Source organism: Notolepis coatsorum (genome assembly GCF_963971535.1).
Source record: "Notolepis coatsorum genome assembly, chromosome: 1".
Taxonomy (NCBI): domain Eukaryota; kingdom Metazoa; phylum Chordata; class Actinopteri; order Aulopiformes; family Paralepididae; genus Notolepis; species Notolepis coatsorum.
In genome coordinates this window covers 245,583,124-245,727,302 of record NC_140165.1, presented here as the reverse complement: position 1 = coordinate 245,727,302, position 144,179 = coordinate 245,583,124, and the positions used below count along the sequence as shown (strand labels likewise).

The following is a 144,179-nucleotide window of genomic DNA, read 5'->3' as shown; positions in this document are numbered from 1 at the left end:
CTACGTGAGGAAATCAACGGAGCGATTATCCGTGCGCGGCCGTAATGTGCTTGCGTGCACGTATAATATTGATCATCTAGCGTTTATTTGAAAACGATTCATAAAAAGGCAGACGAATATCAACGTTGTGGAATATTCCACTAAAAGACGATTTTCATAGAATGCTCCAGAATGAGCTGTTTTTTTATATCAAAACGGGGGCTTTTCTAACTGCTCTGAAACGGAAACGACGCGATAAAAAAACAATCTGCCTTGACAGCACTGACTGGAAAATAGTCTTTGATAATGCGATGGGCAGATTAGACACATAGCCATAATTTAAAACATAGATTAGGCGATATTAACGTTAACATTGGCGCCGATGGTGGCATTCAGCCAATAAAACGGAAAACCAGGCGTGGCGCTCAAAGTGTTAATTAACATATAAGCTTAGTAACCACTCACAAATCCTTCTTCGCCTCCCCCCCAAAACTCTGAGACTGGACCTTAAAAACACTTCTAATCATATAATAAACCAATCTAAGTCTTTGTTGAAGCTATGGAATTCAAACACCCTTCTAAAAACATGATTTTCATAAAAGCAAAAATTTTATTTGACTAAATGCTAACAGTCCCTCCTACTTGTACAATATCCTATACCCTATGGCAGATGTTGCTAACAATCTTTTCCCTAATTTCTGTTAAATTGTAGTAGTGGTCTTTATGAGCTGAAGTGCACTTTAATTTCATATTTTCCAAACGTGTGTATTTAACAGCAAGGGAATGTCTTTGTAAGCAACAATCTACTTAGTTCTAAGGAGCTAATGCCACTTTTGATACAGTAAAAATATCAATAAAAACAATAAAATATACATTCAACATTTGTCCCATACATATTCACACTTCAATCATAGTTCTCCAATTTAAATGTATTTTCTGAAGTATGAATGGATGAATGAATGAATGAATGAATGAATGAATGAATGAATGAATGAATGAATGAATGAATGAATGAATGAAAACTTTATTTAACAGATTGCAGAATGGGTACAATACAGTACGGCTCAATACACACGATTGTTAAGGGGATGCAGACCTGAGAAAGACGTTTGTCTTGTTTACATCAGTATAAAACAACTGGTCAGACTACTGCATAGCCTCTCTCCCTCCCCCATTTTAACACTCTAATCTCTCCCAACATCAAGTGTCTTCTATGTGTTAACTGTGTGAATTTTAACCTGATACTCTGTGTATGTATATATCTGATATTTGTGTACTAAATTTGCAATGTTATTATTGTATCTGATGATGCACAATCTAACAGTACTCTGGTCATTATGTTGTTGTCTCAAAAAGATATAGCACTCTGTAAAAAATGAGTCCAAACAAATCGCTCAATGTCTTCCGATTCTACATTTATTGACCACAAGAATAATCAGTCAATCAATACTTGCTCACAAAACACTTGATGTAAAAGAATTCAAGCTCTGAACGGCACCCAAAATATTTGAACAAAAATGTTCACCGGATGTCAACAACACTGTCTTCTGTGATCTCTTTGGCAGCGTGAATAATGAATTGTTCTTTATCGATGAGGTCTTCGTCCAATCTTCTCCGCCTTTCTCAATGCTCTTTTTCTCCAGTCTTCTTCTTCTTCGTGTGATTTCCGGCAGACTAGACACCTTTCGGCGTATTGCTGCCTAAATGTTCGATCTTCTCACAAATTCTCTTCTCCTTCTACTCTACCGCCATCTACTGGAATCCTTCATCCCCCACATTGTCCAATGGCGTGCAGCTAACGCTGCTTCCTCCTGACTGATTCCCCCTCCGCGATACATGCTTCGCCTCCCGTGGCCTGACTCTGAACTACTCGCTCACTCACACCCCTCTTCTCTAACGCTACTTGATCAGTCACCCTATGTAACTCCCTCATAACATCCTCCACTGTCAACCCCTTCATACCCAAGTGTCCCACTGCTGCTTGAACTATCAACTTGGTCCTATCTGTCCTACTGCTAACCGTCGCTGTTGTAATCACTACTCCTGCCACAAAGGCCACCATATCCAACTTCTCCCTAAACACCCTCCCTTTCTCCTCCTGAACTTCCTCTACTGACAGATGCCCTTTCCTAAAACCCTGTTCCCTATCTTGCTTTCCCTGATCCTCCTGCACTATCCTTACTGCCAACTGCCCTTCTCTAAACCCCTGTCCCTTGTCTTGCTTTCCCTGTCCTACCTTCCTAGCTGCCTCTGCATATGAAATCCTACCTTCCCTTCGCACCTGCTGGACCATTACCTCTAGTTTCATAGCCTCACAACCCCAATACGCTACACTATGCTTCCCACCACAACTACAACACCTCGGCTCCACTCCCTGTTCACACTCCCCATACTTATGCTCCCCACTACATCTAGCACATCTCTGCCCCTTCCTGCATAACCTAGCTATATGTCAAACTCCTGGCACCTGTAACACCTCAACGGTTTCGGCACAAACACCCTAACCCTATATGCCATATACCCTAAAAATACCTCTTTCAGACTAACCTCACCCTCAAACTGAATAACTATCGTCCCTGTCTCCTCCTTCTCTGCACCTCTCTTCATCCTTTCTACACTCAAAACTTTCCCATTACGTTCGTTACTCCTAAAATCTCCTAACAACTGTTCTTCACTAACCTTAATTGGAATTCCACTAATCACCCCCTTGCAACCACCATCCCTTTTCTCCCCTACTATCACTACTCTACAGACACTCACTTTGCCAATGCTCTTCATTTCCCTTGCCCTCTCTACCTGCACTACACTTACACACCCTATAAACAAGTTCCCATCCCCCAACACCTTTCCGTACCTTACCTCACCTAACTGCGCTTTAATGAGCTTTGACAGCTGTCTCGGCTCTATACCCCTAACTCCGTCTTCTCCCTCAAATCGCACCACTACATTCAACCCTACAAAACCCTGTCCTCTAGGACTTCCTGACGGGCAGACCCCAGGTGGTAAGAGCCGGCAACTGCACCTCCTCATCCATCACGCTCAACATAGGGGCCCCCCAGGGCTGTGTTCTGAGCCCCCTCCTCTACTCCCTGTACACACATGACTGCGTAGCACAGCGGAACAACAACACCATCATCAAATTTGCTGATGACACAGTAGTGGTGGGCCTGATCTCTGCCAACGACGAAAGGGCCTACCTGGAAGAGGTAGAGAACCTGTCACAGTGGTGTCAGGAGAACTGCCTCTCCCTGAACGTCAGCAAAACAAAAGAGATGATTGTGGACTTCAGGAGGTCGGGGGTCAAGGACTACAGCCCCCTCAGCATCGACGGGGCCCCGGTTGAGAGAGTGAACAGTTTCAAGTACCTCGGAGCCCACATATCCGAGGACTTGACATGGACCACACACATTGACAGTGTTGTGAAGAAGGCACGACAACGCCTCTACTTCCTCAGGCGCCTAAGGAAGTTCCAAGTCAGTCAGAAGATCCTTAGGAACTTCTACTCATGTACAATAGAGAGCAACATCACTTCCTGGTTTGGGAATAGCACTGCACAAGACCGTAGCAGACTACAAAGAGTGACACGTTCAGCCGAACGCACAATTGGAGGGGGGCTTCCCACTCTCCAGAACATTTACAACAAGCGGTGCAAGGGGAAGGCTAAGAGAATTATTAAGGACTCGAGCCACCCGAACAACTGCCTCTTTGAACTGCTGCGGTCAGGCAAGCGATACCGGAGTCTTAAGGCGAGCACAGAAAGACTCAGAAGAAGCTTCTATCCCCAGGCCATCAGGCTGCTAAACGAACAATAATCACTATGCAACAACCATCAAATGCACACAGCACACACACCCACACGCACACACTCACTCAAACAAACAACACACTGCAGCACCCACTCTCCACACTTTAGATCACACAAACACACTTACACTTTATATTTATTGATAAAGGATTTGCACTACAACTCGTACACCTACTGTGAATTGTACCTAAATTGCACCTCGTCCCATTTCTCCATTTCTGCCTTGCACTATATAGTATTGTATATTAGTACACTGCACAGTATTGTATATTGTATGGTAACTACGTCTATTCTGCATCGAACATTGTACATATGTCTAAACTGAACACTGTGACCTCATTTTTTTTTACTTCTAATTTTACTATGTTATTTTATTTCATACTTATCTTGTCTTGCACAGTCTCTGGAGCGCAACAGTAAGAAGCATTTTGTATAAAAGTATTCTGTACTTCTGTATGACAACTATTAAAGAAACTTGAAACTTGAACTTGAAACTCTACCCTCATCCTCTGACCCACTCAAGCTATCTCCCCTCTCTTTCTTCCTCTTACTCCCCTTCCCCTCACTTTCCCTACTCTTCTTCCCCACCTCTTTCCACTCTTCTCCCCCACTCTCTTCCCCACTACACTCCATACTGGCCCCACCCGTCCCCTTCCCTTTGTCATGGCTATTCTTATCCATATCGCTATCTTCCTCGCCCTTCTCACACCATTTATTTCCATCACGATCCTCCCAATACCCTGGACAGCCGTTCACAGGCCGGGGCCACCAATCGCAAGGTCTTCGCTGTTCCCGATCCTTTATAACTTCACCGGTCGCCTCCCACCACCGACTACTACTCCCACGCATGTGTTCACTGCACAGTTCCGACGGACGCAGACGCCGCCACTCGGCGCACCTCTCAAAATCCATCCTCCCACATGAACAAGCCGCACTTTTGTCTCCCTCTCCCCACAACAGCCGCCCCCCAGAAACATACGGCATGGCCTGCTACTCCCTCTCTACTTCCGCAAGCTCCGCCGCCAGGTGCCCAAAAAACTTCCTAACCATTAGCCGTGTAGGCTACTGACTTATAATTGTAGTTTGTTGCAACAACGGTTCCGTCTTCTTCTCCTCCTTCTTCGTTCAAACTCCTTTTTCTCCAGTGTCTCGCGGCCCTCCACTTATAGCAGGGCCCTAGTCCCGGTTATGACCTCACAGGAAGTGACATCATCACAGGTTTTCTTCCAATCTCCAGCCTGCTATTTTGAATTGGAAAATGTAGGCGTGGCTTACCATTAACGGCTCTGCTTAAGAATACACAACCCTCTTAAATGATACTTTCCTTCTCTTGGTTGAAAGAAACATTGCATACAAACTGGTAGGTTCTTACTCTTAGCACGAAAAATTATCTCCAAGGTTTTTATGTACACCATATCTACAAATTTTAATGTGTGAATAATGGATTTGTCGATTCAAGGTAACTAGCTTTGTTTATTATTCTAATAGCTCTTTTCTGTAGTTTAATAATATTTAATATCTATATTTGTTTTATAAACATTCCCCAAGACCTCAACACAATATGACATGTATGGCACAACAAGTGAAAAATACAATATATGCAAACACTTCTGATTTAACAGCTCCCTTGTTTTGTACAGAATGCCAACAGATTTGGCTAATTTACCTTTGATATATTGTATATGTGGCTTCCAACAGAGTTTGTGATCTATAATCACACCTAAGAATTTTGTTTCATATACTCTTTCAATTTCGGTTCCATTTAAATTCAGTTTAATTTCACAGTCGGGGAACACCACCAAATACCATAAATTTAGTTTTGTTTTCATTAATCAATCAATCAAATTTATTTATATAGCACATTTAACATGACACGTGTCAACCAAAGTGCTGTACAGAGGGTAGATACACATAGATACATATTGACAACAATCACACTCCGTTTTATGGGAGGGCACACAGGCAAACACATAGGAAAACAGGGCATGAGTCAGTGAACGGGAAAGGCTAGTAGGTAGAAGTGGGTTTTGAGCCTAGATTTGAAGGCATCTATCGAGGGGGCAAGCCTAATGGAGGTGGGGATGCTGTTCCACAATTCAGGGGCTTCGACAGCAAAGGCACGGCCCCCCCTGAGCTCGAGGTTAGACCTCCAGACTGTCAGGAGCCTCTGATCGGCTGACCTGAGGGACCTGGTGTTGGAATAGGGGGATAGGAGGTCTGAGATGTAGGAGGGGGGGTGACCATTAAGGGCTTTAAAAACAAATAGGAGAACCTTAAAATCTATCCTGTAGCGTACTGGAAGCCAATGAAGGGAGGCAAGGACAGGGGTGATGTGGTCTCTCTTGCGGGTTCCGGTCAACAGTCTGGCAGCGGCGTTTTGTACCAGTTGTAAGCGGGACAGGGAAGACTGGTTAATGCCTATATATAGAGGGAGTTGCAGTAGTCTAATCTAGATGAAATGAAGGCGTGGATGACTATCTGAAGGTCTGCAGGGGAGAGAAGGGCTTTGAGTTTGGCAATGGTGCGTAGTTGGAAAAAACATGCCTTTACCACTGAGTTCACTTGTCTGTCGAATTTAAATTGTGGGTTGAAAAATTACACCTAGGTTCTTGACATAAGGCTTGACCAGGGAGGACAGGTTGCCAAGGCTGTTGGTAAGGGTGGTGACAGCGTCTGGGGGACCGAAGAGGATTATTTTGCATTTGTTTTGATTTAGTTGTAGAATGTTTTGTGCCATCCAACATTTAACGTCATCCAGGCAGGACATGAGACTGTTAAGTAGAGACTGGTTGTTAGGTTTCAGGGAAACGTAAAGCTGTGTGTCGTCAGCATAACAGTGAAAAGAGATGTTGTGCTTCTGAATGATTGGACCAAGGGGTAGCATGTAACGAGAGAACAGGATCGGGCCAAGGATGGACCCTTGCAGGACCCCACAGGAGAGGGAGGTTGAGGGGGAGGAGCAGTTGGCGATGTTGACAGCAAAGCTTCTATTCCTGAGATAGGAGGAGAACCATGCTAGTGCAGTGCCACTGACACCAACCCCATGTTGGAGACGATCTAATAGAGACAACTTATTCCTATCAAACCATTTCTTTAACTTTATCAATTCCCTTTCTACTGTTTTCAATTATTCTTTTATGTCCTCCCCTGAACAAAGTAAATTAGTATCATCAGAAAACGTAAGAATTTTCAAAATATTCGATACTGTCTTGACTAACACCGCACTCACATAGCCCATTAGCCATTAGTATGTTTTTTTTTACTTTACTAACGTACTGTTCAACCCTGTATGTCCCAACCTCATTCTTGTAAACATTTCCTCCTCTTGTTTCTACTAGTAGCCCTACTCCAACCCACCCTTTTTTTAACCCCATAAAACCATCTCCCTGTCCTCTCATTATCCCACATGACTTTCCATTTTTCCTTAGCCTTTAGTTTGACTATACTTTGTATAACGGGTACGTCCTAGTACCCGTCACGAAACTTCGACCATGCCTCGAGTGGGAGTCGAACCCCGAGCGTCTGCTCCGGGGCCAGTATAGCAAACCGCTGCGCCAAGAAGGGAATTCTCCTCTAAGCGCTCGGTTTATCAGCCTCTGGGGAGTGAGTTTTACACACTTCTATGTGCCGTAGTCACACTATCGCGGCACATATCCGTTACATTCACCCCCCCTAAACTCACACCACCCAAGGCATCCGGGTCACGGCACCAGTATAACGGGTACGTCCTAGTACCCGTCACGAAACTTCGACCATGCCTCGAGTGGGAGTCGAACCCCGAGCGTCTGCTCCGGGGCCAGTATAGCAAACCGCTGCGCCAAGAAGGGAATTCCCCTCTAATCGCTCGGTTTATCTGCCTCTGGGGAGTGAGTTTTACACACTTCTATGTGCCGTAGTCACACTATCGCGGCACATATCCGTTACATTTGGATTTCAGCTTTACTACTCTGTATATTTTCAGTGACTCGAGGAAGTTCACAAGCCTTTTTGGCCAACTTATCCGCCAACTCATTCCCTCAAACTCCTATATGGGCCAGAACCCACAAAAAGACAACATTGATACTTGAGTGCTGAAGTCTTTCTACCATCTGCACTATTTCCAGCACAATGTCCAGCCTTGACTGGGACACAACATCTCGAATACTTATCAATGAAACAATAGTCTGACGCAATTAAGACATCACTCTTATGTCTATTCTCCTCTATCCAGGATAAAATAAATAAATCATTATAGCTACTAGTTCTGCCAAATAGATGGCTAGTCTGTTACTTAATCTCTCTTTTTTTTTTTTTTTTTATTCTAAGACTGGGGATTGTAAATGCAGCACCCACTCTGTTTGATTCTATCTTAGATGCATCAGTATAAGCCACCAGTCTTTCTCCATATTAACCTGATATGGCTCTCCACCATATGACTGTTAATCTCCTTTCTCCCTTTTAACTCTAATAGATCATTCTAAATCAACAACAGGAGTACTCATCAACCACAGTGGAACTGCTGGGAAACAGACTGTTGGACACACACTAAGTTCCAGAAGGCCCATCTCTCTGGCTTTTTGTTCTATAATCCACCCAAAAACTTCTAGTTGAGCTTTCTCATTTTCCTGGCAATGCACTAGGACATTTCTGCTAATATGTTCATCCTTGTGACCTCTAAGGTTGGCCCAATACACTAGTGCCACCTGATCTCTTCTAATATGCATCTCCACTTGGAGTGCTGCAACTGCCGTAGTTTTCATAGCCCCACAACACAATCTCAGCGCTTTGCTCTGGATTACATCCAACTTCTTTAAATTAGTTTTTGCTGCAGACCTATATATAATACATCCATAGTCTATTATTGATCTGATGAGGCTAATATAAATTGTTCTCATTGCAGATCTACTTGCTCCCCAATCCAGCCCTCTCAAACATCTCATCACATTCAGTCTTTTATCAAACCACACACCAAGGTATTTAAAATGCTCTACTCTTTCCAGGGTTTTATCACCAATTGATTTTTTTTTTTTTTTTATCCACTTTTTCTCCCATTTTCTACATTTTCTCCCATCCCAATTTCGTATCATCCAATTCAACCCTCCCCTGTCACGAACGTTGTTTCTTGCCTCCCACAAGCCGGCTGCAATGTGGACTAAGTCATACATAGCACAAGTCCCCTCCGGTACCTGAGGTAACAGCAGTCGCATCTTTTCACCTGCGCAGCTCGATCTCTCAGTGGCGAGGAGTAACGCGTGGGAGGCTCACGCTGCCCCCGACACTTCCTGATTCTACTGCGCAGGCGCACCAACCGACCTGTAGGAGTCGCTGTCCACAACGCCCGATCCCCACCCATCAGTTTCCCACCCCCTAATACGGCCAATGTGTATTAGTATGAACGACCAGCTAAACTGAAAGCAATGTGGAGCGCTGGGCTCGAACAGGCGAGCCCAGCGTCTTTGCATTCGTGGCGAGCGCCTTGCCCACTACGCCACGTAGCCGCCCCACCAATTGATATCTTTAGATCTTGGGGAATGCTGTGTTGAGAGACAACATGCTACAAGCAATTTCCAAATCTAGGAGGAAATTCGAAATTGAGACTGCAGAAAGATTTTTGTAACTATTTAAGGGTGAAGACCTGGCACAATGAACGTCCCAGATCAATAATTTCCAAAACGTTTCCAAAACTACACCGTGAGACAAGGGGCTTCAGGCTGCTTGGGCAAAGAAGGACATTCTGTGAATGACCAGAGGATATATTTTGATGAAGGGGCACGCAAAATAGCACCGTTTCACTGGGTGGGCCTTAAAACGTGTCAAACCATAACTGTACATATCTTAACAGAAACGACTTACATTGATTTACTGTCGTTAGTGAAGCACAACACTCCTCTGTGTCACCTGAGGTGGGCGCTGTTTTGCACGGTACCCACAACTTTTTTTTAACTTGATTCACAGAGGAAATAGTCATTCTAATGAAACGTTGGCATTCAAAAAATATGTTTTATGTTATTTGTGTATTATGTCCCGGGACCTCAAATGGGAGTTGAATTCCATCGCTCTCAACAAAAAGGCCCGGAAGAGGATGTTCTTTCTACGTCAACTGAGGAAGCTCAGGCTGCCGAGGACCATGATGGTCCAGTTTTACACTGCCATCATCCAGTCCATCCTCACCCTCTCCATCATCACCTGGTTCCCTGCAGCCACGGTCAGAGACAAGGCCAAGCTGCAGCGGGTGATACGCTCGACGGAGAGGGTGATCGGCTGCCCCCTTCCCTCCCTCGAGTCCCTACACTCCACCAGGGCCTTGAGGGTGAGGAAGATCATGGCAGACCCCGCCCACCCGGGTCATAACCTCTTCACCATGCTCCCCCACGGCAGGCGGCTACAGCTGCCCCAGACACTTAGGTCCCGCCACAGACTGAGTTTCTTCCCCTCAGCAGCTCGCCTGGTAAACGAGTCAGGTGTACCCCTGCTCCACCCCCCTCCATACTCTTACTAGTTACACTGCTGGTCAGTATTATTTACTACCATAGTGTCTTTATATCTGTATCACTGTACATATTAATACTATAACTCTTACATACATACATCTGATTATTCATACATAGGACCTACTCCTATCCGAGCTCCGGGAGGGTCATCAAAGAGAAGCCGCCTATTCTCGGTCCTTGCCCCACAATGGTGGAACGAACTTCCCACCACAGTTAGGACAGCCGAAACCAGACCAATCTTTCGCCGTCGACTAAAGACACAATTATTCAATCAATATCTGAAATGAGAAAAAAAAATAAAAGAAAATAACCTTCTTACTGTCATGCACTTTCTAATATACTAACATACACTGTAGCACTCAAGTCTGAACACTTTGATGAACATTGTTACTCAGCTGATAGAGTTGTACCCTTCCTACTGACGTGTTGTACAAAACTTGTAAGTCGCTTTGGATAAAAGCGTCAGCTAAATGACTAAATGTAAATGGCATGATTAGCACTATTACTCAGTAGTACTAATTTATATATTTTATACCCAGTTTTATGACATGTACGTTGTATATTACTATTGCACTTTACTGTTACATTTGCACTCTGTTTAGATGCCAAACTTATTTTTGTTGTTCTGTACTTGTGCTGTATGATGACAATGTATTTGATTCTAATCTAATCTAAACAAGTTTAATGTTGCTTTGCGGTGGAATTTCTCTTTAATTCCAGAAAAGTTTACGGGGTTTTCACCCGACAACAGCGTATTTGGACCACCTGACAATTTGGTCTCTTTCAAGCAGTATAGCACACATACAGTAGTTAACATAAGCTTGTGTAAGTAGTAGTCACCTGTTCAATGATTATATATAAAAAATAGACTAAATTCAGGTAAAAGTTGTGAAAACAGCAGTTTATTTGGATTGATATGGAAATGGATAATACAGCATTGCAGCCGCAGAATGTAAATAGCTGTGTGTGTGTCACTAAAAGCAGTTAAAATAATTTCATCCTACAACATTCTCTGAATTATTATTATTATGAATAAAAAAGCATTGTGTTTATAAAACTGCATCAACCACTAATAGCTTGTCGGAACCAAGTGACGCCATCTCCACCTCCATGGGGGCCTTCTGGTGCGGTGGGGAGAGGGGGGACGTGGTGGGTGTGGCTGGGGCCGGGGCCTGTTCCGGAGGAGGGAGCCGGGGGTAGAAGGGCCCGACCAGCCAGTTGAGCGGCGTGTTATTGACGAGGTAATCCATGACGCTGTCGATAGATTCCTTCATCTTGACCAACTTGGATTTGCTGCTGGCCAGCACACCGTCTGGAAGGTCCCTGAAGGAGACGGCCTGACTGAAGCTGGTGTAGACCTGTGCGGCCGAGTGGCTGAGCGACAGCGCCTCCTGCTGGATGTTGTTGGGAAGGCCCTTCAGGCCGGACACGAAGACCAGACATGTGGTCTGCAGCTGCTGGGTGAGGGAGCGTGCCAGGCCCAGGGTACGAGACTCGATGGCCTGAGTGGAGGAGGAGGAGACGGATGAGGTCAGACAGACGTGTAATATCTTGTCTTACTGTGGACGTTTGTGTGTGCGTTCACAAACATGGATAGCTAATGACGTAACAATTTATGTTCATAGGGCCATTGATTTAAGATTAAATTAAAACTAGCTAGATAAATAATATTAATCCACCCAGACACAATCCACCCAGACTGACCTAATCACACACTAGTTTCATGACACACACACACACACACACTCTCATGTGACCATTGTCTAAACTAACAAGACAGACTGGTTAAGTGGACCACACACACTGATGAATGACACACACACCCAGTATTGCAGGTGACCGAGAGTTGAGCTCACACCCCCTCACCCATTAGAACCTCACGCAGACCAATCAATCAATCAATCAATTTATTTAATGACCACCCAGCCAGGCTGGTGGAATTTAGTTTCAGTGCAGATTTCATAGCAGTTCCAACATAAAAACATAAAAACATAGAACATATAACATCACTTACAGCGTACATAAAAGAAAACACAATTACATAGATACAGTTCCGAGTTTGTCCATGTCCATGTCAGCAGAGGTAAGGGGGGTTGCGGGGGGTACTACAGGGGGGGGGGGGGGGTGCTACAGGGAGTTCAGTGTCCGTATGGCAGTGGGGAAGAAGCTGTTTTTGAACCGGGTTGTTTTGGTGGTCAGGGATCTGTAGCGCCTCCCGGAGGGCAGCAGCTGGAAGATGTGGTGTGCTGGGTGAGTGGGGTCGGAGATGATTTTCCTGGCTCTCCTGATTGTGATTTGGCGGTGGAGTGATTCGAGGGAAGGGAGGGGGGTGCAGATTATTTTTGAGGATTTATTGATGATTCTTTGTAGTTTGTTTTTTGAGTGAGTGTCCAGATTGCTGTACCAAACAGTTATGGAGAAGGTGAGGATGCTTTGTATAATGGCCTGGTAGAAACGGAGCAAGAGATGTTTATTGACTCTGTATTTCTTAAGCTGGCGGAGAAAGAAGAGTCTTTGATTTGCTTTTTTGTGTATGTGGTCTGTGTTGGTTTTCCATTTGAGGCAGAGACCAAACCAGTTTACCCAGGTATCACAGCATTTAGATTCGGTAAACACATATAAGCCACACATCTTGACATTAGGGGACACACTCGACAGAACCAAGTTGTCTGTGTCAGGATGGACCACTGTTGCTGTGTAACCTATGCTTGTATGCTGAATTAAATCACCTTCTTCATCAACTGAGCCATTGCCTCTTGAAAACCATCTCCAGTCTGAATTCTTCTTGAGACCAGCGCTCACCCTCATCAAATGATACTTCACTGATAAATAGAATAAAACCCTAATGCAAGGAATAGAAATGTAATGTTACATCTTTACTTTTCCAAAACTGTCTCTCATTGTTTCATTCAGACTCTACTTCTTATCTATTTATTTATGTTTTGCCCAGCTGAAGAACCTTACCTCTGCCCCGTGGCCATTGGCCTGGGTCGGACCACTGGACCTCCAGTCCACAAAGGGGCTCAGCTTGTCGTACACCTTGTGGTTGGCCCCATTAATGTTATTTCTGGCATATTCAATCTGGAAAGAAGGAATATTCAACAACTTTACCGGACGGTTCACTGGCCACAAGCTACCACTTGGGAAAGAGAATCTCCTTAATGTAATCTGTTACTTCTGATTTTGAATCTGGTAGATGTGTATGATTTAGCTTCTCATCTATATATTCCTAAAACATTGGTCACAGTGTACCGTAACAGACAAAAAAAACCAATGGTAACTATTGATGCCAGGGGCTTTCCCCTGCTCATAGTGAAGAACAATGCCTCCAAAACCAAACTATTAACCTTTCCTCATCACCAATGCTATGGATATCTCACTTACTGTAACGTGACTAAGGTCAAAAAAGTACTGTTACTTTGAATAACTACAGCCCTCCAGCTCACCCACCAGGTCAAAGGTGTGGTTCAGCTTGGTGATGGACTCGTGACTGCGCTGCTTGGCATCCTGTACATGGGCCAGGGCCTTGGCGTACGCCCGCTTGCGGAGCTTGGTGGAGAGGGACCCCAGGCGGACGTAGTAGCTCGGCTGCTCCTGGTCAAAGCCTCTCACCATCTTGGCCTCCGTTTCTGTCGCGACAAGGGGGACGGAGGCGTGAAGTTAAAAGCATGTTGACCATTTCAGATGGACAAATAAAAGCAAACTTGAAGTTGAAATTGAAACATTTTCTCAGAAGTTTACCGCCCTATTGTTTCATTAGGTATCATTGTTACAATGTTCAGTTCTCAAAAGTCTAATCTGTTCAAAATAATTATAATAATATTATATGAATTTTACTGTGAAGATGTATTTGTTCTTGTACATTGGTTTAGGTCTTCAATAAAAGGGAAGGAAAGGAGACTACAATGGTTTTTAATACTTTTATCCCCTCTATCGTGCCTAGTAAGGACAGCTTCTGGCATGTTTGTCGTTTACAAGGGGGTCCATTGATACAAACATTTAAGAAGGCTAGTAGGCTAATTGGCAGCATTGTTTATAGGATAATGTCCTAGTAGCCTCTGTGAGCCTCTGGGTTTATCTTCCAGCTGCAAACAACCGCTAATGTTTATTTGTCACTCTGAGACGGAGAACATTGACCCCTGAAGCAAACTTCCTCTTTGACAAGCTGCTGTTTTTCCTGCTGAAAACTGGACCAATTCCAACATCGACAGCAAACTGCGGCTCAATCATCACCACGTTTGACCCCCGGTTAGAGGCATGTTGCCTCCTCTCAAAAGCCTATTGGACATTTCTTTCTGTCAGAAAAAGGTGGATCCATGTGAAATAGAGGCACAGTATGTGTGCTTTTAGATTCATTCAATACAATTGACCTATCTCAAACCCTGCCCTCTTTTCTTTATCCTCCAATCATAAGTGTTGCTTTCCTCACACATACCCAGTTTAATCACCTGTACATTGTATATTACTATTGCACTTTACTGTTACATTTGCACTCTGGTTGGATGCCAAACTTCCTTTCGTTGTACTGCACTTGTGCTGTATGATGATAATACATTTTAATCAATCTATTAGAATTTGACATGGATCCGACTTGCTCTGACAGAAGAAATATCCAACAGGCTTTTGAGATGAGGCAACATACTTCTGATCAGGGATCAGCCATTGAGATGAGTGAACTGCAGTGCGCTGTTGATGTTGGAATCGGTCCAGTTCACTTTGTTCGTCCGAGGGGGAGGGTCGAGAAAAGAGGGGGGGGGTCACTTCAGTTCAGCTATGTAGCCATGTAGCTATGTAGCCATGTAGCCATGTAGCTAGGGTTGCCACCTTTCACTAATAGAAATAAGGGACACCTGTCCGGAAAAAAAATTATATTGTTGTCTGAACACTATTTATTTATTTATTTATGTTTAAGTATTTATTTATGTATTTTTGCATTTATGTATTTATTAACTGTTAATCCATTATGAAGAATTCCGTTTTTCCAGATGAGCATAACAACATAAGAGTTTAAATGGGCACACTATTTAATTATATTGATTAATATAAATACATGTTTATTTATTAGACTTTAAAAACTCAATATTAATGTCTGATGTCAGTCAGTCCACTATGCACCACAGAAAACACACACCTACATACTTTGCAGTTTGCTTTATAAACATCTCCACTGATGCTATCAAGCTAGGGGTTTGCCAGTTCCCACTCAGGTCTGTACTGCTGGAGGCGTTTTGTCTTTTTAGGACGCGGTGGAGTATTGTCTGCTGTAGACATTTTCAAACAGCACAGTGATGCAGTGACTGAGCTGAGCAGAAGTAACTTGAGGATTGGCACAACGGCACAGAATGTATTTTAGCAACGTGAAAGCGCGAATTCTCATTGGTCGTGAGCTGCTGAGCGCACGCCCATCATACCAGAGTTGCCAAGTCTGTTTATTTTCCGCAACTTTTGGACACAATTTTGCTTGTTTTTGGCTTGTTTTTGTAGGTCGGCTGGCAACCTTAAAATACGGGACAAAGTGCATCCCGTATTAGTCCAATACGGAATGCGTCTTTTAGTTTCCAATTACGGGACGATTCCGTATTTTACGGGACGGGTGGCAACCCTACATGTAGCCCTGTAGCCATGTAGCCATGTAGCTATGTAGCCAAACTAGCCATGTAGCTATGTAGCCATGTAGCCCGCTGTTTGCCGACACTAAGACCTTGTCTCTGAGCCAACCCACCCAGCTCGTCCTCGGTCAGGGGCAGGTACTGGTCCACCAAGCTCTCGGACGTCCCGAGGGCCATGTCCACCCCACTGCTGACCAGCCGAGCCATGCGGGTCTCCAGCACGGTGTTGACGCCGCCACTGACCACAGCCCTGGTCATCTCCACTCCCTCCTGCACCACGCCCCGCGCCATTTGCGCCACGCTGGTCAGCGTGTCGGAGACGGTGTCCTTAGCGCCGGTGACCACGCCCTTGGCGCTGGCTACGATCTGGGCGGGAGGAAAAGAAGAGAAGAAAATGTAAAAAAGGGGAGTAGCGTAGAGGTCTAAGCACTCGCCTACCACCAGAGACAGAGACTCTGGGTTCGATTACAGCTGTCAGTGGCTCGGTCAGTCATCCCTACGAACACGATTGTCAGTGTTCGCGGGTAGGAACCCGGTGGGATGAGTCCTGGTCGTTGCAAACAGCGACTCCTACTAGTCGGTCGGGTCGCCTGTTCAGCATGGACCTGGGGGAAATAGCGTGAACCTCTGCACGCGTTACGTTCTCCCAGTGAAACTCCTCGCTGTCAGGTGAAAAGAAGAGGCTGGCGACTCCACATGTATTGGAGGAGGCATATGATAGTCTACACCCTCCCCGGACTGACGGTAGGGCAGCATGTAGTAGTCTACACCCTCCACCAGACCGACAGTAGGGCAGCATGTAGTAGTCTACACTCTCCACCAGACCGACAGTAGGGCAGCATGTGGTAGTCTACACCCTCCACCAGACCGACAGTAGGGCAGCATGTGGTAGTCTACACCCTCCACCAGACCGACAGTAGGGCAGCATGTGGTAGTCTACACCCTCCACCAGACCGACAGTAGGGCAGCGTGTGGTAGTCTACACCCTCCCCGGACTGACAGTAGGGCAGCATGTAGTAGTCTACACCCTCCACCAGACCGACAGTAGGGCAGCATGTAGTAGTCTACACCCTCCACCAGACCGACAGTAGGGCAGCATGTAGTAGTGTACACCCTCCACCAGACCGACAGTAGGGCAGCATGTGGTAGTCTACACCCTCCCCAGACCAACAGTAGGGCAGCATGTGGTAGTCTACACCCTCCCCAGACCAACAGTAGGGCAGCATGTGGTAGTCTACACCCTCCCCAGACCGACAGTAGGGCAGCATGTGGTAGGAGAAAAAGATAGAAAGGCAAAAAATAAATAAAAAAGGAGAAAAGGATTTCAGTTTGGTTGTGAGCTCAGCCCAAATGAGGCAACGCGGTGTCAGACGGGACAGAGGTCATAGATAAGCCGCCAGAAGATTGGCTAACTCTCTCTGTGCCAAACCTTCCTGGCATCTAGCCGTGCCAATCCTTGTGCAAAGAGCAGCCACATACCTGGTCGGAAGGCTGGTGGAGGATCGGTAACGTTTTCTCAATCTTGTCCAGACCTTTACAGGCCAAGTCGTTGGCGATGGTGACTGTTGGCAATAAAACAAGAACAGACAATACTGAGTAACGCAGGCTGATACAGGATGTGTACAAAAGGGTAAAGAAATAAACATGTCTCACTGCAGTAAGAGGTATTTATGGATGGGGCAATTCAAGTTTCAAGTTCAAGTTTTATTTTATTTGTGTTTTTTGTGGTTTTATTTGTCACATATACAGTGCTGAAATGCTTGGTTCTGTATGAGCCTCCTGCGATTGTGCTTCATACAATAAAAAAGAAAGTAAAAAGAATAAAGACTAAACACTATACAAAATATACAATATACAAAACTAAAGTACAAAATGCAAACAAAATGCTAAAATGAGCTAGAGATATAATGCAAATATTTTAGTAATAAATAGATAAAATGTGGTGTAGTGTTAAAAAGACTTGTTTAAAGTGAACGATTTGAGTGGGTCGTCACTTTAAGTAACGGTAATTGTATCGTGCCTCTCTCGAAGAGGTCACAGGGTTTGAGATCCCATGTACACCTAAATTAGCATTATTAGGAGACATGTCTGACATTTCTCCAGATAAGAGAGGCAAGGTGCGGATCATTAAATTGGCCATGATTGCAGGGAACAAGTGTATTGCCATGCTGTGGAAAAGTGCTGAATCCCCGCCCATGTCTATGTGGCTTAGTGAAATCTCTTCGTACATGGCATCAGAGAAAATAATGTTCAATCTTAAGAAAAAACCACATCTCTTTGATAAATGCTGGGCTGGGTTTAGGGCAGGCAATACTTAGAACAGATTACATAGTAGGTTGATGATGTAGGCTATTATTGAAGCTCCCTTTTGTCTTTCTGATGGGTATATATTGCAATGAATGATACTGTAAATGTTATTAGTTGCTCTTTGAAGAGAAAAGATGTAACGTTAGATATTTATTTGTTTGGTATAGAAGTACAGGCACCTGTTAGACGGGTGTAACTGGGTTTACTAAATTCTCAAAATGTGTAAAAAAAAAGAAAAAACTGAATTTGTTGAGGTCCTAGTCTGGGGGAGGGGAGGGGGGGGGTCTGGCCTAGAGGTTTTCTTTTTGTTTATAATGATTTTTTATTTTTATTTTAGGGGGGGGGGGGGGTATTTTGTATCTATTTTTCTGTAACTCGGGGAGGGGGGCAGTTGGCAGCATTTCCTTTTGTATGGTTGTTGAACTGTTGAACTGATGCTGTAAAACTGAAGAAAAAAAAATACCAATAAACATATTGTTTAAAAAATTGTATCGTGCCTCGGCGTGATCGTAAGGCGATAGATCATATAATTGGGTCAGAGGTTAAGATGAGAATGAGTCTGCTGACTGGTTTGGAAATCCCAGAAAAGCCTCTGGCTCATTAGGTCCACACACTCACTTGACAAGGAATTCCAGTTTCACAATGAGCACAAAACATTTGATGTGATATAGAAGATATTGTAAATAAAACACACTTCGAAGTTGCAATTGTTACCTAAATCTATGTAGGTCAAAATCATTATTATTTAATTTTTTCTTACTCTGAGGCTCCAGCTTGCTGATGATGGGCATGGCACTGGTGAGAGCCACAGACGTGATGGTTCTCACGCCCTGCTCTGCTGCCTCACACACAGACTTGATGTACGGGTAGGTCTCCTTGGTGCTGCAGTAGACACTGGACAGCATGCCATAGGTGGAGCTCACCAACAGGAGGCTGCTCACACGCTCCACCAGGTTCTGGGAACAAATCAATGGAAATCAAAAACTGTCCCGCTACACTGTAAAAAATAATTATGTTTTTTCACAGGAAATTCACTGTATTATTTTACAGATTACTGTTTTTTCTACTTTAAGTGCAAATGCCATAAAAAATACAGTAAATTACCTTTTATCAAAATATGAACCATTAAATAAAGGTTGTAATCTGTAAATGTATTTGATTTGACTGTAATTTGACAGTAAGTATTTGGAAACCATTGATGCCAGACATTTACCGTTTTCTTGCAGCTTTTTTTCTTACAGTGAGTGTAGGCTGTATGTTGTTGCTACTAGTATCGTCCTAAAACTATCAGGAAATGTATCGTCACTCTATCGCTATATGCTAGAAACATAGCTGCATACCCATGGAGAGTGAAAAGGGCGATAAGACACAAAACCACTCGTTCACTTAAGTTCCCTAATTTGGGGTCAAAAGGTGACTAGAAAGCATGTAGAAAGCGATGAACAAACTACTCTTGTGTTATTTCCTCCAAATGTAGGCACACTGCTGCTTAACTGACAGCGGAAATTGACTCAAGGGTGTTTCTAAATCATTCCAACTAAAAACTACCCTTGGCTTGGAAACAACAATAACATATTGATGCTGAAATTCAGGGACGTTCCCGTTTAAAAGGCTATACAATCAACAGGTTTTGGTCAAACATAACAGACAGACAACCTATGTATCAGTCGTTTATTTGACAATGTTAATTAAAGTCAGTCAATAAAATTGTAGAAATGTAGTAGAAAATGAATGTAGAATAGAAAGTGTTCCAGATGACCAGACATACCTGGTTTGGGACTTCAACTTCAACTGCTGCCATGTCTACCTGTTAAACCTAGAGAAAAAGACATTTAAATGTTAGTGTAAAAAAACATTGTAACATCAACTTTAATGAATGAGTTATGACGTAGGACGTTGAACACGTTTTGTTTTGTGTCTATCCAAGTGTCACAAGTAGACTAAGGCTAGTCTATGGTTAGACTAGTGTATTCCTGGCGTTTTTTTATACGTTTTTGACGACGTTTGATGTCCTATCTACACAGAAATGCGTTTTTTGGCATTTTTTTGTGGATACGGCTGAAACGCAAAATTGTGTTTGCGTTTGGAGATACGCAAAAAAACCGCTTCGACAACAGCGTGTAGTCAGCACGGAGCAGTTGTTGCGAAAACGCCCATGCGCAGTAGATACCATCTGCGTGCCCTTCCTGTGTACAGTGTGTGTGTTTGGGACAGAGCTCCGTGTCCCAAATAGCTTCAGCTACCATGTGTTGTCAAGTTATTGTTATAAGGACCCCAGTCCAAGCTACAACAGTCTGCATTCCCTTAACAATTGTTTGTATTGAGCCGTATTGTATTGTACCCATATGCAATATGTTAAATAAAGTTTACATCCATTCATTCTGCTAGCATTACCGATTGCATGAGCAGCTGGCTAACGTGAGCTATCAGGATTCAGACCCTGTTAGCTCAGAGTTCCTCTTTCAACTTAAGAAGCATTAAACAAAATGGCCCAGTCATCTATTCACCTTTGTTTAATACACACAGCGTTGTCTCTAATGTTATCTAACTACTGATAGCTCGCGATATCATCAGTTTTGATGCTGGCTAAGTAGCGTGAGCTAACGTTAGCTTCTAGCCACAATGCTATATTGTTATAATGGCATACTCCATTGACGTTAGCATGCAGCTAACAATGCTACAATGCTACCGATCGTTTTTTAGCCTAAACTATCCGCTCTTGGTGGTCACTTGTGTTGATGTTAGTTTTGTTTCATCAACAAATGACAGGCAGAACACACAGTGAATGTATCCGTTTTGTTTATTGCACTTTTATTAGGCTTTGCTGAAAAATTATTGCTGCATTGAGTAAAGCAAGATGGTGGCGCGGCATAGGCGCCTGCCTTATTGACATTTTCTTTTGCTGGAGCTTCCACCAGGAAGTGTATTGGCACATTCGTTCTGATTGGTTGAAATTGCCTTCATGTTTGCCACCTACTGCCACCTACTGCTTTGGCAGTGTACTACATCAGTGTGCTTGGCTGACAAAAACGAAAAAAAACGAAAGTGTGACTCGAGGCGCATGACGTCGCGGCGATACGTATAACGCCCCGAACTCACTGCTCACGAACGAATTTCACGTGCGGCTCCCTCGTGAGATCGCGCGCCTGGGCCCTGTTTCATGTACGTGGTTCAACTAAGTCGATCAACATGTCCATTATCCAGCTTCAGTTAACCCGATGTTCAAAGCCGGGATTTTCCTGTTTCACAAAGGAGGATTCAGTCTCGTTAACTCAAGCCAGACTTGAGAGTCAGGCTCAAGTCAGGCTAGATGCGCGCTCCCGTTTTAGGTGGAAAGCCAGCACGTATCGATGGCAGAGACCCTGATTCTCAACGGCATTGATTGATTAATTGATTTAAGACTTTATTGACAGATTGCAATAGGCTCAATCGCCTCGCCGACAAGTTAAATGCGTTATCTATAGGCTAATTCTAAGTCCCTCATTACCTCAATCAATCAGATTATATTTCTTTAAACTTGCCTGCTGGATTGAATAATCAAATGAGATCTTGCTAGCGAAAATAACTAGTTAACTGTTATACAGAATTACGAGACGGCTTTCTTGCCCATTGATTGATGTATAGTCAATATTTAACTTATCTCCAATGTGGTCCAACGGGTTGTTCTTTTGACTTCCACACGGACGACCCGGGTTCAAGACCGGGGTCCTTCTTTTTGCAATATAGGAATAATTCAATTTGGTGCACGTTGAGAGCTATATAAAGAATGACATCCTCAATGCATGTAGATTTATAATATTTTAACTTAAAACCAGGCTACTTTGGCGTATAATCATTAATATTATATTCAAAAAAATCATATTGGAAACACGGGGATTTGAACCCCGGTCGGTGGATTGGGAGGCTTGAGCACTACCGCTGGGCCACAGAGCCAGATGGGATAAATTCATTGTTTATACATTAATGAACGAGAGACCCGTGTTTAGAATATCCTTTGTTTTGAATGAAGTTTATCTCTTTATCCTCATTCATTAATGTGACGTCAACGGCTCATTCAATTTCTCAAATCCGTCAAACAGCGCATCTCATCAGACATCTTAATCCCAGTTACAATTAAAATAACCACATCATGTGTACATCGCACGAGCGAGCGCCACCGTCGCCACGGTATATATAACGTGCATTATTTAGGACAAAGTGAATTTAATATCAGCATTTTGGGTCTATTTTACATTTCAAAAGCCCCCTCTGGAAGAATGGAGCACAAAAACGTAATTCAGAATGGTATAATGCAGATCGTAGACTGTGGGAATAGTTTCAGGAAACGGGCTGTCACTTCTTTGCGGGGGCGTGGCGATAGTTCAGGCTAACTTGAACTTGAACTCTGCTTTCGACCAGGCTCAAACTTTTGGATATGTTGTCATGGTGATTTGGAAAATCCAGGTACATGAAATCGGAAAGTCAGGCTAACCCAGTTATCCAGCTAAAGTTATCCGGCTAACTCGGTTATCCCGGTACATGAAACGGGGCCCTGGTCAGGCACACTGGACCTACGACTTGAGCGTGCGGAAGCGCACCGAGGAAGGCATATTTACATTGGGACAGCTGTAAATGCCTAGTCTATATGCGAAGTCAGTCATTTTAGAATGATGATCAGTGTGACTGTACTCCTGAAAGAGCAGCGTGTAGCCCCAGCAGCAGCAAGAGCTTATTATTATTATTATTATTATTATTATTATTATTATTATTAATAATATTATTATTATTATTATTATTATTATTATTATTATTATTATTATTATTATTATTATTATTATTATTATGCAACATTGTAATAGTTATAGGTATAAACAAACATACAGACAAACATTCAAGGCGTTTATTTGCAGATACAGACACAGCTGGTTGAACAACATCTATATCTGTGGTAATAATGCAGATATTCAATTGTATTTCTGTGACAATGCGCGTGGCGCGCCGCCTCAAATAGGATCGAGGCGAAAAAATAGCTTGCCGCTCGCCAGCCACTCGGGAGGCGCGCTCCCACTCGCGGCCAGTGTGCCTACTATCGTCCGTTAACATGGGAGCGGAAGTGAAGAGGCAGCCGCCCGTCCGTCCGTGTTCATTCGTGAGCAGTGTGCTCGGGGCGTAAGAAAACAATACGAAGATGATACGAAAGGTGTAACCTTTCGAATCGATACTTTGAATACATATTTGATTGCTATTATACCACTATAATAGTAATCTACAGTAGACTATGATGATGCAGTGGATATACAACGAAACCTTAATATAATTAAAATAGAACTTGCGAAAGCCAGTTCAAGTTTTTTTTGTCACATGGGTACATGTACATACATTACAGTGAAATGCTTGGTTCTGTATGGAACCCCCTGAGATTGTGCTTCATACAGTGAAAAGGTCAACAGAATAGAGACCAAACACTACTGTACAATGTATACAATATACAACTAAAGTACGAACTAACTAAAGTACAAAATAAAGTACAAAATGCAGACAATGAAGTACAAACGCAAACTTTTTTAAATGCAAAAAGAAAGAGATAGTGCAAATGTTTTAGTAATACACAGATACAATATGGTGTGGTGTTTAAAAAGTGTCTAAATGAAATAGTCACAAAATACAATATATGAATACAAGCTGATCTTACCGATGTATCCGCGTCAAAAGTAAATTCAATGCGCTTTCAACTCCTCCTCCCGTATGAAACGAGTGACTGGCTTATGACTGAGTGGTAACAGCGGCTCAATATTTATATTCTCGGTTTATCGCACTTCCGGTATTTTGAGGTCGTAGGAGAGAGCGGGGGGGGGGGGTGATTACGAAACCTAGCCGCATTTCTCGGAGACGCTCTCTGATTGGCCGACGCCTGTTTCTACACTGGTTAAGCTTAGGCACTCTTTCGAAGTTGGTTAAGGTTAGAGTTTGTCTTAGAGCATGGCGATAGAACGCCAGGTAGTTTGCAGGCTGTTTGACGTGGAAATGGGCAAAGACACAGCTCGTCACGGATTGGGCAAACGCGTCAGTGCCAATCAGAGAGCGTCTCCGAGAAATGCGGCTAGGTTTCGTAATCACGCAGCGGGGGCGTAGGGGGGTATTGATTGATTGATTGATTGATTGAAAACTTTATTAACAGATTGCAGAATGGGTACAGTACAGTACAGCTCAATACATACAATTGTTAAGGGGATGCAGACCTGAAAAAGACGTTTGTCTTGTTTCCATCAAGGTCCCCCAGGAGGGGGTTGTGGGGGGGGGGGGGCAGTTTCGGACATTTACAGGGGCCAGTTTCGAATTGCAGTCTCCCGTACAGTAGGTGTTTTTTTAGAGTGTTTTTGAAAGTGGGTAGTGAAGGGGGGTAAAGTGGTTATATTCCCCCTCCACGAGCTCCATGTAACGCGGAAGTGCTATAGCCTTTTAAGTATCTAGGTCAGAGGTAACGAGACAGGGTTTAGGGGAATTCCTATGAAGTGACCGGTCACAATTTCAAATCGATCCGTGACACATAGCCTACAATTAATGTGTCACCACCACCACGCAACGTAGGGGAATAATTTTTCAACTGAAATGAATGAATGAATGAAAACTTTATTTAACAGATTGCAGAATGGGTACAATACAGTACAGCTCAATACACACAATTGTTAAGGGGATGCAGACCAGAGAAATACTTTCGTCTTGTTTACATCAGGGTCCCCCATTTTCAATTCATAGTGACATTTATGACATACACAACATACATAGGGACAGACATACAGGTATTTAGTATACTGTTACATTTGTGACATATACGATATTCAAATATACAGTACTGTTACCCATAGATCCTGACAGAGTATATACATATGTACCCAATCCAATGTACAGTTTCTACGCCAAATGTATATACTTTTTTTCTGGACTCTTTTTGTATCACAAACAGTACTGTATTTGCAAATCTGGTATGTCATAAATGTATAGATGTAGCAGTACTGTCTATCTGTAATGTATGTCATATATGTTACGATGAATTGAAAATGGGGGACCCTGATGTAAACAAGACGAAAGTCTTTCTCTGGTCTGCATCCCCTTAACAATTGTATGTATTGAGCTGTACTGTACCCATTCTGCAATCTGTTAATAAAGTTTTTAATCAATCAACACGAGAGGGGGTGCCATCGATTGTAACGGATCCCAGAGAGTCTGGATGGCCGAGCGGTCTAAGGCGCTGCGTTCAGGTCGCAGTCTCCTCTGGAGGCGTGGGTTCGAATCCCACTTCAGACAAGTGTTTTCACTATGATTTGAAAATGGGGGACCCTGATGTAAACAAGACAAACGTCTTTCTCTGGTCTGCATCCCCTTAACAATTGTATGTATTGAGCTGTACTGTACCCATTCTGCAATCTGTTAATAAAGTTTTCAATCAATCAATCAATCAATATAAAACGGACACGTTGGACGACACATAATAAAGGGTGGGAAATTAAAGGTGCTGTGTAAGTGGTATTTTGTAAGCAAATCTGATTTGGCAAGATGTCTTGAAATAAGTAAAATATCTAGGGTTCTCTCTCATTATTGGATAAAGTGGGAAGGGATAGCAGACAATTTATTTTCTGTCCACTGCAGAGCAGAGGGACCCGTGTGATTGATTGAAAACTTTATTAAGACAGCATTTCTTTCCAAATGAGTTTAAGGCCTAATTGTAACTGAGGGGTACAATTCCCTGACTGTATTGAATAAGTATGGTATCATTAAACCACTACTGAGTTATGTACATTACTACTGGCCATACAGTACACAGGTATATGAGATGAACACCCACACAATAACACGGCTTAACAAGGAAAGTACTGTTTGTAATATTTATTAGAAGAGCATCAATATTATTTTACATTTATTGAGAATTAGAGTTGCGCTTGTAAGGCGAAGAATGTGCATGAATAGGTCAAGAGCGTAAGTCCATGAGCATATTACGAAGGGGATAATTAATACCACCTGTAGCATAAGAATTATATAAGGCACACTCGTAGGTCAGCTGGAGATACTAAGGGGGTTCCCTCCGGTTGTAAGCCAGCAGGGGAGAGGAATGTTCGAATGCAAAAGTCTGGATCAACGAGGAATCAATAAGCTCCAGCTATGGGAGGCGGTACATATACTCCCCTCGATCGGCAGACAAAGCAGCAACTATAATCCAAGTATGCGGGACAGCATGGATGAAAGCCAGCCAGCCTCTTCCTAGAGACGGGCTCGAGTGATGCTCCTCACGGGTAAATCCCACACAGCAGCGGGGTAGACGGTTCTCTGCTCCAGCAGCCACGGTACCAAAGCAATAATAATCCAGCCGGAAAGGGCTCTGCATTCACCGGTGTAGATTCTCCTGTGCACGGTACTTCACATTTAACTAGGTCGAACTTGACGTTATTTCACTAAGCTCTGACACTTTTACTATCCTATTCGCACGCGGTTCTAAGTGCTCTATTTAGATGCAAGGTTGCTCACTTCACTTGGTCGTTGACTCGTGATGAAGGCTTTACTAGTAAGGAACGAACGATACGTTGAACGAACGTTTTAGGATAAGACAAGACTACTGCTGTATCCACCTGCGACGTATTTATACGTAAGGTGAATAATCTAGTACCAGCCTTATTTCTGTCTCGTATTACTGCGCAAATCTGGGCATGTTGAGACAAGCCTTGGCGGTGGCTTTGAACTCGGCATTGGGGGTATGGCCGTGGCGCCTAGGGGGTCGCTGTCCAATAGGAGAACGAATATTATGGTCTGGCCTGTACCTAGGTAAAGGGATATTCCGTGTATATGTACAAAGAATATACAAGGGATATCAGACGATATACAAATATTATACATGGGGTCTCAAGCAATAAATATATATATTCGGTTTAATCTGACCCTTTGTAACACTAATCATTGTCACTATTATATTGACCAAACATGATACATAGATATTAATGTAATTCTCTCAAGGACACACATGTCAACATAAATCATTACTCGTTTGTGCCAAAGTAAACCCACAAAGCTTATAGTCACATTAGTTATTTCCATTTCAGTGTATAGAGATTACATTTCATCATTTGATTTATTCAAATTATTCACCTAGATTCCTTAAAGTCTTAAACCATGCCTTTCTAAATAATTACATTATTTAATACTAATATAAACTATTTGCAAGTGGTGTCCCATTAACACTTTGATTACCAGCAATGCGGTGCGCCTTACCCCCGTTGAATGCCACCACCCACTTCAATGATAGCATTGTGAACGCATAATCTACAGTATGTCTTAAATTATGGCTATGTGTCTAATCTGCCCGTCGCTTATCAATGACTTGTTTGCAGTCAACATTGTCGAAACGGATTGTTTTTTTAATCGGTTCATTTCCGTTTTATAGCATTTTGAAAAGCCCTCGTTTTCTTGAAAGTTTCAGGAAAATATAACTTTTCCGTGATAAACAGCATTTACTGGAATCCAATGGGGTGCAGTTACACAGGGAGAGACGATAGGGGGCGGTATTTTCCCAATGGAGCTCAGAGAGGGTTTGGAGCACTAGCGTGAGGCTCGATTGATGAAATATGAATTCAAATCGCTAATAAAAAAAATAAACGACAAACAAACGCTATATAGCGTTGCTGGCATTCAACGGGCGGCATGAACTAACGACATAAAGCGTCCGTGGCACTCAAAGTGTTAATCCTGTGAATTTGGCTATAAACCACTTCAAGTTTAATATCATTTGGTTCCCCTTATTGAACACATAATTTCAGTGATAATTGCAGTTTAATCAAAGTTAAATTGAATATAGAAAAATACATTTCTAATGTGTCCTGATTACTAAATATTAAACACTGCTTCCTCCTCTTCCATTATCTGTGTCTCTGTGCCACAGAAGGCACTGAAACTTCACACTCTAACATGATCAATGATTTTCTTTGTGTATTTTCCTTTGAAGCTGTTTTCAACAGGGTAGCTAGTATAGTCACAAGACTATGTTACCTCCTGTCCTCTGTCTAGCGATCTCAGCTGTGACTTAGTACTATATTCAAATGAACCATTATGCTTCCTGTGGCTCAGTCACCTGAGAATTTACTTTAAACCTTTATCTTGAGTTCCAAAATGGAAGTTAACACCGATTACTTAAGAACAAGTATAATTTAACACAGGCAAATTATACTACATTATCAATCAGGATGCAATATTTCTACTGAAATGCAGCGTATATCAACATATCAACAGCTCAAATATGTCCTTTGAAGCTGTTCTAGTTTCTATAACCTACCATATCTATCTATTTATTTGATCTGTAACTATTTTTAACTTCCATATCATTTAACATGTAGGTTTGTAGGGTAACCTTCTATTGAAAAGATCTATTTGCTTTATAGCATAGGCAGCTTGTAAAATCAAGCCATTGCAATGGATTAAAAATGATTTGCTACCACCTTGTGGTGAAAAACGGAAATTCCTCATATACATACACTGCATTATTCCAGTCAGACACACTCACATCACGTCCTGTAATGATAAACTGTACCTATTATTATTATTTTTTTTATTAAAGATTTATTTTTTGGCGTTTTATCGCTTTATTGCTGATTGATTGATTGATTGAAAACTTTATTAACAGATTGCAGAATGGGTACAATACAGTACAGCTCAATACACACAATTGTTAAGGGGATGCAGAAGACCAGAGAAAGACTTTCGTCTTGTTTACATCAGGGTCCCCCATTTTCAATTCATCAGGACATATATGACATACATGACATACAGATAGTCAGTACTGCTACATCTATACATTTATGACATACCACTGGGCAGTCCAGTAGAGAGAGACAGAGGAGGAATGGGAGACAGAGTGGGGGGAAGGGAAGACATTCGGCAAATAACGACGAGTTCGAGAGCCGAACCCGGGTCGGCCGTGTTGCGGCTGAGCGCGCTATGTGGTTCACCACTGGGGCGCCCCTAACTGTACCTATTCTTAACTTCTATTATATCATATTTAATAACGTTATACATATTCGTTAAGATCGTGCAGGGCTTTTACATTGAAAAATGTACTTGTCACGTGGTTCCGTTCTCCATTCTTCACATCAAAAAGGAATAACGAAATAGGGAATGGTCTGTAATATTCATGCTTTGAATATATCTTTACTATATTATTCATGCTGTGAATATATCATTACGACAGGCGCGCCTTGCTTATGTATACCTGACCAGGGGTCCTGACAGTCAGTTGGCTGCCAGCCGTGAATGGAGTTACACTCATGCTGAACGATACTTACCTTTGAATAAACATATAAACGCTATCTCTTCGTCCTGAAGATTATTCTATATAAATCGAATACGACAGGTCAAAAACCAAAATCGGCCCATTATTTACTCCTTTATTTTTTTCATTTGATTCCGACACCAAAATACGAAAAACAGCTCTGTATTTCTGTTTTTCCCCGTTTTTTCGATTTTGGTTTCAAACGGAAATAGGAAAACACCTCGTATTTCCGTTTCTTTTAGTTTTTTTCGTATTTCCGGTTGAAACGAAAAACGAACTATCAAAACGTACACGGACCATTCATTCACACGCTCCCTTTCCCCCGCTCTACAAACACCACAAAACAAACTGGTCAGACTACTGCTTGACCTTACTCCTAAACCCACCTCACCCCTGCCCATTTTGACAACATAGGATGGCTTAGAGTAGACGACAAAGTACAGCAACTTGCAATGGGCCTGGTCTACAAGATACACGACTACACCACTAAGATACCGATGTGCATGTCAAAATACTTCCCAAAAGTCAGTGAATTACATGACCACAACACCAGAGGGAGTTCCACAAATCATGTTCAACCCAGATTCGGCTCAAACAAGGGACTAAACATGTTTCGCAATTATGCCACAACAATGTGGAACGCCTTACCCACAGTCGTAAAATAATGTGAATCCCTACCCTCCTTCAAAACCGCTCTCAAAGAGCACCTAGGGTGGCTGCAATTAGAAACTGGGCCCAGTAAATGTCCAACCCCCTCCAATGTAGTTTCTTCCCCTTCTAATGTATATATATTTTTTATGATCTCTTTCTATTAACAGTACTGTATATTTGTATGTCATAAATGTCTGGATGTAACAGTACTGTACATCTGTATGTGATAAATGTCTTGATGAATTGAAAATGGGGGACCCTGATGCAAACAAGACGAAATATTTTTCTGGTCTGCATCCCCTTAACAATTGTTTGCATTGAGCCGTACTGTATTGTACCCATTCTGCAATCTGTTAATAAAGTTTTCAATCAATCAATCCCATGAGCTCAAAATACCGGAAGTGTTGCAGTGGTCTATTCAAACAAACATAACTCATTGTCTCCATTATGCGTCACGGCATCGATATTACAGTAAGTCTAAATCAAGGTCAAAACTTGCTGTAAACATGGACCGCATGTTGAATTTGTCCAGGACCATTTTTCTCTGTAGCCGTAGAATCGTGACCGTAGATCTGAGACATTCACTCTCAGCACTTTATTTGTATAAGTTGGTTACTCAGGGCCCCCTCGAGATGCATCACGATTTCCATGTCAACAGTAATGTATTAAGTATTAATACAAACTGACTTTTGCCAATACCAGTGTGCGCCCTAGTAAAAACTTCTTTTAGTGGGCCAGAAGGACCAATTCCACTCCTGTGAACTCGGACCATCTGCTCGCTGGTCCAACTTTCCATTGCGTGAAAGTAAAAACAGAGGAATGCCCTAAAACAGGAGAGTGGAATTTTCTTCTCCAAGCCAATGTGTTGGAGCCATTAGCTGAAGCCAGTACCACCAGCTCAGCTGAACAAACCACAGACAGACGTAGTGGAGAAGAAACACCTGAACAACCATACGTTTGTACACAAGTACCTATGGCAAGCATGCACTGAAACGCCAGGTTTTGGACTATTTTGTCATGTTTGCAGTGAAATCCTTAAAGGAACACACCAACATTATGGGAAATGTGCCGTCTTCTTCTTACTGTCTTCTTTAGACAAGAAGATAGAAACCAATTTCCTCTCTGTGTGCGTTCAGTAGAAAGCTATCTGGCTGCAAGCTATCCCAGCTTAGCACAAATGAATGGAAGCGGATATACGGACCAGCTAGCCTAGGTGTTGGCCAAAAACACCTCTCCCTGAGTTTTAAGCTAAGCTAGCTTGTAGCCAGATAGCTTTCTACTGAACGCACAGAGAGGAAATTGGTATCTATCTTCTCATCGGACTCTGGAGAAGACGGTAAACGTATTCCACATAATTTTGCCCTGTTCCTTTAAGATACTTCTTCCAATGTCAAAAGCAGTTTCGAAACATGTTTTTTCTCAGCTGCCACCACCTGCACATCATCTCAGCTAACGGGTGTCTTATAGCGAAGGTCATCAGTATCCAGGCAACAAGCTTCATCAGGTCCCCCAACGAGTTCAATGCGTCATTCCAGGAAAGGGCACTAATTACCATCTGCATGTTTAGATTTTACATTTAGCTGAGGCTTTTATCCAAAGCGACTTACAAGTTCTGTACAACAAGTCAGCAGGAAGGGTACAACTCTGGCAACAAAGGGTCAGTAAGATTGTTCGTCAAACAGTGTTGAACTTGAGTGCTGCAGTCCTGGGAGTGCATAGTAGTATAGACATAATACTAGCATAGTAGGTAGGTAGCAATATAGGCATAGTAGTATAGACATATTAGCATAGTAGGTAGTAATATAGACACAGTAGATTACTGTGCAAAGTATATAAAAGTATATAATAAGTTATTTATTTTCCATTTCATGTGGTTTAACTGAATGGCAGAGAATCCGGCGTTGCCTTGGTAACAAACTAGAAACAGTTCAGAGAAGAGGTTACTGTCATCAACCGACACATATTCACACAGCGGCCATTTTGCTCTTATGTCACACTCAGGTCTGGTTCCTTCCCGCCCGGTTCCCAGGGCCGTTCACACGGCAGGTATTTACCGGCACAGCGAACGGACTGATGCCGGTCTAGCGTGGCGCTGGGCGGTCAACGCAAGGCCAGCGTGGAGTGAGGATGGGGAGGGGGGGGCAGAGGGATCAAACACGGCCTCCAGACCTACTCCACGACGAGGCATTGCAACGGAAAGATCCAACATGTAAAGCGAGGAGAGGACCTTGGCACGCGGCATCGCCCCGGCACCTGCCGGAGATCAATCAGCGGTCTGGGAGGCTCTGCTTTCTCACGTTTAATTTCATGTTTTATAAAAACAAACACACAAAGCATAGCTCATTGCACCCATACAGTATATAGTTTGTGTGAATATATCATAAACGTGGAAACGTAACTTATGACAATATGAAAAGGTCTGTTGTGCCGACACACTTTGATGGAACAGTATACGTAATCAAATATTATCTTTGTGAGGTTGTTATACAATGGAAGACAAATCATGACTTTCAACTGTTTGGACTCTCTATGGCTAAATTCACACAGCAGGCAAAAGTGGCCCAAATGTTCTTTCTGATCATATCCGTTTCTTTCGTGACAGTGTGAACAGCACACATCTCATTGAATCTGATCTTTTTCAATTCTGATTTGGGCCACTTCCATAATGGGCTCCTAAATCAGATACGTTTTCTTTTGCAATGCGACCTCAGTCTGAAAAGTCACAAAGTCAGAATTCATGCAACTTTTGCGTCACTCCAGAAACTGTGACTTCAGTGTCCTCCGTGTTTACGTCCATCTTCTTTATTGTCCATTTTGTGAAACACACGGGTCAGTTCAGGAGCAGTGACCACTGAGCTCACACTGGAATCTGATATCGGCCACATTCTTTTAAATAATGCGAACAGACAAAACAATCTGAGCATTGAATCAGAATTAATCAAGAAAAGGCTTGCTGTGTGAACGTAGCCTTTCGCTGCCGTTTCAGCGACAGTCAAGGGAGCACTTCATTAACCCTTTCACTACCACAGGTAAGGTTAACCGTCTGTAGTGTGGTAGTGAAAGGGTTAACCTGTAGTGTGGCAGTGACAGGGTTAACCGTCTGTATTGTCACAGTGAAAGGGTTAACCCTTTGCCGTGTGGTAGTGAAAGGGTTAACTCAAAACTCAGCAGGAGAGGATACATGGCAGCATCACACCGGCATGAGAGCTGCATTCCCTTAACGGTTAAATAAGACACAAATAATAGACCCGTTTAGCTGGAAATATGGCTTAAAAGCTGAGGGTGGGCGTAATGAATGATAACCTACTCTTCAAGCTCGGGAAGCTCAGAGAGTAATCCTGTAAAACTTGCCATTTATGTGAAGTGAATGAGAAATTGCTATGCCATTATGTTTGGAAGCACATTATAAAGCTGTGTGTGCTGCATTTTATGACAGTAAGATGAGAGGGGGGGGGGGGGGGGGCACACACTAAAAGACAATACGATGTAAAAACCAGAGGACCAAAAGGATATTATTAGACATAAAGTACAAAATAAACACCCAAGACAGTAAACCTTTTTCCCCTTCAACGTACAGATCCAATGAGTAGTGTTGCTAATTCTCGCTATATATATATATATATATTTTATTTAACCTTTATTTTACCAGGTAGTCACTTGAGATCAAAGATCTCTTTTTCGAGCAAGACCTGGGCCCTGTTCCTCGTACCTGGCTAACTGAGTTAGCCGGATAATTTTCAGCATAGCTTGCCTTAAGCCAGACATTTCCGTTCCCCGACGTCGGATTTTCTAAGTCGCTATGGCAACAGATCCAAAAGTTTGAACCTGGTCGAGGGCAGGGTTAAGTTCAGTTAGCTGGATAAACTGCATGGCCACACCCTCGCAAAGAAATGCCAGCTCGTTTCCTGAAATAATTATCACAGTGTAGATTCTATTATACCATTCTGAATTATGTTTTTGTGCTTCGTTTTTCTAGAGGGGGCTTTTGAAATGTAAAATAATAGACCTAAAATGCTGATACTAAATTTACTTTGTCCTATATAATGCACGTCATAGTTATACGGATACGCCGCTCGCGACACAGTTATTTTAATAACGGACTAAATGGATCATTGCAAATGTGAATCCTGCTGGGATATTTTTAATGAATGAAACCTATCGGGCGTTTGGCTCTGATTAGTTTAATATTCTTCACTGTGTATTTGCTTAACGGAGCGCCCGGATTGTGTTTCATTCAAGCATACATGAAGCGTGGATTGTGAATATGAATTATGAGGAATCTGAATCTGTGGATTGTTTAATTGTATCACTGTCACTGTGACAGTGTCACACGTTATTGTGATATTGTAACTGGGTTTAAAATATATGAGGAGATGCGCTGTTTGATGGATTTGATGACGTGACGTGACTTGATAAATTGAATGAGCCTTTGACGTTTTTGATTAATGAATTTGAGAAAATGCATTTATCTTTTCAAGCACCGTTATCTGATGATGAACATGAGTCACTGGTATAAACCAAAGGGTAATCAATTCAATGCATGTATGGATGATGTCCGAAAAACAGATTAAAACCTGATTAATAGTGAAACTGCAAGCCTCCCTCCAAGCCTCTCGTTGGGAACCATGTATTTATATAGTACCTATAATACCTAAGCACATACAGTACAGATATCCTCATAATATAATTCGTATCAATTAGATATACTATTTGGGCTTGTTTTTATCCTTATTCTGAAAGAGTTGAACTAATTATTTTCGCTAGCAAGATCTCATTTGATTATTCATTCCATTAAGCCTGCTGCCAGCAGCACATTTAAATAAATATAATCTGATTGATTGGGGTAATGAGGGACTTAAAATGTGCCTATAGATTATGCATTTAACTTGTCGGCGAGGCTATTGAGCCGTACTGTATTGTACCCATTCTGCAATCTTGTTAATAAAGTTTTAAATCAATCAATCAATGCCGTTAGAAAATCAGGATTTCTGCGATCGACATCTGCTGTCTTTTCAGGTGAGGCGCCTGCACGCAATTATCCTGAGTATCAAGTCTGGTTTGAATTAACGAGACTGAATCAGCCTTCGAGGAACAGGGAAAGCCCGGATTCAAACATCGGGTTAATTGAATCTGGATAATGGGACTTTTGATCGACTTAGTTGAACCAGGTAGGGCCCAGGCCAAAATGGCAGCAAAACAAAAACAAACATAAGAATACACAAAACACAGACAGAGACATAAAAGGCAAAGTGGGGCAAGCGGATACATTTGAGCTGCAGCAAACAAGATTGAATGGGATTGGGGGAGATTGGAGGGTAGGGTAAAAAGGTAGAAAGAGGAAGGAAGGTGATGCTTTGCAGGAGGTTGCTCACAACAGAGTTAGACGGCAGCATCGGTGCTATTTACTGTACTTTCTTTGTGCAAACAGGGACTTAGATTCAGTCGCCGACCGCTGTGTGAACGAGGACCCCTTCATCCGAGGAGAGTCCAGGCGACAGTGTGGGCGGGCTGCGTAGTGGTCGGTCCTGTCTCTTCACGCGGGGCGGTGCGTGACGGGTCCTCCGACACTGAGAGAGAGCTGAGCTGAGCTGTACCGGGAGAGGTCCACACCCTGGCCTGCACCTGAGGGACTCCTGGAGTCCAGGCCCCGTCTGTAGCAAGACCGCGTCCCTTTTGTCCCTTTAGATCAAATAGGATTCAAGCCTCAAAAGTCTATGAAAAGTCTATGGCCAGGCCTCAGCTCTATTAGGCAGCGTGTGTGTGTGTGTGTGTGTGTGTGTGTGTGTGTGTGTGTGTGTGTGTGTGTATGTCTGTGTGTGTGTGTGTGTGTGTGTGTGTGTGTGCCCTCAACAGGCCTGCCCCGACTGCTTCCGCTGGTTGTAGATGTGTGTGTGTCTCTCTGTGTGTGTGTGTCTCTGTGTGTGTGTGTGTGTGTGTCTGTCTCTGTGTGTGTCAGCCCTCCTCAGGCCTGCCCCGCCTCCCTCCGCTGGTTGTAGATGTGTGTGTGTACGTCTCTGTGTGTCTGTGTGTGTGTGTCTCTGTGTGTGTGTGTGTGTGTCTGTGTGTGTGTCTGCCCTCATCAGGCCTGCCCCGCCTGCCTATGCTGGTTGTAGGCATGGTAGATGTGTGTGTGTCTCTGTGTGTGTGTGTGTCTCTGTGTGTGTCTGCCCTCATCAGGCCTGCCCCGCCTCCCTCCGCCGGTTGTAGGCGTGGTAGATGTGTGTGTGTATGTCTCTGTGTGTGTGTGTGTCTCTCTGTGTGTGTGTCTGCCCCCCTCAGGCCTGCCCCGCCTCCCTCCGCCGGTTGTAGGCGTGGTAGATGTCCAGGAACATGTCGCGGCAGGCGATGCGCGCGCCCAGCCGGGAGCAGATGAGGAAGGAGCCGGCCATCTTGCGGTGCAGGGAGTAGGTCTCCTCCGGCGGGGGCGTGAGGCGGTGCCGCAGCAGGGCGGGCACCAGGCTCTGGATGCGCTGCGTGGTGCTCTGGGTGCTGAAGTCGAACGGCTCCGCGGAGGCGAAGGCCTCGCCCAAGATCATCACCGCCTCCACGTGCGCCTCCTGGAAGGCCTGGGGGAGGAGGAGGAGGAGGGGGGGAGAGGGGGAGGAGGGGGGGAGAGGGGGAGGAGGAGGGGGGGGGGGGAGGAGGAGGAGGGGGAGGAGGAGCCATTAGTACAGGTTACCTGGCAGGTGTGTGTGTGTGTGTAGAATAGAATAGAATAGAAATCATTTAATAATCCTGAGGGAAATTCGGCACTACAGATCGCTCACATTGAACAACAATAAACATTTAGGTAGTCAATAGGACAAAAATAGGAATAATAATATAATAATATTAAAAATAAGAATAAAATAGAATAAAGAATAAAATACGGTCCAGTATCTACATTATGGTATGTATATATAATATATACATTCAAAAATCTTGAATATACAACTATCCAGCCAAAAATATACAGTAAAATGTACAGTAATAAGTGTAACATTTTTAAAGTATCCAGTAAGATTTCGCCAGGCTGTACTGTCACCCAGTGTGTGTGTGGCCCACATCTCCAATAGAAAGGTGTATTAAGCCCCAGTATATCAAGTCAGTTTGATAAGCCCATCACTCAGTGGTCTGCTCGTCTGACATCAAACAGCGTCCTGCAATGCCTTGACACTCAAACCCCAGTGAATCTAAAAGAGTTGTATCAAGAGACCTGCTATACCGTTTGCTCGTTCCGACCCCCTCCGGCAAGATGTTGATCATTGGTAGAGGTTGCGAGATCTATATTTTATTTATAACAAGGAAGATTTATTTGATAAGTCTGTCCTTAGTAAATCTACTTGAGTGTAAATCTAGGTTTGTCATCAATCAAGTGATTATCCCTCCCTCATTTGTCAAAGGCGCCGGTGAGAGTTCATCTCGGAGCTTAAATGAGTGAGGTAATCTCTTTCTAAATGCTTGCTGTCTGTATAATCCCCTTTTGCATTGAATACAAATAGATTACAGATTCTTATTTACTTCTTTTGCTATTTTTAGAGAAAAGACTGACATCTGTACCCATTACACCTAAGATCTATACATAATAAATGAAGTAGATCCATGCCGCGTTTCTGCCGGGTTTCTAACCTACTGACAATATTTTTTAAATGTTATTCTCTTTGAGAGATAAGCTGTAATCTAACATTTAGACAGTGACAGAATACTATTTTAGGAGCTAATGAATAGTTAGACAGGCTAAAAAAACAGTGACAGATACCATCATAGGGAAAGTATCTTCTCAAAACGACCTTTCATTCAAGTCTCAATTACACCGCATGACTTTGAATCAGGTGCTAAAAAGTAGAAATGATATTATAGCTTACCAGTATTTCTTAGAAAAAGTAACACGAAGAAAAGATATTTAGTTTCAAAAAGTTTTAATTAAAAATTACAAGAGCTACAAAAAGAAATGCACAATTCATCATAGTATACTTCAGGAGGGGGCGGAGCTGAGCGATCATGGAGTAGACGTGTTTCACATGAGCTCCCTTCTACCGTGCTGAATATACGTTTCTCCCCATTAGTCTTTATTTTATTTTTATTTGTTTTTTATCTGTTTGCTAGGTCGTCGTGTTTAGTATACTGTCATCGACTTTTTTCGACTTTCTGCGATGACGGGGGTGGAAACCAGAGCCATGAGCGCCCCAACCAGCAAACCACCACCACCGGGCCTGGCCGCATCGTCGCCCGGTGTCGGGGAGATAAGTGAAGCTGTGCTCTTGGTCATGACCAAGCTACACGCAGACTCTGAGGCACGCGTCGCTGAAGCACAGAAGAAAGTGTTGGCGGATTTTTGTGTCAACCTCCATCGTGAGATATCAGAAGAAATACGGCTGGCGGTAGTCCCGCTGACAGACAGGATGGAGTCGATGCACGCTGCCTCCTCGGCTAATGCTAACGAACTAGCCATGCTAACGACGGAGGTATCATTACAGTGCGAGAAGATGGCGGGTCTCGAATCCGCCCTGCTGGCTAGGCAGGCTGAAGTCAACAAACTACAGTCGGCAATGGAGGAGATGCAGTCCCGGGATAAACGCCACAACGTCAGGATTGTTGGAGTACCGGAGGCCAGCGGTGAAGGCCGTCTCTCTGAGACCATGCCCGAACTGCTGCAGAAAATACTAGGGACGGACGTCCTCCCTTCGCCTCCTGTCTGTGAATCGGCCTACAGGGCGGGCAGGTTTTCTCCCGGCGTGAACAAAGAGCCGAGGCCCATCATAGTCAAGCTGAACAGGCTTCAGCAGAGAGAACTCATCATGCGGTCGGCTCGTACCAGAAGGGGTAATCTGAGGCTTGGCGATCACAAAGTGGCCATTTTCGAAGACTTTACGCCGGAGGTTCAAGCACAGAGAGGCGAATACAAGGTGGTCCTGTCTAAGCTATGGAAACTAGGCCTGAGGCCCACGTTATTCGCTCCCGCGAAATTATCTGTGTTGGAGAAGGTCGATGGTCAGCGTTCATTTTGGTCGTTGGTTAAAGCGAAGGAATATCTCGCGGGGATACCCGAGACTGTTGCTTGATATCTATGTCGGGTGAGTGACTTGGCGGTGTGGGCCTATATACATTGATTAGGCCGACTATTCACAAATACTTGCTGTCATGCCCAGACATGCTAACTGCCCACTGCCCATCCAACTAGCGGGGCTTCCCAATGACTTCTGTTACTTGCTAAAGCTGACCTCATGGTCGTACTTGTGTATCGCCTCTTTGGAAGCTAACGAGCTAGCTGAACAATGTACATAATAGGCTAACGTGCTATCCGGATTCATCACTAGCTTACGCGCTAGCCTCGGGCTAGCTAGCGGGCTTCGTCTATCGTCTGCGCTGAGACATTCGAGACCCGTTAATATTTACGCACTTTGGTTGTTGTTGCTGTTTAAGTGCAATCGGCTTGCACAATTCAACGGTGATGGGGTCCTTAACTAACTGCTGGTATGCTGTTATTTTTATATCCAGGCTGTTTTGAGCTTTGGGCTCCGGTAGGAGAAGATCGGTTGAATATATATATAAACAAGATATGATAACAGGTTGTGTCAGGTATTGCTTTTTACCATCCCCGGGTTGATGAATGTGTTTAATTTTAATTCTACTCTTACATAGGTTATGTCATTCCAGCCGTGGTGCCTGATCAGAGGGGAACTTACAGGTGTACACTCTGACCATAACCCCCTTTTCCCCTTCCTCTTATCATCGTTGTTTAAATGACATTTGTTTGCACAATTTACCTGGAACCCGATCCTACCTTAAACTATATGCTGGTATGCTCTAATTTAATTTTGTTTTGAATTTTCCTTTATCCATTGGTACTATTACATGGCGACGTTGATGCGCAGACTCGGAAATAGATGGTTGCAGGGTTGATGTTGAGTTGTTATAATAATGACTATTTTTTATTTTCTCCTTTTCCATTATAGTTATCTCATGTTAGGGCCAAGGCTCACGGTGGTTTTCGACCGATATCTTTATTGAAACAATGTATGATAACAGGTGGTGTCAGGTGTTGCCTATTACCATCCCCGGATTAATGAATGTGTTTAATTCTATTCTTACATAGGTTATGTCATTTCAGCCGTTGTGCCTGATCAGAGGGACTGCTACAGGGGTGCACTTTGACCATAACCCTTTTTTTCCCTTTCTTATTATTGTCATTGTTTAATTGACATTGTTCACACAATTTTGCACAATTAACCTGTGACCCGATCCTGCCTTAGACTATCGGCTGGGATGCTTTAATTTAATTTTGTTTTGAATTTTCCTGTACCCATTTGGGCTATAACATTGCGACGTTGAAGCGCAGATTCGGAAATAGATGGTTGCAGGTTGATGTGGAGTTATTATTTAATAATGGCTATTTTTACCATTATGGTTGTCTCATGTTGGGGCCAAGGCTCAGGTGGTTTTCGACCGATATCTTTATTGTATTTTATTTTTATTATTATTTGTGTTTATTGGACTAGTGGGGGTTTACTCAGGGGTTTATCTAGAGGGGGGTTGGAGTGGGGAGCGTCTTATTGGATCCATGTCTCTAGTGGGAAGTGATAGGAAGATAACCATCCTCAGTGGATGGGGCATAGGGTGGGGATTGGAGAGTGGGTATAGGAGGGCTTATAATAGGACGGGTGGGTTAGGGTTTAGAGTAGAAGGAGGGGGGGTTGTAGCTGGGGTGGTATTTTTATGTGTTTTATGTACTGTTGTCTTATATGTGTGTAATTGTTCCTCCTCTGAACTCCTGGGATTGACCGTCTGGGCCCGCCTGGATCAGCGCCTCTGTACTCAGCCTGGCTGCACTGGTATGTTCTCTACGCATTTAGACAAGCTCGACCATGGCTAAATTGAATATTTTAATTTGGAACGCAGGAGGGCTTAACGCCCCACACAAGCGTGCCAGTGTCCTTTGGCTATTGAAGAGGAGAAATATTGACCTTGCTCTCCTTAGTGAGACGCATTTATTGGTAGGTGACGTGTCAAGACTGGCAAATCGGCAATATCACGTTATCTCCTCATCCTCAGCCGATGATAAGACGAAAGGAGTAGTCATAGTTACAAGACGTAACCTTGATATCAAAGTCTTGGATGTATGGTCGGACACGGAGGGAAGGATTACTATAGCAAAAGTTGAATTCTCGCATAGGAAGATGGCTATAATAGCATTGTATGCTCCTAACACATTTGATTCAGCGTTCTATAATACAATCACGAAGAATATGTTGGAACTTAATGGATACGCTCTCATTGTGGGTGGCGATTTTAATGCGTGCTGGGATGCGGAGATGGATAGGTCCGGGCCCTCTGAAACGAGCGACCAAAAACGGGCCTCTAAGGCCCTTAGGATGTGGGCCAAGGACACGGGGCTCACAGACCTTTGGCGCTTATCCAACCCCACCCTCAAAGATTACTCTCACCTGTCAGCCAGACACAAAAGCTTCTCTCGAATTGACTATGCATTCGCGTCCCCTAATATGTTTGATAGTTTCGATGTCTCATTGGTTCCCTTGGCTCTCTCAGACCACAAGGGGATTTTCCTTACGGCAACCTTTGGCAGGCTCTCCGCAAGAGCTCCCAGATGGCGTTTTAATTCGACCTTGCTAAAGAACGATGACTTCTGTTCTGAGTTCAGGAGTAAACTAGCTGAATTTTTGCAGATCAACGTTGGCACAGTAGAAGACCCTAGGGTCCTGTGGAAAGCATTGAAAGGATTTATCAGGGGTCGTATGTCACACTATTTGCCTCCAATTTGCGAAAATCCCGGTCAAAAAAGCTAGAAGGACTGGAATCATTATATGCGGACCTATACGCATCCTTGCAAACTAACTATAATGAACGACTAAACACACAACGTAAGATAGTCAAAAAAGAAATAAACTCCATACTTAAACAACAGTCTGAGTTCTTGATCCATAGGACAAGACAAAATTACTACTTTCACGGCTCCAGACCTAGCCATCTATTGGCAATGAAAATACGCTCAAATGATCATTTCTCGGATATCCCCTCGATTAGGACGAGCCAGGGTGCAGTCACTACTGATTCGAAAAAGATCAATGACACTTTTAAAGAGTTTTACTCACAGTTATATAGCTCAGAGGGTAATCTTGATGACTCTAAATTTGAATCGTTCATTGGTGGGCTTGAGATACCCCACATTTCTGAGGAAGAGGCCAAGGAACTGGGGAGACCGATTACTCTCGTGGAATTGAGGGAGACGATTGTTGAAATGCAGAGGGGTAAGGCACCAGGCTGGGATGGTATTCCACCCGAAGTGTATTTAGCTTTCTGGGACCAACTGGGTCCATTGATGCTCGATATGATCAATTACGCTATCGAACAAGGGGAGTTCTCAAGAGATGTCAATATGGCGTTGATTTCTTTACTTCTCAAGAAGGACAAAGATCCCAATGATTGTGGTAGCTATAGACCCTTGAGTCTTCTCGGGGCCGATTTAAAAGTGTTTGCCAAGGTGCTGGCCCGTCGCCTGCAGAGATTTATGTCTGTATTGGTACACTGCGATCAAACTGGTTTTATCCCGGGGCGTCTGGCTGCAGATAATCTTAGGAGGCTGTTGCATGTAATCGATAACAGTAAAGACAATACAACTCCATCCACAGTTCTGTCTTTGGATGCCATGAAGGCGTTTGACAGACTTGAGTGGTCATACCTGTGGAAGGTACTTGAGGTCATGGGTCTTGGGAAGAGTTTTATTCATATGATTAAAGTCCTGTATGCCTCGCCGTCTGCGATGATACTGACAGGCAAAAACTGTTCCACACTCTTTCCGGTCTCCAGATCTTCTAGACAGGGTTGTCCTCTGAGTCCAGGACTGTTCGCGCTTTCCCTCGAACTTTTGGCCCAATTTATTAGGCAATCGGAGGACATCGTCCCCATAATGGTCAATAATACTCCACACAAAATTGCTCTCTACGCGGATGACCTGCTGATTTTCATGGACGACCCCTCCCGGTCGGCCACAAAATTATTGAGGATAATCGACGACTTTGGTAAATTGTCAGGCTTTAAGATTAACTGGAACAAATCAGCCTGCCTACCTCTTAATGAGCTGGCCAAGGCGGTACGACTACCAGCTGATATCCCCATAGTAGAACATTTTAAATACTTGGGCATAGAGATATTCCCCACGCTGAACCAAACTACTAAGTACAACTTCACGGGTACTTATGATAAAATACGCCAGGATCTAGACAGGTGGTCGTCCCTTCCTAACTCCTTACAAGCCCGGGCTTCCATAATCAAAATGAACATCCTGCCTAGGATAAATTGTATTAGCTCAATGCTCCCCCTGCCCCCTCCAATAGACCACTGGCGCAAGGTACAATCGATGGTATCTAAGTTTATCTGGAATAACAAACGCCCGAGAATCAAAAGGGCTACTACTCAACGTAGAAAACAAGATGGGGGCCTCGCAATCCCTGATTTTAAACTTTATTTCTGGTCCTTTTCACTGAGACCTCTGATGTGCTGGCTAGACCCTGTAGAGGCTGTATCGTGGCGCTCCTTAGAAGCGGCGGCGGTATCTCCGCTAAGATTGCAGGATGTGGTGTACTCCACTGTCTCTATTTCGAAATGCCGGCTGAGGTATGGACCGATCATAACTCACGTGATCCAAACGTGGCGTAATGTACAGAGGTCGTGTGGGGTTAAATGCCCATGGCACCTGGACTCTCCAATTTTTAATAACCAGCAATTACTTGTAGGGCACAAGCCGGTTAATATTCCTCAATGGCAAAGGAGGGGAGTGCATACTCTGGAGGATATTTATGATAAGAACGGCCTCCGTGCGTTTCAGGACTTAAGAGAATTTTATGATCTTCCCGGCGAGTCCTTCTTTCTTTACCTTCAACTAAGGTCAGCACTGAGGGCGCATGGCGTACCGTGGGCTCAAGCTTTGCACCCACACCCCTTCCTCAGGCTCATAGTGGACAGAACGACATCCAGAGGGTTTGTCTCAGACTTTTATACGCTATTAATTCAATCCACGTATAAAAATGTATCATTGGATACAATCTGGCGTGTGGATATCCCGGAGTTGGACCCCGAGTTTGACTGGGGCATGTTTGGGCAAATGTGGCATTATCTTCCCGCAACCCCAATCACCAGCAAATTAATTTTAATTATATTCATAGGACCTATCTTACACCTAGGAAGCTATATGCTATGGGACTGATAACCGACTCTCGGTGCACTTTGTGCTCTCAAAAGGCCACTGGCACTTATATGCATATGTATTGGGATTGCCCACCAGTGGCCCGTTTCTGGAGGTCAATAACGGACAAACTTTCAGATCTGTGTGGCTTAACTATCCCATTCACAGCTGTTACGCTACTCCTGAACGATATAACGACACTACCCGCGTCCGTACAACTGAAAAGGGTTGTCCTAGCGGGCGTCACAGCAGCGAAGAAGCTTATAGCAATGAGATGGAAGGAGCCTGAGAAGCTTACAATGATTAACTGGTCCCTAACTCTATTGGATGTGATTTATCTTGAGATATCCACGGCTCGGGTGATTGGGGTAGGGCAGGCTGGCATTGACCTGTGGTTCGCAGCAGCTGAGAAGGTAAAGACCGCCGTGTGCGGCTGAGCGGGGTTGGGGCGCTTGATCGGGGGGGTCCGGCGGTCTCTGGGGAGGGGGAGGAGGAAATGTCTTGTCTGTCTTGGTTTTTGTCTTGTCCTTCTTAACTTTGACTGGGGGAATTTTAGGGGGGGTTGATATTTAGCTACTCTGCGCTATATGTCAATTCACATGCTATCTCCCCAAGGGACTAATATTGGCAGACTGATTGACCTGTCAACCAACCTGGAGGAAGATTTTCTTTCTTTTTACACTTTACCTTCTGCGAGTTTGGCAGTCTTGAACATGTGTAAGGGACCTAGGCTATCTACAGTAAATCTGCGGCAACACTCTCGTAAACAATCTGTGAAGTCACTCCACTTTGTAAAGGTGGGGAAAGGTTGGCATGTTTGAAAACCTTTTTGTTATTGAAATAGCCATCTATATTGATAGGTTGGACGCTGTTTCTTTTTCTTTTTGTCTTTATAATTTATTATTCTGTATTATTCTGTATTATTATCGGTGGTTATCCTCCTGTGAAGTTATGTTTTTTGTTACTGTGGTTATTGTGTTGTCTTGTTTCATGCGATTAATAATAAAAAAATTTGATCAAAAAAAAAAAGTATACTTCAGGAGAGAAAGGGCCCGAAGTCAAAATGTAAAAAGTCAAAAAGATCTTCAAAATCTAAAGAGTATACTTCCTAGGGAGGTTTACTCAAAATGTTCCAGGCCATGCCCCATTACACCGCTCGACATTTCCTGGCTTAAAAAAATCAGCTCGACGAGACTGAAGCTGTGACTTTTATACACAGGTCCGTAGCGTCATATAGTAGGCACAGTAAAACCCTCCTCCTTCCAACTTGTATCTTTGCCATTGGCTCCTGTCTACTCCACCAGCCAATCAACACACAATTCAGCAAGGATGAACTCTCCTCCCCTTCTAGTTGTTACAGTAACTGGGGAAGTAACGGATTACTTCTTTTGGGAAAAACCCCATTACGTCACTTAAACATGTATGCATGTCTGCAATGGTCCAAATTCTACAGAAAACAGATATAGCATATATATACATGTACAATTCAATACTCATATACTTAAACACTGATTGATATGCCCACACATCATATATGTATTTTGTAGTTTAAAGTATAATATGTATGTATATTTTTGTATTATAATGTATAATAGTTCTCTGCCTCCTAACTGCAAGGGTTAACTCTGCAGGCTCCTCTGGTCGGAGCTGTCTCCAAGGCCACATTCCTAGCTCCACTAACAGTAAGATAAGAAGACGAGGAAGACTTTCCACTCTGACTGTGCAGCCCAGCCCAGACACAGTGTACACCTAGATTTAAAACAGATATATACAATAAACATATGCTTAGATTTAAAACAGATATATACAATAAACATATGCTTAATCCTTTACATCATACAATTGACGGGGAGAACAGGATGTCATAATAAAAAGGGTCACTTCGTGGCACTTCAACACCGCCTCTGTCATCTTGGTCGGTCACTTTCCACTGTCTTAATAGCGTCTGTACGGGGGTCGAGATGGCAATTACGGGGTCACGATGGCTGTGACTCAACAAAAGGCTAAACAGTTAGCAAGGTATTGCTCTATATCTGCTATTATTGCTCTATTTGGAGACAGAGTTGCTTTTTGTACCCATAGAGTAGATATAGTTTTACGGTAACGCTATTGTATCTGTTAACCCACATTTGAAACATCCTCTGTTAACACTTTGCATGCCACGCCCGAGATTTCTCGGGTTTACCCCCCGCGGGTTGAATGCCCATCACGAGAATATTCGGTTTATTAATTTTTTTTTGTTATTAGCGATCTGAAATCATATTGCATCAAGCGAGTCTACCGTTGGAGATCCAGTCACCCCTGGCGCTCAGATGTGAAAAAAGCGCCCCCTATCGTCTCCCAGATGGTAAATCACCCTTTTGGATTGGACTCAATGAAAATGAAACCCGCACTCCACATTTTACTTCTCACTCATGTAACCGGGGTCTACCAGCTTCACTCTGGAGCCTCGGAGCCGCGGGGAATATGTGTTTTACTGTATACATGATGGATCAATCAAATGAGCGATTTTTTCGAATGGCGATCAGGAATTGGAATAATCCATTTGGATACCATCTGATCTCAGGTAAGGAATCTATGTTATCAGTATTAGGATAATCAGACCCGTTTTCACGGATATATAAGCTTTTATGTGATTATGGTGATAGGCTGTTTGACTCTGCTCGCGGTCAGGAAATAGGAGAATCGATTTTCAACTGGCGGCACGAGCGTGCATGCGTACACATATACTATCGATCATCTAGCGTTTATTTGAAAACGATTCATAAATAGGCCGAAAAATTACAACGTTCTAGAATATTCCAGTAAAAGGCGATTATCATAGAATGTGTTGTTTTTCCCGTGAAAACGAGTGATTTTCAAAATGCTATCGAACGGAAATGAAGCGATAAAAAAACAATCTGCTACGACAATGTTGACTGGAAAATGAGTCTTTGTTAAGCGACGGGCAGATTAGACACATAGCCATAATTTAAAACATAGATTAGGCGATATTAACGTTAACATTGGAGTGGATGTGGGCATTCAAGGGGGTAAAAAGGAAAACACGGCTGGCTCTCAAAGTGTTAATATTGTATATGTAAGATGGGTGCTGCAGTCACAAACGTAACTGAATGACTCCCAATGAGTTAGTTATGTGTGCGTATCTGTGTGTGCGTATGTGTCTGTATATGTGTGTGTCTGTATGTGTGTGTCAGAAATGCCCTATTCACAAAGTACAAAACAAGTGTGTGAATTCATCTTGAGGACGTTTTCAAAAGCTAGTCCTGCTAGTATCACAGCACACAATGGGTTAAGTACATCTCTACCTCATTTTAGCATTTTGTTTGCATTTTGCGTTTTGTACATTGTATATTTTGTATAGTGTTTGGTCTTATTATTTTAAAATGTTTCTTCTGTAAGAAGCACAATCTTAGGAGGCTCATACAGAACCAAGCACTTCACTGTAATGTACATGATGTAGCTTTTATGTGACAAATAAAACAAAACTTGAGACTTGAAGTAACTGAGCGCCACGGTGAGAACCCTTTCACTACCACACTACAGACGGTTAACCTTTCACTACCACACTACAGACGGTTAACCTTTCACTACCACAGTACAGAAGGTTAACCTCTCACTACCACAGTACAGAAGGTTAACCTTTCACTACCCACACTACAGACGGTTAACCTTCTATATTGTTGCAGTGAAAGGCTTAACCCTTCTATATTGTTGCAGTGAAAGGCTTAACCCTTTGGTAGTGTTGTAGTCAAAGGGTTAACATTCTGCTCTATCCGAGCGCTGAGCAGCCGCCATCGAACACGGAAAATTACCCACCCACGTTTGACGGGCGTGAGAGTGTCCGCGTAGGATGATCCATTTAATCCGTTTCATAGTGAGCCCGGTCAGAAAGTGCTCAGCAACGCTCCGAGTGGCTCAGAGTGAGCGGAACTGAGCAATCGGTTATGTTAGCTTCTCCGCTGTGAGCGAAGCTGAGCTGCTTGGTTACTTAACGGACACAATGGCCACGTTTACAACCCAGCTACTCAAACAAACTGCTTCTGGATAAACACAATGAACCATAGAAAATGGTAAATCCCCAGACATCATATTTATGACCCTTGATAGGCAAAATTTATTTGCTTGATTCATTTACATTGGCCGCTTGCGCGCAGTGACGCCGAGTCAACGTGCGTTAAGGACTAGCGCCCAGGTTTGGAGGTAGGTAGATTTCTGAGAGTGACGTCAATCACAAACGAGGGGGGAGAAAGAATAGCATGCACAAAACAATGATTTATATACTATATTAACGTTATTGTGCATTTTAATAGTAATTATTATTCATTTTAAACATGTTTAGTTTATTTTTAGGGCTTCAAAATATCTAAAATAAAAAACACAAGTTCTTCTTCTCCTCTCTCTCAATCAGGGGGGGCGGCGCCCCAGCGCCCCCTATCGGCCGGCCGCCACTGTCTTTATGCCTGAGTTAGCAGAGACAGAAATAAATGAACCTCCTTATGCCCGAGTTAGCAGAGACAGAAATAAATTAACCTCCTTATGCCTGAGTTAGCAGAGACAGAAATAAATGAACCTCCTTATGCCTGAGTTAGCAAAGACAGAAATAAATTAACTTCCTTATGCCTGAGTTAGAAGAGACAGAAATAAATTAACTTCCTTATGCCTGAGTTAGAAGAGACAGAAATAAATTAACCTCCTTATGCCTGAGTTAGAAGAGACAGAAATAAATTAACCTCCTTATGCCTGAGTTAGAAGAGACAGAAATAAATTAACCTCCTTATGCCTGAGTTAGAAGAGACAGAAATAAATTAACCTCCTCATGCCCGAGTTAGCAGAGACAGAAATAAATTAACCTCCTTATGCCCGAGTTAGCAGAGACAGAAATAAATGTACTTCCTTATGCCTGAGTTAGAAGAGACAGAAATAAATTAACCTCTTTATGCCCGAGTTAGAAGAGACAGAAATAAATTAACCTCTTTATGCCTGAGTTAGAAGAGACAGAAATAAATTAACCTCCTTATGCCCGAGTTAGCAGAGACAGAAATAAATTAACCTCCTCATGCCCGAGTTAGCAGAGACAGAAATAAATTAACCTCCTCATGCCTGAGTTAGAAGAGACAGAAATAAATTAACCTCCTTATGCCTGAGTTAAAAGAGACAGAAATAAATTAACTTCCTTATGCCTGAGTTAGCAGAGACAGAAATAAATTAACCTCCTTATGCCCGAGTTAGAAGAGACAGAAATAAATTAACCTCCTCATGCCTGAGTTAGAAGAGACAGAAATAAATTAACCTCCTTATGCCCGAGTTAGCAGAGACAGAAATAAATTAACCTCCTTATGCCCGAGTTAGCAGAGACAGAAATAAATTAACCTCCTCATGCCTGAGTTAGCAGAGACAGAAATAAATTAACCTCCTCATGCCTGAGTTAGAAGAGACAGAAATAAATTAACCTCCTTATGCCCGAGTTAGAAGAGACAGAAATAAATTAACCTCCTCATGCCTGAGTTAGAAGAGACAGAAATAAATTAACCTCCTCATGCCTGAGTTAAAAGAGACAGAAATAAATTAACCTCCTCATGCCTGAGTTAGAAGAGACAGAAATAAATTAACTTCCTTATGCCCGAGTTAGCAGAGACAGAAATAAATTAACCTCCTTATGCCCGAGTTAGCAGAGACAGAAATAAATTAACCTCCTTATGCCCGAGTTAGCAGAGACAGAAATAAATTAACCTCCTTATGCCCGAGTTAGAAGAGACAGAAATAAATTAACCTCCTTATGCCTGAGTTAGAAGAGACAGAAATAAATTAACTTCCTTATGCCCGAGTTAGAAGAGACAGAAATAAATTAACTTCCTTATGCCTGAGTTAGCAGACAGAAATAAATTAACCTCCTCATGCCTGAGTTAGAAGAGACAGAAATAAATTAACCTCCTCATGCCTGAGTTAGAAGAGACAGAAATAAATTAGCCTCCTCATGCCTGAGTTAGAAGAGACAGAAATAAATTAACCTCCTCATGCCTGAGTTAGAAGAGACAGAAATAAATTAGCCTCCTCATGCCTGAGTTAGAAGAGACAGAAATAAATTAGCCTCCTCATGCCTGAGTTAGCAGAGACACAAATAAATGAGCCTCTTTATGGCTGAGTTAGCAGAGACACAAATAAATGAGCCTCTTTATGGCTGAGTTAGCAGAGACACAAATACTCTACCTTCGTCTCGAAGCCCGTCAGGAACTTCAGGTCCGTGGATTTAGAGAGAACAGCGGCCCGATCACCCACAGAAGCCGCGTGCACCACCTACACACACACACACACACACACACACACACACACACACACACACACACACACACACACACACACACACACACACACACACACACACACACACACACACACACACACACACACACACACACACACACACACACACACACACACACACACACACACACACACACACACACACACACGGTTTCTAACAGCGGTGTGATTCAAGCACTAGAGAGAGGATATTGGGACTTGAATATACAAATGGGTTTTGATTTGATCTTGTATATTTGATATACTGTATATATATTTATTCTTACCGTATATATACATCTATCCACATTTGTCTGTACAGTACACATACCAGCATATAATCCTTTTTACATATCTGTAGATACTATATCTATATCTGTACATATCCCTTATGACTTACTACCATAGTGTCTTTATACCTGTATCACTGTACATATTAATACAAAAACTCTCATTTGTATTTCATACCCAATTGAATCACCTGTACATTGTATATTACTATTGCGCTTTACTATTACATTTTGCTTGTTGGATGCTAAACTTCTTTTTGTTGTACTGAACTTGTGCTGTATGATGACAATACATTTGAATCTAATCGAATCTAATACAGTAATCACGTTTCAATAAGGGACTGTCAAGCAGTTAATGATATACTAATAATTTCTACTAAACAGAAATAATGAGGACCATTTTATAACAGTGGAATCAAGTCACTAGAAGGAAGGAAGGAATGAGATAACACTTGACAGTAGTTCACCAGTGGAAATACTCAGCAGTTTATAAGACCCTAATCATTTCTACTGAATACTAAAACTTAAAGGTGCTATAGATAACATTGAGCCACTAGATGTCGCACTAGAGCACCAGCAGGTCAGCATGTCTTAACTAACAGCACGTTTAAACAATCAGGTGCAATCCACATGGGGAAATGGGAAGTAGGGAGGGGATACATGCACGCAACATGTAAACAACACATTTTGGACCCGCCAATTCATAAATCAATCATTTCTTTGACCATTGTATTCTTTATCAAAAAGTGGGCGGGCCTCCTCTTCCGGTTAGAAGAGACCAGAATTAGTTTATTCATAAAAGGCTTTCCCCAGAATTACTTTAATACCCAACAACAAAGAGACTTTCCCTGAGCAGCTGAATTCGAAACTGTCATAGTCACAGCACGAGCGTACTTCACTCCCCCTCCTTTTCCCCTCACATTCACCACACACTCCTCTCCATCCTCCCTTCCATCCACCATGCACTCCTCTTCATCCTCCTTTCCATCCACCACGCACTCCTCCTCATCCTCCCTTCCACCACGGAAGCCTCACGCCCTTATATGGCCAGCATCCCTTCACTTCCCGTCACTCAGCCCAGCTGCACTTCATCCCCCTGATTCACACGCTGTCAGGCACCTCACTCCTCACAGCTGTATCCCATCCCCCGTTGATGAAGACCCTACTTCTACCGGACGACGCTGACCAGAAGTCGTTGTGGTGTTAGTATCACTACCTAGGTACGACGTCTCGGCCTGAAGCCCTACTAACCTGCTCTTGTGATTATTCCTTGCTCTAATCTGTTTCTCTTGTGCCCAGGACCCCCGTTCCAGTGCACCTTCCTGCCTGCCTGCTTGCTCTCTCTCCCGACACAGACCTGTGTCTTCTGCCCACAGCTGCACTGGGAGTGCACCTGTCCTCACCCCCCAAGAACATTCTAACCCCTGTCTGTTGCACATTCCTGATGTAATACTTGTCTGCTTGGGAGATACCATTAAAACCCCTTGAAACGCTCCATTCTCCTCTCCTGTGTTCAGCGATTGGGCTGTGTTCAAAACCCACTTCTTACAGAAACTTGACAGAAACTATGAACACTGGAACATAATCACTCATAAGTGCATTTGTTTTTTTGACCGGCCGACCCATACCTGTATGTATTCATCTGTGAAGGATTCTGGGTAACCTCTGCAGGCTCCGAAGTCCAACAGAATGATCTAGTGATGAAACAAATGACGTTGAATACAGTAATAAATGGTCTGTTCACTCGGTACATCCACTAGGAGATGAGATGTGCTGTAGAGACTGATGACAAACCAAGGCCATGAATCAATGTCATGTTTGCTCTTCAGGGGTTTGTGTTTGTCTGAGTGGTTGACTATAAGCATGACCTTTCTCTCTGCATGCCCATTTGTACAGCACTGTCCTCCACTGTGTGTGTGTGTGTGTGTGTGTGTGTGTGTGTAGGGTGCATGTGTGTGTGTGTGCGTGTGTGTGTGTGTGTGTGTGTGTGTGTGTAGGGTGCGTGTGTGTGTGTGCGTGTGCACCCTCACCTTGTCGGTCTCAGCATTGTAGAAGAAGTTGGCCCAGTTTGGGTCTGTCTGCATGAACCTGAACTCATACAGCTCTCTGAGACACAACTGGAGGATTTTAAAACAGATCTGGAGAGGAGAGGAGAGGAGAGGAGAGGAGAGAAAAGAAGAGGCGATGAGAGAAGATAAAATGAGGAGAGGAGAAGGATGAGGAGAGCAGGGGAGAGAAGAGAAAAGGAGGAGAGGAAGAAGAGGAGAGAATAGAAGAGAAGATGAGAGAAGAGAAAAGGAGGAAAGGAGAAAGATGAGAGGAGAGGAGAGAAAATAAAAGAAGATGAGAGAAGAGACAAGGAAGAGAGGAGAAATATGAGAGGGGAGGAAGAGGAGAGGGAAGAGAAGGGGGCACAGGAAAGGAGAGGAAGCAAAGAGGGCAGAGGGGAGAAGAGAAGAGAAGAGAAGAGAAGAGAACAGAACAAGCAGAAACAGCCTCAATATATTTGTATCACCTGAATGGAGAACTGAGAAGAATACAAAGAAAACCTCAAGGCTGCAACACTACTTAAAGAAATATATAGTCCAGCTCCAAGTGGACTCTATTCATACTCTCTATAGACCTCTTTGGCTTCTACTGTGCTGGTCCAAGGCAATAGAGTGATCCAATGGAACCTCAGCTTCAGACATTATCTCCATATCTACTGTACTCTAATGTCATCTAATCTAATGTAATCTACTCGATACAGGATCCACCACTAACCTGGCTGATTGATTCCAGGTTCGGGAGACGGCACAGTGCCATCTACTCTACTCTACTCTACTCTACTCTACTCTACTCTACTCTACTCCAGTCCACATCCTGGCCCTGATATCAAATAAGGCTGGTAGGATCTAGCCTCACCTGGAGGTCCAGTGCTATATCATCTTCTGTACCTAAGGCTGGTAGGATCTAGCCTCACCTGCAGGTCCAGTGCTATATCATCTTCTGTACCTAAGGCTGGTAGGATCTAGCCTCACCTGCAGGTCCAGTGCTATATCATCTTCTGTACCTAAGGCTGGTAGGATCTAGCCTCACCTGCAGGTCCAGTGCTATATCATCTTCTGTACCTAAGGCTGGTAGGATCTAGCCTCACCTGCAGGTCCAGTGCTATATCATCTTCTGTACCTAAGGCTGGTAGGATCTAGCCTCACCTGGAGGTCCAGTGCTATATCATCTTCTGTACCTAAGGCTGGTAGGATCTAGCCTCACCTGGAGGTCCAGTGCTATATCATCTTCTCTACCTAAGGCTGGTACCTGGTTCCTGGTCTCCTGGTCCAGGTCCACACAGCGGTCCAGGGGGACTCCGTGCACCAGCTCCATGGTCAGCACCCGGTGTCCCGACAGCTCATCGATCACCACTGGAACCTCGAAGAACTCATCTCCCTCCAACAGCGACCTGAGGATCACAGGCAACAGTCAGACAACACACTTCAGGTAGCTGCTCCCAAGAAGGTGCTCTCATTGTTCTGTCACCAGATGATGCATAACAGCTAACTAGCCAAGTAAAGCAGGAGGGAAGCAGACTGGAGACTGAAGCTGGTTAGAGAAGCAGACAGGAGACTAGGGCTGTTTTAAATACTTCGAAGCTTCAAAGCTTTGTTCGATGGGCATGGGATTTTTTTTTTTGCAAAATCAACTCTGCCTCTCTTTGTTAACTACAACAAGCAATGCTATTTGTTATTTAAGATGAGGTCAGACTTGGCACTGACATACGTGTTCATTGTGCTGCTTTTATAAAGCCTCAAATGACGGCTTACAATATTTCATGAAAGCAGTGTTTTGTTTGTCTAAGATTTAAAAAGGTTTAAACTTTACAGCACTGACAAAGTTGAACAAAGTGTTGTAAAAGTCCCACAACACAAAAAATAATAATAATAATAATAAAAAAAAAAAAAATTATCTCGAAGCTTCGAATTAAAATCGAATCTCGGCCCCGAGGCTTCGAATTCCAAAAAAAATCGAAGGTCAGCCCTACAGGAGACTGAAGCTGGTTAGAGAAGCAGCCAGGAGACTGAAGCTGGTTAGAGGAGCAGACAGGAGACTGAGAGACCATGTATACATGCACCCTAAGACCTAGTATTAACCATGTTCTAACCATGTATACATGCACCCTAAGACCTAGTATTAACCATGTTCTAACCATGTATACATGCACCCTAAGACCTAGTATTAACCATGTTCTAACCATGTATACATGTGCCCTAAGAACTAATATGAACCATGTTCTAACCATGTATACATGCACCCTAAGACCTAGTATTAACCATGTTCTAACCATGTATACATGCGCCCTAAGAACTAATATTAACCATGTTCTAACCATGTATACATGCGCCCTAAGACCTAGTATTAACCATGTTCTAACCATGTATACATGCACCCTAAGAACTAGTATTAAAACATTTCTAACCATGTATACTTGCGCTTTAAGAACTAGTATTAAACATTTTCTAACAAACTAGGGAGAGAAAACAGAATAAGGTTGTCATCCTTGTGAAAATAAACCTTACATACAAGTCAGAACCCAGAGAGAACGAGGGGAACAACACAGTATGCATGTTAACCACTCAGCCTAGCTAGCTGCTTGCTAGTTTCAACACAGTATGCATGTTAACTACCCAGCCTAGCTAGCTGCTTGCTAGTTTCAACACAGTATGCATGTTAACTACCCAGCCTAGCTAGCTACTTGCTAGTTTCAACACAGTATGCATGTTAACCACTCAGCCTAGCTAGCTACTTGCTAGTTTCAACACAGTATGTGTTGTGAAGGATCAGATTAAACCGAATATGTATATTTATTTATATATATATATTTAATTGTATTTGTATATCGTTTGATATCCCCTGTATATTCCTTGTACAATATGCATTGAATATCCCCGTTTCTACTAAACAGCCCATAATAGTTTCATTCTACCATTGGACTAGAACCTGGCGCCAGGTTGCCATACCCCTAGGTTCAAGTTCAATCGTGCCGCCTAACATGTCGAGGCAGCCCCCGGTTCCGCGCAGTAATATGCCGGGCGAAATACGTGTGGTACTATTTGTTCATAGCGCATATATATATGGCGCTCGTAAAGTAGAACTTTCTTTTAGTCCAGTTCTTTACCCTCCAACAGAGTGACAGACGCAAAAGCCTCCCCACGAAGCACGTGCGGTGTAGTAGGGCCTACTTGGCCCAGAATAGGCATTGAGATATCGTGTAGATTAATAGTTGAATGGTCATAGTTTGGCACCATACCGTCGAGTTGGACGTATTCTATTAAGCTAATAATAGTCTATTTATGTATGGTGCATCGTTCGGTTCGAGTTCTACAGATATCAGTACCCCCATCGTTCCTGACGTTATCTGGACGCTTATCCAGGCTGGTCAGACCCCTAGTGGTGATTGCATCCGAGGAGCTCCGGGTCAAGAGCGACTGGACCTGTATATTGGATTACTCTACCCGACGACGGCGAGCCTTCCACGGCTCTTGGATTATGCTTTATGTGCTTTGATTATTCCATGGATAAAGGCCAACACTGTCGAGTGTTGGAATTACCCCCCGGAGAGGACTACAGGTGAGGCGGCGCTCTACACGTGAGGTCGCACCACGTCTCTCCGTTGTGGACCGGCAGATACCGTTCCACAGAGGGTCCAGCTGTGTTCGTCTACGGCCCCAGGTTCTGTGGGCACTGGGTCTAAGACTTTGGATTCTCCCAAGACACCGTCGGCCAGATGGGATACCGCCAGCGACTTCTCTAACCCCCCCCTCCTACTGTCTTACAACCAGCGGGACCCCCCCCCCCCTTAGTGTATCCAGCTATAATTATTTAAGTACTATCGCTATCGTTTCCTAAATATTCCAGGTTGTATACTTACTCCCTGCGCAACCAGAGATTGGACATTCAATGTTGATTTACCTACGAATACTCATTTGCCATAAAAGTGCATACTTAACATTTCAAATCATAAATGTAATTAAGTGAATATTGTGTACACCCTTTGCTGTATTAAATATTCGATTTGGTCCATTTGTGTTGGTTCGTTTCATCAGGTGGGAAAGTGTTCATCATACTTATATCTTGTACTGGGTGGCCAGAAGTTAAAGTACATGAGGTAGTGGTATTAAATATCATATCTAACAATACAGTCAGGGAATTGTACCCCTCAGCTACAGTATGCATGTTAACCACTCAGCCTAGCTAGCTACTGGCTAGTTTCAACACAGTATGCATGTTAACCACTCAGCCTAACTAGCTACTTGCTAGTTTCAACACAGCTCTTGTTGTTTTCAATGAGAAGGAGTGGTGTTTATATAGTAATGCCATAGTGAAATAGGGGAATTCAAAGGGATTGTTGTTTGATGCTAAACACACCTGAATTTCTTGGCACATTCCGCTTCTCTCTTGTAGTCACACTCCCAGGACAGCTCTCTCTGAAGCACCTCTAGACTGCTGTCTGCAAACAGACCTGCATGCAAACAAACAGACAGATAAACATATAAACAACACCACCTAGGAAACACTACGACCTTCTGTGCCGTGTTCAGAGACGACCGCGTATTACTAGTTTACTGTAAGTGCAATATGAGAAGACTCACCGGACCGGTTCACAAGCATTAATGAATAGCATTGGTAAATAGACTGCATTTATATATATCCAAAGCACACACTGCCGGTAACCTCCAGAATACCAAGCGACCGCTCTACCTCCTGGGTCACTGTTGCCCCCAGTGATGACAAGAAATTATCTTTAATAATGGTCCCAGTGTTTCTCATACATGGGTCTAATCGTGGGGAGGCCAACACACTGTCAGAGACGGCCACCACAAATAGATTTCCTAAACAGTCACCTAGGTGAACAGCACTTATATATAATACACTACTGCATTAATACACTAATACACTACTGCACTAATACACTAATATATTACTGCACTAATACACTACTGCACTAATACAATACTATACTACTGCACTAATACACTACTGCACTAATACAATACTATACTACTGCACTAATACACTACTGCACTAATACAATACTATACTACTGCACTAATACACTAATATATTACTGCACTAATACACTACTGCACTAATACACTACTGCACTAATACACTACTGCACTAATACAATACTATACTACTGCACTAATACACTACTGCACTAATACACTACTGCACTAATACACTAATACACTACTGCACTAATACAATAATACACTACTGCACTAATACACTACTGCACTAATACAATAATACACTACTGCACTAATACACTACTGCACTAATACACTAATATACTACTGCACTAATACACTACTGCACTAATACACTAATACACTAATACACTACTGCACTAATATACTACTGCACTAATACACTACTGCACTAATACAATACTATACTACTGCACTAATACACTACTGCACTAATACAATACTATACTACTGCACTAATACACTACTGCACTAATACACTACTGCACTAATACACTAATACACTAATACACTACTGCACTAATACAATAATACACTACTGCACTAATACACTACTGCACTAATACACTACTGCACTAATTCACTAATACACTAATACACTACTGCACTACTGCACTAATTCACTAATACACTAATACACTACTGCACTAATACACTAATACACTACTGCACTAATTCACTAATACACTAATACACGACTGCACTAATACACTAATACACTACTGCACTAATACACTACTGCACTAATACACTACTGCACTAATACACTACTGCACTAATACACTACTGCACTAATACACTACTGCACTAATACACTAATACAATACTATACTACTGCACTAATACACTACTGCACTAATACACTACTGCACTAATACAATACTATACTACTGCACTAATACACTACTATATTACTGCACTAATACACTACTGCACTAATACACTACTGCACTAATACAATACTGCACTAATACACTACTGCACTAATACACTACTGCACTAATATACTACTGCACTAATACTATACTACTGCACTAATACACTACTGCACTAATATACTACTGCACTAATACAATATTACTGCACTAATACACTACTGCACTAATACACTACTGCACTAATACAATACTATACTACTGCACTAATACAATACTATACTACTGCACTAATACAATACTATACTACTGCACTAATACAATACTATACTACTGCACTAATTATAATAAAAAGTATTTTTTTTACATTTATCTAACCTTTATTTACAATTAATTCTTATTTTATTTATTGTGAAAAGTATGCATAATGTTGTGTTTTTGGGGGGGAAAACCCCGCATATATCGGTATCGGTTGATATTGGTATCGGAAATTAAGAGTTGGACAATATCGGTATATCGGATATCGGTAAAAAAGCCAATATCGAACATCCCTAATTACTGCACTAATATACTACTGCACTAATACAGATCATGGGAAACCCGGGGTCCTGCACTAATACAGATCATTCAAAACAGTCTTCCCCAATGAAAGGTGGGTCTTAGTTTTGAACTTACTCTATATGTAAACAACAACAGCTTAAGAGTTAAACAATTAAAAATCTCACCCTCTGGCAGGACTACGCTCATTTTCAGCACAGCCATCAGGTTGTTGACGTCACTGTTGATGCTCTCTGCTATTCCTGGATACTGAGGAGAGAGAAGAGAGTCGTGGATTCTTATTCATGGAAAAAAGAAAGGAGAAAGAATTTACATCCCTTTGTTTTGGGCAGTGTGTGGTATTAATTTTCATGTATTTTGGGCAGTGTGTGGTATTAATTTGCATGTGTTTTGGGCAGTGTGTGGTATTAATTTTCATGTGTTTTGGGCAGTGTGTGGTATTCATTTTCATGTATTTTGGGCAGTGTCTGGTATTAATTTGCATGTGTTTTGGGCAGTGTGTGGTATTAATTTTCATATTTCAGAGATAAACAGAGATAGATAGAAAGAGAAACAGAGAGAGAAAGAGAGTGAGAGAGAAAGATAAACAGAGTGAGCGAGAGAAAGAGATAAACAGAGTGTGTGTGTGTGTGAGAGAGAGAGAGAGAGAGATAGAGACAGAGGTGGAGAGAGGGAGAAAGCCCTTACCTGGATCTTCATGGCGATCTCTCTGCCATCATGTAAAACCCCATGATGCACCTGGCCTATGGACGCTGCAGCGAAGGGTTTGTCTTCAAAAGACGCCAACTTTTCTCTCCACCCCGCCCCTAGCTCCTCCTCCAGGACTTTCTACACACGCATGGACGCACACGCACACACACACCATTGATTGTCCCCATAATTCTGGTACATGTGATGACAAATGTGCTCAAAGACATATTACTGACACTGCAGGCAGCGACTCCAGAGTTACAGCCAGTCTGAGCGTGTTACATCTTTAACAATAGCACCCCGTGTGGCCACTGGGGGTCATGCCGCACGTGGAGCCGTGAGACGCAATCCTAACATCATTGTATAGGATCCCATGTCTCAAGCACATACAGATGAAGCCATGAATTGTCCGAAGAATCTCCGACTTCAAAGCTGCGGTGTCTGTAGCTGGCATTCTTGAAGGAGTGGCTTTCGTCACCGGTGTGGTGGTGGAACTCGGCGTCGAGGCTGTGTTGGGCCTAGGAGTGGATGGTCCAGTGTACTTAAATCTACGCAGATTCATCGCCATCTGTCCACACAAATATTGTCCACTGGCTTAGTCAATGTATCCTGAGTAAAATTCACCAAGTTTTGTGAAGTAGAAAGCTTATTAAATTAAAATAAAGCAGAGACTCGACGAGAGCTCAAACAAACCACGTGTGGCACCATTGCCAGGTTAGCCACACCCCTGCTTTCTACCTTTTGAACCCCCTTCCCTCTGGCAGAAGACTCCAAAGTCTCAGGTGCAGGACATCCCGTTTTAACTCAAGTCCAAATGCACAGGCACTTTGTAACACAAGGGCTAGCACCAGCCGACAGGCACTTTAAGGCAATATGCACTTTAAACTGGAACACTGAGCTATTTATTTTAGGTACTGTAGCATTTTATTTTATTGTTTGTGTACAACTTTTATTGTGGGGATTGTATTGCATGTATTCTTGTGTTTTTATATTGTATGTGCTGGCACCAAGACAAATCCCAATCAACTATGTGTTGAAATGGCAATAAAGTTTTCTATTCTATTCATTTACACTACTAAGAAACTTTAAAACTACTTTATTCACCTGCAGTCTTTTTGAGAGTATCTCAGACTTATCTTTAGCTCTTGAATGCAGGGGAGCATAATGAAGAGTGGGTCACAATATCACTGATAGCCTGTTCAGAGCCTATTGTACTCCATTTTATAGTCTGACATTGATTGATTGGTCGGATAGATCTAACGTTAATATCACGTTAACAATCTAATGGCTAGCAAGCTCACCTGTGACATACAGTGCAAAATACAAGAGTACAATCTTAGTCGACTTTTATGAAAACAATACACAAGTTGGAACATAGTTTTGAACGTTTTATTAGTTTGTTTATTTACTGTCTTTCGAGTTTCAATGCATAATCCAGACAGTTGCATTCCAGATCCACCCTGTTGTTGACATGTCCTTAATTCTTTGAAAACATAACGTTACTGAAATGAATAAGGAATGCAAATATGTTCGCTAGCTTAGCAACGTATTTTCATTCATACAGTAGCTGAGTACTGAGGCGAAAGTGACAATTTTTCAAAGTAAAAGAAAACAGCTTTTTGCGCGACGGAGAAATGCAATTTCACGGAGAGAATATGTCTGGTGGCCATGTTATATACTGTATTATAGCTTACTTGAATAAACAAGTCTCCCTCCCCACTTTACCGGCGTATTTTCAATTCACAATAAACAAGTCTCTCTCAGTCTCGCGCCGTCCCAACGTTGACAGTGGCTCGCCTGTAGTGATGAGGAAGTCAACAGACTTTGCGCCTCCTGGCGGCATTAAAACAGAACAGCAGCCTGGTTTCCTAATGAATTCAAATGACGTGAGACCACCATGCGCTCGTCGCGGCAAAATGGTTAGGAAAACTAATGGCTCCATCTGTAACATCAAACCTTGAACTCCTAATGAATATCATCATGAAATCTATACATAACTTGGCAGACTTACCCATGAAACCTGGTCCCAAACAACAAACAGTTACTTATTCTCAAGTAATTCATTATTTCGTTTACTAACTGTCTGAACACCCCAAGGAAAACCGTTGACATGAAAAAACGTTGAGACTGATCACTTACATTCATTTGCCAGGTGGGCATGAAGTCTGCGCTCTGTCTGACCCGCTCAAAGATCTTCTGGAGCTGAGGGTTGATGAACGAGTTGTCTGGAAGGGAACAGACAACATTAAAACAATATTACATGACTGTTAATGTTCAGGATCCTGGCTAATATTCAGTCTTAAAACCGGATTATGAGTTTATACACATGTTGACTACTGATAGTCCAGGATACATTATTGGGGCGACAGTTGCTCAGGAGGTAGAGCAGTCGTCTGGTAATCTGAAGGTTCCCGGTTCGATTCCCGCTCCTCCCGGGCAGCGTGTCGAAGTGTCCTTGAGTAAGACACTTAACCCCTAACTGCTCCCGATGAGCAGGTTGGCACCTTGCATGGTTGCCTCCGCCGTTGGTGTGTGAATGTGTGAGTGAATGGGTCAAATGTGAGGAACTAAAATTGTAAAGCGCTTTGGATAAATTAAAAGCCGTTATATAAATGCACCAATTACCATTTATTATCCTGGAGTATTGAGAGTATTGCCAGGTGGGGTTGAGTGATAATTCTATATTATCATTCATCGTGTCAGGATGACTTCGGGATGAAATTATGATGTTGTGATATCGGAAATGAGTAAGTATGTATTATTTGAGGGGATGTTGAAAATAAGCATTTTGGTTTTATATCACTGTACATCATCATGCAGTTCAATGCGATGAACAGCAATTGGATTATATATCTTGTGATTTTGCACATGTAAACAGATACTGTGATATATATTGATATCAGAAAGAATCCAGATGATTATCGTGATATGAATTTATTTTATATTACCCAGCCCTGTTACCATGTAAACCAAACTCACAAAGACCACAAAACCCAACAGTAGACAGGATTAGGTGTTTCCAAATGAGCTCATCCTGGCTATTATAAATGAGATATGGCCTTTACGTTCACACACGGCAATTCACACACACAATACTTGAGTGTCGTGAAAGATATTGGAATATTAATGTGCATGTAAATGTATACACTGACTTTCACTGTCCACAGTGTGATGGATGTCTGTCCAAAAGGTCCACACTAGGACAATATCCCTCCTAGTTACACACAGTCCTCATATCCCTCCTAGTTACACACACAGTCTTCAAATCCCTCCTAGTTACACATACACAGAGTCATCATATCCCTCCTAGTTACACATACACACAGTCCTCATATCGTAAGGTTATCCTATAACCCTAGTTATATGAATACTGGCTGAGCGTCTCGCTCTGCCTACTGAGATATATCATTATCTCCAGCACCTAGTGTGCCTGGGGAAACAAAACAAATGCACCCACTTGCACGTGACCATGCCACTCCCATACGTGCCTCTATATTAGCCAGGAAGTAGTCACGCCTCACCCTTCCAAGTTCGAATTCCATACGCGGAAAACATCCAAGGGACCTCAGGGCGCTGAAGAGCGAGACGCTCAGCCAGTATTCATATAACTAGGGTTATAGGATAACCTTACGTTATATTATCATACTGGCCAATCGCGTCTCACTCTGCCTACTGAGATAAAGGGCAGAGCGGACGCGTGGCCACGTCAAATGCACCCCCTGAGGGCCCGTAAGCCCCTGCCAGGGAGGGGCGCCTGCTCAAGAGGCTCAAACGGGGCCTCAGACAACCGGCCCAGGCCCAGTTGGAGGTCCCAACTCGGAGACAGAGAACGTTCCACAGGCTTGAGACGCCGAGCGCCAAGCAGGAAACGTTTCACGAGAGGGTGGGCAAACAGCGTACCGCCCTCAAAGCCCACGTGACAAGATATAGCTGCGGCCGACAGCCTATCCTGGACAGACTGGAGGAAGGAAAGAACCGAGTCCAGGGGGCAAGGCACTGGGTCCAGGCCCCCAACCTCACACCACTCCTGAAACATACGCCACTTCCCAGCGTAAACCGCAGTAGTGGACGGAGCGTGTGCGTTCCGGATGGTGTTAACCACAGTAGGGTTCAGACACATCCCCTCCAGATTCACCCTTTCAGCAGCCAAACCATCAATGGCTGCCCCAGAACAGGACGCAGAAACAGCGTCCCATGTGCCTGAGAGAGGACCCGCGGCGACCACGGAACAGGCCACGGCGGGGCCACCAAGAGCTGAACCAGGACCGGGAACCACACAGCCGTGCCCGGGTCCGGCGCGATCAGGATCAAAGTCCTGCCCTCAGGGCTCCAGGGTGCGCCTGTTTTGGTCGCATTTTGCGACCAAATCTCAGTGCCGTGCGACTGGATGTTTTCCCTCGTCGCACTGGTGCTCCCAGCAGGTCTGTCTGTCTGTGTGTGTGTGTATCGTTTTTTTCCGCGTGGCCATGTGTGTTCTAAAAAAAATATATCTCTGCCTTTGATTGGCTATAACATGTGCATTATGCAAAGACCAGCCCCGATCTGGCTCTGATTGGCTCTGATCATCACCCTGCCATTATTATTCGCTGAATGACGGGATAAACAAAAAAGCCATGTGAGCATCAACTTTCCGAATTGAAACGATAAAAAAACACAGCGTCTCATACTGGTTTCATAATACAACGTTTCCGAATGGACGTTTGGATTAAACAAAGTGTATGCAGTGATGCTTTCCCAGCGGAACACAATCTGCTTAACGTTACACAGGTATGTTATACGCGTTAATTAAGCTATGTAACGTTAGACCTTTAGCTTTAGCTAACGTTAAGATAGCAGGAGCCGTCGGCCAACGAAGCTGTTTCAACAAATGTATTTACAAAATGGATTATCATTCAAACGTTATTCAAGCCTTCCGTGACCAGTAAGTAGGTACATCTACTACTCAACCGCAGCAATGTGCGCTATGTGCCTAAACTTTGCTAGTCAAGACTCGACAGTACGCTTACGCTGGGTTGAGGCGCAGGCGGAAGTGGCCATTTTTCTAAATAAAATACCCGAAAGTCTATTAGTATAGGGAGGTGTAGTGGTTACTTCCTGGTCTATAGGGAGGTGTAGTGGTTACTTCCTGGTCTATAGGGAGGTGTAGTGGTTACTTCCTGGTCTATAGGGAGGTGTAGTGGTTACTTCCTGGTCTATAGGGAGGTGTAGTGGTTACATGATTGCTGTTTCCGGCCGGTCCATCATCTTGAAAACACAATGTATTTGCGCATTGCCCATTTCTAAATTGTCTCGTTTAAAACAAATAAAGCATCAACATTTGCATGGTGTACCTTTCTGTGCTTATTCATCCACAATCTATAGCTCAACAGGAAAATATTCGCAATTAATTGTAAAAAAAAAAAGGACGCTGAATTTTATTTCAACCAAAAATGCTTAACAAATAATGTTAGTGATAGAAGGGAACTCATTTTGTGCAAAAATGGAAAGCTTTCCAAATGTTCATGAGGTAGAATTGTTACAATAGCCGATAATCCATTTTCCCAAAGATAAATCCCTATACGGGTGGACCTCGCAGGCGGTCCAAACTGACGTCAGACTACACCTCCCTATTTAGGAGCAAATTGTTTGCATGATTAAAAACGATGGTTCGAACATCCGTTCGAAAAACCTTGGCGAATGTTCGAATCCCAAAAACAGGCTTAGGACAGCTCTAACTGGAGCTGAGCTGAATGTGTTAAAATAGACATAAAAAGGTGAAGGATTGGACTTTGCGAGCTAACTGTAATACAATGTTATTTTTTACAATAATTTACATAACATCTTAACACTTTGTGCGCCATTCACGTCGTACAACGGGTTTCAAGTTCATGCGAATTCTGCCAGATCACGGCGTACGACGTTATTGTGATCATATTTCATATTTCCGCCATGGTATTCATATTTCACTCACGGAGCCTTGTATGATGCTGTGGGACTCTGCAACGCTTCAACACTGCCACCTGGTGGATGATCGGCGAGTTGCCAAACCGGATATGCCTGTTGCATATCGGTGCATCTCCTAAATCCGTCCGGCCACTCGCATATCATCCCAGGACTCTAGCCACACACCGTGGATATGGATCGCTGCCATAACTCAATAATCCACATGATTTAGGCGTGTATTAGTATTATACAAACTGGAAATGGATCGCCTCGATCCCCATCAAATAACTGGGATCTGTTTGCTCCAGTATCATCGCCCAACGGTAAGAGGAGGCTGCCGTGACTTTCAGCATTTTTGTTTATCATTATCGATGCAAACTGCTCTGATCTATATATCACCCATACTACATGAAGCATTTAACGACGATCACGGAATTATAAACACCCCCCCCCCCCCCCCGTTCACCCGCGCATGATCAGTCATAACGTTTAGGACCATGTACAGTTGAAATTTTTTATATAGCTTGGATCTGTATCAAACGGCATTTGATCTATATAATGCATTTATGCCTATATATATCTCACGTTCTAGGAATTACTGCAGGAAAACGATAAAAACATATTTATATTCTAGACGGTATTTTTGTATGAATGTGTGAATGAAAAAGTAAAACATCCTGAACGATAGATAATCGATGTTGAATGGGCCATAGTAATGTCAATTTAGCAATACAATTTAAAAAGTTAAGAAATTACTAATGTGTATGGAAATGTATTATTGCAGCGGCAAAAGGCGCAGTGGAAGTTTGGGTGCACCTAAATGAAGAAGTTAGGGTCCTCTCTCTCTCTCTCTCTCTCTCTCTCTCTCTCTCTCTCTCTCTCTCTCTCTCTCTCTCTCTCTCTCTCATCTCTCTCTCTCTCTCTCTTCTCTCTCTCTCTCTCTCTCTCTCTCTCTCTCCTCTCTCTCTCTCTCTCTCTCTCCTCTCTCTCTCTCTCTCTCTCTCCTACTCTCTCTCTCTCTCTCTCTCTCTCTCTCTCTCTCTCTTCACTCTCTCTCTCCTCTCCTCTCTCTCTCTCTCTCTCTCCTCTCTCTCTCTCTCTCTCTCTTCTCTCTCTCTCTCTCTCTCTCTCTCTCTCTCTCTCTCTCTCTCTCTCTCTCTCTCTCTCTCTCTCTCTCTACTCTCTCTCTCTCTCTCTCGGAGCCTCATGAGGGGGGAAACAAGCGTAGAGCGGCTGGTATTCACGAAGGAGAGCGCTGGCCTACGCTGACCAATCAGAGCAACGCGGAAGGACATGGTTGAGTTGCCCAAAGTATTCACGCGCCCCAGTGGTTGAGATCCCCCAGTACTGACACGGGAACCTTCAGCTGCTTCCACTTGTCTCTCACCGGGTCTATTTTCATACTGGAAACCACCTCCGTATCCTCCTCATGAAGAGGAGGCCAAGAGGGACCACAAAGTGAAGCAGATGCCATCATACCGAGCAGGCGCATCACGGGACAGCGCCGTAAACGTCCTGCCAGGACGGAACCTCCCGAGTGCGCCGAGAACATCCCTCGCCGCCGCTCTGAGAGGGATGCCCATACAGACCTTGAGCTTAGAAATAAGCCCAGTACTCCACCCGTTGACTGGGGAAGAGGAGTACTCTTGTTCCAGTCTACAGCAAAACCCAGGCTGGTGAGGAATTCCACCACCTGCCTGGTATGAGACCTGGCGATCTTCTCCGCCCAGCCGATGACCAGAACGTCGTCCAGGGTAGAATACAATTTGTATCCCCTGACGACGCAGAGGCCCCAGTGTGGTATCCACGCACTTGGTGAAGATGCGAGGAGCCAGAGAGTAGCCGCTAAAGTAGTAGTTGCTGCTAAATTCTGTACCGCGGCAGTATAAGCTTCATCAGCCCACCAGCCACCTGCCGGGCCGACTCAGCCTCTTGGCGTCGGCCGGGCGGGATACCGTTCCACCATGTCAGGGCAAAGGGCCGATGCCACCTGCATCACTAAGCACGGAACACCAGCGGCAGCTGCTGACCAAAGTCTATTACTAGTGAAGCACTGCTCCACTAGTAGTCATGCAATAACCTCCACTGCGGTGTGCACCTGTGAAGGGATAAATGAATGAATGAACGAAAACTCTATTAACATATTGCAGAAAGGGCTAGCCCAATACACACAATTGTTAAGGGGATGCAGACCAGAGAAAACGTTAGTCCTGTCTACATCAGGGTCCCCCATTTTCAATTCATAGATTCACAAAATGCACACCTGCCCTGAGCCCTGTCGTCAGCCCATCCACGCGGCGGGGTACATGGGAAACGGCGCCCCAAACATCTTAGCATTAGCATCAGCTACGCGCTAGGATACTTGGAAAAACATCCAACAGTGAGTCGTGATGACCACGTTTATCCAAATATCCCGCCCCCTGCGCCAATACATCGCCCGGTCGTCTCACGAGACAACGAGCAGTATTAACATGCCAGTATCAATGCCTGCCAGCGCAGGTCCTACCTGGGCGCGACGTGGCTCGACTGCCAAACGTCGCGCGAAGTCCATCGGTCCGCTGTCAAGCGACGAGGAAAAAACAGGACAAGACCGCCGTGCTGTCTGGACGTGCCGAGAAGGATCCGGGGGCTGGCATACTTCTGGCGAAAGTCCAACATTGCGTAATTTCTCCCTACGCTTCATAACAAAGTTCCTGTTCGAGCTGCTTCCGCGTTGGAAACGAATGAGGAAGGGTGAGGCGTGACCACTTCCTGGCTAATATAGAGGCACGCATGGGAGTGGCGTGGTCACGTGCAAGTGGGTGCATTTGTTTTGTTTCCCCGGGCACACTAGGTGCTGGAGATAATGATATATCTCAGTAGGCAGAGCGAGACGCGATTGGCCAGTATAATAATAATAATAATGATGTCTTGGATTTATATAGCGCTCTTCATGACACCCAGAGCGCTTCACAGAGTCCATTATTCATTCATACACAGTCATACCGGTGGTGGTAAGCTACAATTGCAGCCAGAGCTGCCCTGAGTATGATATAGTATGATAATATAACCCTCTTAGTTACACATACACACAGTCCTCATATCCCTCCTAGTAACACATACACACACTCCTCATATCCCTCCTAGTTACACATACACACTGTCTTCAAATCCCTCCTAGTTACACAGTCCTCATATCCCTCCTAGTTAGTGTTACACATACACACAGTCCTCATATCCCTCCTAGTTACACACACAGTCCTCATACCCCTCCTAGTTACACACACAGTCCTCATATCCCTCCTAGTTACACACACAGTCCTCATATCCCTCCTAGTTACACAGTCCTCATATCCCTCCTAGTTACACAGTCCTCATATCCCTCCTAGTTACACAGTCCTCATATCCCTCCTAGTTACACAGTCCTCATATCCCTCCTAGTTACACAGTCCTCATATAGGTATTTTGGATTTGGCCATCTGACAAAAAATGCCGGGATTTTTGGGAGGGACACAGGGGCTAAATATTTTATAAAAAGGTCCATAGAAGTCAAATCAATCATCAAAACATCTTAGCCAGAGAATGGTGATGGAATTTTGGTTCTTGACCCAACTACACAGCTGGAATACACCCTCCTGTCGGGGCCGGGGATCAAACCAGCGACCTTTTGGTTACTGGCCGGCCTCTTTACCTCTTAGGCCATCCTGCCTTCCTAAATGTACATGGCTGTGGCAGAATAGGGGGACGAGAGCCCCGGGCCGATGGCAGAGGGGCTGGTGGTGTTGTTGTGATGATTCAGTGTTTTGCCAGTCCTTCCTTGCAAGCAATAACTCTGGTCCTGTAACTGCATGTAAATCAATAGAGTTCAGAGTTCATTCCTGAACACCTTTCGTCTGTAATCTCATCTCCCACAGCAACAGCTTGAGCAGATCTAGTCAAACAACGTTCTATCACATCAGCTGTGACAAACAAGGATTTCTAAAGCACTGGCAGGAGGAAGTTAGTGCGTGGAGTAGCTTGTGAGGCCATCTCTGGCTCCACCTGCTGGAAAAACTGCCCCACTGCTGCTGCCACAGTAGATCTAGTCACAACTCACAAGTATTTGTTTTGACAGCTTCTCTGCCACATAAACTACTGATTAGTACATTAACACTTTGATTGCCCAACCCGAGTTGAAGGCCCATCACGAAAAAATTAGTTTTTTTTTTTATTAGCGATCTGAATTCATATTCCATCAACCGAGTCTACCGTTGGAAATCCAGCCACTCCAGGCGCTCAGATGTGAAAAAAAACGCCCCCCCTATCGTCTCCCAGACGGTAATTCACCCTTTTGGATTGAACTCAATGAAAATGAATGAGAGAAAAAATCCCTGACTCCACATTTTACTTCTCACTCACGCAGCCGGGGTCGATCAGCTCCACTGAGCAGCGGAGATTATGTGTTTTTACAGTATACACGGTGAATCAATAAAAGGATTGATTTTTTCGAATAGAGATCAGGAATTGGAATAATCCATTTGGATACCATCTGATCTCAGGTAAGGAATCTATGTTACCAGGCTTAGGATAATCAGATCCGTTTTCACGGAGATATAAGCTTTTATGTGATTATGTGATATGGCTGTTTGGCTGTGCAAGCGGTCAGTAACTAGGAGAATCGATTTTCAGCTTGCGGCACGAGCGTGCATGCGCACACATACTATCGATAATCTAGCATTTATTTGAAAACTATTATTAACGATTATCATGGAATGTCTTATTTTTTCCGGAAATGAAGCGATAAAAAAACAATCTGCTACGACAATGTTGACTGGAAAATGAGTCTTTGATAAGCGACGGGCAGATTAGACACATAATAATTTAAAACATAGATTAGGCGATATTAACGCTAACATTGAAGTGGTGCTGGGCATTCAAGGGGGTAAAAAGGAATTAAGCTTGGGCAGTGAAAGTGTTAAGCTGCTAGAGTGTGAAGTATATATTAAAAAAAAGGATGAATAAACTAAAAATCAATACGTTTGTTTTAAAAAATGTACATTTCTTCAAAAGAGACTAACTGCCTAATAAATATTGACTTTGGAACATGTGAATCTTTAGGTGCAGCATTAGAAGCTTCACCACATTACTAGGTCAGGTCATCGTCTTGGAGCAGGAAGTGGTGGAGGATCAAAGTGTTTGCTAAGTTCCAATGTTCAATGTTAAATCCTTGCCGCGAGGCGTCATTCTAGCACGTTCTGCGATAACAGCTAACAGCTGACGGATAACAGATAACAGATAACAGCTAACAGATAACGGCTAACAGATAACGGCTAACAGATAACGGCTAACAGATAACAGATGACAGCAAACAGATGACAGATAACAGCTAACAGATGACAGCTAACAGATGATAGATAACAGACAACAGATGACAGATAAACAGATAACAGATGACAGATAACAGATAACAACTAACAGCTAACAGCTAAACAGATAAACAGATAAACAGATAACAGCTAACAGATGACAGATACCAGCTTGTGTACCTTGTATGCTGAGCATCTGTCCGATCTTCAACGCGGCCCCCCGGACCTTACACAGTGTGTTCACTATCCTCTCAGCGTTGGCCTCGGACAGCAGGGGAGAGTCTAGCAGAGCCCGGTCTAGAACACACACACACTCTCAATGTTACATATCATTATTATATGTTAAAAAGGTTCCTGCTGGTTTCAACAAGTTACATTTAAGACCTTTGTAAGACCACTTTGAATAGAATTTAATACATTTTTTAACCTTAACTCATTCTCCGCCAACCGTTATTGGGCGCCAATTGTTGAACGCCAAACAACGAGTATACTCGCTATTTGATCGTTATTTCTTTTATTCGATATTTCTATTCATTACAGGCACACAGACTCGGGGTTAACATGGGGAATCATCCTGAGAATGCCAAAGTGCAATACCGGCCGCATCCAGCTAGACGGCGGTATCGAGCACCCTTTGTAACCTTGTATCTTGGCCTGTGGAACGGCCAAATGTCTCGGGTTTCATTTTTCCTTGTTGGGCGAGGCGAACGGTTCTCCCGGTTCCATTGAAACGCGTCAAATATCCCTGATCCATATGTTGTGGTGGATTATGCCGTGGACCAAATGGACATTGGATGTACCAGATGGCGATCAAACAATTGGAATATTATTTTTGGAATACTCCCGATCACAGGTAAGGACGATTTGATGTACATTTTTGCTTGATCCTGCAATGCTGTGAGTGGCTGTCCCTGTCCCGGAGTGATGACCGGAGTGTTGGACGTCCCGCGATGAAGACCGGGAGGATGCGACCCTCTCTGCGTGCCCCCCTGTCTCCGGCTGTCTCGTAGTGATGACCGGAGTGTTGGACGTCCCGTGATGATGACCGGGAGGACGCGACCCTCTTTGCGCCGCCCCTGTGCCTCAAATAGATCCGCTATGAGCTATATCTTTAATCTTTCAAAATGTTCAGTTGCTATCGCTATCAGCTCTATCTTTAATTTTTCAAAATGTTCAGTTGCTATCGCATGCACTCATCTGTGTTTCACTACACATATGAGTGCATGCTTACCAACTGTTCGCCTGTTTTTACTGCAACACTACTATCACAGACATCTAAAAAGGGAGATCCCCCCTTGAATGGCCCTTCTAAGGTCTCTCTCCTCCACATTGCCTGTGGTGAATTTTTTCCTATTGCTAGGTTTTAGCGAGTTTTTCCTTACCTTCGCGTGGGGTATGTCTGGGAGTGTTGCATTTATTTTGCATTTATTTTAAATTGTTCTTATTGTGATGTTTCTTCTTGACTTGTTTAAAGAAGACGTGTACGGCTGATGGGGACATTAACGTGTGTTGTCAGGCCTTACAAATACATTTGATTTGAACAGGGAAAGGGGACAAAAAAAAGAGAATATATATATTAAATAAATAAATAAACCAAAAGAGGAATCCAGATAAGGCTATTGGACACAGACGATACATACATCACAGAGATAAGGGAAATAATAAAAACATATGGTCATACTGGCAAAAAAAAGCATGAAGGAAAATTACTATGAAAGAAGAAATCCATCCTAGAATAACTTATACTGTATAGTACTTCCCCATGAAGTTATAAAAGTACAGATTTAAAAGTAAAGACGTGAAATCCTGACACACTAGCAGTCTCTTTACCCTCAGTTGCTAGCTGGGTTTTCTGTATTGGTTCCATGTTGATTTCCTCTCAACACATTTAAATGCGATACAGAGAAGTTATCACAACATAGAAGTAACTTCATAATCCAAACTATTTTTAAGACATATCAAAATCATATTCAAAACATAATATGTGCCTTCTGCAGTACCTACAAACTGACCATCTCTCCGTCTAATGTGCCAGCACCACACTGGACCAAAATACTTTATATGAAGAGAGGAGATGGGAGGGGAGGAGGCGAGGAAGAGAAGAGAGGAAGAAAGGAGATGAGGGGAGGGGAGCCGATAGAAGAGAGGAGAGGAGGAAGAGAGATGAGATGAGAGAAGGGAGGGGAGGAGAGGAAGAGATGGGAGGAGAGGGGAGGGGAGGAGAGGAAGAGAGATGAGAGTAGAGGAAGAGAGATGAGGCGAGGGGAGGTGAGGAAGAGGGATGAGATGAGAGGAGGGGAGGAGAGGAAGAGATGGGAGGAGTGGAAGAGATGAGAGGAGAGGAAGCGAGATGAGGGGAGGGGAGGAAGAGAGATGAGAGGAGAAGGGAGGAGAGGATAAGAGAGGAGAGGTGAGGAAGAGAGATGGGAGGAGGGGAGGGGAGGAGAGGAAGAAAGAGGAGAGAAAAGATGAAAGAGAGCCATACCTCCTGATCGCTTGACTCCAAGAGACTGTTTTGCCACCTCTGCGATGGCCCCTATCCCCAGCCCTACTGCCAGTCCTGTAGTGGAGACACAGAGAGAGGAGGGATAATGAACTGTAGCTGATGACCCAGAGCTACAGGGATGAGACAGTGACAGTAGTATTAATCCATAGCAGGCATCAGTACACATAAATTCAACACAATGTTGCAGCCAAAATGGGAAACAACCTCCTAATCGTGCAACAATAATACCTTATGTTATGAATTTGAGATATTTTACATTGAATATTTTATATGCAGATACATTTGTTTCCAATTTAACCTGGGGCCCAGATAAAGGACATGTTTCAGACAGCTTGTGAGACCGCTCCCACCTGGTGCACTTAAATCAATACACACTGCATTTACACTGCACTGTATAATACTTCTTCCTACTCCTTTTTCGAACAGGGTAAACTATGATTTGTTTATCCGTTTCTCTTTTTGTTGTCTTTTTTGTTATTATCTTTTCTATGTCAAATGAACAGATATATCTTTGTTTTTATACTTGTTCAAAAAAAATATATATCTTTCATTCATTCACACTGCCTTCTCACCACTACTCTACTACTGAAAGTGCTGAGTTAGTTAAGCCTACGACCAACGCAACAATTTGCATCATATTATAAACAGACCAACTATAAATGTACCAGTTTATTTAAAGGTGCTATAGATACCATTTGTATGTAATATTTGTATTTTTTTTTTGATTTTCTTTTTTGCATTTATCGCTTTTTACTACTGGGCAGTCCAGTAGAGAGAGAGAGAGAGAAAGAACGGGAAACAGAGTGGGGGGAAGACATTCTGCAAATGACGCCGGGTCCGGGAATCGAACCCGGGTCAGCCGTGCCACGACGCAGCGCGTTACATGGTTCGCCACTTGGGCGCCTGTATGTAATCATTTAAAAATAATAATACATCCAAAGGTGCAAAGTAAAAGTTTTGCTTTTCCCCCAAATAAATTGATTAATGTTCAAAAGAAATGTGGCGGGTGCTAAATGAATGTTGTTTACAAGTTGTGTGGATGTATCCCCTCCCTACTTCCCATTTCCCCACATGGAATGCACCCGATTGGATAAATGATGTGCTGGTGCTCTAGTGCGGCATCTAGTGACTGCATGTTATCTATACGCAGTGGTTCCCAAAGTCGGGGTCGCGACCCAAAGGTGGGCCGCGAGCAGCCACGGGTGGGCCGCGAGATGATTTTTTTTTATTTTTTTTGTCAGGCCACTGAACTTATAAGCAGGCCAGGACAGTGTTTCTAGTTGTATTCTAAAATTCTATTCTATTGTATTCTAAAATGTTACTATATGGTTTTATATTAACTTAATAAATAAACAAAAACGAAAAATCTACTTATTTCAACGAACATTTCAAACTAAATAACAGATTATGCACATAAAACGCTGAAAACAACCGAAGCAACAATAGTATTTTAATGAGGCTATTATTATTATCATTATTTTGCAACAAGTTAGCCCTCTCATAAATAGCACATATAAATGAATAACTAACTTGAACTAACTTAATAGGATTGAAGTGATATTTGGCTTAAAAAATCGGTCGCATGGCAAAAAAAAAGAAAAAAAAAGCCCGACGATGTGCATTGGGCCGCGGCTCTCTGACGCCTTATTTTCTGGGCCCCGGCCTGAAAAGTTTGGGAACCCCTGATCTATAGCACCTTTAACTCATTCAGCGCCGGGGATTAGCCTCATCCTGTAGTAGCTACCGCCACCGCTGTAAATGGTGGGATTTGCTCACCTTGTTTGCAGGGCTATAACTATTTAAATATTATAGCTATGGATGCAATACTATGGCTCATTTGACATCGAGCATCTATCGTTCAAGATGTGAAAAAGGAATATTTTTTCCATCCATACATTCCCGTTTTATACCGTGGTGAATATAAGTATGGTTTTAGAGCGGTTTAGGCTAATTCCTGGGAGGCTAGTATTAGGCTGCAACGCATAATATACTTAATCCATTGGCATTTCGTCCCTATACACGCTACAATTAAAAATTCAAATGCATATGATCGGTATATTACGTTCCATCATGCATGCATGAAAGGGGGAGGGGGGGCTCGTTTCTGATTTATTGATTGTCAATAACGGCATTCGTTAGTACAACAGCATACGCTGATCAGGGCGATGGCTATGAAAACAATGCACAACCAAGCTGAAATTGACGTTAAATTGCTCTTACCTGTGGCCGATGAGATTCCAAAAAGAATATTCCAATTATTTGATTGCCATCTGCTAGATCGTATGTCCATTTGGGCCACGACATAACCCCCCATAGCATAATGATCGGGCGTCCCGAAAGCGATTCAATGTGATCGGGGAGACCCCTCGGGGTCCAGGCTACTCGAAAACTCCGCCCGGATGAATTTCAATGATACACAGCCACATACAGTCACAAAGTGCAACATCGGCTGCATACCACCAGGCGGCGGTATTGTACTTTTGCGATCTCAGAGTCATTCCATATGGTGACACACCCTTCCTGGATGATTTATGAATGGAAATAGCAAATAAAAGAAATAACGATCAAATAACGTATATATACGTGGTTGGCGTTATTCGATTGGCGGACAAATGCGTATATATGCGTGGACGGCGCTGAATGAGTTAAAGTTGGGGTAAAGTTCAAATAAATAAAGTTTTATCCACCACAGAAAAAAATTGTTAACCACCCAGCAAAATCTGAATGATTAAAAACGTTGATAACTATTGTAAAACCCAGCTCAAAAACAGCTCATCTGGCTGCTCAGACCATCTTCTCAGGATTGTGGTGGTGTGGTCAGATCACTTGATTTTGACAGCTTTCTTTCTCAAGTGCCATTTTATTTTTCCATTCAATCACTAAAGCATTTTGCTATAAACGACCATATCTATCAAATGGATTGTACTTGACTAATAGGGAGGTGTAGTGGTGACGTCATTGCCGTTTTTCGTGTTCCACCCTCTGTCCAACCCAATGCATTTCCCCATTGCCCATTTCTAAATCGTCTCGTTTAAAACAAATAAAGCATTAACAATGGCATGGTGTACCTTTCTGTGCTTATTCATCCACAAGCTATAGCTCAACATGAAAATATTCGCAATTAATCATAAAAAAAATCGGCAAATTTTATTTCAACCAAAAATGCTTAAACAATAATGTTAGTGATAGAAGGGAACTCATTTTGTGCAAAAATGGAAAGCTTTTCAATTTCTATGCGGCAGAATTATTACAATAGCCGATAATCCATTTTCCCAATGATAAATCCTATACGGGTGGAACAACCAGTGACGTCAGACTACACCTCCCTATTGATTAACTAGCAAACTAGGCTAGACCAGCCAGAACTGTGTTTTTATTTAACTATACCTCCTGGAGTATGGCGCTAATCTTGTTAGCATTTTCCATTCACATAGATGAAACAGTTAGCATTAGCTTAAACGTTTTGCAATAAACTACCCAATATACCAAATGGACCCTACTTGGTTAGAAAGTTTGACTAATTTACTATCAAACTAGGTTAAACCACCCAGATCTGTGTTTTTATTTAACTATACCTCCCACAGTATGATGCTAATTGTTTTAGCACTTTCCATTCACATGAAATGGTTAGCATTAGCTTTGTTATGTTACACTTTGGAGCTACTATAAACTCAGGGAGAACCAGGCTAATTCCTCTAGTTTTTATATAGTGTTAGGGGAGGGGTTATGCTAATGTGTCTAGTTTTAATATAGCATTAGGGGAGGAGTTATGCTAATGCACTCTAGTTTTAATATAGCGTTAGGGGAGGGGTTATGCTAATGCCTCTAGTTTTTGAAAATGAATGAATGTGGATGAGAGCCTTGACATTAAGTGGTTGTAGCTACAGTTGTGGAGGTGCTGGAGACATGATCCAATATACTTTTATACGCCCGAGTCTCCTGAATACGGAGGCCAGTCCCAGGTCGATCGGCACTTTCTCGGCCAAGCTATAGTCACTTTTCCGCACCTACTCCCGAACTCTGCATGGGCAGATTGATAAACCTAGATCTCTGGACAATCCAGAGAGACTCCGTGGGCAATCTGCACATGTGGAGTTCGGGAGTAGGTGCTGAAAAGTGACTATAGCTCGGCCGAGAAAGTGCTGATCGACCTGGGACTGGCCTCTCCGTATTCAGGAGATCATGTCTCCAGCACCCCCACAGCTGCAGCTACAACCATTTAATGTCAAGGCTCTCATCCACATTCATACATTTTCTCCCCCCGCTCTCTCCTCCATGAGCTCAATGTAACGTGGACGTGCAGTGGTCTATAGTGTTAGGGGAGGGGTTATGCCAATGCACTCTAGTTTTTATATAGCGTTAGGGGAGGAGTTATGCTAATACACTCTAGTTTGTATAGTGTTGGGGAGGGGTTATGCTAATGAGGTCTAGTTTTATATAACATTGGGGAGGGGTTATGCTAATGCACTCTAGTTGTAATATAGTGTTAGGGGAGGAGTTATGCTAATGTACTCTAGTTTTAATATAGTGTTAGGGGAGGAGTTATGCTAATGGACTTTATGTTTAAACTAGTGTTAGGGGAGGAGTTATGCTAATGAGCTCTAGCTGTATATAACATTGGGGGAGGGGTTATGCTAATTCTCGTTTGTAGTGTTGGAGGAGGGGTTATGCTAATACACTCTAGTTTGTAGTGTTGGGGAGGGGTTATGCTAATGAGGTCTAGTTTTATATAACATTTGGGAGGGGTTATGCTAATTAGCTATAGGTTTTATATAGCGTTAGGGGAGGGGCTATGCTAATAGTCTCTAGTTTTTAATATAGCATTAGGGGAGGGGTTATGCTAAGGACGGCTCTAGTGTGTCATCAAGTCAATATTTATCACAAACAATTTACTCAGTTCTACATAGTTCAGTCTTTTCACATGTTTTCAGCAACTATTTTCCAACTACTTTTAAATCATTTTTATTATGATTCTTATCTAATGAGCCGCATCCTTGAGCATCCTTCCACCTCAAAACATTTGACGTTGGAAGTGTCATCCGAAGTGCAGCCAAGTGTTTTAAGATCACAATAAATAATATCTTTCCATACAAAAATTAAATCAACCGTTGGGAGATCAAAGTGTGTCTCAAAACAACACAACCACGCTCCTCGACAGGGTCCAGCTGTGATATAACCACTATGGAAGAGGATAGGGGAGGCCGGTGGAGATATGGCAATACACATAGCTACGTTATCAGCGTTTATTACATGGCGTTTTAACATTCGCCAAAATGCTTGATTGTGATTGGTCAATAGCGCTCGGTTGCCCCTGACAGCGGTCAATTATTTCTCGATAATTCACCACTGTCATGGGCAACGCGCAATAATGACCGCTGTTAGGGGCAACATAGCGCTATTGACCAATTCACCAATCAAGCATTTTGATCACAGTCACGAAAGCTAAGCATTAGCATTATGCACAGCTGCACTACATCAGTGCAATCAAGTCCACACACCTGCCGGCTGCCGGCGATGACAGAGGAGCCACAGAACAACTGCGTCTGCATTTGATCTCGTCTTGTCGATGGTGTAAAATGAATTACGTATATTGTTAGTAAGTTAGCCATGTAATAAGCGGGATAATGTATAGCTATACTCGGTCATTGTCGCAAAATAATTGACCTTCACTGCGTTCCAGAACGCAGTGTCGGTCAATAATTTTGCGACAATGACCTCGTAGCTATACATTATCCCTTACATAATGAGGTTCTGGACTACATTCACTGCAGAGCCGAGGGGCACACTTGGCGAGCCAAACATTCTAACAGTAATGGATCACATTTCCCCCGTTGTAGATGGTCAGCAGATCATGTGATGAGATGCAGAGGGAGGAGGGAATATTCGCTCTCTTGACCGTAGCATATGACAAGTATAGTTGGAAAACAAACTACGAACATGTATTGTATACAATGATTGCAGACAGGGTACAATGATTATTTGGATGGCGAGTTATGGAGCTGTGAAAAATCACACTGCTCTCACCCCCAAAGTTGGCTAGCCGGCTGATTCTGGTGGCGGGCACCTTCCTCTCCCTGGCGCGGTCGCTCAGCTGAGGAAGAACACATCACATGATGTCTCCAACATCGTTCAAATGCAAGTGGACATCCAAATCTGAGGGCAACAACACCGCAGGCTAAACGGTCCTAGGCATGTGGCGAGCTCCTCAGGTGGCAACCTTGAACTATACAGTAAGACATGTTACATAACACACAGACATAAGGGCAGAGCACCTGTCAATGTTTGAACTACATGCCAGGAGGAGCAATGTGCACATTAGTATGCTCTACATTATGTGACTGCAGATACATGAAGGTATTCCTTCAACACATGGAGATAAGACACACTGGTCAGGGCTTCAACACATGGAGATCAGACACACTGGTCAGGGCTTCAACACATGGAGATCAGACACACTGGTCAGGGCTTCAACACATGGAGATCAGACACACTGGTCAGGGCTGAAGGTCATTTAACTAGCTGTAGCCTCGGGCTGTTACACAGTGATGTGCCTAATGTCACAGCAATGTGCCTAATGTCACAGTGCCATGCCTAATGTCACACAGCAATGTGCCTAATGTCACAGTGCCATGCCTAATGTCACACAGTGATGTGCCTAATGTCACACAGCAATGTGCCTAATGTCACAGTGCCATGCCTAATGTCACACAGTGATGTGCCTAATGTCACACAGTGATGTGCCTAATGTCACACAGTGATGTGCCTAATGTCACACAGTGATGTGCCTAATGTCACACAGTGATGTGCCTAATGTCACACAGCAATGTGCCTAATGTCACAGTGCCATGCCTAATGTCACACAGTGATGTGCCTAATGTCACACAGTGATGTGCCTAATGTCACACAGTGATGTGCCTAATGTCACACAGTGATGTGCCTAATGTCACACAGTGATGTGCCTAATGTCACACAGTGATGTGCCTAATGTCACACAGTGATGTGCCTAATGTCACACAGTGATGTGCCTAATGTCACACAGTGATGTGCCTAATGTCACACAGTGCCGTGCCTAATGTCACACAGTGAGGCATAAAAGAAAAAATTGTTTGGTTCCTGTTGGTTGTCAGTTAAGGCCATAAGGGAATTTATTTTATTTTATTTTTTCCCACGGCTACTATGGATAGGGAATTTTTTTATTTAATTAAAATGTTCACGACAACTTGGATGCATGTACTCTGCCAGCATGTTTAATATACATAATACTAAAGGTTTGACTAAGATTTTTATGAAACTTTAGTGTAAAAAAAAAAGAAGAAAAAAAATATTTAACCCATTCTCTGCCACCACTTTGATCATCCTAAACCATTCTCTGCCAGCGCCATTTGTCTATGGAGATGTTCACCTTCTTTGCAGGGCTATAACTTTTTAAATTGTATTGCTAAATTGACATTACTATGGCCCATTCAACATCAATTATCTATCGTTCAGGATGTAGGAACGTTTTACTTTTTCATTCACACATTCATACTAAAATACCGTCTAGAGTATAAATATGTTTTTATCGTTTTCTGCAGTATTTCATAGAACGTGAGATATAGGCATAAATGCATATATTAGATTATCAAATGCAGTTTTGATACCGATCCATGCTATATTAAAAAATTCAACTGTACATGGTCCTAAACGTCATGACTGATCATCTGCGGGTGAACGGAGGGGGGGGGGGGGGGTCGTTTATAATTCAATGACCAACGTTAAATGATTTATGTAGTATGGGTGATATATTGATCAGAGCAGTTTGTATCCAAAATGATAAAGAAAAACGCTGAAACTCACCCCAGTCTCCTCGTAGTGTTGGGCGATGAGAGTGGAGCAAACAGATCCCAATTATGGGATGTTGATCAATGCGATCCATTTCCGGTTTGTATATTACTAATACACGTGCAAATCATGTTGATTATTGAGTTATGGCAAAGATCCATATCGACGGTGTCTGTATTGAGCCCCGGGACGATAAACGAGTGACCGGACGAAAATAGGGGACGGACCGAGCTCCAATGGGCACTTCCGGTTTGGCAACTCGCCGATCGGCCACCAGGTGGCGGTATTGAAGCGTTGCAGAGTTGTGATGGCTCAGACAGCATCAGCCAAGACTCCGTGGGTGAAATATGAATACCATGACGAAAATATGAAATATTGATCTCAAACACGCCTTACGGCGTGATTGGCACACAGCATGGCGGAGAAACCCACCTTAACACGTGATTGGCGGAGAATAGGTTAATATATATATATATATTTTTTTTTATCCACTTTTTCTCCCATTTTCTATTTTTCTCCCATCCCAATTTCGTATCATCCAATTCAACCCTCCCCTGTCTCGAACGCTGTTTCTTGCCTCCCACAAGCCGGCTGCAATGTGGACTAAGTCATACATAGCACGAGTCCCCTCCGATACTCGAGGTAACAGCAGTTGCATCTTTTCACCTGCGCAGCGCGATCTTTCAGCGTCAGGGGTCTGCGCTTTGGAGGGGCGCCGCCCCCATCGCTTCCTGATTTTACTGCGCAGGCGCACCAACCGACCTGTAGGAGTCGCTGTCCACAACGCCCGATCCCCACCCATCAGTTTCCCACCCCCTAATACTGCCAATGTGTATTAGTGCGGACGACCAGCTAAACTGAAAGCAATGTGGAGTGCTGGGCTCGAACAGGTGAACCCAGCGTCTCCAGTATTCGTGGTGAGCGCCTTTCCCACTGCACCACGTAGCCGCCCTTAATATATATTTTTTATACTCATAAAATAAATTGGGTGGCACCTAAATCGGCAGGGTCGGTCGGCAACCGGAACCAAACAATTTTTTCTTTTACGCCTGATGTGCCTAATGTCCCAGTGCCGTGCCTAATGTCACACAGCAATGTGCCTAATGTCACACAGTGCCATGCCTAATGGCACACAGTGATGTACCTAATATCGCAGTGCCATGCCTAATGTCACAGTGATGTGCCTAATGTCCCAGTGCCATGCCTATTGCCTAATGTCACACAGTGCCATGCCTAATGTCACAGTGATGTGCCTAATGTCACAGTGATGTGCCTAATGTCACAGTAATGTGCCTAATGTCACAGTGCCATGCCTATTGCCTAATGTCACACAGTGCCATGCCTAATGTCACAGTGATGTGCCTAATGTCACAGTAATGTGCCTAATGTCACAGTAATGTGCCTAATGTCCCAGTGCCATGCCTATTGCCTAATGTCACACAGCAATGTGCCTAATGTCACACAGTGCCATGCCTAATTTCACAGTGATGTGCCATCAGAAACACTGGTCAGGGCTGGCGATTAGTAGAGTTTCAATTACAATTATGATTTAATCTTCACATGATCATGAAAACAAGATAATCGGGATAAAAAAAAGATTATTGTCCTGCATGTCGTGTTGCTCTCATTTTGTCTTGTGTTGTAAGCTCAGCACACACTTCCTTCACAGCGCTGCCACCCCCCATCCCCCAAGCAGTAGCTCCAGCTCGTGTTGAGTTACTTTGGTAACTTGAAGAAGATGACAGAAAGGCGGCCTTTGGGCAAGAAGAAAGTTAACTTAAAACGAATCCAGTCGTCTGTTTCGAGGTGTCGCTCTTACACAACAAGCTGGAATACTGTGCAGGATTTGTTACACGGTCGTGGCTGCGCCACAAAGAGACCAAACATGTGTTAAAGTTCAATAAACACATATGATGTTCTCCAATCAATGAGTGATCGTGTTTAATAAATCGGCATTTCAATATCAACCAACATGATGGTGATTGTTTCCACAATCGAGCAGCCCCAGCCCCAGCCCCAGCCCCAGCCCTGGTACAGTCCAACTACAAGCAGCTAGCGCTGTAAGCAACACGGGGGAATGTCTTCCCTGGAGGTGTCCCGTGTCCGGTTTCATCCCACGAGCCACAGCTGACCTTCTGTCTGACGGGTTTGACCAGGGCCTGCTTGGCCTCCCTGGCCTTCCTGATGTCCTCCGGTGAGAGTCTGGCCACCACCGTGTCATGGACGAATCTGGTCTGCTGGTGGTGGAGCCGGCGACCGGGGAAGACGTGGAGGAAACGGGCACTCTGCCCCGGCCAGCCTGCCCCTCCTGGAGCTGCCCCTGGGGCAGGAGGCACGCCTGTGGTGAGGAGAGGGGAGAAGAAAAGGTAACCACTGCCTTACTGATGACATGACTGGTGAGGAGAGGGGAGGAGTCACATCTAGTCTTACTGATGACATGACTGGTGAGGAGAGGGGAGGAGTCACATCTAGTCTTACTGATGACATGACTGGTGAGGAGAGGGGAGGAGTCACATCTAGTCTTACTGATGACATGACTGGTGAGGAGAGGGGAGGAGTCACATCTAGTCTTACTGATGACATGACTGGTGAGGAGAGGGGAGGAGTCACATCTAGTCTTACTGATGACATGACTGTGGTGAGGAGAGGGGAGGAGTCACATCTAGTCTTACTGATGACATGACTGTGGTGAGGAGAGGGGAGGAGTCACATCTAGTCTTACTGATGACACGCCTGTGGTGAGGAGAGGGGAGGAGTCACATCTAGTCTTACTGATGACATGACTGGTGAGGAGAGGGGAGGAGTCACATCTAGTCTTACTGATGACATGACTGGTGAGGAGAGGGGAGGAGTCACATCTAGTCTTACTGATGACATGACTGGTGAGGAGAGGGGAGGAGTCACATCTAGTCTTACTGATGACATGACTGTGGTGAGGAGAGGGGAGGAGTCACATCTAGTCTTACTGATGACATGACTGTGGTGAGGAGAGGGGAGGAGTCACATCTAGTCTTACTGATGACACGCCTGTGGTGAGGAGAGGGGAGGAGTCACATCTAGTCTTACTGATGACATGACTGGTGAGGAGAGGGGAGGAGTCACATCTAGTCTTACTTATGACATGACTGTGGTGAGGAGAGGGGAGGAGTCACATCTAGTCTTACTGATGACATGACTGTGGTGAGGAGAGGGGAGGAGTCACATCTAGTCTTACTGATGACATGACTGGTGAGGAGAGGGGAGGAGTCACATCTAGTCTTACTGATGACATGACTGGTGAGGAGAGGGGAGGAGTCACATCTAGTCTTACTGATGACATGACTGGTGAGGAGAGGGGAGGAGTCACATCTAGTCTTACTGATGACATGACTGGTGAGGAGAGGGGAGGAGTCACATCTAGTCTTACTGATGACACGCCTGTGGTGAGGAGAGGGGAGGAGTCACATCTAGTCTTACTGATGACATGACTGGTGAAGAGAGGGGAGGAGTCACATCTAGTCTTACTGATGACACGCCAGTGGTGAGGAGAGGGGAGGAGTCACATCTAGTCTTACTGATGACATGACTGGTGAGGAGAGGGGAGGAGTCACATCTAGTCTTACTGATGACATGACTGGTGAGGAGACGGGAGGAGTCACATCTAGTCTTACTGATGACATGACTGGTGAGGAGACGGGAGGAGTCACATCTAGTCTTACTGATGACATGACTGGTGAGGAGACGGGAGGAGTCACATCTAGTCTTACTGATGACATGACTGGTGAGGAGAGGGGAGGAGTCACATCTAGTCTTACTGATGACATGACTGGTGAGGAGACGGGAGGAGTCACATCTAGTCTTACTGATGACATGACTGGTGAGGAGACGGGAGGAGTCACATCTAGTCTTACTGATGACATGACTGTGGTGAGGAGAGGGGAGGAGTCACATCTAGTCTTACTGATGACATGACTGGTGAGGAGACGGGAGGAGTCACATCTACATGACTGGTGAGGAGAGGGGAGGAGTCACATCTAGTCTTACTGATGACTGTGGCACTGTGGTATGATACATGACACACTGGTATGATAAATGACATACTGGTATGATAAATGACATAATGTGGTATGATAAATTACATAATGTGGTATGATAAATGACACACTGGTATGATAAATTACATAATGTGGTATGATAAATGACATAATCTGGTATGATAAATGACACACTGGTATAATAAATTACACTATGGTATGATGAATTACTAGGGGTGTAACGGTACACAGAAGCCACGGTTCGGTACGTACCTCGGTATTGGGGTCATGGTTCGGTACGATTTCGGTACAACAGAAAAAAAATTATTTATAATTTAATTTATAATTTTTTTATTATTATTATTATTTATTTTTTATAATAATTTATAATTATCATTATATATTTATGATAATTATTATAATTATTATTATTAAATAGAATAATTTTTTATAGGCTTGCCGTGGTAGTCAGTGATACTGGTGTCATTCTGTGTTCAGGCATCCACTGAATAAATGAATTGCCTACTGTCCCTTTAACAACTTATCCTTGCTAAGTTTCAGTTTCAGAGAGAATTTTACTTCACGAGACTGAATAGAGAACAGATGACATGTTACAACAATGGCAGAGGATTATTTGGATTTAAACACAGTAGCAGTTCAACTGGAGAGGAGCTCAGTATGTAAGTTTCTTTTTTTTATTTGATCAGCTCTGCCTGAGAGTCCGGCGGGGGAGAATGTTGGTGTGTGTGTTGGCGACGCGTGTGAGTGTCTTTCCATTGGCTTCATTTGGTTGACATTATTGGGCGAACAAGAAAATGAAAGAAAACTGTAAAATTGTAATGACCCTGCAGCTGTTCCAATGTAAATGTGCCTTCTGAAGTCGGACTCGGTGTGCCGCACGCTGTTCTCACACGGACACGGAACCCGCGAGTGCCTGCATGCGCGACTGGTGTGTGTGCGCTGTGAGGCGTATTCTTCGTATGGCTGCGCGTACCGCACGTGACGGCCCGCCGTTCCGTAAATTCGCGGGACAAATACACGTACCGTTACACCCCTATAAATTACATAATGTGCTATGATAAATGACACTTTTATGATAAATGACACACTGTGGTATGATAAATGACACACTGGTATGATAAATTACATAACGACTACACCGTATTTGCCCACAGGGATGACAAGTGTAGCTAGCAATTTCTGGTAGTAGATAATTTCCTAATGTCACATAGTGATGTACCTAATGTCACAGAGTGATGTGTCTAATGTCACAGTGACCTGCCTAATGTCGTCTAATGTCAGTGATGTGTCTAATGTCACACAGTAATGTGCCTAATGTCACACAGCCTCATCCTTCCCACAAGCAAAGTTTCAATGTGTCGGATAGGAGTTTCGGAGTAGAACTAAATTAATGTTTATTATTTCTATAATTCTATATTTTTAACAATCAAGTTATCAGGGCTCCAGAATAACCTTTTACATTGGTTGCACCAGTGTGCCTAACTTTTTCATTTAGGTGCACCAGCACATAATTTAGGTGCACCCAAAAATGTCCACTGCGCCTTTTGCCGCTGCAATAATACATTTTATGCGTTACCTTTACCATTACCTTTTTTGTCAGTTAGTAATTTCTTAAGATGTTATGTAAATTATTGTAAAAAATTACATTGTATTACAGTTAGCTCTCGCAAAGTCCAATCCTTCACCTTTTTATGTCTATTTTAACACATTCAGCTCAGCTCCAGTTAGAGCTGCCACAAGCCTGTTTTTGGGATTCGAACATTCGCCAGGGTTTTTCGAACGGATGTTCGAACCATCGTTTTTAATCATGCAAACAATTTGCTCCTAAATAGGGAGGTGTAGTCTGACGTCACTTTGGACCGCCTGCGAGGTCCACCTGTATAGGGATTTATCTTTGGGAAAATGGATTATCGGCTATTGTAACAATTCTACCTCATGAACATTTGGAAAGCTTTCCATTTTTGCACAAAATGAGTTCCCTTCTATCACAAATTATTTGTTAAGCATTTTTGGTTGAAATAAAATTCAGCGATTTTTTTTTTTTTTTTTTACAATTAATTGAGAATATTTTCCTGTTGAGCTATAGATTGTGGATGAATAAGCACAGAAAGATACACCATGCAAATGTTGATGCTTTATTTGTTTTAAACAAGACGATTTAGAAATGGGCAATGGGCAAATACATTGTGTTTTCAAGATGATGGACTGGCCGGAAACAGCAATCATGTAACCACTACACCTTTCCTATAGACCAGGAAGTAACCACTACACCTCCCTATAGACCAGGAAGTAACCGCTACACCTCCCTATAGACCAGGAAGTAACCACTACACCTCCCTATAGACCAGGAAGTAACCACTACACCTCCATATAGACCAGGAAGTAACCACTACACCTCCCTATAGACCAGGAAGTAACCACTACACCCCCCTATACTAATAGTCTTTCTGGTATTTTATTTTGAAAAATGGCCACTTCCGCCCGCGCCTCAACCCAGCGTACCGTCGAGTCTTGACTAGCAAAGTTTAAGCACATAGCGCACATTGCTGCGGTTGAGTAGTAGATGTACCTACTTACTGGTCACGGAAGGCTTGAATAACGTTTGAATGATAATCCATTTTGTGAATCCATTTGTTGAAACAGCTTTGTTGGCCGACAGCTCCTGCTATCTTAACGTTAGCTAAAGGGCTGCGGTCTAACGTTACATAGCTTAATTAACGTGTATAACATACCTGTGTAACGTTAAGCAGCTTGTGTTCCGCTGGGAAAGCATCACTGCATACACTTTGTTTAATCCAAACGTCCATTAGGAAACGTTGTATTATGAAACCAGTATGAGCGGCTGTGTTTTTTTATCGTTTCAATTCGGAAAGTTGATGCTCACATGGCTTTTTTGTTTATCCAGTCATTCAGCGAATAATAATGGCAGGGTGATGATCAGAGCCAGATCTGGGCTGGTCTTTGCATAATGCACATGTTATAGCCAATCAAAGGCAGAGATTTTTCTTTTTAGAACGCACATGGCCACGCGGAAAGAATCGATACACACACACACACAGACAGACAGACCTGCTGGGAGCTGGGAGCACCAGTGCGACAAGGGAAAACATCCAGTCGCACGGCACTGAGATTTGGTCGCAAAACGCGACCAAAACAGTCGCACCCTGGAGCCCTGAGTTATAATTTGGAGGAGCAGCGTTACCTGCTGCTGACGCCTCAGCCCTACCAAATCCTGGGGGGAAGTTTTGGCCCCACTGGGCAGCCTCGTCAGGGTCCATCTCCTCCCAGCCCTCGGCGTCGGGGAACACGTCCTCCTTCACAGACTGCTGCTGCAGACAGAGAGAGAGAGAGTAGGGAGGTCAGACGTTCTGCCGTGATGTCATCAAACGGGAGCTCCGTTCCGGCTCCTTACGTCTTCGGGCCACTTCCCAAAAAAACGTTCAACTGGTAGAACAAACAGCCACTCAAACTGTAGCCGACCCCTGTGCCACACCATGGTGTTTGTCGGTTGATGATTTGTTGGAGAAATGCCTGTCAAAATGGCATCTGCGTTTTTCATTCAAATGGCTACTCCCCTTAAAATGGGAGGCAACAGTGAGGTTTTCCAAAGTGAGAATCCAATGACTCAGATTATTCTTTCTGTTTGGGACTTTTGAGTTTTTAAATCAAAAGCGCTGTTACCCAATAGGAATTCAATGCAGCCAAAGTGGCGCCAGCGTTCTCTCTGCCATTTCCAATCCTCTCTGAGGCTCAAAAGGCTGTTTTCCATAATCTATTATAACGGATTATAGCCAGTCAAGTGATTACAGGAAGTTGCTGTAACAAAATGATGCTGTAACTAATGTTTTTTTTTTTTTTTTTTTATATTGTAGAACATCTCACAGAGGTGTAATATGCTATTTAAATAAATATTTAAAATACAGATTTTAAAAGAATAGTATTTTCGGTGACAGAAGAATGTTTGACCTCCCATGTATACATGTTTATTTTGGTTGTGGACATGTGGACATTTCTACTGGCTACTATCTCAAGCAGCAAGCTTGTCTTCCCACAGTCTTTTCATTCTAAAGTCTAATTTGGCTGTTAACGACGAGAATTCTCCTTAGTTCATGCCAATCGTTGAGTGCCAACGACGAGAAATCTCGTAATTTAATCGTTATTTTTTTTATTAGCGATTTCTAGGGATGCCCCGATCACGTTTTTTGCCACCGATACCGATCACCGATCGTCTATGAGCCATATCGGCCGATACCGATAGTTTTTGGTTTTATAAAAAAAAAAATATATATATACTTTTTTTTAATAAAATATATATATTATATAATTATACTTGTAGTAGTTGTATTATCTGCGAGACAACAAGTCAAAATGCTCGCTATCTCCACTGTCTGTGTGTATACTCTGCTTTGGTCAAATCACATTCAGCATGCCCTAAGCAGGGTATATCTGCGGCTGCGGCTCTGCAGATATACCCTACTCCCTCACTGCGATGCAAGCCAGGGGCTCGAATACGCATCGAATCAATGTTATAAGACATTGATATCAGGAGCTATCTGTAGCTACTGCTAGCCGGCTAGATAACGTTAAGACAACGCCTCAGTGAACTATTTAGTTTAATGGGACATTTCGTTTTGAACAGTGAGCTAACGTGAGCTAACGGAGGTATCATGCACTACTAGACTATTGCTGGAGCATTTGTTGATATCAGGAGCTATCAGTAGCTAGCCGGCTAGATACCGTTAGACAATGCCTCATGTATTAAACTAAAAGTGAATAGTTGACTGGGTAATTTTGTTTAAACAGTAACGATAGCTAGGTAGCTAACGTTAGCTCACAGAGGTCCATGCACTAGAGCAGACTATTGCCGGAGCATTTGTTGACACGGGTGCGGGAGGGGCAGGAGGAGGAGGAGGGGCAGTGCGCTGCAGCTCTGTGTGTCTGAGAGAGAAGTCAGCGAGTGAGATCTCCGCTAAGAATTGGATCATGTTTTTCAATCGGTTTTCACGATCTGCGAAAATAAAGCATTATCGGAATTCACCGATCTCATATTTATACTGAATATCGACCGATACCGATCGCTGACCGGTCGATCGGGGCATCCCTAGCGATTTCCATTCATTTTTCATCAATCTAGCCTCACGTTACCACTGGGACTCTTTCTGAGCTCGAACAGGGAAAATACCGCCCCCTATCGTCTCCCGGATGGTAATGCAACCTTTGGATTGGACTGAATGAACGCATGGGGAAAAGAAAGTCCGGAATCCAGATTTTACTTGTCAGGCATGTAATCCGAGCCGATTGCCGTCTTCGCCGACCCTCAGAACAGCGTGGAATATGTGTTTCCAGTACCCAGCCAGCGTAGGATCAATAAACGCGATATTTGGAATGGCGATCAGGAATTGGAATAATCTTTTTGGAGAACATCTGATCTGAGGTAAGGAATCTATTTTACCAGTCTTGGGATAATCAGAGCTTTTTTCACAGATATATCAACGTGTCCCGTATGTGTATGTATGTGTGCTGATCAGGAAATAAGATAATAGATTTTTCAGCCCGCTTCTCTAGCGTGCATAAGTATACTATCGATAATCTAGCGTTTATTTGAAAACTATTCATAAATAGGCCGAAAAATTACAACGTTTTTTGTGTATTCCAGTAAAGAATCACGTTTTTCAAAATGGTATAAAACGGAAATGTAGGGCTGGGCGATATAACGATAACGATAATTATCGCGATATATTTTAATAATTGATATCGGGGGGGGGGGGGTATCGGAAAAAGAACATTGTTTTTTTTTTTTTTTTTACCTGCAACAGGGCAGTTTTAAAACCAGAGACAGTGGACAGACTTGTCTTTCTTGCCTGCAACTTAACACTTTGGGTGCCGGGAAACGCCTAAACACGTCATTCCCGGCCATGCTCAAGTTGCCGAAGACGCCTTACAGCGTCTTTAATATCAATATTTCAAAAATCTGGGATCGGATTCATATGTCCCCTCCGCTGGCCTGAGATCCACCAGGAGGACCCACTGAGCTCTCTGGCGGTTCAGGAGCGCCATCTGGTGGCCGATCGGCGCAATCGCTTAACAGGAAGTGCCGTAGAGGTTGTGCTGGACGGCCGTATTACTTCCGGGCACTCGCTAATAGGTCCCGGGACTCGATCTCGACACACTACATAGCGATCGATTGCCAATAACTCGATAAACAACATGATTTGGACGTATATACCATTATACAAGCTGGAGATGGACCGGGTAAATCTACATCCCATAATGATAAAATTTCTACTCTACGATGATCGCCCAACGGCGGGCGGAGACTGGGGTGAGTTTTAGCGTGTAAAGTTACCGTCTTCGATACTAACTGCTATTATCAACATTTGACCCACATTAGATGATTGGTATAACGCTGCCCACGGAATTATAAACGCCCCCTAGCCCATCCGGTCAACATCAGATGACGTGTAGTAACTTCTAGAAGTACGTCTAGTTGGAATTTTTTATATCGCGCTGATTGCCATAAAACTGTATTGCATCATCAATATAATGTATTTAAGCTGCAGAAAGAGATGAAAACATACTTATACATTAGACCATACTTTACTATGAATATGTGAATGAAAAAGTTTAACGTTGCTACACAATGAACAATACATATAGGACTTTGAATGGGCCCTAATAATGGCAATGTAGCAATAGAATTTAAAAAGTTATAGCCCTGCAAAGAAGGGGACTTTCTCTATAGACAAATAGAGCCGGCAACCTACGGTTGATAATGAATTTAACCCATGGCAGCCAAAGTGTTAAAGTAATGGCTTTGCTTGTCCAAATGACAATACTGACCAAATTGAGATTTATTTGTCTCGTCCATTTATTTTGTTTGCTTTCTAATTTAAAATACAGTTTGAAACAGTCTGTACACAGTAGGCTATGTGTGCTAGCAGAGCTAGTCTCCAGTCATGAGTGTGGTGGTTTGTCCACCAAAAAAGCGCCAAGAGATAGAAAAGAAACTGGCAGAGACAGAACTGTTCAACTCCCCTGGAGCCACAGCCAGCAGAGAAGCCGGTTTACTTTCGCTTTCAAACCAGCTGCAGCCTGAGAACTGGAGTGTGAGGGGATGTAACACTAAAGATGGCGGCAATGACAAAGAATTGCTGCAAAATAAACATACTTATGTTGTTTAATAAATATTAAAAAAAAATACTTGATTTTTTTTTTATCATATTGTTATCGATATTGTTATCGCAATATCATTTTTGGCCATATCGCCCAGCCCTACGGAAATGTACCGATTAAAAAACAATCCGTTTCGACAATGTTGACTGGAAGCAAGTCATTGATAAGCGACAGGCGTATTAGACACATAGCCATAATTTAAGATATAGTTTATGGGTATAATTTAAGATATAGTTTATGCGTTCACAAATGTGCTCGCTCTCTCATTGAATAGAGCGTTGGCACTTGTTGTGAAGGGCCAGATTAAACCGAATATATATATTTATTTATATATATATATTTAATTGTATTTGTATATTCTCTAATATTCCCTGATATCCCTTGTATATTCCTTGTACAATATGCATTGAATATCCATTCTAGCCTACTGAACATCCCATAATAGTCTCCATTCTACTATTGGTCGAGACCTTGGTGCCAGGCTGCCATACCCCTCAGACCCAGTTCAAACGTACCGCTCGACATGTACGAACAAGTCCTAGTTCCGCGTAGGAATTTGGCTACCGCACCACTAATGGGACTATTTGTTCATAGTGCGTATATATACTGCGCTACTAAAGTAGGACTTTCTTTTCAGTCCAGTTTCTTACCCTCCAATAGAGTCACAGACGTAAAGCCTCCCCGCGATGCCACGTGTGGGAGTAAGGCCAAGTTCGGCCTACCATCGGTATTGAGACATCGTGTATATTAATATTTGAATAGTCATATTTGGCACTATATCGTCGAGTTGGACGTAGTCTATTAAGCTAATAATAGTCTGTTAATATATAGTGCTTCGTGCGGTGAGAATACTACCGTAGTCAGTACCCCATCGTTTCGGGCAGAGAACTGGCTGCTCACCCAGGGTGGTTGACCCTATGTGAAGCTGCACCCGAGGAGCCCCAGAGCCGACGAGCGAGTGGACCTGTATACCGGATTATTCTACCGACGACAGCCCGCCTTCCCAGGCATGGATTATGCTTTGGATACTTTGATTATTCTATGGATAAAGACCCCCGACACTACCGTGTGTTGGAACCCCCCCCCCTGGAGAGGACGCAAGGTGAGGAGACGCTCTGCAAGACGAGGTCTCTCCACATCTCTCCCCCGTGGACCGGAGAGAGCCGGCCCACAAAGAGTCCACCTGCTTTCATCTGTGGTCCAAGGATCGCCGGCGCATTGAACGGCACTACAGTGGGTTCACCTGGGATACCCTTGGCCGGACGAGGCAGCTGGATTCTACCCCCCCCCCCTCCTACTCCTGTCGGCTTACAAGCGACCGGATTAACCCCCTCTAGTGTATCCAGCCTATAATCATTAAAGTATCATTGCTGTTATTCCTTAACTATTCCAGGTCGTATATTTACCACCTGCGCCTTCAGAGATTGGACATTATCTATTGATATACCGACGAATACTCCTTGCCATAAAAGTGCATACTATTTCAATTCATAAATGTAATTAAGTGATTAAGTGCTTATTCTACACACCATCGCGGTGTAGGAAATAAAGACCTGTTTCTAATTCGTACATTTGTGTTGGATCCGTTTCATCTACGTGAGAGTGTTCATGATAATATATTTATGCCGTGTACTGGGTGGCCGAATATTAAGTACAAAGGTAGTGGTAGTAAGTATCATATCTAGTAATACAGTCAGGGAATTGTACCCCTCAGTTACAGCACTCAAACGCTAAATCGTGGCTGGCTACTCAATCTACCAGCCACAATGACTGCTGGTTGACAAAGAAAGCAAGCTTCAATGTCCTGTTGGGGGGGGGGGGGGGGGGGGGTCAAGTCTCAAAGCTGCTGCTGGAGAAATGAGAATACATTTGTGAGTGATTGTAATGATTAGTTTGTAGGGCTGGAATCGTATACCACATTTTTTTTTACTAGTTCACGTAGTAGTAGGGCTGTCTTAAATACTTCGAAGCTTCGTTCAATGGGCATGGGATTCGAATATGATTTTTATTTTTTATTTTCTTTTGTGCAAAATCAACTCTGCCTCTCTTTGTTAACTACAACAAGCAATGCTGTTTGTTATTTAAGATGAGGTCGGACTCGGCACTGACAAGATTTGTGTTCATTGTGCTGCTTTTATAAATCCTCAAATGACGGCTTACAATATTTCATGAAAGCAAAGTGTTTTGCTTGTCTAAGATTTTAAAAGGTTTAAACTTTACAGCACTGACAAAGTTGAACAAAGTGCTGTACAAGTCACACAACATAATTTTTTTTTTTTTTTATCTCGAAGCTTCGAATTAAAATCGAATATCGGCCCCGAAGCTTCGAATTCCTAAGCCCTACTTAGTAGCAAAGTGCATAATAGTAAAAGACAGTGCAAAGGTTAGTAGATGTTTTTTTACTTCAGATATTGTTTGAAGAAGTGTGTTTTTAGTCGACGGCGGAAATTAATAGGATATGAATACGAGTGGGTTTCAGTTAGGAGAAACAATAATATATATATACATGTGTGTGTGTGTCTTAACGCTCACCGTAGCACTGCCTCCCATGAAGGTGCCCACCAGTCCCTCCACCACACTCTGGGCAGCCTGGACTCCTGCCGCCAGCGTGGAGTTACAGGCCATGAGTCTGAACTGCTCCCCCTGCGTGGTGACCAGGGCAGAGCCCACCTTGCTGGCCCCCCGCAGCACCTGCAGCGCCTCCGACAGCATCACTACGGAGACACCAGGGACACGTGGTTAGGAACACTTCAGAGACACACCAACAGAGACACGTGGTTAGGAACACTTCAGAGACACACCAACAGAGACACGTGGTTAGGAACACTTCAGAGACACACCAACAGAGACACGTGGTTAGGAACACTTCAGAGACACACCAACAGAGACACACCAACAGAGACACGTGGTTAGGAACACTTCAGAGACACGTGGTTAGGAACACTTCAGAGACACACCAACAGAGACACGTGGTTAGGAACACTTCAGAGACACACCAACAGAGACACGCCAACAGAGACAGGGTGGTTAGGAACACTTCAGAGACACACCAACAGAGACACAGTGGTTAGGAACACTTCAGAGACACACCAACAGAGACACGTGGTTAGGAACACTTCAGAGACAATCCAACAGACACACCAACAGAGACACACCAACAGAGACACAGTGGTTAACAACACTTCAGAGACACACCAACAGAGACACGTGTATTATGTATTGAAATAACGCACCGGACTGCGACTTAACGTTTGACCGTTTATTTGATCCGCTCCACCAGTGCACAACACACACACATCATCTCCCGTTACCACAACACTTTACGGTATATTACAGCAGTGTCGCAACATTACCGTTAGGGATGCACGATAATTATCGGGCCGATATCAGCAATTATGACGTCATCCCGATAACGTTATTGATAGCTCCGATAATATAATACATTTTTTGGTTAAAAGAAATCCGGTGTGGGTGGATTTGGATGAAGGGCGCTTGTTTTTATTATAGCCTCCTCCCGTTTTGCCAGTACTGTGGTACGACTGACAGCGTGTGGTTTAGGAACAGGGAGTTTTTCACAAATCCAGCGCTCCATTTCTTGGCTGTGACGTAGTCACGTTACATTCGGAGGCAGACAGTCGATCTGCCAATTACGTCCCACCGCTTGCACCCACCTCTTCTTCTTACCACCAATCAGAAGCTCTCGTTCGTTTATTTACCTCCGGATTGTCGGCCATTATTCTACTCGGAGCTCAGGCTAATAACGTTAGTTCCCCGCCAGCCACATTGACAAGTACCAGCGCTTATACATTACTGGCAAATGTCTTGTTGCACTTGTGGCAACAAGCGTTGTCAGCATCGACTTTAGTAAAATAGACCCAGACTTTTGAACGTTTCGTTCTGTCTGCCATGATGAGAGCAGAGCTGTCTGTACTCGGCAGCACCCGTGTGTGTGTGTGAGTGAGTGAGTGTGTGTGTGTGTGTGTGAGTGAGTGTGTGTGTGTGTGAGCACAGCCCGCTCCTCGCGCAGGCAGAGACACCGAGGCAGGAGAGATATAGAAAACGGCCAACAAGATTAGTTTGCGATTTAGTTTAAATTCCTCAAAAAAAAACTCCATAATTTCTCGAGTACCGATAGCAGTACCGATGACGTCGGAGCTTATAATTACTACTACAAAAAAAAAAAAAAAAAAAAAAATTGATCAAAAAAATATATACAGTATATACATTTAAAAAAAAATAACACAATAAATATCGGTTATCGATATCGGTTATCGGCTTGAGCATAAAGTTATCGGTATCGGTGTCAAAAAATCAATATTCGTGCATCCATAATTACCGTGCCATCTTAAAGGCCCGGTGAACACCGTTGTGATTCACATACACAACATATTCCCCCCCCCCCCCCACAGGGAACCCCGAAGAACATCCCCATACAGTTTAATTCATATCTAATTCATATTAACAGTCCCTGCAGCCTACCTAGGTGAACCGGGTAGACTGCCAGTCACCGACATAGTCTTGTGGATTATTCTGCCACGCAACAGACTATGCTCTGACTAAAACGGTCAATGAATAAATAATCTGTAACATAAATAGTCTATCTCTCAAGTAACATAGTCTCTCAAGTAGGCCGGTCTATTCCGGAAGCGGACTGGCCGTGCGTCCCGGTGAACCTGGGGCTCGACTGGCAATGGCGGGCCCCGCTGCGGCTCATCTGGCAAAACGCAGTCCTCAATGTCCAGCTCTGAACCCTCCCTGGACTGGACTGGACGGGTGGTGAAAACTGAGGAGCCGTAAAACTGTGCCGCCAGTTCCTCCACTGTGGGCAGCGGGTACTTATCCGGAATCACCGCCTTGTTCACCTGCCTGAGGTCGACGCATGGACGCAGTCTCCCTAATTTTTTTTTACCACCACCAGGGTGGAAAACCATGGCGAAGCGTCGACGCGCTCGATGATGCCCGCATCCAAAAGCTTCTGCAGCTCGGCGGTGACATCGTCGCGTAGGGCGAGGGGCAGGCGGCGCAGCGGCTGGATCACCGAACGCACCTCGAGGCTGGTGGTGAAACGCAGTGAGGCAGCCCAACCCACTAAACAGAGCAGGCCAGCGCTGGTGCCAGGGCGAACCCACAGACAGAATGTCAGCCCCTGTATTGTCCACGAGGGAGAACCTGAGCCCACAAAACAAATCGTAGCCCATGAGGTTGGCTCCCTGATGAGACACTTGGAAAGTGAATGAGGGAAGGGCCTTGGTCCCGTAGCACACAGTGAAGGTGATTGTGCCTGCCATTCCTATCTTAGAGTGTCCATACCCATACAGGTCCTCTGCGTTGGCGGTGAGCGTCCGGCACGGGAAGAGTCGTCGAACCGTGGAAATGTTCAAAAGTGACTTGGAGGCCCCCGTATCCAACAGGAGTGGGAGAACCACCCCGTCCAGTTCCACCGTGCACCATTTAAATGCACGAGAGGTGGCGTCCACTGAATGGATGGTTGTCGGCGTAGGTGGACGTGGCGAGCGTGGCGGCGTGCTATCAGCGCCGGGACCAGAGCGGCAGACCCGGGCAAAATGGTTCTGCCTGCCACAGCGTTGACACCTGTCCCCTGGCAGGGCAAACTGGAGCCCGGCTGGGGTGTGATGAGGAGCCACAATTTCCACACACGGCCCGGCCTGCTGTTGACGCGGTCGTACCCCGGCGTGCAGCGAAATTTACCTCCAGGCTGTCCTCCGGGAAAACCGGTTCGGGAAACTCCTCGGACGGCGCCACTGTTTGAGTCAACATCAGAGGTTTGGGAAAAACATTGCTGGAGGGTGCTAGCTGTGATGCCAAACCTGCTGCTGACTCGAGATGGAAAACAATATTAACAGCCTTTGTCAATGTCAATTCATCTGGCATCATTAATAGCTTATCTCTGAGCTTTGGGTTGTTACTAGTATGTTCAGCTAGCTGATCCCGTATCAGTTCATCTTCCAGCACTCCAAATTTACAGAGGCTAGCCAGGCCCCGTAGGTCAGCTACATAGTGGTGGATCGACTCACCCACTTGCTGACGTCGCTGACGGAAGACGATCCTCCGGAGCATGACGTTTTGTGGAGCAGCAAAATGTCCCGACAGCAGTGTGACACAGTCCGCATAACTCGGTGCAGCTCCGAGAGTCCTAAAGATCCGTTGTCCCTCGGCTCCTAGGTTGTGAATGAGCAGGGCATTCTTCCGAGCAGCGTTAGCATCGGCGAGACCGACGGCTATTATGAACGTATTAAACGCTTCCAGCCAGTGAATCCACGGAACCGGTGGCTCGCCAGGCAGGGTGAGGAACGGAGAGAGAGGTGCAAGTAGGGAATCCATGATCCCATCCTCGTCGCCAATATTATGTATTGAAATAACGCACCGGACTGCGACTTAACGTTTGACCGTTTATTTGATCCGCTCCAACAGTGCACAACACACACACACCATCTCCCGTTACCACAACACTTTACGGTATATTACAGCAGTGTCGCAACATTACCGTGCCATCTTAAAGGCCCGGTGAACACTGTTGTGATTCACATACACAACAACGTGGTTAGGAACACTTCAGAGACACACCAACAGAGACACGTGGTTAGGAACACTTCAGAGACACACCAACAGAGACACGTGGTTAGGAACACTTCAGAGACACACCAACAGAGACACGGTGGTTAGGAACACTTCAGAGACACACCAACAGAGACACGTGGTTAGGAACACTTCAGAGACACACCAACAGACGGACAGAAACCTGCGTGTCTGTGTGAATAAAATGTAAACAGTGCATTTATATAACAGCTTTTATCCAAAGCGCTTTATTTTGTTCCTCACAATCACTCATACACACACAGCCGGTGGCAAGGTGCCAACCTGCTCATCGGGAGCAGTTGGGGGTTAAGTGTCTTGCTCGACATGCTGCCTGGGAGGAGCATGAATTGAACCGGAAACCTTCCGATTACCAGACGACCGCTCTACCTCCTGAGCCACTGTCGCCCCACTGTGTCTGTGTGTGTCTGTCTGTGCAAGAGGAAACCTGATGTAGTCAAGGGCCAACTCTTACATCATAAATTAATTATATTATTTACATTTAAATCCTTAATCACCAACCATTCCACCATAATCTGCAATTGTTTTTATTGATTGTACAAACTCTATCATGTATTTATTATACCATTGGCCAGTATGACATACTATACCATAGTATCCCTGCACATAATACTACATCTGATTAGCACTATTACTCAGTCAGTAGTACTAATTTATATATTTTATACCCAGTTTAATCACCTGTACATGTTGCTATTGCACTTTACTGTTACATTTGCACTCTGGTTAGATACCAAACTTATTTTCGTTGTACTGTCTGTACTTGTGCTGTATAATGACAATACATTTGAATCTAATAAAAATATATTATGTATTGTATACTCGACATCATTGTAAATCATATCAACTTATATCATGATCAAGAGAGAAGCACACAGATTGACACGCCCACCACGCTCCAGAAACTTAAACTGTAGGCCTAACGTTTCCTAACGAGTTAACTTTACGAAAATTACGATTTCAAGAGGATTGCATTATGAAAACTCAAGACATTCGTGTTAAATAAGTATATCTTCTTAATCCCATGCATTGGAGGTTTAACCTTGAATGTGATTGGCGATCTGTCCATGTTTGACCCACTAACCTATACAACGCGTGTCACCTGACATCATTATTTAAATTGTGGATAATCTAATAGTCAGTCAGTTAGTTAGTTAGTTACAGGGGCATTTGCTGGGAACCAGCTAAACAAACTGATAAGTAGAGTTGAATATACTGCTAGCTAAACCACCAGTCAGTCAGTCAGTCAGTCAGTGTTATTATGTAATGGAATGCTTGCTAGCGACAGGAGTTCAAGAAGTCTACGTATCCTCTACTCCTGTACTTACATGTTAATCATAACACATTAGCGTTTAACTGAGTAAACAAACAATGACACTCACTCTTTATAGAACAGAATCTCCTGTCTGTTGGAAGAGCTTGACTGCGTCGTGGTGTCCTCCTCTTGCACCACTCGTGTGAATGGAAGCGATTTGTTTTGCAATGACGCTCGACTGAGGAACCGGAAGTTGAGGCCTGACAGGCGCGTCTGCGTCTCTACTTTTCGTAGCTCCATTTCTGCAGACCCCTCTCTGATTGGTTGAGCTCCATTTCTGCAGACCCCTCTCTGATTGGTTGAGCGAAGCCCCTCTCTGATTGGTTTAGCTCGTCACGCGGTATAAGGCAGATGTAACGTTATCATATCAAGAAGATAAAAAGAAATGTACTACCAGATTCGCGTATAACGTTATTGCGCGTGACTTCGCGGTTTATTCATAACGTTATGCACATTTCACAACACAGCCAGCTGTCAGAAACTGTACATTGTAACATTATATTATTATAACACGTTATGTTATTTCGTACATACCATGACGCACTCCCCACTTACTCAGACCAGGCTGCAGAAACAAATTAGTGGGGGGGCATAAAATGTTCTCAGGGGGGCACAATGGTTTTTCAACACAGGTTCCCTTTTATACGTTTCAGCTGGGACAACGGCGCTGTGGCTTGCTTGGCGCTGCCCACGGTGCTGAACTAAACAGCAGAGAGGCAATTGAAAAATCTAATTTCTCTCTACCTTAAGAACATTCACTTATACAAAAACAGACTGAACGGATATATATAACAGACCTGCTGGGGCAGCGGACTGAGAGCAGGGGACACAAACAGGCTGGATAAGCTGGTCAGGAAGGCCAGCAGCGTGGTTGGGGTGGAGCTGGACTCTAGCGAGGGTGGCGGAGAGGAGGAACCTTGCTAAGCTCCAGGCCATCAGGGGAAACCCCTCCCACCCACTATACACAGACTTGGCTGACAGGAGGAGCATGTTATAGGCTCACACTACCTAAATGCAGCACTGAACAGCACAGGAAGTCCTTCATTCCGACAGCCATCAGACTTTACACTGCATCACTGAGCACAGAGTGACCGTTACCATCTTCCTGGACTCTTACTTTTTAAACAGCACTGTGCAATATTACACCTACTGTAGACTTCAGTATATTTTTACTGTATTTATTTACTGTATCTTTTATTCTATTTTTATTCTGTTTAATTTTATTCTATTCTTAGGCCATTTGTTTTGTTATTCTTATTCGTGACTTGTTCTGTCTAAATGTTTAATGTTGAGTGATTTGCAGTGTAAAATTTCCCTCAGGATAATACATTTCTATTCTATTCTATATCTTTGAAAAGTCTCCATTTATTCAACACTTCTGAATTCACTGACAAACTGAACTGACAAAAATAAGGTGCATAAAAAAGCAAACAACATTCCTCCACAGGCTACTCACCATCATTAGTAGAGCGGCAAGCGGCGTTTGGGGACAGAGTGAAATCTTCTTAAAACACTGCCCCTCTCCACTCATTCCTGAACTTTTTTGTTAAGTCCTTCTCAAATGCCAACTGAATTAAATTGGCCTTGCGTCGATGAAGCATACTAAGGCGATGTTCTGTAAAGACGTTCTTGAGGGTAGAAAACGAATTCTCACACATTGCCGTGCTAGCTTCAGTAGTGTTGTTGTTGACATCAGTGCCCACTAGGGCTGTCCCCGACTAAGGATTTGGATAGTTGACTTTGATTGAAAAAAAGAAAAAGAAAAAAAAAGTTTTTTTTATTTTTATTTTTTTTTTACCAGGGTGGGCAGTGGGCACAGCTGACTCAGTGGGCGGGCCCGGCCCCCTAATGCCCGCCCATGGCGCCGGGTCTGCTTTACTGTAACTGTACCATGTTCTACATATAACCTCATCTCATGCACCTTGTTGTGTATCCTGTTTATTTTTCCTCATTATTTTATTCAGAGTTAATTATATTGTTTACACTGTCTTTCTTCTATTATAACCCTGCCCATTTGATGTTCCCAAATCATATTCAGAAAGTATCACAGAGACTTCTATTGACCAAGGAATTAGTTATTATTAGTAAGACACAACATTTCCGTAGCAATCCGAGGTGACATTGACCACCAGACTCTTACTCTTAAGGCATTAACTGGGTTAATTAATATAAATGTTATATTGTAACTGTCTAGTTACACATTGGTTCCGAAACATGTATGTTCCAGGCTGCAATTAAAACTTTGAATCTGAGAGAGCTCTGGTCAGCGAAGCCGGCAATGCGAGCGATTATTATTGGTTTTTAATGACAAACCAATTACATAATCCAACATATGTGTAAAGGCACACACAACATATTCCAGTTAACGGTATATTTTTTTAATGATTCGTTATGGCGTAATCAATACTTCCATGCGTATAAATTGCGTTCGCGACCTCCATGTTTTAGGGTATTCATCAGAAAACTCGGATCCGGGATTCGGCTCCCATCCGTCGGCCAAGAACTGTGGGTTTTCAGCCTCTCTCTCTGGAGCTTAACGGAGTTTCGAAGCTAGAGGAGCTTGTCGCGGCTCATGCGCATGCGCACGCTCGGCCAATCAGAGAGGGGTCTGCAGAAATGGGCTCAACCAATCAGAGAGGGGTCTGCAGAAATGGAGCTACGAAAAGTAGAGACTGCTCTCGAACGACAGACGCGCGTTTGAAGGAAGGGCGGAATCAATTGTGTCCGTTTATGAGTGACGGGCGCGTCAGTAAACCAATGGCCTTGCAGAACACGGACGTTTCGAGGGGTTGTCATGGTTTCTTAGCGCGATTGACGTTTACATCGCCAATCAGTAATCGTGAAAGGAAGGATTAAAATAGAACAACGCCCAATTGGGTTCGACTGCTTTCTTTGGGGCTAGTCGTTTTGGAATGTGCGCGTCTATTCGTATGCTAACGGAGTTGTGTTTCCGCGATCTGATTGGCCACTGATGTTTATCTCAGCACCAATCGCGTTACTTCTAACAATCGCGCCAGCAGGCTGTTACCCTCATAGATATCTATAGTTACCCTAATCTTAAACCTAACCTTAACCAACTAACCCTAACCATAACCAACTAACCCTAACCCTGTTACCCTAACCTTAACCAAATCGTGCAACCGAACGCGGAAGTGCAACTGCGGGCCAATCAGATCTCGCAAACCGACCGCAGAAACACAACTCCGTTAGAAAAAGATATCAGGCGAGTGGGACGCAGTTACTGAACCACAGTATTGATTGATTGATTGAAAACTTTATTAACAGATTGCAGAATGGGTACAATACAGTACAGCTCAATACACACGATCTGGTCTGGATGCAGACCAGAGAATACACAGTACTTTGCCATTTATCCATCAATAACTACATACCGATATCCCTTTCCCTAATTGGCTTAGTTGAGATTGTTATTGTACTTGTATATATTTCTTAACTTTTTCCCCTCACGTCATTGTAAGTATTGATTGTATGTGTAATTGACAGACCATCTATTTCTATTGTTTATTTATTGTTTTACATCCTCTCTACGCCTCAAATGGATCCGTCATCAGCTCTATTTTCAATCTTTCAAAATGTTCTTATGTACTCCAGTTGCTATGGCATGTACTTATTTGTGTTTCATTACACGTATATGTAAATGCTTACCAACTGTTTCACCTGTTTTTATTGCAACACTACTATCACCGACATCTAAGGGAGATCCCTTGAACGGCCCTTCTAAGTTTCTCTCCTCCACATTGCCTGTGGTGCTTTTTCCCTATTGCTAGGTTTTTAGTGAGTTTTTCCTTACCTTCGCGTGGGGTATGTCTGAGAGTGTTGCATTCATTTATTTATTTTACATTTTATTTTGGATTTCATGGTGTTTTTGTTTTGTTCTTGATTTATTGTGATGTTTCTTCTTCACTTGTTTAAAGAAGACGTGTCCAGCCCTGCCCATGGGGACATTAATGTGTGTTGTCGGGCCTTACAAATCAATTTGATTTGATTTACAATTTTCTTCTCACTGCTCCTTTTCGCTCATGGAATGTGTAAATTGAGATTTGATTATGAAATACTTTTCTTGTATGGAACTGCGCATTTAAATGAAATTAGTAGTTATCTGATGTGTGTGTAACACAAACAAAGAATGTGATAGGGCATTCCTGAAAAAAAAAAAAGAGGTGCAAATGTAAATAGAGCACAAAAAACTGGTTGCAAAACCAACTGTGAACAAAGGCAGGCTAACTGATCATCACGCAATGTCAAAGAATGTGATGATTTGCCCAATTGTTCCTGTACTATCATGTGATCTGGTCACAAAGTCTCCAAAGCCCGTTTTCAACCAGGCCTACAACTTACACAAAAACACACAGGTGACCTGTTTGGGTTCAACCACCCTCCCCTCCGTCAAGCCCTCAAGACCTGCCCCCTCAAGACCCGCCTCCCCAATCTCACCTTCAAGTCAAGTAAATTTTATTTTTATAGCACATTTTATACAACAGCAGTTGATCAAGTGCAGAACAATTTGCATAAAAATCAAATCAAACAATTTAAAGCATATATTAAAATCACATTAAAACTAAGCAGATACTCTCTACAAGGGATTTAGAAGGCCATGCTGAAAAGATGACCTCCCTCCATCTCAAGACTCGCTTTGTTTTAAATCATCTAGGTTTTATTGTTGATATTTCTTCACTCTATTTGTTTCACTCTATTCTGAATTTATTAAATTATTTTATTGTGCTTTATGGGTACTTAGAAAAGCGCTATATGAATTGAATGTATTATTATTATTATTATTATTATTATAATTTGACCTCTTTGAGGAGAAAAAAACCAAAACAAACAAACATTGATGTGCAATTAATTTTATTCAAGTATATCCTTCTGTCAGCTAAATGAAGACACACTAAGCAATTAACATGGACAACGCAGCTCTAAGAAGAGAAGGAGACCAGGCGGACTATAATGGGAATGTAAACAAAAAAAACAAGATTATAATTCCTGTTTAAAAATGTATTTCACAATAAGAATGGAATAGAAATCCAGTTATGTCACCTGAAGGCAAATGTTTTGGTGCACAGACGATGGCGGCAGGAAAACGCCGCCACATGATGTGAAAAACCAAGATGACACGACGTCTTCAGAAGAGGAACAAATTATTTACAGTAGCATGCAAATACTGTCTCTCTTTCAATCAATTAGTAGAAAAAGTAATAAAACTAGATATACAGAGCGGCTCTTCGGTATAAATAGTATAAATAAATTCTGTTTGTATATAAATAAGCTTTATTATTATTATCCCCATATGCTCGTCAGGCATGGTGGTGCACAGAGCCTGAGGTCCTCTTCAGGTCGTTATGTTCCAAGCATTCCACACCTGAAATGGTTAAAAACGGATGAGCGCTGGGGGGTGCGGGGGTGCAGCGGGACGACGCCTCGGAGCTACAAGACGAGGAACCGGTGTGTGTGTCTACTTGAACGGTGTGTCTACTTGAAACGGTGTGTCTACTTGGAACGGTGTTGGAACGGTGTGTCTACTTGAAACGGTGTGTCTACTTGGAACGGTGTGTCTACATGAACGGTGTGTCTACTTGAAACGGTGTGTCTACTTGGAACGGTGTGTCTACATGAACGGTGTGTCTACTTGAAACGGTGTGTCTACTTGGAACGGTGTGTCTACATGAACGGTGTGTCTACTTGAAACGGTGTGTCTACTTGGAACGGTGTGTCTACTTGGAACGGTGTGTCTACTTGGAACGGTGTGTCTACTTGGAACGGTGTGTCTACTTGAACGGTGTGTATACTTGAACGGTGTGTCTACTTGAACGGTGTGTCTACTTGACCGGTGTGTCTATTTGGAACGGTGTGTCTACTTGGAACGGTGTGTCTACTTGGAACGGTGTGTCTACTTGGAACGGTGTGTCTACTTGAACGGTGTGTCTATTTGGAACGGTGTGTCTACTTGGAACGGTGTGTCTACTTGGAACGGTGTGTCTACTTGAACGGTGTGTCTACTTGAACCGGTGTGTGTCTACTTGAACCGGTGTGTGTCTACTTGGAACATGAGGCACGGAGATTCTATTCGTTTGTTTGCTTAACGTCTTGAGTGGGAGCGATTATTTGGATTGTTTTTAGAATAAGAGCTAACGTTAGGTCATTGTTTACAGCGGGGTAAATCCCCCCCGGCAGGTACGTCATTGTTTACAGTGGAGTAATTCCCTGTGGAAAACAAAGACAGGCACTCTGGACACTTGGTCATAAAACGCAACCTTACACACACACACACACACACACACACACACACACACACACACACACACACACACACACACACACAGACACAGACACACAGGTTTTCTTCGTCATATGCCTTATTTCTGCAGAATGAACTGGCCGATGAACTCGTTCTGCTCTGCCTCCACTTTAGAGAGCGCTTCGTACTCGACACGGTATCTGAAACAACATTGGAAAAACAAATTAAATTACTGCATTTAACATTGGTGCTATTATACCATGAGGCACGTTCTTGTGTTTTCATGCATCTTTCCTTAGGCTGTGGGCTTGATGCGCCAGCATCAAAGTAAGATTGTATATCATCAAAGACAGCGGTCTGCAACATCCCACGCTCTCATAGTCCCTGCCCACGCTCCCTACTATGCTCCCTGCCCACACTCCCTACCCACGTTGCCTACCCATGCTCCCTACCTATGCTCCCTACCCACACTCCCTACCTATGCTCCATACCCATTACCCATAGTCCCTGCCCACGCCAACTATGCTCCCTACCCACGCTCCCTACCTATGCTCCCTACCCATAGTCCCTGCCCACGCTCCCCAACTATGCTCCCTACCCATAGTCCCTGCCCATGCTCCCTAGTCCCTACCTATGCTCCCTACCTATGCTCCCTACCTATGCTCCCTGCCCACGCTCCCTGCCCACGCTCCCTGCCCACGCTCCCTACCTATGCTCCCTGCCCACGCTCCCTGCCCACGCTCCCTACCTATGCTCCCTGCCCACGCTCCCTACCTATGCTCCCTACCTATGCTCCCTACCTATAGTCCCTGCCCACGCTCCCTGCCCACGCTCCCTACCTATGCTCCCTACCTATAGTCCCTGCCCACGCTCCCTGCCCACGCTCCCTACCTATGCTCCCTACCTATAGTCCCTGCCCACGCTCCCTGCCCACGCTCCCTACCTATGCTCCCTGCCCACACTCCCTACCTATGCTCCCTACCTATAGTCCCTGCCCACGCTCCCTGCCCACGCTCCCTACCTATGCTCCCTGCCCACGCTCCCTACCTATGCTCCCTACCTATGCTCCCTACCTATAGTCCCTGCCCACGCTCCCTACCTATGCTCCCTACCCACGCTCCCTACCTATGCTCCCTGCCCACGCTCCCTACCTATGCTCCCTACCTATGCTCCCTACCTATAGTCCCTGCCCACGCTCCCTACCTATGCTCCCTACCCACGCTCCCTACCTATGCTCCCTACCCACGCTCCCTACCTATGCTCCCTGCCCACGCTCCCTACCTATGCTCGCTACCCACGCTCCCTACCTATGCTCCCTACCCACGCTCCCTGACCACGCTCCCTACCTATGCTCCCTACCCACGCTCCCTACCTATGCTCCCTGACCACGCTCCCTACCTATGCTCCCTACCCACGCTCCCTACCTATGCTCCCTACCTATGCTCCCTGACCACGCTCCCTACCTATGCTCCCTACGTATGCTCCCAACCACGCTCCCCGTCTATGCTCCCTTATGCAGCATTCAGACTATGACGGTAGAAGTTAGGCAACAAATCGGATATTATAATTTTTCAATGAGAGATGAAGGAAAAATCTGTTAATGCAACCTCTTTTGCTTTATTATAAATATAAAACAGAATGAGATATTTTTCTGGCCATGCTTATTTGCAGGAATGGTGTCATCACCAACAATTACTCAATAATAGCCCTTTTAAACCGGCCAGGCTCCGTGCTGGAGCCGGTTCCCGAACGTAATCTCGCACCGGCCGGCGCGTTCAGACCGGGTTTAATTGGTTCAGAACGTGACAAAACGGTGCTCGGCTGGCGCCAACATTTCTTTGGTTTTTCCTCACGAACCGTGACATAATCAGTGGCCGTGTCATATTCTAGGCTGTGATGTGAAGACGAGTAAACGGGGGAAAGTAGCGAGTCGGCATTGCACTCAACCGATCCATTCAACAGGAAGCGATTTGCGACTGCTCTCAAAACAAGATTAGATTTAAATGTATCGTTATGATACAGCACAAGTACAATACACCATCCAACCAGAGTGGATAAAGAAATGCTCCAGAAATGCGTGGAGAAAGGCTTAGCGAGCCTCAACGCGCGAGCGCACACACAAAAGCACACACATGCACTGTTTGAAATGAATCATTCCAGCAAAGTAGGCTTCTATTATTCGAATGACTGTTTTAATGGGTATCATAGTAGTAAGTCCTACTGTAGAACATGACATATTAGCATGACATCTGATTTATTAATGCCAATACTAAAAATTAGGGACAAACATAATTGGCACAAGTGTAAATGATGGATTAGTCACTCAGTTTTAACATCCGACTGATTAGCTCAACTCGTTAGTCCACTGGCTGTGGATCCTATGGTCACAGGTTCAAATCTCTCTTGGTTCCAACAATTTTTTTTTAACGTTAATTAATTTATCCACTCTGGTTGGATGGTGTATTGTACTTCTCAAGTTCTCAAGTTATTTAATAGTTGTCATACAGAAGTACAGAATACTTTCATACAAAATGCTTCTTACTGTTACGCTCCAGAGACTGTGCTAGACAAGATAGTATCAAATAACATAATAACATAATATAGCATGAATTTAGAAGAAGAAAATGAGGTCACAGTGTTCGGTATAGACATATGTACAATGTTCTGAGTTACCATATAATATACAATACACAATACTATGCAGTGTACTAATGTACAGTACTATCTAGTGCAAAGCAGAAATGGGATGAGGTACAATTTTAGGTACAATTTACAGTAAGGTGTACGAGTTGTAGTGCAATCCTTCATCCATAAATATAAAGTGTGGGGAGTGGGTGCTACAGTGTGTTTGTTTAAAGTGGGTGTGTGCTATAAGTGTGTGGAGTGGGTGCTACAGTGTGTTTGTTTAAAGTGAGTGTGTGCGTGTGGATGTGTGTGCTATGTGCGTTTGGTGGTTGTTGTTGTGTAGTGTTCATTCATTGTTCGTTTAGCAGCCTGATGGCCTGGGGATAGAAGCTTCTTCTGAGTCTTTCTGTGCTCGCCTTGAGACTCCTGTATCGCTTGCCTGACCGCAGCAGTTCAAAGAGGCAGTTGTTCGGGTGACTGGAGTCTTTAATGATTCTCTTAGCCTTGCCCTTGCAACGCTTGTAGTAAATGTTCTGGAGGGTGGGGAGCCCCCCTCCAATTGTGCGTTCGGCTGAACGTGTCACTCTTTGTAGTCTGCTTTGGTCTTGTGCAGTGCTATTCCCAAACCAGGAGGTGATGTTGCCGGTCAAGATGCTCTCTATTGTACATGAGTAGAAGTTCTTAAGGATCTTCTGGCTGACTTGGAACTTCCTTAGGCGCCTGAGGAAGTAGAGGCGTTGTCGTGCCTTCTTCACAACACTGTTAATGTGTGTGGTCCATGTCAAGTCCTCGGATATGTAGGCTCCGAGGTACTTAAAGCTGTTGACTCTCTCAACCGGTGCCCCGTCGATGCTGAGGGGGCTGTAGTCCTTGACCCCCGACCTCCTGAAGTCCACAATCATCTCCTTTGTTTTGCTGACGTTCAGGGAGAGGCTGTTTTCCTGGCACCATCCCGCCAGGACCTTGACCTCTTCCAGGTAGGCCCTCTCGTCGTTGGCAGAGATCAGGCCCACCACCACTGTGTCGTCAGCAAATTTGACGATTGTATTGCTACTCCGCTGAGCCACACAGTCGTGTGTGTACAGGGAGTAGAGGAGGGGACTCAGAACACAGCCCTGGGGGGCCCCTATGTTGAGGGTGATGGATGAGGAGGTGCAGTTGCCTGCTCTCACCACCTGGGGTCTGCCAGTCAGGAAGTCCAAGACCCACTGGCAGAGGTCATGTGCTGTATAATGACAATACATTTTAATCGAATCTCATTTTGAAATCGCTACCTGTTGAGTGGATCAGCATGGTGCAATGCCACAGCCACACCTCTGAAGCTGTCTGCCACTGTCGTGTCCATAGGCAGCGTAGCGATTTCAAAATGAGATTCGATTCAAATGTATTGTCATTATACAGCACAAGTACAATACACCATCCAACCAGAGTGGATAAATTAATTAACGTAAAAAAAAAAATTGTTGGAACCAAGAGAGATTTGAACCTGTGACCATAGGATCCACAGCCAGTGGACTAACGAGTTGAGCTAATCAGTCGGATGTTAAAACTGAGTGACTAATCCATCATTTACACTTGTGCCAATTGCGTTTGTCCCAAATTTTTTGTATTGGCATTAATAAATCAGACGTCATGCTAATATGTCATGTTCTACAGTAGGACTTACTACTATGATACCCATTAAAACAGTAATTCGAATAATAGTGTAAAGGACCGCAAGTTCCCCATCTCTCATTTTGAAAACACAAGGTGAACTAAACTGGACACGGTGGACAGAACATGTGGTCCTCCTGGAACGACACCGACCCAAGTGCCCTTTTAAACTGTCTGAAGGTAGCATTTACAGCTCATAATGGCCTCAGTCTCAGACCACAGCCTTCCCGTCTCTAGGTCGAGGTCATGGAATCATTCTGGCCTGCAAACTGAACATTCTGTTGTTTTATTTCACGTCTCAGTGGACAGATCGGCAGGTACACGGGATGTAACTGGGCAGCTGCTCGGGATGATTGTTGCCCACCTTTGAGTAGCGTTAACAGCAACACTTTTGTAAGTAAATGTTCTTTGCTTGAACTTCTCGTCTTCTCGATACACTTTTGCAATTCTATAATTGCTCCGTGTAGCTGGCGCCGTGCTGGATACTAGCATGAGGCTGAACGCGGCTCCTACCTTTCAAGCTGCATCTTTTTCTCTGCGATGAGAGCCTGAAGCTGCTGTTGCTGGGCCTCTCTTTGTTTAGCCACAGACTTCAGCAGGTTCCTGGCTCCGATGGCCTAAAGCGAAGAGACAGAAGTGGAGAGCAGGTTCATTAATATACACCTGTACAGAAGAGGAGAGCAGGTTCATTAATAGACACCTGTACAGAAGAGGAGAGCAGGTTCATTAATAGACACCTGTATAGAAGAGTAGAGCAGGTTCATTAATAGACACCTGTATAGAAGAGGAGAGCAGGTTCATTAATAGACACCTGTATAGAAGAGTAGAGCAGGTTCATTATAGACACCTGTATAGAAGAGTAGAGCAGGTTCATTAATAGACACCTGTATAGAAGAGTAGAGCAGGTTCATTAATAGACACCTGTACAGAAGAGTAGAGCAGGTTCATTAATAGACACCTGTATAGAAGAGTAGAGCAGGTTCATTAATAGACACCTGTACAGAAGAGTAGAAGTTCATTAATAGACACCTGTATAGAAGAGTAGAGCAGGTTCATTAATAGACACCTGTATAGAAGAGTAGAGCAGGTTCATTAATAGACACCTGTATAGAAGAGTAGAGCAGGTTCATTAATAGACACCTGTATAGAAGAGTAGAGCAGGTTCATTAATAGACACCTGTATAGAAGAGTAGAGCAGGTTCATTAATAGACACCTGTACAGAAGAGTAGAGCAGGTTCATTAATAGACACCTGTACAGAAGAGTAGAGCAGGTTCATTAATAGACACCCGTATAGAAGAGTAGAGCAGGTTCATTAATAGACACCTGTATAGAAGAGTAGAGCAGGTTCATTAATAGACACCCGTATAGAAGAGTAGAGCAGGTTCATTAATAGACACCCGTATAGAAGAGTAGAGCAGGTTCATTAATAGACACCTGTACAGAAGAGTAGAGCAGGTTCATTAATAGACACCCGTATAGAAGAGTAGAGCAGGTTCATTAATAGACACCCGTATAGAAGAGTAGAGCAGGTTCATTAATAGACACCTGTACAGAAGAGTAGAGCAGGTTCATTAATAGACACCTGTATAGAAGAGTAGAGCAGGTTCATTAATAGACACCTGTATAGAAGAGTAGAGCAGGTTCATTAATAGACACCTGTACAGAAGAGTAGAAGTTCATTAATAGACACCTGTATAGAAGAGTAGAGCAGGTTCATTAATAGACACCTGTATAGAAGAGTAGAGCAGGTTCATTAATAGACACCTGTATAGAAGAGTAGAGCAGGTTCATTAATAGACACCTGTATAGAAGAGTAGAGCAGGTTCATTAATAGACACCTGTATAGAAGAGTAGAGCAGGTTCATTAATAGACACCTGTACAGAAGAGTAGAGCAGGTTCATTAATAGACACCTGTACAGAAGAGTAGAGCAGGTTCATTAATAGACACCTGTATAGAAGAGTAGAGCAGGTTCATTAATAGACACCTGTAGAGAAGAGTAGAGCAGGTTCATTAATAGACACCTGTATAGAAGAGTAGAGCAGGTTCATTAATAGACACCTGTACAGAAGAGTAGAGCAGGTTCATTAATAGACACCTGTATAGAAGAGTAGAGCAGGTTCATTAATAGACACCTGTACAGAAGAGTAGAGCAGGTTCATTAATAGACACCTGTATAGAAGAGTAGAGCAGGTTCATTAATAGACACCTGTATAGAATAGTAGAGCAGGTTCATTAATAGACACCTGTACAGAAGAGTAGAGCAGGTTCATTAATAGACACCTGTATAGAAGAGTAGAGCAGGTTCATTAATAGACACCTGTATAGAAGAGTAGAGCAGGTTCATTAATAGACACCTGTATAGAAGAGTAGAGCAGGTTCATTAATAGACACCTGTACAGAAGAGGAGAGCAGGTTCATTAATATACACCTGTATAGAAGAGTAGAGCAGGTTCATTAATAGACACCTGTACAGAAGAGTAGAGCAGGTTCATTAATAGACACCTGTACAGAAGAGTAGAGCAGGTTCATTAATAGACACCTGTATAGAAGAGTAGAAGTTCATTAATAGACACCTGTATAGAAGAGTAGAGCAGGTTCATTAATAGACACCTGTATAGAAGAGTAGAGCAGGTTCATTAATAGACACCTGTATAGAAGAGTAGAAGTTCATTAATAGACACCTGTACAGAAGAGTAGAGCAGGTTCATTAATAGACACCTGTACAGAAGAGTAGAGCAGGTTCATTAATAGACACCTGTATAGAAGAGTAGAGCAGGTTCATTAATAGACACCTGTATAGAAGAGTAGAGCAGGTTCATTAATAGACACCTGTATAGAAGAGTAGAGCAGGTTCATTAATAGACACCTGTATAGAAGAGGAGAGCAGGTTCATTAATAGACACCTGTACAGAAGAGTAGAGCAGGTTCATTAATAGACACCTGTACAGAAGAGTAGAGCAGGTTCATTAATAGACACCTGTACAGAAGAGGAGAGCAGATTCATTAATAGACACCTGTATAGAAGAGTAGAGCAGGTTCATTAATAGACACCTGTATAGAAGAGTAGAGCAGGTTCATTAATAGACACCTGTATAGAAGAGTAGAGCAGGTTCATTAATAGACACCTGTACAGAAGAGTAGAGCAGGTTCATTATAGACACCTCCAGACTGTCCCTAGTCTGTCCCTAGAGTCTGTCCTTCAGACTGTCCCTAGAGTCTGTCCTCCAGACTGTCCCTAGTCTGTCCTCCAGACTGTCCCTAGAGTCTGTCCTCCAGACTGTCCCTAGTCTGTCCTCCAGACTGTCCCTAGAGTCTGTCCTCCAGACTGTCCCTAGAGTCTGTCCTCCAGACTGTCCCTAGTCTGTCCTCCAGACTGTCCCTAGAGTCTGTCCTCCAGACTGTCCCTAGAGTCTGTCCTCCAGACTGTCCCTAGTCTGTCCTCCAGACTGTCCCTAGAGTCTGTCCTCCAGACTGTCCCTAGAGTCTGTCCTCCAGACTGTCCCTAGAGTCTGTCCTCCAGACTGTCCCTAGAGTATGTCCTCCAGACTGTCCCTAGAGTCTGTCCTCCAGACTGTCCCTAGAGTCTCCGAGGAGGTTGCACAGTTTTTCCTCCAGGATGACGTTGATTATATAGAGCTTTTCTAACATAACAACACACACATTCTAAATGGCCCCCAGTGTGTTTCCTGTTGCAGTGCTGGTGAATACAGTAGCTGACAGGAAATAAACAGGGGCAAATGCTGTTCCCCTGGCAATGTAAGGGCAAAATAATTCTTCTCAAAGTGTCTATTGAGATAAGGGCTTGTTCTCAAAGAAAAACAGAAATAGAGAATTCAAGAAATCAGCTGGTGTTGTCATGCACTCCTAACCAGAGCTGCCTCCACGTCGGTACGTCACAGCCTGCAAAACAGCTCTGTCCCAAGTGCCTCGTTACTGAAACTGACCTCCGTGACCAAATTAGTTGGAAAGACCATCTTTTCTGCATACGGAAACGATACGTTTATGGCATTTTTCCCATTGACACAATGAATAAACATAGCTGCACAGTAAAGTGAAAGGACTCATTATCGGTTCTTATTTATAAAGTATACTAAAAAAGACAAGGGGGAAATTAACATAATATAATTTATTAAATATGTCAAGGGAAAATAATGAGTAAAAGAGTATTAGTAGCACTAGTTCGTTTTCTTCCTCTTTGGGCAGAGATGTTTGACAGTGGACCGTCGTCCAACTCTCTGTGTAGGAGTGTGGTTGTCGTGCAGAATGTTTAAAGGGAAGATGAAGCGTTAAACAATATGAGCCTAGTTTGTTTGTTGTGTACCTTGGGTGTAAGACATGGTCCTATACTCAAATGTGAAATCCTGCTTATTTGTCTGAAAACTCAAATGTAATTTCCCCGTTTTTGCCATGGGCGCCGCCATTTTGGATTTAGCTGGATGGTGACGTCACTGTGATGGTTTGGGCTGGGTCCCAGTTTACAGTGCTGGTTAGATAGCTATGTAAATATGGAGTGTCGTGAAAGTCAGTCAGTAAATTGCCAACCAAATGTAACGTTACCTACAGAAAAAATATATATTATATAATTATACTAGTGTATTATCTGCGAGACACCCCCCCCCCCCCCCCCCCCCACACCCACAGTCTGAGTCAGAGCGATAGTTCAACTTGACTAACAGGGTGAAGTAGGAACAGTTTCCTTTTTTTCTTCCCTCAATAATATTATGTTATTTATGTACGTTATCATTATGTAAACAAATGCACATATGGATTGTTTGCTGCAACGTTTCTGAATGAATTGAAGCATTAATAAATAAGCAGATAATTAAATTAGATGTCCATAACATGTGTTTTTAATTAGCATAGCCTAAATAAATATGAATTCAAGAAGTTAAATACTGAATTAACGACACATTTATTAACAGGCTGAAAGTTAAAACGAATAAAAAAACAATTAGCCTATTTAATAGGCTAAACACCGTGTGTAAAATATAGGCTAAGTGGTGGTAAAAGGCAACTTTTTTTTTAGGCTATATTCTTCTAAAACAGGCTAAACTTCGTTTTGGCTTCTTGAGTTCACATTTCTTTGGTTTGCAGTGGTGCATCTGCGGGCCAATGTTCCGAGACATATTACATTTTATTTGTTAGGCTATTTGAATACACCAGCCCTAAATGGTGGATTCAAATAGCCTAACAATTATACAAATATATAAATATGTCTCGGAACATTGGCGGGGACACTGGACAGCCAGCTGAAGCGCGTGGGCCATACATCCCAAATGTTGTAATCCTGCGTCTTTCATGCATTTGACCACGTTTCGGCCATTATCTCGGAGTATGACATGAATATTTTCTTTCAGAATATGCCACGTCTGGAACATATTCTCGAATGCTGTTGCCATGCCAGCGCTGCAGCAGTATGGGAGCCGGAGAACTCTTGGGAATGCAGGAGCGCTTTACGGAGTTGGAAGTCTGCGTCAATCCACTGAGCTGTCAAACTCAGCATTGACATGGGGCTGACATCAGAGCTCCAAATATCACTGGTAAACCTAATTGAAGAAACGTCTTCTTTCAGAAGGCTATCAATGTGCGAATACACTGCCTGGTAGAGCTCGGGTACAGGGCAATGTCTGAAAAATACGTGCAATCTGGGAGAGTGTAACATGGTCGTCGAGCCCTATTATTATTTTCTCTATATATATATATATTGTTTTATTTGTAAGATATATATTTACTGTTGACCTGATAGTGTTTTATTGTTCGCCCGTATATGCTCCTTGTATCGCCGCTGCTTACAGCGCGCATTGGAACGGAGACAAAGTTATACGGTTAGTTTTGTATACAGCCGAGCCACTCAACACATATTGAACGGCGAAAAAGATAACCGTTAGTTGGAGAATAAAAGTGAGGAGAGAGGTGTTTTGCTACAGCGATGTGGTGGTAGCTGTTATTAGTTGGAAACAGTGTTGTTGTGATGTCGCCAAGGGAGAGGAGGAGTACCATACTCCCGCATCGATCTGCCGACGGGCAGAGGATAACGGAGACAGAATAGACCTTTAGACTGAGTTCGGTTGAGGCTGAACTCATATAGCAACCAACAGACTTTAGGTGATAGCCTAATCTATACCTTTCTGTTGAACTCATTCTAATTATTAATCTGGACCTTCAGAACATGCAGTATTATTAATTTGCTCAAATGTCGTGGCCTCACACCGTGCCAACTGCAGGTCTCGCCATCTCAGGTGCCAACTGCAGGTCTCGCCATCTCAGGTGCCAACTGCAGGTCTCGCCATCTCAAAGATGACAGAGCATGCAGCATCCCCCTGTTAGGGTTGCTCAATGCTGTAAAATATTACATAAATGTGTTTTTATGAATAACGATATTTGAGGAGCCTAATAATATTGCTACAGCGTGCAATTCTCTGAGGTGGGAGGCTCTGTGACGTCAGCAACAAAATGGCGGCGCACATGTTGATTTATGCTACATAAATGGACAAATCGTTTTTTCTTAGAAACGCCTTATTTTTATAACGTGATTTTTTCTGTGGTTTATCTACCGTACTTTTCGCACTATAAGCCGCACCTGACTATAAGCCGCAGCAGCTAAATTGAATGATGTGTACATATATAAGCCGCATTGGACTATAAGCCGCAGGTGTTTTAATGTTTAATTACCATATGTAATTAGCATTGGGACACAATACTGTCGGACAAATAACAAGAATTAACTCATTTACAAGTTGTATTAAGTTTAGCAAATAAGGGAACAGATAAATAACATTTCAATGCAGTCAAAAAAGCAATATTTAGATTTTTACATTTTCGGGTTTGGTCACGTCGAGTCACATATAAGCCGCACCGTTATATAAGCCGCAGGGTCGAAAAATGGGGGAAAAAGCCGCGGCTTATAGTCCGAAAAGTACGGTAAATACTAATTTGATGCTATGACTAATGTTTATATCGCTATGCTTCATCTACCCTTTAACACTTTGGATGCCACGCCCGAGATTTCTCGGGTTTACCCCCCACGGGTTGAATGCCCATCACGAGAAAAAAATTCTCTTCTTTTTTTAGCGATCTGAAATCATATTGCATCAAGCGAGCCTACCGTTGGAGATCCAGTCACCCCAGGCGCTCAGATGTGAAAAAAGCGCCCCCTATCGTCTCCCAGATGGTAAATCACCCTTTTGGATTGGACTCAATGAAAGTGAATGGGAGAAAAGATTTCTGACTCCACATTTTACTTCTCACTGATGTAACTGATGTCTACCAGAGTTCATTCTGGAGACTTGGTGCCGCGGCGAATATGTGTTTTACTGTATACACGATGGATCAATCAAATGAGCGATTTTTTCGAATGGCGATCGGAATTTGGAATAAACCATTTGGATACCATCTGATCTCAGGTAAGGAATCTATGTTATCAGTCAGACTCGTTTTCACGGATATATAAGTGTTTCTCCTATATGTGATATAGCTGTTTTGACTGTAAAAGCCATCAGGAAATAAGAGCAGCGATTAGCAGCGCGCGGCACGAGCGTGCGTGCACACACATATACTATCGATCATCTAGCGCAGTGGTTCCCAACCTTTTTCCCCCCAGGGACCCCCAAACATCTCTGATGAAATTCGCGGACCCCCTCCTAATAAGATACCATAAAATACTTTTTTTTTTTCATTTTAATAACAAACTGCTTATACACAGGCATATGCATCACAATTAGACCCACTATGCTTCTTTGACTTGTGCCTTCAATCAACAAATCTCATCTTGCACCATATGCATTTCAAAATGTTTGGCCAATATTCAAATGCTGTATTCATCCTCTCAAATCAGGCCCTAATGGTGAACGGTTTGCATTTATGGAACAAATCAATGCAACAAATTAAACTAAATATGAGACAGGAAATTCCAATCAGTAGCAGAGAGAATCTGTCCTAGCTGGGTTTAATACCTTTTTTTTGTCATTTTAATAACAAACTGCTTATACACAGGCATATGCATCACAATTAGACCCACTATGCTTCTTTAACTTGTGCCTTCAATCAACAAATCTCATCTTGCACCATATGCATTTCAAAATGTTTGGCCAATATTCAAATCCTGTATTCATCCTCTCAAATCAGTCCCTAATGGTGAACGGTTTGCATTTATGGAACAAATCAATGCAACAAATTAAACTAAATATGAGACAGGAAATTCCAATCAGTAGCAGAGAGAATCTGTCCTAGCTGGGTTTAATACCTTTTTTTTGTCATTTTAATAACAAACTGCTTATACACAGGCATATGCATCATAATTAGACCCACTATGCTTCTTTGACTTGTACCTTCAATCAACAAATCTAATCTTGCACCATATGTATTTCAAAATGTTGGCCAATATTCAAATCCTGTATTCATCCTCTCAAATCAGGCCCTAATGGTGAACGGTTTGCATTTATGTTGAATGAAGTAAGAATCCACTGCAGTAAAAATATCCTGGTAGTAAGGTTGACTGACATGAGAATGTCCTGCTTCAGATCCTCATTTTCAATATATTGCACATAAACGATGAGCACAGCCTCGTCTGCGACAGTTGTAGTTTCATCAAGTTGTATGGCAAATGGACCCTTTCTAAGCTTTTCTGACAGCTGCTGCTCGCAATCACTTGACATCTTATCAATTCGGTCTTTCACTACATTGTTCGAGAGTGGTACTGATTTTAGTTTATCCGCCACCTGTGGGCCGCACAGTTTCTAAACCATTTTGATGCAGGCTGGTTTGATGAGCTGCTCGCCAATATTGTGCGGTTTCTTTGCTTTTGCAATTAAAAGCGAACACTCAAAGGAGGCTTCGGTAGCCTTCTGTAAATCACTGCCACCCCTGCTCCACGCTACTCTAACATCAACAGGCTTGTTCGCCTTGAGAGACTGTTCTTTCCTCCGAAAAAAGTCTGGATCCTTCCCAACGGTTTCTGGGTGCTTAGACGCCTGATGTCTCTTCAGCTTGCTGGGCTTCAGGCTCGAGTTTGCCAACTTTTCTCCACAAATCACACACTCAGGTCGTTTGTCTGGTCCCTCAGTGAAGCCCATGGTGATGTAATTTTCGCGATTGCTGTAGGTCCTAACTTTTTTTGCAGATGAGCTGCCGTCATCTCCTTTTCGTTTGTCACACATTTTCACCTCTGGCGGCTGACTGCAGACGAGCCGAGAAAGTTAACTAGCGTGCTAGGCTAGCTACAGAAAGTGATAGTCAACTGATTCGCGTTTTAGCGACTGCCCGGTAGCCTACTGTTAACGTTCAAAAATCATGTCTAGATGTTTATTTATTTATCTTTCTTTTTTATTGTAGTGGAGAGACTATTCATGCTTCTGATGATAAACAAAAAAATCAAAAAAAACAAAAAACAAAAAAAAAATAAAAAAAAAAAGACCTCAAATCATCTGTGGTCTGGCGGACCCCCTGCGCCCCCTGGCGGACCCCAGGGGGTCCGCGGACCCCAGGTTGGGAATCACTGATCTAGCGTTTATTTGAAAACGATTCATAAATAGGCAGAAAAATGACAACGTTCTAGAATATTCCAGTAAAAGGCGATTATCATAGAATGGGGTTGTTTTTTCCGCGAAAACTAGTGATTTTCAAAATGCTATCAAACGGAAATGAAGCGATAAAAAAACAATCTGCCATGACAATGTTGACTGGAAAATAAGTCTTTGATAAGCGACGGGCAGATTAGACACATAGCCATAGTTTAAAACATAGATTAGGCGATATTAAGTTAACATTGGAGTGGGTTTGGGCATTCAAGGGGGTAAAAAGGAAAACACGGACTGGCTCTCAAAGTGTTAAACAACTTAAAGAATGTTCATAATCAAGTGCTTCAAGTTTCAAGTTCAAGTTCAAGTTCAAGTTTCTTTATTATTTGTCATACAGAAAACTTTGCATGAAATGTTTCTGTTTTGCTCCTGAGAGTGTGCTAGGTAATAACAAGATAGTTTAAATAAGTATAATAAGTATAAAATAGAAAGTCAAGAAGTCAAGTAAAAACAAGTGTAAACAATTGTTCAGTATACCTCTTTTTTTTTTTTTTTTTTTCTTTTTCCCCCTCCATTTTTTCCTCCGATTTTCTCCCATCCCAATGTTAGTCGTATGCCAATTCCCAGTCCCTTCCTGGTCGCTGCGCACTTACCCCCCACAGTCAGATCATCTGGGAGAGTGGAGGCTACCACGTGCTTCCTCCGACACACGTCCAGCCAATCACCGCTTCTTTTCACCTGGCAGCGCGGATTCTCATTGAGAGGGCGTAGCGTGTGGGAGGACCACACTATCCCCCTCACGTCCAATCCGCGCTTAGCAGGCGCCCCGACCGAACTGTAGGAGTCGCTGTTTACAACGACCCGGACCCACCCCGCCAGCTTCTCCCACCCTCTGATACAGCCAATTGTATCAGTGCAGACGGCCAGCCAAGCTGGTGACAACCCCGGAGCTGTGAGCTGGATTCGAACAGGCAAATCCAGCTCAGCTCCGGGGCTGGTGACGAACGCAATCTCCGCTCGGCCACCTAACCGCCGTTCAGTATACCTCTTATACAATATGTACATCTGGTACAATAAATTGGTGAGGTATAGCTTAGCTTAGCTTGTGGTGCCACCTTGTGGTGGTGAGGTGCAATAAGGAATAAGGAATGAGAGATGTGCAATTCCCTTACCAATAATATAAATATAAAGTGTAAAGTGTAAAAGTGTAAAGTGTGGTAAAGTGGGTGCTACAGTGTGTTGTTTATTTAAAGTGAGTGTGTGTGTGCTGTGGGTGCGTTGATGGCCTGTTATTGTTCATTGTTCAATCATTGTTCATTGAGCATCCTGATGGCCTGGTGATAGAAGCTCCTTCGGAGTCTCTCTGTGCTTGCCATGAGACTCCGGTATCGCTTGCCTGACCGCAGCAGTTCAAAGAGGCAGTTGTTTGGGTGGCTGGAGTCTTTGATTATTCTCTTAGCCTTGCCCATGCACCGCTTGTTGTAAATGCCTTGGAGAGTGGGAAGCCCCCCTCCAATTGTGTGTTCGGCTGAACGGGCCACTCTGTAGTCTGCTGCGGTCTTGTGCAGTGCTATTCCCAAACCTTACCAGGAGGTGATATTGCCAGTCCGGATGCTCTCTATTGTGCATGAGTAGAAGTTCTTGAGGATCTTCTGACTCACGTTGAACTTCCTTAAGCGCCTCAGGAAGTAGAGGCGTTGTCGTGCCTTCTTGATAACACTGTCAATGTGTGTGGTCCATGTCAAGTCCTCGGATATGTGGACTCCGAGGTACTTAAAACTGTTCACTCTCTCAACCGGTGCCCCGTCGATGTTGAGGGGGCTGTAGTCCCTGAACCCCGACCTCCTAAAGTCCACAAGCATCTCCTTTGTTTAGCTGACGTTCAGGGAGAGGCTGTTCTCTTGACACCATCCCGCTAGAACCTTAACCTCCTCCAGGTAGGCCCTCTCGTCGTTTGCAGAGATCAGGCCCACCACTACTGTGTCATCAGCAAATTTGATGATCGTGTTCAAGGATACAACATGTGAGAAGGGACCAGACCTAATTTCAGCACCGAAAAAGCAACTCAAACTATCAAACTTGCCTTCATCTTTTCAGTCTCTGCTTCTTTTGCCAGTTCATCCACCAGCTCAATGAGACCTCCCACAATCTTTTGGAACTGGCCAATTTCTGTGAAAGAAAACAACAATGTAAAAATTAGAGGTGGGCATAGATATTTTTTTTTAATCTAGATTAATCGATCTGCAATCCTGGAGATTAAAATGTCTAAAAAGAAAAATGGCATTCAAAATGTGTGTGTTCTACCCAAATAATGACCAGAAGTAAGTTCTTACTTTTTCTTTCCTCCTTACGTTTCTCAGGCCAGGTGGCCCATTACACCATGAACCCATCTCCCGTTTCCAAAATGCATTACAGACTGTTTGAAAAAGCTGTTTTGCTATGATAATTGGTAATGAAATATCAAAATAATGTTCAATAAGATGTACTTGTGTTTAATAAGTTGTTTTATTCAGAAGTTAACACAAATAAATAATATTACCAGTAGAGAACAGTACAGTATCTAGCACACTCTCAGGAGCAAAACAGAAAGAAGCATTTCAAACTTGAACTATGTGACGTGGCTTGACTCAATCAGTCCAATCTCTATTTCTCCTTCTTCAACCAGTCACTCAGGCAGACCAGCTTGTTTTATGTAGCGGTGTCTACTTATAGTGCCTATAATATTTTTCCCGTTGGGTGCCAGACAGGGCCAAATCCTGCCAATGCAAATCAAATGACCTTTTTAATTGGTTAATTAGGCCTATAGCTCCGGCATAAGACTGTACCACATAAGGTAGACAAATAATTTAATTAATAGTAGGCCTAGACTACTGAGCAAGCTAAATCATAGGTTAGTTTGCTCAAATGTAACAATCAATTGCCCTTGAGCCCCAACTGCTCCAGTAGAGTTGCTCAGTGGCCAATGGTGTCAACTGTGGTTGTACTGGGCAGCTCCCAGGTGTGAATGGAACTGTGTGAATGTGAAGCAGGGCGTTCCTGAAAAAGAGCATCTGTGCTCAGCGAACCTACCCTGGGTAAATAAAGGTTAAAAAAAATATATATATATATATATATATATATATTTTTTTTTTAGATTAACGGCATCAATTATATTATCGGGCGATACTAGTCTCGCGTTACGCGTTAACGGCCCAGCTCTAGTAAAAATACACGTTGGGCTGAGTTTGCTTGTTTTCTACATTATAATGTAGGCAAGTGGGAAACCCATAGAGAGGCCTTTCACAGAGTGTTTAGAATTCCCTTTTTGTCCTCCATGTTGGAAAAAAACAACGGCTGCTATGAGGGAAAAAATGGTTGCCATGTGTTGATATGTGAGGAATAAATCAACAAACATGTAATATCTATCTTATCTCAAACCCTTCTTTTTGTCTTTCTGTGATCCTCCAATTACCCTTGGACAAACTTCCCTCCGTCTCACCTACTACACCACTGCACAGAAATCAGGCTTCTTTCTTTTTTTCTTCTCGAAAGTGGTTACAGGCAGCCATGTAAGTTAGATAAGATATTACTTTATTGATGGGGGGAGGGAGAGGGGAGGTACAGATATGGGCAGGGTAATAAATAGTAGAAAGACATAAATATAGGCAATAAGATTAGATCCAGTGTTTCCCACAGGATTTTGTGAGACTGTGGTGGGTGAACCTCTGACCCTTTAGGGGGGTCCGGGGGCATGCTCCCCTGTAATTGTACATTTTAAAGTTAAATGCAAGAATCAAGAATCAAGAGGTTTATTTGTCACATACATACCAGGGCATACAGTGAAATGCGGGTGGTCTTGCCCACATTGATTGTGAAAAATACAATTCTTACTGTATCTAAACTATACAGTACCTCCTTCTTTTAAAGTGTTTCTAAAGATTCTATTTTTTAAAGTGACATTTTGTTTAAAGTGATTTTTTTAGCGGTTGCCGCATGAGTGGTGTGCGTGTCTGTGTGTGCTCATGTGTATTTGTGAGTGGAGAGTTCAGTGTTCAGTGTTCTGATGGCCTGGGGGAAGAAGCTGAGTCAGAGTCTCTCTGTTCTTGCAGCATGTGACCGTAGGTGCTTGCCTGACCGCAGCAGCTTAAACAGGCTGTTGTTGGGATAGTGAGGGTCTTTCGTAATTCTGCAGGCTCTGGATTTGCACCTCCTGTTATATAAGTCCTGCATCAATCTGGTGCAGGCCTTTCACACCGGCCGGGCTCCGTGCGGGAGCCGGTTCCCAAATGAAATCTCGAACCAGCCGGCGCGTTCACACCGGGAATAATTGGTTCGGAACATGACGGAGGCTTTAGTTCGGCCCTCTAAGAAAACACTGAACACCGATTTTTCATGTTCCGAACCAATTATTCCCGGTGTGAACGCGCCGGCCGGTTCGAGATTACGTTCGGGAACCGGCTCTGGCACGGAGCCCAGCCGGTGTGAAAGGCCTACTTGAGAGCAAAATAAAGAGGCCAGATCTATGATGAACTTTGTACTCAAAACACAAAATCGACTAGAAGTGCTTCCCAATCCTCTCCTCAAAGCACCCCAGCCGTTCCATGTATTTGTTAAATTCCACGACCAGCACACCTGATTCAACTTAACAAGCCCTTTATTAGTTGAGTCAGGTGTGCTGGTGGTGGAATTTAACAAATACATGGAATGGCTGGGGTGCCTCGAGGAGAGGTTTGAGAACCACTGGCACTAGAGCATACATTTGAGCCATCAAAGAACTGAAGCAAAAGTGGTTACCTGTGTTGAACTGGTTTATTTTTTTTTTAGAAAGAAAATATATATACTGGATTACTATTACTGCCATTGCCAATACTACTGATACATCCATATTGACAAACTTTATATTTAAAAATATTAATAATAAAATAATGTCTGTTCATTATAAAACTGTGGCGGGACAAACTAGGTAATTAATGGGAAACACTGAGATCTGAATATAAAGATATGAGAAAAACTTGCAACAACCCATTCTCGGGCCGTCATGCCTGTGCACGAAAGTCACAGCCCTTTGCGACCGTCTAGCGGCTCTGGGCTGCAATAAATTACCGGTCGAAAGATCTGTTTGTTGCCGTGCGAACGCCACCTCACTCGACCAAATCCGTGCCTCGGTTCTTGCGTTACATGACGACATGTCAGACGAGCGTCTTTTTACGTGCCGCGCGTCAGATGACCAACCCGGAATCCAAACGCTCCAGAACTGCAAATCATCTGCTGATGGCGAAATTGGTTGGTCAGCGTTGTAGCCAATGAGTGTAGATTTCCAACGATAGGAAATAGATGAAAGTTGACAAGGGAAAATGAGAAGGAATTACACTTCAGAATGAATGGCAGTGGACGAGGAAATGGATTTTGGAGAGATTTTTTTTTGTCGCAGGTTGTACTCTACATATCTCAAAGACCCATTTCTGAACAGATTTTTTATCAAATTTGGACCTGTACTACATGAGACTTCAGGCTATGGAACCAGTGTTTTCCAGCTTATACCTATTTAAAAAAAGAAATAATTTATTGCAACCACTACAGAAAAATGTGAGTGCACAAGTTCAAGTTCAACTCAAGTTCAGACCTCTGTTACTCTATTTCATTAGCACTGAAAGTGAATTTCCACTTTTCTGGGTGCCTGTTAACACATTCTGTGCCATGCAGTTTGCCCATCTTATACCACTCTCTGCCAGTACTGTAAGCCTATGGAGTCGCTCACCTTCTTTGCAGGGCTATAACTTTTTAAATATTATAGCTATATCAACATTACTATGGCCCATTCAACATCGGGTATCTATCGTTCCGGATGTGGGAACATTATATTTTTCCATTCATACATTGTCGTGTTAGTACCGTTGTGAATATAAGTATGTTTTTGGAGTGTATAGCAGTCATTCCTAGAACGCGAGTTATAGGCCCTGACGCATATTACACATAATTTATTGGCATTTGGTTCCTATACACGCTATATTAAAAAATTCAAATGCATATGCTCGGTATACATTATGCTCCATCATGCGTGAAGGAAAGGGGGGGGGTCGTTTATGATTCCTTGATTGTCAGTAACGGCTTTCCTTAGTAAGACATCATACGTTGAGCAGATGGATTGCAATGAAATAAATGGACAATCAAGATGGAATTAACATTAGATTCCTCTTACCTGTGGCCGATGCGTCTGGTGAAAAACAATTCTAATTATTTGATGTCGATCTGCTATATCCATTTTCCGTTTGTATGACGCAATAAACGCCGAAAGCATATTGATTATTGCGTCTCGAAAGCGATCAAATGCACTCGAGTGTTTGTCTTGATCAACATAACAAGATATCTCTGCCGGAGGATTTTCCCTGATGCACAGAGCGCCACATTCGGTTTAGAGTGGAGTGCAACTCATCCGAAATCCACCAGGAGGCGGTATTGAGGCGTTAAAATATCAGACAGGGTCCAGCTGGCTCCCGGAGCCTTCCTGGATGAATTATGAATGCCAATAGCAAATAAAGGAAATAACGATAATAAAAACGAGTAAACTCGTCGTTGGCGTTATTCGATAACGGGTAAACCTGTTTTTGGCGCAAGATGTGTTAAGAGGTTAAAGGGGACATGCATTATAAATGGCTTTTTTAAGTATTTACCATTGTTTTATAGCAATAGGGGTTAGTATCAATGGGTCTGTGTCTCTAATTACCATATTGACTCATCAGTCTAGTCTCGAGTTCACGAGATCTTCCCTCACTCAATTAAGCCGTTCTGATTTGACGGTATTCCTGACGTGAATAGGGTACTGATCTGCAGTAAGGCCCTCTATGGTTGTAGGCATAGTGTAACCTGACACTTCCTCAAACAGGTTTTATCAGGGAGAGAACAAGCGAGAGAGAGATAGAGAGAGAGAGAGAGAGAGAGAGAAAGACGGCGGGAGGGACTGCAGAATTGTGTGTAAATGTGTGTGCGCCATCTCTCTCCCTCGTCGGGGACACACACAAACTTGACTGCGTGTGTGTTGGGGACGTAGGCATAGTGTAAGCCGACACTTCCTCAAACGGGGTTTGACAGGCAGAGAACGAGCGAGGAGAGAGAGAGAGAGGGACGGCGGGAGGGACTGCAGAAGTTACAGTGTGTAGAGCGGTTAGGTGGCGTAGCGGAGATTGCGTTCGTCACCAACCCCGGAGCTCACAGCTCCGGGGTTGTCACCAGCTTGGCTGGCCGTTCACACTAATACAATTGGCTGTATTAGAGGGTGGGAGAAGCTGGCGGGGTGGGTCCGGGTCGTTGTAAACAGCGACTCCTACAGTTCGGTCGGGGCGCCTGCTAAGCGCGGATAGGACCTGAGTGGGATAGTGTGATCCTTCCACACGCTACGCCCTCTCAGGGAGGATCCGCGCTGCCAGGTGAAAAGAAGCGGTTGATTGGCTGGACGTGTGTCGGAGGAAGCACGTGATAGATCATCCCAGATGATCTGACTGTGGGGGGTAAGTGCGCAGCAACCAGGAAGGGGATTGGGAATTGGCATACGACTAACATTGGGATGGGAGAAAATCGGAGGAAAATGGAGGGGGGAAAAGATAAAAAAAAAAAAAAAAAATTACAGTGTGTGTAAATGTGTGTGCGCCATCTCTCTCCCTCATCGGACACACACACACACAAACTTGACTGCGTGTGTGTCGGGACGCATCTCTCCTCTCTCTCTCTCTCCCTCCCTCTCTCTTGCTCGTTCTCTCTCTCGTATGTATCACGCTGTGTGGGTGACTGTCATTGAAAACGCTTATGGGCGGAGCCCATCCAATAACAGCCTGGAATCCTGCGGCTGGAAAATTATGCTTCTGAGTTATCCATTAGAAATATAAAACAATGATTTTTTTTTTAAAATAAACCTTACAGATGTGTTCAGTAGACTCACAGGAATTGTGTAAAGTTGCCCAAATAGTGCAAGGAATAGCAATGCATGTCCCCTTTAACCTCTTCCACCGTGGAATCTTTTCTGAAAATCCGCCTAAAATATATACCTAGGTAAATGAAATATTGCTCCACTTCTACAAGGCCATTTGCATATTCTTGGTATCTAGTAGTGTTGTCACGATACTGGAATTTCGACTTCGATACGATACCTTGAAAAGTATCGATACTTCGATATTATTTCGATATCAAAAAAAAATATATATATATATATATATATTAGTGCTGTCAGGCGATTAAAAAAATTTATCTAATTAATTACAGGATTTGTAATTAATTAATCTAATTAATCGCATAACCATTTTATGCCTGAAATTCTATTTTCTATAATCATATTTCCAATTGCATGTGTCCAGATGGCAGAATTCAGTACTGTATATAGTACAAAACCTTCTGTTTAATCATCTTCCATCTATTAATTTGCTTAGATTTTTCAGGTCTGGTCAATTTGAGCATGGTGTTATTCACAGTCAAAGATAAAAAAAAATATGTATTGATATTCTCATTTGGTTCATTAAAATTGACCGCACAGATTGATTGAATGAAAATGTTATTAACAGATTGCAGAATGGGTACAGTACAGTACGGCTCAATACACACAATTGTTAAGGGCATGCAGACCAGAGAAAGACTTTCATCTTGTTTACATCAGGGTCCCCGATTTTCTATTCATAATGAATTGTAAGTAAGGGTGCAACTTGCACCGTGCAATCCATTCTTTGTGGATCTAGCCCACAGTATTTCTGACACTGGGAATACATTCCCTGAGATTCATAGATGTCCCTAGAATCAGATACCAAGAACATGCAAATGGACCATATTAAAAAAAAGTCTGTAAATGTGTATTCTACATTATCATGGAATGAATAAGATACAAAAAAAAATTATAAAAAAATAAAAATAAAAAAAATAAACTTTTTTTTTGTAATTAATTTTGAGTTAATTTTCATAACGCGATCATTTGCTGTGTAATTAATTAATCTAATTAACGCGATAAACTGACAGCCCTAATATATATATATATATATTTTTTTAACAAATTTAGCTTCAAATTTAGCTTCTCTCTGGTACTATAAGAGAAGATAAATATAACAATTTTAAAACCCTTTGTTTATCTTTAGATCACACATTTAAAAATAACTGTTCATCTCACTTGGTATTTTCTCAAGCAGACAGATGTAAACACTGTAATCTGTGTTGCATGTACCTGACAAACTGAACTGTTTGTATTACAGTTAGTAACAGTTTCGTTTTTATTTAAAGATAACGAGAGAGAGAGAGAGAGAGAGAGAGAGAGAGAGAGAGAGAGAGAGAGAGAGAGAGAGAGAGAGAGAGAGAAAGGGGGAGAGAGAGGGGGAGAGAGAGGGGGAGAGGGAGGCTATGCTCGGAGCATTTTAGTAACGTTACATTTTCAACAAGATTGCTGCCATTTAAACACTTGATGGAAACGGGGTAACGTTAACCATATGTCGACTGTAGTATTGCATGACCTCGACATAACGTTTAAACGTTAACGTTACTCCGTTTCCATGCAGTAGTTATAAAAGTGGCCAGCTAAGATAACGGAGCTAACGGCTAGCAGTAGAGAGAGAGAGAGGCTATGCTCGGAGCATTTTAGTAACGTTACATTTTCAACAAGATTGCTGCTATTTAAACACTTGATGGAAACGGGGTAACGTTAACCTTATGTCGACTGTAGTATTGTATGACCTCGACATAACGTTTAAATGTTAACGTTACTCCGTTTCCATGCAGTAATTATAAAAGTAGCCAGCTAAGCTTACGGAGCTAGCAGTAGCTAACGTTAGCTGGTAGCTGTAACGTTACAACGAATCAGCTGTTGATATTATGCGCCATCAGACAACGTATCATGTATTAAACTAGAGTTAATGGTTTAATGCTTCAGTCACAGTGACGTTGAAAGAGCAGCTGTCACGAACCTCTTTCATTTCTTTATGGAGATCGGCGCTGGCACTGCTCTAACACCGCTTGCAAATAGCATTGGGGCATTTGTAGCTTGTCCTTCGTTGTTTACTTGAAACCCGAAGTACCTCCAAACAGCACTTCTGCTGTTTTCTTTATCCACAAGCACAAGTTGCGGAGGCTCTGCATTTACCATCTTCAGCTAAAATGTTTGTTTACTAACTGAAGAAGACGGCTCTCTGTGACTCTGTGAGGGGGAGGGCTGGACTCGGAGGAGCCGGGGGGGCAAGCACGCTGAGCGCTCTGAACAGCGCGTCAACAACTTGCGGTAGAACACTCGCCAGCTGGTACCGATACTGCAGAAAGTATCGGTACTTCGGGAAATGAGTATCGAAGCCTTTTTAAATATTCAGAGTATATTCATGTATCGATACTTCGATATTTTTGACAACACTAGTATCTAGGGACATCTATGGACCTCAGCAGGGCTGTACACTGCGACGAGTATCGCAAATTGCCCCTTAATTTGGCCCGTGCGAGTGGAAAATAATATTTGGGGGCAACCTTGCGAGTAGTGATTTCAACCCTTCATTCGCATTTCACTCCTAAATTAATCCATACAAATTGGATAAAAAAATAGTAAAACATTAGCCTACAACCAGGGCTGTACAGTGCGACATAATGTTGCGGTGCTATGAAAAAAATCTGTCGGCAATGAATGAATTTACTGCGTAGCTGCCTGTGTGAAAAAAAGATTTGCGTGTGAAGTGAATCTGGGCCACGCTATATACTTGGTAGTTGTGTAGTCTATCATGCGATTAAATACCATGTCCCGTCTGCGTAGAGTCCATACATCCAACACCAAATCCCATAATTCCTAGCGAACAATCGAATCGAAACTGAACGTGGCATCTTCCTTTCAATAAGTTTAAGCCGCTAATTTTGCTCTGCAAGAAGAACGGAGCGGATATCAGTCCATCTTATGACAACCACGTCCGATCTAATAATGAGACAATATGCAAATAAGATAATACTAATAATTGTCACGGTTCCCCGTATGAAAGTGGCTTGCAACTTACTGCTGGTAAAATCACTGTTTATTTCTCGTTTTGCATAGTGTTGTGAAGGGCCAGATTAAACCGAATATATATATTTATTTATATATATATATTTAATTGTATTTGTATATTCTCTAATATTCCTTGATATCCCTTGTATATTCCTTGTACAATATGCATTGAATATCCATTCTAGCCTACTGAACATCCCATAATAGTCTCCATTCTACTATTGGTCGAGACCTTGGTGCCAGGCTGCCATACCCCCCAGACCCAGTTCAAACGTACCGCTCAACATGTACGAACAAGTCCTAGTTCCGCGTAGGAATCTGGCTACCGCACCACTAATGGGACTATTTGTTCATAGTGCGTATATATACTGCGCTACTAAAGTAGGACTTCCTTTTCAGTCCAGTTTCTTACCCTCCAATAGAGTCACAGACGTAAAGCCTCCCCGCGACGCCACGTGTGGGAGTAAGGCCAAGTTCGGCTTACCATCGGTATTGAGACATCGTGTATATTAATATTTGAATAGTCATATTTGGCACTATATCGTCGAGTTGGACGTAGTCTATTAAGTTAATAATAGTCTGTTAATATATAGTGCTTTGTGCGGTGAGAATACTACCGTAGTCAGCACCCCATCGTTTCGGGCAGAGAACTGGCTGCTTATCCAGGGTGGTTGACCCCACGTGAAGCTGCACCCGAGGAGCCCCAGAGCCGACGAGCGAGTGGACCTGTATACCGGATTATTCTACCGACGACAGCCCGCCTTCCCAGGCACGGATTATGCTTTGTATACGTTGATTATTCCATGGATAAAGACCCCCGACACTGCCGTGTGTTGGAACCCCCCCCCCTGGAGAGGACGCAAGGTGAGGAGACGCTCTGCAAGACGAGGTCGCTTCACGTCTCTCCTCCGTGGACCGGAGGACGCCGGCCCACAAAGAGTCCACCTGCTTTCATCTGTGGTCCAAGGATCGCCGGCGCATTGAACGGCACTACAGTGGGTTCACCTGGGATACCCTTGGCCGGATGAGGCAGCCGGATTCTACCCCCCCCCCCCTTCCTACTCCTGTCGGCTTACAAGCGACCGGATTAACCCCCCCTAGTGTATCCAGTCTATAATCATTAAAGTACCATTGCTGTTATTCCTTAACTATTCCAGGTCGTATATGTACCACCTGCGCCTTCAGAGATTGGACATTCTCTATTGATATACCGACGAATACTCTTGCCATAAAAGTGCATACTAATTCCCATTCATAAATGTGATTGATTTGATTAAGTGCTTGCTCTACACACCATCGCTGTGTAGAAATAAAGACCTATTTCTAATTCGTACATTTGTGTTGGATCCGTTTCATCTACGTGACAGTGTTCATCATAATATATTTATGCCGTGTACTGGGTGGCCGAATATTAAGTACAAAGGTAGTGGTAGTAAGTATCATATCTAGTAATACAGTCAGGGAATTGTACCCCTCAGTTACACATAGTATTACATTCCTCTTCTATAAACAATCAAAGTCCTACCGTAAGAGCCTCATACGAGTCAATTAAACCTTTTTGATTAGAGTCTTTCCTTCGAGCTAAGTTGAACTGAACATTTCACTGTCAAAAGCGCAAACTTAAACAAGGTTGCGTCGCAACACGATTTTCAAAATAAAGGTCACATATACAAATACCTCTCAATTCTTATAAAAAAAAGTCCCGGATATACATAAACATTAATTGGCATAGATCTCTATAAACAACCCAACACATTGATCACTTTAGGCACACCCTGAAACCAGTAACATCACAAATATGAAGCGGGTAATTACCCATAAAAATAATAAACCTTTCATGTAGGGATGTCCGATATTATCGGCCTACCAATATTATCGGCCGATATTGGCATAAAAATGTGATATCGGAAAATATCTGTATCGGTTTTCAAAAAAATTAAAAGTATATATATATATATTTTTTTTTACATTTATTTAACCAGGCAAGCAAGTAAGAACAAATTATTATTTTATTTATTGTCAAAGTATGCATAATGTTGTGTTAATTACACAACAAGAGATATGTAATGTTAATTACCTGAAATTATTCTGTTTTTTGGGAGGGGAAACCCTGCATATATCGGTATCGGTTGATATCGGTATCGGAAATTAAGAGTTGAACAATATCGGTATATCGAGCATCCCTGCTTTCATGGGGTTATTTACAATAATAATAATTCATTTTATTTATAAAGCACTTTTCTTTGTGAAACAAAGGTATGCAGAGTTTCTTGTCCTCCTGATTAACCCTTTAATCGCCGTTGACGCTGGAACACGTCATTCCCCGCCATGCTTATTCTGCCGATGATGCTGGACAGCGTCTTTGATATCAATATTTCAAAAATCTGTGATCGAAATCATATTTCTCCCCCGGAGACATTTGTACTGGTGAGCCCCTGTCAACTCTCTAACGGTTCAAGAGCGCCATCTGGTGGCCGATCGGCAGATCGCCCAGGGAAGAAACAGGAAGTAGAAGCTGGTGCTCATTTCAATTTGGTCCGATCACTCGCTATAGGTCCCGGGACTCGAGCTCGACACAATACATAGCGATCCGTTGCCAATAACTCGATAAACAACATGATTTGGACGTATATACTATTATACAACCTGGAAATGGATCGGGTATTTCTACATCCCATAATAGAAAAAATTCTGTTCCACGCTCATCTCCCAACGGCGAGAGGAAGCTACGGTGAGTTTCAGCGTTATTTTTTAATGTCTTCTATACTAACTGCTCTGATGATCATATCACCCACACTAGATGAATGATATAACGTTGCCCACGGAATTATAAACGACCCCCCGCCCATCCGGTCAACATCAGATCATACGTAGTAACTTCTAGAAGTACGTGCAGTTGAAATTTTTTATCTGGCACTGATCGCTATCAAACTGTATTTGATCATCAATATAATGCATTTAGGGCTATAAATCAAGTTCTGGAGAAAGCTGCAGAAAACGATAAAAACATACGTATACTTTAGACCGTATTTTAGTATGAATATGTGAATGAAAAAGTATAACGTTGCTACACCCTGAACAATAGATATAAGACTTTGAATGGGCCATGGTAATGTCAATTTAGCAATAAAATTTAAAAAGTTATAGCCCTGCAAAGAAGGGGAACTTCTCCATGTTAAATAGGGCTGGCGAGGGATGGTAAATTATTAATTTAACCCCGGCGATCAAAGGGTCAGAAATATTGTGTCTATTACTAGCTTGCTTAAATTGTGATGAAACAAAGGAGAATATGAATTATGATTTTTATTTGCATCTTTGACAGTGAATAACACCATGCTAATAATGACCAAACCATTAAAAACTGCCACGGATCTCGTTCAGTACCTTCTTGAGATCATGTGTACAAAAAATCTAAGGAAATTAATAAAGGGAAGATGATTAAACAGAAGGTTCTGTAGATACAGTACTGAATTCTCCCATCCGGACCAATGCAATTTGAAATATTATTATATAATATAGAATAGGAGGCTTATAAATTACCTTATTATAGCCAATTCGCACATTTATATATATATATACATAAATTATCTTTCAAATGCCCAAGTTCAATTTGGATTTAGTATCACCAGGCATGCATAAGAACAGATAATGAAATCTACTGTAATTTTTTATTTTCCCCACAGTGCAACCGTTTTGAAACTAATTTCAGATCTAATTGTTCCTACATGTTAACAATAGGGAAGAGAAACTTGAAAGCCTTTCAATATTTGTCAAAAAACGTTACCTTTTGTGGCTTATTATCCCGAATAATAACAGTTATTGAAATAATTCATACAGAACTCTGAACCTTGAACCCCATAGAATCTTCCAGGAAGTGTAGTTTTAAAAACGTTCAACGCGGCAGAACCAGACCTGTGGAAGTCTGCTACAAAATGGCCACAAAAAGACTACAATTCCCATGGTTCAAAATATCCAAAATGGTCGCCCTCGCGAAATAGACTTGACCAAATCGAAAAGTTAAATCTATCTAATGACACTTTTAACCTATTGCTAAACTAACGTATTGATGATAATATACATTCTAGATGCTGTTGTGACATGTTTATGATGTTAATACTTGAATACGTTTGAAATAAAACGGTCTGAAAAATATTGATTTGTGACCAGATGTCATTTCGGGACCGGTACCGGTCCCGTCGGGTGGAAGAGGTTAAACAATATAATTAACTCTGAAATAAAAATGGGTCTGTATGTATGTTGGAACAAAGTGAAGACCACAAACATTCTGTGCAAGGCCCCTATAGCGGCCCTGAAGACATCCCTAATCTGCGTCGCTTACTGTCCACAAACTCTTTACACTCCTCCTTCAGCTCCGTGGTCTTCTGCGCCACCTCCGGCTCCAACACCCGCAGCTTGTTCAGCTCATCGAAGTGAAGCCCGGCGTCCGCCAGCGGGTCCCTGGCCATGTCCACGAGGCCTGTCAGCACGGAGGGCTGAGGGAGGAGGACCAGAGGAGATAAACACGTATTAATAACTCTGCTTGTGTATCTCTCAGCGCGTGTTATTCACCGGGGAGAAATTGGAAGACTTAGGGCTAGATCCACAAAGAATGGATTGAACGGAGCAAGTTGCACCCTTACTTACAATTCATTATGAATTGAAAATGGGGGACCCTGATGTAAACAAGATGAAAGTCTTTCTCTGCTCTGCATCCCCTTAACACTTCCTGCGCCAAAAACGTCGTACAATGGGTTTCAAGTTCATGCTAATTCTGCCAGATCACGGCGTACGACGTTATTTTGATCATATTTCATATTTTCGCCATGGTATTCATATTTCCCTCACGGAGGCTGGTCTGATGCTGTGGGACTCGGCACAACTCTGCAACGCTTCAATACTGCCACCTGGTGGATGATCGGCGAGTTGCCAAACCGGAAATGCCAGTTGGATATCGGTGCGTCTCCTAAATACGTCCGGCCACTCGCTTATCGTTGTGGGACTCAAGACACACGTCCATGTGTAGCGATCGCTGCCATAACTCAATAAGACATGATTTAAATTGGCCATGATTGCAGGGAACAAGTGTATTGCCATGCTGTGGAAAAGTGCTGAATCCCCCCCCATGTCTATGTGGCTTAGTGAAATCTCTTCGTACATGGCATCAGAGAAAATAATGTTCAATCTTAAGAAAAAACCACGTCTCTTTGATAAATGCTGGGCTGGGTTTAGGGCAGGCAATACTTAGAACAGATTACATAGTAGGTTGACGATGTAGGCTATTATTGAAGCTCCCTTTTGTCTTTCTGATGGGTATATATTGCAATGAATGATACTGTAAATGTTATTAGTTGCTCTTTGAAGAGAAAAGATGTAACGGTAGATATTTATTTGTTTGGTGTAGAGGTATGGGCACCTGTTAGACGGGTGTAACTGGGTTTACAAAACTCTCAAAATGTGTAAAAAAAAAAAAAGAAAAAACTGAATTTGTTGAGGTCCTAGTCTGGGGGAGGGGAGGGGGGGTCTGGCCGAGGGTTTTTTGTTTTTGTTTTTGTTTATATTGATTTTTTTAATTTTCTTTCAGGGGGGGGGGGGGTAATTTGCATCTATTTTTCTGTAACTCTGGGAGGGGGGGCAGTTGGCAGCATTTCCTTTTGTATGGTTGTTGAACTGTTGAACTGATGCTGTAAAACTGAAAAAAAAAAAAAAAAAAAAATAAACATATTGTTTAAAAAAAAAATAAGACATGATTTGGGCCGTTATTATTATTATACAAACCGGAAATGGATCACCTCGATCCCCATCAAATAACTGGGATCTTTTTGCTCCAGTGTCATCGCCCAACGGTAAGAGGAGGCTGCCGTGACTTTCAGCGTGAGTGTTTATTATTATCCATGCAAACTGCTCTGATCTATATATCACCCATACTACATGATGAAGCATTTAACGACGATCACGGAATTATAAACGACCCCCCCCCCCGTTCACCCGCGCATGATCAGTCATAACGTTTAGGACCATGTACAGTTGAAATTTTTAATATAGCGTGGATCGGAACCAAACGGCATTTGATCATCTATATATGCATTTATGCCTATATCTCACGTTCTAGGAATTACTGCTGAAAACGATAAAAACATATTTATACTCTGTCTAGGCGGTAAAACGTTCCTATCCTGAACGATAGATAATCGATGTTGAATGGGCCATAGTAATGTCAATTTAGCAATACAATTTAAAAAGTTATAGCCCTGCAAAGAAGGTGAACATCTCCATAGACTTACAGTGCTGGCAGAGAATGGTATAAGCTGATCAAACTCTGTGGCAGTTAATGTGTTAACAATTGTGTGTATTGAGCCGTACTGTATTGTACCCATTCTGCAATCTGTTAATAAAATTTTCATTCAATCACAATCACCGTGCAGATTGATTGATTGAATGAAAATTGTATTAACAGATTGCAGAATGGGTACAATACAGTACGGCTCAATACACACAATTGTTAAGGGGATGCAGACCAGAGAAAGACTTTGGTCTTGTTTACATCAGGGTCCCCCATTTTCAATTCATAATGAAATGTAAGGGTGCAACTTGCTCCGTGCAATCCATTCTTTGTGGATCTAGCCCTTAGCCTGCATTCATTGAGCAAAACAAATATAAACATGGAAGTGGAATAACAATATTATCAAGCAGCAGCTGATCCCATACAGGCAGACTGTATTTGTGATTGTGGAAGACAAATAAGGAGGAAACAAAAGACTCTCTTGGTGACGTCAGCAAGACGCAGATACGGAATCCGTTTCTTAATCGTGAACTGGAGACAGACTGAAATGCCAAGTGTTACATAACGGATGTCCGATGTGCACAAGAACACTTCAAAGTGCTCACCGGCGTGAAACAGGGCTGCCTACTTTCCCCCTTCCTCTTCCTCCTATGCATCGACTGGATCATGAGGCAAACCACAACCAATAAAAAGACTGGCATCCAGTGGAGTCTAACGGAGCACCTCGAAGACCTGGACTTTGCGGATGACATCGCACTACTCTCACACAACCATCAACAGATGCAAGATAAAACCCAGCTGCTAGAAACAACTGCAGCTGGACTTGGTCTCAAAATAAATGGACAAAAAACTCAAGTAATCAGAGTCAATAATAAAAGCACAAACCCCATAACCATCGGGGGCCAGACACTGGAAGAGGTTGACAAATTCACATACTTGGGTAGTGTTATAGCTGTTGATGGCGGGACTGAGGAAGACGTAAGGGCAAGAATAGGAAAAGCAAGAGCAACATTCAACATGTTAAACAAGATATGGAAAACCCGAAACATAAAACTCAACACCAAGCTCAAAATCTTCAACTCCAATGTCAAATCCATTCTGCTATATGGCTCTGAAACCTGGAAAACCACCACTAACATCAACAATAAACTGCAGACCTTCATCAACCATTGTCTGAGACGTATCCTCAGGATCTTCTGGCCAAACACAATCACCAACATCAAGCTGTGGGAATGCACCAAGCAAGAATCAGTGGAGGTCCAGCTGACCAGGAGAAAATGGAGCTGGATTGGGCACACACTTCGAAGACACAAAACCGCAATAACCAAACAGGCATTAACCTGGAACCCACAAGGCAAGCGAGGCAGAGGAAGACCCAAAAACACCTGGAGAAGAGACACTGAGCAGGAACTCAAGACAAGGGGACTGATGTGGAAACAGCTGGAGAGGACGGCGCAAGACAGACGGGGGTGGAAACTTTTCATCAATGGCCTATGTTCCGAAAGGAATAAAAGGCCTAAGTAAGTAAAGTAAGGAGACAGACTGTATACAGTGACGGTTCCCGGCGTGGTAATAGGCTACATGATTCAGGTACATTTTATGGTTTGTAAGTTGTAACTGTTTAGTGGCTTGTTTGATTGTAAGACTTCAAACTTCATCTATGATTCCATATTACATTTACATTTAGTCATTTAGCTGATGCTTTTATCCAAAGCGACTTACAAGTTCTGTACAACAAGTCAGCAGGAAGGGCACAACTCTGGCAGCTAAGTAACATTGTTCACCAAACAGTGCTGCAGTGCACTTGGGTGCTACAGTCTTGAGTGCATAGTAGTAAAGACATATTAGCATAGTAATATATATAGGCAAGGAAGATTATTTAGTGGCAAAGTACATGCATGATAGTAAAAGACAGTACAAAGGTTAGTTTTTTCCCCATTTCAGATTTTGATTGAAGAAGTGTGTTTTTAGTCGACGGACGGAAAATTGGTATATGTATGATGATGTATGTTTGTGTTAGATAATCGGTCTCCAATTTACAGGACTTGACGCTTACCCCCCCCCCCCCAGGAGCAGATAGAATCCGGGTTATTATCGAATCTCTATTCCGGTTTTGGTGGGGATGAAAATTAAATATCAAGAACCAAAACTATTCTGCCTTTCATTCTTGGCAGATTGAAACTATAGTCAATAAACTCATGAATGTTTGTTTTTCTCTTGACTCGCTGTAACATAGCCATAGTTTGTACCATCAGTTTCTAATGCGATATGACAGGAATATATCAAAGGAGGCTTATTGAAATGATTAATATTAGGTTGTAATCTTTACTTGCGAACACACTGTGCTTGTATGTTATTTTTAGTCGCTCGCACTGTTGACCCCCGAATCCCGATTGAATGTGAATTCTGTTCATGGAGCAGCTGCAGCTTATGTTATCAGATTTCATGGTTTCTAGTTGAGAGATTATCGATTTTGACTCGAGATGATAGCTAGCCTAAATTCTGCTGTTGCGTGTATATCCCTTTGTTTCACTCTGTAAAGGTGTCGAATCTAAAAAGAATCCTGTATCAGTACCGCTAACCAATAGAAGTGTATAGCTAACTGAAAGATGGGAATGTAATGTTAAATGCCCAATCAGTGATCCAAACACTAACAAACGGTTGTCTAGTTGATCGATCCAGGTCCACATATTCTTAACTGTATTTGCTATATTTTGTGTCTATAAAAAGGCATGTTGACAATGTTTGTAAACATTGGAGTAAAATACACCTAACGCTATATTCTGCAATATGATGGGATTGGAAGATTACAAAAAGCTTACTTTCCATCTAAAGACCAACCTCTTCAAGAATGCACCACATTTATACATGGTCGAAAAAAAGCTTTAACCATTATAAATGGGGGACCATGATGTAAACAATAAGAAAGTCTTCTCTGGTCTGCATCCCCTTAACAATTGTGTGTATTATTGAGCTATACAATGTTCAATCAATCAATGGCCAGCTGACATGTCTACAAGAAATAACAACATATGGACAACTTTTCTAACGTTAGCTAGCTTGTTATGCACAGTAACTGCTACTGAAATTGGACAGGCTAACTTGCTCATTTATGGAGGTTATGTGGATGATATTAATAATAATAATTGCAAGAGCAAGTAGAAAGCAACGCAAGCTTGTAAAGCCAGCATAGGGAAATAAGACATGAACGTAACTTGCTAACGTGGCTAGCTGTGGCTTTAGGCTATTTCCCTTTCTGTTAGCTAACGGTGCAGGGCAGGGCACAGATATATAACGTTAGCTAACCAATGTTAGCTTCAAACTGGGTTTCCTCGTGTAGTGCATTAACGTCAAGTTAAAGACAGAAACAAGTATAACGTTACGATACCTGGTTAAATGTTAGCGTTTCTTCAAATTGCTTGCTGTGTTGTGATTATGTGGCATGATAGCCAGGCAGCCAGACTCCTCCTCTGCTGCTGCTGCCAAGGAAACCAAACGCTGCGTTACTTGTTACTGTTCCCGCGAGAGTTGGATGGTGGTCGCTTTCCGGTTTATGCCCCGGAAGCGGAGTTTCGTTAAAAAAAATAATAGTCCCCCCGAAACCCAACTATAATGCATTTTTTTTCTTTACAGAATTTGAATTTGTTCAGAATTTGAAACGGACTGCATGCTTGTAGTCTGGTGGTGATTCAGTCAAATCCACTGGCTAGCAACAGTTTTCTTTCTCAGTATAACTTACAGAATATGCTTTGATCTGAGTTATATATATATATATATATATATATATATATATATATATATATATATATATATATATATATATATATATATATATATATATATATATATATATATATATTAATATTATATATATTCTGTAAGTTGTACTGAGAAAGAAACTGTTATATATATATATAAAATTCATGTATCAAAACACTTTGCTTTTACTCATTTACACAGCAACAGGTGTAATACATTTAGTTGCCATATTTTGTTGGCAACACTACACTAGTGTAGATAAAGAACATGTTTATTTCTTGCTTAATTATCCTGTCATGTTGTACCTGTTGCTATGGGTCCTCTGGCTGCTTAGTCGTCCTGTTGCTCAATTGCTCTGTAGCTCATGTGTGCTGTTCGCCACTCAATTGTCCTATTGCTCAAGTGTGTCCCTCAACTGTCTTCTTGCTTAATTGACATCTCTTGCAGATGTCATATTACTAGAGTGTCCTGTTGTCACCCCCCCCCCCTTTCACAAAATGTCCTGTGGCTAGTGGTGTCCTCTCTCTGAAGTGTCCTGTCTATAGTACACTCTCGCTCTACTGTCCTGTAGCTAAAGACTGTGGACTTCAGTGGTGTGACTTCATAACAGACACTTGGGGTTCTGAAGAGGGGTGAGGAGATTATACAATGTACGAGAGGCTTGATTGCTTCTATTGTACCATCTATATCTGTCTTTCTCAGACATTGAACACGTCTGCTCATCAGCCGTATTCCAAATGGTATACAGCGTAAAAACAACATACAGGTTAATTGGTGTAGCCAAGCCTACACATCACAGAATCTACCCTTATTAATTACGAGTGATTGAATTGATTGATTGATTGATTGATTGATTGATTGATTGATTGATTGATTGATTGATTGATTGATTGATTGAAAACTTTATTAACAGATTGCAGAATGGGTACAATACAGTACAGCTCAATACACACAATTGTTAAGGGGATGCAGACCAGAGAAAGACTTTCGTCTTGTTTACATCAGGGTCCCCCATTTTCAATTCATCAGGACATATATGACATACATGACATACAGATAGTCAGTACTGCTACATCTATACATTTATGACATACCAGATTTGCAAATACAGTACTGTTTGTGATACAGAAGGAGTCAAGAAAAGGGAGTATATACATTTGACGTAGAAACTGTACATTGGAGGAGGTTGGGTGGGGGGGGTTGGGTACATTGGGATATTGACAACCATACTGGGTAATTTACATTGGAGGTGGTTGGGGGGGGGGGCACACTGTATAAACAAGCAAAACTGTACATTGAGGGGGGGGGGAGACACTGTACAAACAAACAAAATTGTACATTGGACTATTGACAAAACCATACTAGGTAAATGACTGTACATTGGAGGGGGTTGGGTTAGGATATTTACAGGGGCCAGTGTTGAATTGCAGTCTCCCGTAGGTGTCCCTTGAGAGAGGTTTTGAAAGTGGGTAGTGATCCACATTCCTTTACAGCTTTGGGTAGGGCGTTCCACATTGATGTGGCATAATTGCGAAACGTGTTTAGTCCCTTATTTGAGCCGAATCTGGGTTTAACATGATTTGTGGAGCTCCCTCTGGTGTTGTGATCGTGGTATTCACTGACCTTTGGGAAGTATTTTGACATGTACATGGGTACCTTGGTCGTGTAGTGTATCTTGTAGACCAGGCCCATTGCAAGTTGCTGTACTCTGTCGTCTACTCTAAGCCATCCTAGGTTGTCAAAGTGGGCAGGGGTGAGGTGGGTTCTAGGAGTAAGGTCAAGCAGTAGTCTGACCAGTTTGTTTTGAGATGTTTGTAATTTTGTTTTTAGCGCCTTTGAGGTGCTTTGGTACCATGAGGTGCAAGCATAGTCGTAGTACCCCTGAATGAGTGCTCCTGCCAGAGTCTTCAGGGTATTCTTGTTTACCAGAGAGGAGATCCGGTACAAGAATCGAGTTCGTTGGTTGACTTTTTTTATTACATTGGATGCCATTTTGTCACAGGAGAGATTAGCCTCTAGGATGGAACCCAGGTAGGTAATTTCATCTTTCCTTGTGACAATATTGTCACCCACTGTAACTGAGAAGCCGTCGGTCTTGCTGAGTTTGTTATTTGAACCGAAGAGAATGGACTCTGTTTTGCCCATGTGTAATGATAGTTTGTTATCAGCGAGCCCTATGCAGATTCTGCCTAGTTCCGAGCTGAGGGTTTTTTCAACCTGTAACTTGTTCTTGTCAGAGACCAGACCAGCAGGGCTGAGTCGTCCGCAAACAGGAACAAGTTGCAGTCACAAGCTGACGACATGTCATTTGCATAAATTAGGAACAGTAGCGGTCCTAGTATGCTTCCTTGTGGAACACCACAGCTCACTGTGAGGGGGGGGGGGA

At 43.1% G+C, this 144,179-nt stretch overlaps 3 protein-coding genes across 4 annotated transcripts; all 3 read right to left on the bottom strand.

Annotated features, from left to right (window-relative positions):
- Positions 1–11,155: 11,155 nt before the first annotated feature.
- LOC311233891 (perilipin-2-like) lies at positions 11,156–23,945 on the bottom strand. Its single transcript, XM_084320963.1, has 8 exons — positions 23,842–23,945; positions 19,939–19,986; positions 18,931–19,126; positions 17,343–17,425; positions 15,977–16,229; positions 13,705–13,883; positions 13,219–13,335; positions 11,156–11,756 (listed from the first exon to the last, which is right to left on the bottom strand). The coding sequence occupies exons 2-8, from the start codon at positions 19,969–19,971 to the stop codon at positions 11,304–11,306; spliced, it is 1,314 nt and encodes a 437-aa protein (XP_084177089.1). The 5' UTR covers positions 19,972–19,986; positions 23,842–23,945; the 3' UTR covers positions 11,156–11,303.
- Positions 23,946–32,406: 8,461 nt separating this feature from the next.
- On the bottom strand, positions 32,407–100,907 carry coq8b (coenzyme Q8B). 2 transcript variants are annotated; one of them, XM_084335327.1, is made up of 16 exons: positions 100,809–100,907; positions 95,344–95,525; positions 88,841–88,967; positions 83,737–83,942; positions 79,808–79,874; positions 73,763–73,837; positions 71,458–71,574; positions 62,171–62,256; positions 60,029–60,169; positions 59,509–59,590; positions 57,283–57,376; positions 54,178–54,319; positions 52,911–53,018; positions 52,509–52,574; positions 50,498–50,584; positions 32,407–36,674 (listed from the first exon to the last, which is right to left on the bottom strand). In XM_084335327.1, coding segments are annotated over exons 1-16 (1,872 nt in total). In that variant the 5' UTR covers positions 100,810–100,907; the 3' UTR covers positions 32,407–36,383. The 2 variants fall into 2 exon arrangements, with proteins under 2 accessions (XP_084191453.1, XP_084191454.1); XM_084335328.1 differs by having other exon boundaries at positions 88,841–88,964.
- Positions 100,908–105,593: 4,686 nt separating this feature from the next.
- Positions 105,594–141,541, bottom strand: ift20 (intraflagellar transport 20 homolog (Chlamydomonas)). The gene is made up of 5 exons (XM_084335918.1): positions 141,423–141,541; positions 136,094–136,247; positions 122,878–122,963; positions 111,789–111,892; positions 105,594–107,197 (listed from the first exon to the last, which is right to left on the bottom strand). Exons 2-5 carry the CDS (start codon positions 136,218–136,220, stop codon positions 107,116–107,118), a joined length of 399 nt encoding a protein of 132 aa, XP_084192044.1. The 5' UTR covers positions 136,221–136,247; positions 141,423–141,541; the 3' UTR covers positions 105,594–107,115.
- Between the last annotated feature and the right edge of the window lie 2,638 nt (positions 141,542–144,179).

What these genes read in the sequence shown, in the direction of transcription:
- LOC311233891 (XM_084320963.1), bottom strand. Translation starts at nt 19,971, where the DNA reads ATGGCAGCAGTTGAAGTTGAAGTCCCAAACCAG. An exon ending in TCCACCAGCCTTCCGACCAG is followed by an intron (nt 16,230 to 17,342) that starts GTATGTGGCTGC and finishes CCTCCCGCCCAG; the next exon opens with ATCGTAGCCAGCGCCAAGGG. An exon ending in TGAACCACACCTTTGACCTG is followed by an intron (nt 13,336 to 13,704) that starts GTGGGTGAGCTG and finishes CCTTCTTTCCAG; the next exon opens with ATTGAATATGCCAGAAATAA.
- coq8b (XM_084335327.1), bottom strand. An exon ending in GGCTGAGGCGTCAGCAGCAG is followed by an intron (nt 83,943 to 88,840) that starts GTAACGCTGCTC and finishes TCCTCACCACAG; the next exon opens with GCGTGCCTCCTGCCCCAGGG. An exon ending in TCAAACCCGTCAGACAGAAG is followed by an intron (nt 79,875 to 83,736) that starts GTCAGCTGTGGC and finishes GTTCTTCCTCAG; the next exon opens with CTGAGCGACCGCGCCAGGGA.
- ift20 (XM_084335918.1), bottom strand. Translation starts at nt 136,220, where the DNA reads ATGGCCAGGGACCCGCTGGCGGACGCCGGGCTTCACTTCGATGAGCTG. An exon ending in GTGTAAAGAGTTTGTGGACA is followed by an intron (nt 122,964 to 136,093) that starts GTAAGCGACGCA and finishes TTTCTTTCACAG; the next exon opens with AAATTGGCCAGTTCCAAAAG. An exon ending in AAAAAGATGCAGCTTGAAAG is followed by an intron (nt 107,198 to 111,788) that starts GTAGGAGCCGCG and finishes ATGTTGTTTCAG; the next exon opens with ATACCGTGTCGAGTACGAAG.